Genomic DNA, 144,179 nt, shown 5'->3' with positions numbered 1-144,179 from the left:
AAGATAAACCTATGTATTTTTGTTTGGTATGCAATCTACAAAGATATCTATTTAACATGTGATAATAAAGATTGAACACAACTAAACGGAGATGATAACATAAAAAGATAATTCCTTTGACTAAATAGTTAGTCAAAGAAATTTATAAAATGTATCACATATATGATGAGTTATATATGAAAATCACAATTTCAGCTAGGCATCATACAAAAGTTCAATTAACGCTTAACAGAAACAATAAATCTCACATACAATTCATGAAAGTGAAGTTTTTCCACTAATTAAATTTAAACAAAATCAATCATACAAGATAATAGTACCATATGTGTGAAGTCCTACTCATTTCACAAATGACATAGACCAACTTCTTTCTTCAAATCAAATTGTCTCCCAAGAATACAATAGTGCATCAATAAAGGAAAGTAGTTTGATAAAAGAAATGATCATGTTCCATAATTTCAACAAAGCATTCACAAACTTACAATAGTGCATTATTTGCAAATGTTTTTGATAAAATTCTGGACCCTTCTTTAAATGCATGAGAAGGGTATAAATACTATTCTAAATAATGTGCAAAAGTAGATTATACAAAATTTGAGGAGGTTTCAAACAACATTCCTCCTAACTAGGTAACTAACTCCAAAAATAAAAAAAGGCTAAACGAATTTGAGGAGGTGCCCCGAAATGTGTCCTAAGTTGTCTTGTGAAGATCGCATCGGTGAGGGGTGGCAACATCCATTGAGTCATATGAAGGGAACAATTGAGAGTCATAATCTAGTTTTGTGGCTTAACAAGATACTGCCAATACGACTCCTAGTTGGTCTTGGTCAATTTTGTAATTTCCTCTCTTTAAGTCCTCGCCTTTTCTTGCCAGATTTTATATAGTGCATTTAAATCAGGAATTTCTTTCAGATTTCCTTCTTTAATGAGATTGGTGGCAAACAGGATGTGATTCACTTCCTTAATGATAATCTTTGATACCCCGTCCGCCCTTGCGACTGCTAGTTCGGCCTGTTTGATTCACGCATCTCAATCTGTGAAGAGAAAGTCTTTATGAGTTTCCTCAATCTCGAGTAGATTATCTTTCCTTCCGTCTTATGTTTCCTCCCATTCAATGAACTCAGATATTTTGGTGTTTAAGTCGTTAAACTTAGTTCTCTAGTCGATTGCCTTATCTGTCACCTGGTCGCTAGTAGTCAGATAAGGAGTAATGTGACATATTTTGGGATAAATACTCATGTTGTTTCACAAGAAGGGAATCTAATTCCAGTGTTCTTTGATAAACTCCTCAATAGTGGGAACATCCTTGTATCTTTCCATATTTTGTTGCATTTCTTGGAGTTGCATGTTTTTGGCTAATATATTGCTTTCCTGGCTTATTTTCAGGACCTCCATGTCTTGCTACAATTGTGCAAGCTGCTCAGCAGCTTGCCTGTTTACGCTTACATTCTCTACTTCGAGCTATTATTCAAGTTGTGCAATCCTCTCTTCTTTTTCCCTAAACAAAGTAGAGACTTCAGTAGCTTTTTTCATAGTGTCTGATGTGTATGCTTCTATGAACTATGATAATCTAGTCAAATTCTCAACAGGATTGAAAGGAATGTCCTTCCAAACAGCATCCATTAGATTTTTTCCAGGTGGGAATTTGGGTGTGTCTACCCTTCTCCTTTTTCTCTGCCTTCTTACTACATCCTTGTGGACAGGGCTATACAACACATTAAGTGGAGGTATTTCAGTTACTTTCAAAAACAATTTCTAATGTGGGAAGAGCAGGGATACTTTCAATATGTTGGGACATTGTCGCTTGTTCCTCCATAAGCTTGGATTGTTCGCCGATAGACTTGGTCTCTCTATCCTTATGAACATGCAAAGGAGTTTTACATTCCATTATTTCTTGGGTATTTGTTGCTTTGGGGGTGCCTTGCAATTTATGATTAAACAGATCCCACTTCTGCTCCAAACTACTGACTTGGACCTCTGAATTGATCTCTATAGTTGGATGCTCATCACTTGTTTCTCAGTTTAATTCCTACTAGACTCAACTATGTTATCTGCATCTTGGGGTTTCCCTATGTCTGGTGTCTTCTCAGTGTTTACTATCAATAGTGACACTTAGTGTAGGCTTATCCTCGGGCTTTAATAGATGCACTGGAATCACCTGGAGCCTCTCGTTTTTGAATTCATGAAAGCTTTGAAAATATTCAAGTTTTAGATTCACCTTTTCCCATTCGAATGCTTGTTCGAAGGATACGGCCCACTGTAACAAGTCTTCAAAATAATTATCTTCATGGTTGTATGGCTTGATCTTTACTCTAGTAGTGACATTATATGCCAGTTTGTTTGGATCAAATTGCCTCTTAGGCAATGTATGAAGCCTGAGGGCTTCCATATGTGTTGATTGTTTAGTAGCATGAACAAAATTTGCTAAAGAAAAAGAACCACACTTGAAAGGGAAAGAGGGCCATAATGACTTCTTTCTGTCTTTGAGAACTTTAGTCAAGCCTTTTCCCACAGTCTAGTAGGCAATCTCTCTTGCTATTAATTTATCAAAAACATATAAAGGAAGGACATGTGTATTGGTTGTGCTACCAAAAACCATAATGTAGGTGAACCATTCTTCAATGAAATATTTTCTGACAGTAAACAAGTTTGTTGCGACTTCTTGCGAAAACCTGAGGGCTTTCTTATTGAAAATTATTTGATGTAGGGGCAACACAACAACATGAAATATCTTATAGAAGTGAGGTATGTAATGCAATTCCCATATTTGTTTATGACTAAGATGGATTGGGTAGGGGTCCTGTAATGTCCATTTCCAACCCATGGTTGGAAATGCCGTGAAAAAATAGATAGTCACTAAAGTAGAATGGAGGGAGGTTATCTGAAGAGGAGGCTCTTTTGTCGATATTCGGTAGTGGTGGTGGCTAGGTTATCAGATAGGATGGAGAGCCAATTCATGATGTGGGAATTGGAAACTTACTATTATTGGGTAGCCCATATAATCTACATAACATAGCTGCTGCATGGTTTTAGGGGTTTTCCAAAGAGGCTATAACATACATAACCGATTTTTCATATTTTAATTTTTTGTCCAACACTCTCCAACCCAGAATCAACTTGAAGGAGTCTAGGTTCTTCTTTGCGAAGTTAGCCCAAATGTGTTGTCGTAGATATCATGACGGTCAGGTATGTGGTACATTTTCTTCAAGTCCTCTACTCTTAACAACCCTATGAGCTCCATTCTTGAATTCTTGAATTGCCTATCTTCAACGATAAGGTTTTTTGATCACCCACCTGATCGTATCCATGTATGGGAGGATTTTAGCTCTTGCTCCTATCCTATCAAGGAAAGAACAGGAAGCATCTTTGCATTGAAGTCCTGAAGGCCTTGTTGAGCCAGTTGTTGCTCTCATGCTAGTGATTTTAGGACGTTCATCCTCAAGCATATTGTATATGACCTCCCAAGCTGTTGTGCTTTCAGCAACATCACAAACTATATAAGTTAAAATAAGAGCCATCTCTGTAAACTCAGTTTCATCAATGGTGTGCTTGCTCTGTTTTTGCATCACCTTTCTTAGTGACATGTCTTTTGTAGCTTGCCTAAAATAAACAAGATATATCAGCACAGACGGTATCAGATAATTAAGACTGAAAGCTCTCTGAAATGACTTTGGATCATGAGAAAGGTTTAATGAGATACTCGATGTTAACTACCATAATTTGGAAAATGATTATCCTTCCTCGCGCTGCTAAATATTTATGAACCTATCAATTTTTTCATTTTCGTATTTAAAATGTAATTATTACACATTTTACTACTCTTAATCACGCATTGAAATCTTTAAAGGGATACATTATAGTGCTACCAGATGCATCAAGTGAAATGTGATTTCAGATCTCGCAATATCGCATCTCGCAAATTGCTAATGGACATTCTAATGGCATAACTAAGTTTCTTGTGAAGTTTACGAAGTGCAAAATGCGATGCTGAAATGACAAGGTTATATTTATCAGGTTATTGCAGCAGGAGATTTAATCGTAGATCGCAATTTTTTGAAGATGTTTTAAGATAGTCACGTGAAAAAGTGTGATTTGCAATTTGCGATGTGGATTTCATCCTTAGTTCATTTTGCAAGGTTTTTCTAGGTATTTTTTTAGAGTTAGGTATTATTACCCTAAGCCTAAAAAATTTAAAATGGTCCCCATTTATAACTCTAACTTTAGCTATTATTCTTTATAAATGTGGAGGTTGTTTCATAGTACAACAATACCGTGCATAAGGCAGTTGTCCATCTCAACGATTGGTAGCAATGATGTGCTAGAAGAGCACATATCTTGTCCAACATGCATACTGTTGTTGATTACATGAAAACATGGACAATGAGGTATAAGGGAGCCCTATTACACTTGCCTAAGATGATGAAGCCCAGAGCGATCGAGTTGAAGGCACACATCGAGAGTCAGATTCGAAACTATGAAGATCTCCCGCAGCTCATCACTAGTCTACAGGCTTCTCATACATGAGTATTCAAGAGTATGGATGTTGTTGTGCGTGCATATGCGATCCCATCTATTGGGACACTCACCTAGGGGAAGATAAAGGCACAGGGCTGACTGGAGCTTGACTCGTACTTTGATGAGTTGATGCGAATAGCTACAAGCCCAAACTTGGTGATCAATGCAGACACGATGCACAAGTGATCAGTGTAGACACCATGCACAAGTATGTTGTTGGTCTGGCCACACTCAAGAAAATGATGCACATGCTATTAGACAAGTTGGACAGAGGAAACCGAGCAGTATACCCAGATGTTATGGAGGCCAGAGTTCGTTTCTAGAAATATGTCACCTTAGAGTACAGAGACACCATCACAAACTACTGATATTGGCATCAGTTCGCTACTATAAATCACCATGAGGATGTCGAAGAGCTGGTCTTCCAACAATTGTCTGAGTCATAGTTATGCCTTGCATGACTTTCTCAATCCTATTTTGTCTCACATGGTTAGATGTGTAGATTGTATCTAACGTCTTGTCAAGTGTAAGTTCAAGTGTCGATAGTTGGATGTAACAATCATAGAGTAGATGAAGAGTCATGAGGTTAGTTGAACTATCACAAAGGGGAATGTCAAGGGCCACCCCACCCTTTGCTATATATAGTCCCTCATAACTCATTGTAGAGGCTTTTGGTCATCCAAGCTTTTGATAGGACTATCTTAGAAAGAGCTTGGATAGTATTGTAAAAAGCCTTGGCTTCTCCAAGGCACAGAGCTAGTATATCTCTTTGGAGGAGTAGGAGGTAGTGACTATAGCGTTTCACTGTCGGAACTAGTGGTTGGACATGGATGTATTGTATGACTAGAACTTACACTTCTTAATATAAAAAAGTCAACACATTTCATGCATATGTCGTATTATATTTCAACTATCTTGTTTACTCTAAATGATATATGTATCTATTTTCTTAGGCATGCATGTGTAGCTATTTTCTGTATATGTATGTATGAATCTTACTAAAATGTGTTGTTGGTTTCAGCATCACTTTAGATTTCTAGCTTACTTGCATTCCATGTTGTGATGCATCTTTTCTTGTGTGTTCCCTTCTTAACTACGTGATTTCACAGGTTTCCAAGGGGTACACTCACATCACCCTTCGTGTGTTAGAACTGTTGATACACCTTCCTTGACTTACTGGATATGTCACACCCTTGCTAGCAACAAGGACATCTTACTTGCCTCTCTGCGAAATCACGGTCAAGACGATACCATATGACCCACTGCTGGGACTCAAATGGTCTAAGGTCTAATTAGGACTTCTTATCGGGGAGATCCCCTAACATGTTCACAGGTCCAGCAACGTTAACACAAAGCATGGAGTGACCCTGGACTTACCCAATGACTCTTCAACTTATTTACAAAAACACATTACATTACACAGTGATTCTTCACATTCCACTAGTGACACCTCGAATTCCACTTACAACATATTTAAAAATAATATAAATTTTGCACATGTACCCATGTGAGACAAAATAGGCTAAAGACATCCCAACAAGACAAAAAAATATGACTCTGGATTTTGGTGAAAGACGAATTTGAAAACCTCCACTCAATGCTACTTGGTCACATACTGATGCCAAGCTTGATACTGTGCAATGATGTCCACTAACTACGTGATGGTGTCTTCTTCGTAGTGTACTCTTGCCTCCGTAGCATCCGAGTATATGGTCTTGGAAATCATGTCCCTCTCATCCTAAAGAATGTGTAGCATCGTGTAAACCATGACAGGACCACCACTGTTCTTCTGCAAGTTTGGTGCACTCATCTCCAAGTCATCCCTAGTGGACTCTCACCTTAGCAACTCCATGTACCTGTTGATCTCCAACCGTACTTGGTTCTTGTTTGTAGCTTTGGTGAGGGAACCTGCATATGCTTACTCTCTCCCTCAGTTTCTCACTATTCCACGTCCTCCACTTATATTGGTGTTGTTTTCTCTGTCATTGCGCCTTGCCTTTCTTCTTCTTCCTATTTCTACTTCTTTCCATGTTCCTTCCTTCTCAGCTCTTGTTATTCCTTCGGTTCTTGTTCTGCTTGTTGCGTTCTCAACTTTGCTACTTGCAACCTCTACTCTTCTCTCTTCCTCTGCTCTATTGTCTGTGTCCTCTTATTCCTCTTGATTATGTTGTCAAAGCTTCTTCCATGAATATTGAATGCGCTTTTGCTCTATAATTTTGTTCTCCCTTTATCATGCCAACAATTTCCTCTTTCCCTGATATTGTATTGGATTGATGCCTTCTGCCACTACTTCCATGTTAATGTCGATTCCTCTTTCTACACACAGTTGGGCATCTGCATATATTGGCAAGTAAACTGGCACTTGCTCAACTTCTTCCCATGTATTTCTTTCAGTGGTCGCTCTTGAAGCAACTCTTTTTGGTGCCATCCTACAATGACTACTGGAGATAAGTGTTTCATAAGTGTGGTACCTGTGTGATAGAATGGACACTCATGGCAAGCAAATCTTAGCTCTTAAAAATCTAACTTCATAGCATGATCAATCAACAAACAGGGCATCTAGTGAGAGTAATTGCATAATTTTGACTGACGGGGGTAATTGACTGATTGTGGGATCCGCACACTACACATTCCCATAAGTCAATGTGGAAGATTCATGACTGGTACTATGTAATGTGTTGGAATAAGGAATTGTTGAGAGGGGGGGCTAAATCAGTAATTCAAGAAACTATTAATGTTCTTTTCTTACTATGCTTATAGTTTCTTGTTATGTTCTTCCACATGTGAGAGAATTCATTTATGAAACAATGAATCAATACGCTTTTAGACAGACATACTCAAATAACAATCTGATGAGAAACACACATTTGACATAATGTTTTCACGTGGAAATCCAGAGGGAAAAAAACACCAATTTTATTTGTTTTATGATTTAAATTAAGCACCAACTTAATTACATTTGTTTGTTTGTGAGCACCCACTCATTGGAGGCACCAACCCCCTTTGTTTAGCAAGCACAACCTTGCCAAGAGGCACCAACCTCTTAAGTGTGTAGACACCAACCTGTCACTGCCACTATTCTACTATTTCATACAATTTTCAAACTGAAAACAAAGTCTTACAAATTACAAGTAAAATGCTAACCAATGGTTGTCTTGCAGATTCAACTTTTGCACTCTGCTTTTTGAACACTTGTGGCAGACCTCCTCTTGCTACTCATAACAACACTTCCTCTCTTCTATACTCTCACTGTCCAAGGTTCTCCACTGACTTCACCTCAACACTACCCTTGCAACACGTTTCTTAGATTCCTAAGATCGTTGCTCTTCTCTCTCATGCGTATGCTCACTCAGCCCAATGGAGGTTCTAATTTTTGTTCTAGTGACGCACTTGGCTCCATTATCCATTATCACCATTAACTCGGCCCAAACATGTACCCCTGGCATGACACCCCATATTTTTGTTGTTTCATGCTTTCTCCAGTTCTGTCACTGCATTAAAATCATAAGAATGGGCGATGATCACTTCTCTGTCTCACTACTGACTCTCCATGCAATGTATTTAATTTCAGTCCCCCTTACACATTTCATAGACTCCCCATACATATTTATGACTTCCAGAGATTTAGCTATACATCCTCATGGTGTCATTGTTCTTCATTTATATTTACAATTCATGCGCAAGAACTCTTCGACCATCAACCTTACTATTCTGCATTTAAGACCACAACTATCGATACATACATTTTAATGGCTCCCTGTACCATCATATCAGAGCTTTCATTGTAGTTTTGTGTGCTGGTGTTAACACTATGAAATAGTCAATTGCCAACCTCTGATCATGTCTAGCCCCTTTTGATTCGAACCTTATCGAGCTTGCATCATAGGATAGAGGGCGGTTCCTGAGGGCTCAGCCTCAAGGCTCTTAGTCCTCTAGATCCCCGATGGGGGATATATATCTTTTTTATCCGCTTGGAATTTGGTTTCATGTTTGTTTCAAATACATGTGCTTAAGACCAATGGATCCCTTTTATCGGGGATTTATACTTAATGTACCTATGCCAGACACCATAAATCATTGATCGCCGATGTGACATCATCACCTGCCACGTGCCAATTTCTTATTAGTGACATGTGGCTCCTGTATATGGCCCATTAGGACATCCAAGATGGTTGAAAATGCCTGCCACATGTCCTTCCGTACTGCCATGTGGAACTTTCTGATTAGTGAGACGTGTCTCCAAAATATGGCCCATTAGGCCATCCACAACGGTAAAAAATTCTTGCCACTTGTCCTTCTTTACTGCCACATCATGCTAACATTAGCAACCACTTGGCATTGTCGAAACCAATTAGATCATGCCACGTGTCCTCATCATAGTTTATCACTAGTTATTGTGTGTCCTTATCAGACCCAATCAGATGCCTCCACATGTCCTCTTAGAGGAGAGAGAAAGAGCCTCGCCCTACTTGGTTTTGCAACTGATTTCCTTTGTTAAGTGTATTTTTGGTTTTGCAGCTATGTATGTGTCGATATGCAATACAACTGATCCTCTAATTGCCAATATGTCGGGACCTTTGATTGTTGATATGTCAGGACCTCATATTGCGGATATCACAAGTTGCTAATCGGTGAATATCATATGTTGCACCTTGGAACCTCTGATCATCAATTTCCAATTGGACACGTGTCAGGAGGAAAACAACTCTTTTTCCTTTGCTTCCTCTTTTGGAGAGGCAGAAATTCAACTAGCTCTAACTTTTGATCTAGAAGTCCATTCTAGGACTTCCACATACCGTTGGAAAGCTTATTATGAAAGTTATCCAATGGTGGGGCTTCGATTAGCATTTGAGCCCATTTTATACCTCAATAAGGGATCCAAATTATCTACACAACTCGAATCAAAACCACCAATGCATGATGCCCAATCATCAGCTTAAGCCTTGTTTGACATCAATGCCAACATTTACACATCCAACCACCTACATACCATCAAATGTCCATCAGTATCCCCCTTTGACATTGATGGAAAAAATGTAGACTCCCCGTTAGGATTGGAATGGTCTTCTTCGATACCAAATTTCTTCCCCTTTGACGTTAGAGGAAAATAAAACTTCACTTGCACTCCACCTGAACCAACGCAACCCACTCTCCCATGTATTCGTTCTGCTGAATAGTTGCCAACAACTACCAAAAATATATCATTTGAAGGGAGGAGTCACAACTCCTATCTGTTGCCAGAGATACTAAAATGGTTTTCTTGCAAGTGTCTTGGTAAATATATTTGCCAATTTCTCTTTAGTGGATACATATACAAGTTTAACAATGTTGGTTGCAACTTGTTCCCTTAAGAAATGTTACTTGATAGGAATATGCTTGGCTTTTGGATGCATGACCGAATTTTTTGAGATGTTCATTGCACTTGTGTTGTCACACATTATTGGTATGGGATTAGAGAACTCTCCCTGTATATCCTTTAAGGTTTGCTTCATCCATATAATTTGTGTAAATTATGTAGCAACAACGCTATATTCTACTTCAACAGTTGATAAAGAGATAGGGCCCTGCTTCTTACTGAACCACGACACCAAGAATTCACTTAGTAATAAAGTTGTGCCAAAAGTACTTTTCTTGTCATCAAGACTCCCAGCCCAATCTACATTTGTGTAGGCCTTTAGATTGAATTATTTACTATTGGAATTCCACAATCCATACTCTATTGTACCTTGAAGATATTTGAAAATTGTCTTAACAACAAACATATGAATTTCTTGTGGATAGGCTTGAAATATTGCCACAATTCCCACTGCTTGCATGATATCTGGCCCTGAAATTATCAGACCTGTATTCAGTCTGATTTACCTGTGGCATTGCATATTTTTTCATAATTTGTAGCCTGTAGTCCTAGGTGTGCTGACAGGTTTGCAATCCTTCATTCCAAATTTATTTAGAGTTTCCTTAAGATATTTGGATTGTGATATAAAAACTTCTCATGGAGACTAAGTAATTTGCAGAACCAAGAATAAGGACAACTCACCAATCATGGACATTTCAAAATTTGCTTGCATACAAGTTGCAAATCGATGCCCCAACTTCTCCTCATCGCTACCAAATATAATGTCTTCCACATATACAACCACTATCATTAGATCATCATCCTCAGATTTAACATAAAGATTGTTGACAATTGAGGATTTATTAAACCCTTTTTTCTAGAGATACTTATCCAACCTTTCATACCAGGCTATGGGGGCCTCTTTTAGACCATACGGGGCCTTCTTCAGTTTGCATACCAGCCCTTAATTGGAGGAGAGCAGAAAATTTTAGGCTGCTCAATGTAAACCTTCTCTTCTAAGTCTCCATTGAGAAAGGAAAACTTCACATCCATTTGATATAATTTGATGTTGTTATGAATGGAAAGAACAAGAAATATTGCTATGGCTTCTAGTCCAGCTACTGGTGCAAAGGTTTCTTCAAAATATACCCCTTCTATTTGGGCATACCCTTTGTAGACGAATTGAGCTTTGTTCCTGATTACTTAACCATTTTCATTTAGTTTTATCTTGAAAATCCAATTGGTTCTAGTAAAATTTTCTCTTTTGGTCTTCTAATAAGCTCCCATGCATCATTATTTTCAATTTGGTCTAACTCTTCATTCATGTATTTCACCTAGAACTGATCTTGACTTTCTTGACATAGGTTCCTGAGTTATATTTGTGATAGTAGAGAAACTTTTGCATGATTTATACTTCCCACAAGTTTCCTTTTGGTTTGAACACCTTGTATTTGATGTCCAAGAATCTGACTCTCATGGTGTTCCTTTTGCACATACCTAGAAGGCGTTTTTTGCCTTGAAGACATGCTTACTTCCACATCTTCATTGTCTGAACTCTCTTCATCATCTGAGTCCAATTTATTCTCAAAGGGATCATGTTGTTAGCCTAGTTCATCAACCACTATGTCAATGTAGTTTTCTATCTTCCTTGCTCTCTTGTTATAGCATATGTACCCTTTACTTTGAATACAATATCCAAGTATTATTGCTTCATCAGTGCGTGAGTCAAGCTTCCCAAGGTTCTTTCCATTTCTGTCAATGAAGCACTTTCTCCTAAACACATGTGTTTGACTAATGCAGGTCTACCCTTCCATAATTCATATGGAGTTTTGTCACTGTTAATCCTGAGATGAGTTCTTTTGACAAGTATACTACTGCCTGAGATGCTTCTCCCAGAAGTGGTGAGCCACTCCTACTTCATCTACCATCACTCTGGCCATTTCCTAGATTGTTCAGTTCTTTCTCTCCACAACTCCATTTTTCGAAGGAGTACTGGTCACCGAGAACAACCTCACATAATTCCTCAAACTCTCTTGAGATGAAATCTCCCCCTCTGTCTGATCTCAAGTATTTTATCCTCAAATATTTCTCATTCTCTACCTAAGCCTTAAAATTCTTGAAGTGCTCAAATGTTTCTAACTTCTATTTTAAGAGGAAATCTAGGTAGCCCTCGTGTAATCATTAATGAACAGTACAAAGTACCTTTCTCCTTTTGATGTTTTTATTCTAGTGGGGCCATAGATATCTATGTGAATAAGCTCCAGAGGTTTGGACGAGGGGGAGTCTTCCGATTTGAAATGAGTCATAGCTTGCTTTCCAAATTGACATGACTTGCATATGGTGTTATCAGGCCTTGACAATCTAGTAAATCCTTGTATCGTGTCTATCTTTCTTATCCTTTTCAAGTTGTCAAAATTCATGTGTCTGAGCCTCTTGTGCCATAGTCGCGCTTCACTTATTTTTCTCAAGTAACAACTGACCCTTGAGTTGTCAAACAAATAAATGTTATTGTGTGTCCTGACTACCTTCCCCGCTTGTTTTCCATCTTTTATATTGGATATTCTTTAGATTGAAAGGTCACATTATAACCATTGTAAGACATCTGGCTAGCATTGAGAATATTGTGTTCGAGGCCTTCCACATACAACACATTTGTGCTTCTGTCTTCCGATCAAGACTAACCACTCCTTTTCCCTTGATTCTTGTTGGAGTATTGTTGCCAAAGGTGACATTGCTTCCTTTGTATTTTTCTATTAGTGATGGAAACTCGTTTTTGTCTCCAGTCATGTGTTTCGAACAACCACTATCTACAAACCATTTGTTTTATTTATCATGCCCACATGGTATACTCTATTTTTTCTTTTGTTTCCAGCTTCCTTTATCCTTTTGTATGTGTTTCTGTCTCTTATTTTGAGATTTGGACATGTATTTAAATCTGCTTCTACATTCATTGGCCTTGTGCCCAAAATTATTACATTTAAAGCATTCAGCTTCACTTTGTAGGGTAGTGAATACATTATGATTCCTAAAAGAGGAAGCTTGAGACTTAGCAGACCAGTGTGTATTAAACCTTAGATTTTAATCTCTTTCAACTTTAACACTTCCACAATCAATCGCTTTGTGTCCAAATATAGGACACTTATAACAGTGACTACAAAACAAGTAGGCACGCCTATTGTTAAAAATATTATGAGATTTAGAAGAGAAATACCTTGTTTTATTGACTGTTTGGTTTGTCCTCCATCAACGATCTCCTCTGTCTACAACTTCTATTTTGTCTTCATTAACTCTTTCATGATGATTCTTCCTATGAATTTGTGGTTCTTCAACTCCTGCGGACCTGAATTTTTATCTTCTTCTTCCTTATTGAAGATTCTTGTCCCTTAGCGTACCCTAGTACGGTTCTGATTCACGATGACCTTTGACAACTGGGAATCTAATTTAGTGTTCTAGTCCCTTTAAAAAGTTTCTCATTTAGAGCCTTCTCAATATTTTCTTTCTCAAGGCCAGTTCTTAGAGAGACCACCTCTGCTTCAAGATAATGACAATTTTCTTCCCATTCCTGAATCATATCTTGAAGTGCCTCTTCCTTTCATCTGACTTCCTCCAGGTCAACCTTTAAAGTCAAAATCATTTTTGTAGATTTTTGAGTTCGTTTCCCTTTTCAACTTGATAAGCTCTTGTTTCAGCTGCTTGTTCTCCTCTTATAGTCTCTCACGGTTTCCTTGTTCTTTTTTAGAAAAAGAGCTATACTTTCCTTTCTCTTGATAGCCTCTTCAGGTTTTCTTTATGATGTGAAAACTCCTCATTATCTGAGTTATACATTCCTTCTTCTACATGTTGCAACTGTTCCTTCAACTTCTTCTTTTCATTCCTTTCTTTATTCAACTCATCAAGGGAATTGATGCGTTCTCCTTCAAGGTCTACCACTCCTTCCTCTTCTTCCTTTTCAGAGTCCATAATACCCTGTTTCTTGGAGTGTGTTTCGAGGTCCATAAGAAGATACTTATTTGATTCATTTTACAATGAGTCTTCACAGTCTAATTCTGAAGATGAACTATCCTCTTTGGAACATAATCCCTTCTTGTAGGGTTTCTTCTTTTGACACGTCTAAGATTTATTTCTAAATTTCAAATCTTCTCCTTTTTTAGATTCTTTTTTGTAAGGATATTTGGAAGAGAAATTTCCAGCTCTTCCACAGTCAAAAAACTTAAGCGAAAACTTCCCTTTATATTTACCAGAGCCACACTTCATTTTTCTGGCTAGTTGAGCCACGTCCTAATCAAATTCATTGCTAGAAAAGTCTTGATGAACTCTGTGCTCCTTGCCCTTATTGGATACTCTGAATGCCGCTTCCTTTGAATTAGACTTCTCCATTCCTAATCTCATCTCATAGGCTGTGACCGTTCCATGTAGCTAATCCATCTTGAGATCTTTAAAGTTAGGAATTTATTCAATAGCTAAGATTTTGGCATTAAATCTCATAGGTAGATCTCTCAATAATTTTGGAACGATCATCTCTTCCTTGAATTCTTCACCAAGTCCTCTAATCATGTTAACCACTTCATGAACTCTGAGGAATTATTCAACTATGCTTTCATTCTGAATCATCTTCAAGCTTTCAAACCTCATTCTGAAGGTCTGAAGTTTTGTTTGTTTGACTTTTTCATCTTCTTCATGACACTGGTTAAGCTTCTCCCACATTTCATAAGTAGACATAGGGTGCATAACTTTCACAATTTCTAACTAACTAAGACCAGCAAGAATGGCATGCTTGGCTTTACCATTTCTCAGATACAATTTCTTTCCATCTGCATCAGTGGGTGGAATGTCAGGGACATTGTAGTATACTAGTATTTGAGTCCAAACCTCTACCCCTAGGGACATAAGATATGCCTCCATTCTTATTTTCCAAAACACATATTTTTTTCCATCTAGGATCAGTACTTTACTTGAGTAAACTTCTTGACTCTCTTGCCTATTCATAATTCCTTATGGATCTACCTTCCATTGTTTAAATTATTGCTGAAGGAACTTGGCTCTGATACGAATTATTGGAATAAGGAATTGCTGGGGGGGGGGGGGGGGGGGGTGCTAAATCAGTAATTCAAGAAACTGGCAATTTTATTGAACCCATGTTCGTTTAAGGGTTTATAATATTTATTTAAGTGTTTATATAGGTTGGGTTTATAATATTATTCCCTTGGGTTTATTAGTGCCTAGCTTTTATAATGACAATCCCTTGGGTTTATTAATCTAAGGTTTCATATTCCTAGGGTATAATAATATTGATAGGGTTGATATATTATTCCTAGGGTTTAATATAAATCCCTTGGGTTTATAATCCATTGGATTTATAATATAAATTCATTCAATTTATTAATCCCTTCAGTTTATATAACTTGGATTTATAATATTAGTCCCTTGGGTTTAATAATATTCCCCTGGGTTCATAATATCTTGGGGTTTTGGCATTAATCCATTGGGTTTATTAATCCCTCTCCTTTATATATCAACCATGTTCAACCATGGTCAATCTTGGTCCAACGTCGCATTCTCACACAGATTGTCTCAATATGAATATCAACCATCATGAACCATTTTCAATCATGGTCAACGAGGTTCCAATATCGATTTGTGAGGAATATCTCTCAATATGAAAATCAATCATGGTTAACTATGGTCCAATAGCACATTGTGACAAAGATTGTCTCAATATGAAAATCAACCATTATCATCTGTGTTCAACCATGTTTGTTTTAGGGATTATAATATTTATCTAAAAAATTTATATAGCTTAGATTTACAATATTTATCTAAATATTTATTTATCTTAAGGTTTATTTTATTATTATTTATTAATTAATTTTAATTTTATTATTTATTATTAATAATTAACAATTATTAATTATTAAATAATTAACAATTTTTTATTAATTAACAATATTTAATATTTAACCATATTATTCAATTAAAAATATTTATTTTTTTCCAAGGAAAAAAACGGTAACTTTTTATTAAAGAAATAATGAAAAGTTACACTAGCAGATGCATTGAAGCATTCTGTAAGCTGCCACATGGGCTCGAGTACTTTCGCACCCCACGCAACGTTAAAAGACTAACGTGCACAAAGAATGAGAAAAGAGAAGAGAGGAGAGAGGAAGAAAAGAGGCAAAAAACTGAATTTCGGCTGTGAGTAAGACTCACGCTTCAAGTTTTTCTCCCCTTTTTCTTTTCGACCTTGCGCCACTCTCCTTGAGTGGGCTCGATCGAAGCAATGACTAAGTGTGTTTTTGCATTCTGCGGGCGTGTTTCTTTGTCTGAGTCTGAAGTATCTGAGTGGTGATGCCGTTTGATGCCTCCCATGCTTGGATCCACGGTTGTCATCTCTGCCTTGTTTTCTGATGTGGTTCCCTTTTGATTCTCCATTTCTTGAGATACCTCGGTCTTCTCTGCGGGGATCTCTTCCTCCTCTACTTCTAATTCTTCGTCCTCTGAATCTGGGGGTGAAAATCGCCATCCTTTCCTCTGCTTCCCTTTCTGCTTCTTTTTACTGTTTACTTTCTTGGCTTCTGGACATGAGCTTTGCAAGTGTCCTGTCTGCCTACAGAGCCTGCATCTGAAGGCGGTGTTTTCATAATCTAGTACTTGCAACCAGTTTTTTTGTTTGTAGATCAGCCTTATATTGTCCGGCAACCCTTTACTTAAATCTACTTCCACGCAAATACATGCGAAAGTATAGATCCTTTCATCAATCCTTTCCAGGTCTGTTTTGATATATTTCCCTATGCTGTTCCCAATGCCCTCCAAAACTCGTTCATTCCGAAAGTGCAGAGGAAGATTGTATAGTCTGACCCAGACCGGCACATTGGATACAGTCATTTTGTTTGGGTCAAAATCTGGAAACCATGGGGTCATAAACAGCCCCGATGCTCCCCAAAACCATGGCCCAGCAGTGATGACTATATCGCTGACTTCCTTGGATGTAAATCTTACTATAAAAAACCCTTTTGAACATAGATGAATATCACATTCCATGGTCCAACTGGTGAAGATCCAATGGAATAGATCCAAAGGTTTAGGCCAAAAGTTGTTGAAACGGCAAATTAGAGCTTGCGTTTCATAAGACTTAACGAAATCATCCAGCCCTGTAGAATCTAAGTTTAGGGCTGGGGTTTGCCCTGATTGATCTACTATGTATGGCCTGGGTATGTGTCCGCCTTGATCTGGAGAGGGCCCTGAATCTCTGCTGCCCTGTAAAATGTTTTTGTAGGATAAGCCTCCCTTGGGTTGTTGCTGGGATGCTGTTTTTTTCCCCTTGTCTCCCCCTGAGGAGCTTGGTTGTCCCTGAGGCATAGCCCCTCCTCTCAATCTAAAGTTTAAAGTAATGATTGATCCTGGCCCAATCTCATAGCTTTTCATCGATCTACAGTCCTGGAGCGACCGCCTACCACTGACTAGATGTTGGATCTGAGCTGGGTATCCCATTTCTGCCCATATTTGCTGTTTCAGCTGCAAGGAGGTGCTTCCTGCATGAACCCACACTAAACGAGTTTTCCCCTGAGGGGGTTTGATCAGAATCTGAAAACAAGTAGTTGTTACCTGCTCTGGCTGTAAGCAAACTTCCAGATCTGGCCCCGTTTTTGTTCTTTTTTCCTTGTGCATGTCTAGATCTGCTAAAGCTCTGCTCGATCTATGATTGGTGCCTTCGATCTGCTGCCTGGAATCAAGCTGTGCTCGGATATAGGCTAGATCTTGTAGATCCAAGCCGAATCTACAATGTTTGGGCCCGTGCGTTGAAGGAGGGAGCGGATCTGCATCATGCAGTCCCCCCCTGCCGTTTCTCCGTGCATTCTGGGTTTGACGAGGCCTGGCCTCTAAACGCCCTAAGGTACGAAAGCTGCTTTGTTCAAAAACGCATTTTAGAACCTCGATCTTCCGCGAGAAGAAAACCTCCTCGAATATCCACGCAATAAGATGAGCTTCCGTTGATGCCCTCGCCTCACGGTCTTGTTGAAAACTTTTATTTCGTTCCCAATCCAGGATCGCATGTTTTCTTGTGACTGAAAACCCCACTGATGCGTAGCCGCGCTGATCTGGGTGTATCTGAGGCGTTTGTCTGCGAGAGACAGGCCATTTCTCTGTAGGCGCTTGCAAAAAGGAAAACCTTCCAGCAGCGTTCACCACCACCCCAAACCCTGGATCGCCTTCGGCCCCTGTGGCCGGCTTGGGAACCGATGCGGCAGCGACCAGAGCTCTGCTCGAGCAAACCCTAACCATCGCCATCCTATCTTTTACCATGTCCTTTTTCCTGTCTAGCAGCCAATTAAAAATATTTATATTAATAATAAAATTAACAATATTAATATTAATATTAATATTGATGATGATGATGATGATGATGATTAACGTCCAATGAGACAAAAATTTGGTCTACCGACCTAAAGAAACAAATTATTTAGTTTGATTTAAGATTTTATTCCTCTGCTCAAAAAGCTTGGAGAGAAGCCTCCCGAGCTCACTCTAATTTTGACAACGTAAAAGGCTAGGAAGGTCAGTATTGCAACAAAGATTTTGAAACTGAGATCTAATGTGGTTGTACGAGGGGCACTCTAAGAGGAAGTGATATTCATCCTCGATGTTCATATTCTCACAAAGATGGCCGAACCTTTCCATCCATGGTGTTTTAGGAACTGCCCAACGACCCGTTTCACTATGGAGCTCATGAGAGTTCGTTCTAATCTTGGCTATATTAATTTTCTTCTTTGAGCTAGATAAAACAGAGAGATACTTTTGATCTTCTAGAGTGGGGTTGATGACCTCCTTATAATATCTTTATTTTATTTTAGCTGCTAAATCTTTCTCATGCCACACTTTTTCTTTGAACCTAGAAGTAACAATATTTTTAATGTTTTGCAATGCAACATTCTCGTCGATCTCCCAATGGTTTAACCAGGCCCTGGTGTCTTTATATCAACCTTGTTTGAACCTTAGGTGGTGGTTGGAATTTAAAGCTAGCTTAGGAAGTCTATGGTCTCCTATGTTATTGAGTTTGTGCGTGTACAACAGAAGCCTAGTCATAGCTAGGCTCTCGATAGGGGAAAGACCCACTTCTATAAGGGGAATAGGATAGGGTGTGTTGCTTTTAATTTTGAGGTTATATGTTATAAAACGCTTCTGGATTTTCTCAATATTTCTCGAAGATTCTCTAGAGATACTACAACCCCAACCCTCACATTCATATTAATTTTATTTTTAATTTTAACCATATTAATATATTAACAATATCAATATATTCATTTAACATAGGTGATTTTTTTAATTATACACATTATAGATTACACAAGTTTCAATTTAGGCATATTAAATTTATCATAATACATATATTAATTTAATGGTTAGTGCTTATTTCAACCACATTTATTAATGTGGTTCTGCTACTTTGATAAATACAAGCCATAAACTCTTTTAACCGTGTTGACCAAATGGTTTGTCACGTGTAATAACATTTTACCAATAAAACTATTTCTTAATGATGAGGTGAGAGATAATTAAGTTTTGACAAATTGTCCTCATAACTAAATGGGATGAGGTAAAAAGTTGATTTTTTTTAATTGATATACCATTTTATTAAAATATTTAATTATTTATATTGAGTTGTTTCAATCATTCATACGGAATTGTCCAATTTTATAATAATTTAACGGGATGAAATAAAAGGTTGAGTTTTAATTTATACAAAGCTTTATTAAAATATCTTATTTTTATATTCATTTTATTTTAATTATTTTTCAAAGTTATGCTTAAAAGGTTTATCAAATTAATTAGTGGTAACATTTTAACTATGAAGCTGTATGATTTGAATTTGAAAGAATAACAAGTTTGGGGAATTTTGGAGTAGCTAGAGATATCACATATTTCTAATAGGACAGTATGTTGACGTAAATACAAAATCAAAGAAACCATGGTTCATGCCAACAACATTTTCAAAAATAATATTTCTATATTAATTGGAACTTTGCATGTTTACTATTCATGTATTCATGTTTTGGTTTAATGAAAAGCTATAGGTATTCACAATGTTGTCTAGAAAGATGTATTTGAATAATAATTTATATACTTTGATTTCTATGAAATAACAAATTCTTATGAATATTTTTATAGGGAAAATAACAATCTAGGAAGTTTTTTTATTTTCTAATAATTAATTATAATTTTAAACTAAGATGAAATAAAAAACAAAAGTTTTTATATGTATGAAATTTTATTCACATTTTTAATTTTTAAATTTATTATTTTGTAATCATTTAAAATAAAAAAAGAAAATAAAATAAGGATTTTTTTAAAAGTAAAGTGAAAATTATTTTGAATGAATGAAAAGATATATATATATATATATATATATATATATATATATATATATATATATATATATATATATATATATATATAATTCCAATAAAATTATTTTAAAATATAAAAAATAATAATATTTTAATTCAAGTTTTTGTGATCCATACCATAATGTATAAAATATTTTTTGGAAAAGTCATATTGAAGATTTGGGTGATGCGTTTCGAACCAGCAAGTGTGGTTCATCTTCAGGACACGATGAAGAAACAGATCAAGGAAGAGGTTAAATAGGGAAAAAAGGTCAACCTAACAGCTAGGAGAAAACAGTTATATTTGATAAGGGAGGAAAGGGGACAAATTTATATATATATATATATATATATATATATATATATATATATATATATATATATATAGGTCCTTCATCCATGGGACCACAGACAGAATTGCGAGAATCCTGAAAAATCATAATATTCCCTCAACCTTTAGACCCCTTAGCACCATCAGAAGCTCCCTTAAATATGTCAAAGACAAGGTGAACCCTATGGACACAAAAGGTGTTTATATCATCCCTTGTTCCTGTGAAACCTCGTACATTGGTGAGACTGGTCGTTCTATTAACCAGAGGATTAAGGAACACACTGTTGATATCAAACACGGGAGGACCAAATCCTCGGCTTTGGCAGAATATGTAGAAAAGACCAAGCACCATATATGCATTGAGGAGGCTAGGGTTATCGCTAAGATTCCTCACTTTCATCATCGTAAGTTTAGGGAAGCCATTGAAATTGACAGGTCTTGCAGTAATATTAATAGGGATGACAGCTGGAAAATTAGTTGTTGTTGGATTCCTACTCTCTCTTCTTATTTTTTTTTTAATTATTATTATGAATATGGTTAAATTTTATCTAATGTTATTATATATATACATATAAGATTATTATTAGTATTTAGCATTGTTGAAATTTAATATCCCCATAGAGAGCGCGCTTAGTATGGTTAAAATTTAATATTTTCTATATATAATTATAATAAAAATAGTGATTTTTAAATTAAATAAAAAAATTATTATGAGTAATTTTTAAAATAAATAAAAATTATTATTAAGTAAACCCTAGGTAAATATAACTGTTGGGAATATTTGATAGAATATTAATGTATTTTCAAATAAGATGAAAACCTTTTTAAAAATTATTATAACCCTAATTAAATATAGTTGTTGAGAAATAGGTTGATAAAAATTAATAAATAAGTAAATAGATAAATAAATAAATAAAAATTTAATTGAATTTAAAAGTTAAAATTTAAATAAGATATTATACCATTAAAAAAAATAAATTTATTTAAATTTGTCCCTTTTAATTTGTTTTTTTGGTTAAACATACTCATTTTCTCCTAGTTGTTAGGTTGACCTTTTTTTCCCTATTTAACCTTCTCAAGATGAACCACACTTGCTGGTTCAAACACGTCACCAAAATCTTCAATGTGATTTTTCCCAAAAATATTTTATACATAATAATAGTATTATTAGTTTGAAATTTAAGAAAATCTGTCTAACTAAAATTTAATGATAATAAATTGAAAATGATGAAAACCTTAAAATATTTAACTTCTTTATCATTAACTCCTTTGCATGCCAAGGTGCCCCAAATCTTATAACAATTTGAAGAAAGGTTATTGCCAAGGATCAATGAGGTGTTCATTTATACACCAAGGTATAAAGTATTTATCTTATTGCAATTAATGAAAGCATGTGTGAGTTCTCTCCCACACATTTCATGCCTTTATATGATGCAATTTTGATTATTAGTGGTGCATGTTGGCCTACATTTTGTTGAGGAAAAACATCATCTTGTTTAGTAACACATTGGATCAGGATGCATGAGTAAGATCTTCTAGCAAGTCTTCAAATCCATTCTCAAGGTCTCCAAACTTCACCAATCTACCAGGGATATAATTATGCGTCTTCTATCTTACTTGTTGAGATGCATATCATGTATTTACTTTAAGACTTTATAATTCATGTACAGTTCCACACATTGTTTAACATATCTAGGGGAAAGATCCTTGGAGATATAGTTCCTTACCTTCTAAGGATATCCAAAGGTAATAGAACTAGGAACAACTTTGGAGACTCTACTTCAACTTTGGAGAATTAGAAAAATAATAGGTTAAGAGGAACTAACAAGAAGACGTGGATATATAAAGGGTACGTGGAATGGTTTGGTTAATTAGAGATGCAACACTTAGATTGTTGTGGAGATTGTCCTCGGTGCTAGCTATTTCTTCATGTTCTCCGACCCACACCCAAATTTATATATATTTAATTAAATATTTTTTTGTTAATTTATATGTATATGATTTAGATGTGATAAAAAATTGTTTAAACTATAAAATTCAATATATATATATATATATATATAATTCATTAATTATTAATTAACACATTATTAAAAAAACAAATACTCAATTTTTGTTTTTTTAAATTTTGAATAAAACTTTAAATTGTATTTTAAAATAGTATTCAACTTTATATAAGAAAATTAAAGTTGAATGTTATTTGAAAATACTTGTTGTTGTCAACTTAGTAGTTACACTATTAAAAAGTTAACCTTCCTAAATTTTAAAATAAACCGTAAAACCCAATTATAATTATAATAACGTTAAAGAAAATTGATATCCTAAAATTCACAATCATATTATATAAAAGAAAATGACCTTTTTTAATTTCCCCATAAAAGTTAATAATAACCCGTAACCAAATATGCTTACTTTCCAGTAACATTTAGGTTATGAGAAGTTTAATGGTAAGTTTTGCTGGGTGAAACCCACTAAATGAAGGTTTAAATCTCATTGAGTATCTATATGACCTGGATGAGGGTTCAAATCTCATTGAGTATATATATGACCTGTTGTGTCTTGGCTAGAAGAATAGGCGACCCCATAGCGGACGTCTCGGCTAGAAGAGTAGGCGAAGAGTAGGCGACCCCATAGCGTACGTCTCGGCTAGAAGAGTAGGCGACCCCATAGCGAACGTCTCGGCTCTTGTTGAGGCTTGAGTTTCATGCTGTTGCACCTAGCCTAGATTTGTAGTGACAGCGAGTTAGATTTGATCCTAGATCTGTTCACTCTCACTAGTTACTGAGTATTCTAGATTTAAAAAAAAATAAAAAAACAACAAAACATTCAAAAAGATCCATCTCTAAATAAATATCCCAAACTTAGATGGTCCATTTATGAAAAAATATCCCTGGCTATAAAGAAAAATGAAACCCAAGTTTACGTGGGCCTTCGCTGGTTGTAAAACGTTGAAAATACGGAAAATCTGAACAATAAAAAAAATAAAAAAACAACAAAACATTCAAAAAGATCCATATCCCATAGATGGTCCATTTATGAAAAAATATCCCCGGCTATAAAGAAAAAGGAAACCCAAGTTTACGTGGGCCTTCGCTGGTTGTAAAACGTTGAAAATACCGGAAATCTGAACAAACGTTAGAGATGTAAGACTGTGGATACAGCTCTTCTTAATTCAATTTGGTCCATGAATTCATGAGCGGTTCTTCTCTATACAAACGACCATTCCCTATTTGGATACGCAAACAAATGTCCAGCATCTGATTGGACAACTTTTGAAAGAAAACTGCTAGTATGCGCACAAAGCTGTCTAAGAAGGGAATGTATCTTTCTACGTTCACCACATGGCTGGCTCGTAGCAAGAATAAAACAAAGGAGAGGGTTGCTCTGAAGCATGACTTGCACTAACTCAAACGCCACCGTGCGAAAAATCTAAACTTCGACAAAGGCTGTTCAATCCAACCATTTATGTTTGAAAACGCGCGTTTAATGAGTTGGTAGGAGGAACAGAAATGTCCACTCTTTACACCTGTCTACTACACCTACCGTCAAACGTCAACCATGGCCGTCGTGCGTAACCGTGAAACCTACGCTTCTCCTCCTCCCAAATTTTCTTATAAGAAATCCTGGGGTGTCACTCATTACGATGTTGGAAATTTCTGGTAATTTCAAACAAATATTGAACAGAGGAAATACTCTATTTCTGCCAAAGGATCTTTTGCATAGGGAAGCCTCGAAAAAAAATTCTGAGCAAGGCAAAGTTTCTTAGCCAAAATAAACTTGTATTAATTTATAAACTGCTTGATACAACTTTCTCATAGGGATTCACTCTCATAGGGATTCACCAAAAAGAAATGCTCTCCCTCTTTTACAACTGATTTTTACACTGCTTTGTAAAATCTTCATTCACATTTACTGCTGTAAAGAAAAAAGGATTTTACATTTACTGCTGTAAGAATAAAAATTCTTTACATGGGTTGACTTGCTGTAAAAATATTTTCTACTCTTTTCATTCACAGCCAATATTTTTCACTAAAAAAAACTTCTTCTTCTTGTGCTTCTAGGAATATTACATTTTACATTTCATATATTGAAATTACAAAAAAAATTACATTTACTTCACCTCACATTAGCACTACTGTGCATTCCATTACATATTCTTTGAACAACCCTTGCCATTCTCACTGCTATGTGAATCCCCTGTTTTTCATTCGCTGCCGCGAGCCCTCTTTTCTTCTTCCCGTGTGTTTTTCCCCAAATTACAAAGTCAACACACACCAAAACATATATATCGTATATGATAAATATGCAACCAAATAATAAATAAAAAAGGACTTACCCATACCTCCGTAAGCAATAAAAACATTAAAATTTAAAGTTTCTACCTAAAACTATGACTAAGCATTAAATGCATTAAATAAAAGCCGGCGGTAAAAGTAAAATTAACGTTCTGACAGATTGAATGAGATCGAAGTGCGTTGACTTGATCGGACGCATTTCGCACACCAAACTCACACAAACCAATCGAAGTTTAGTGTCCGGGAGATGGGCAGTATTTTGTTTGTACAGTGGACGCGTGGCTGGAGCTGATTGTGTCGGAGGCCCCCAGGGAAAAACAGCCTTTGCCAAAAGGCGGTGCGATAACAATAGGTGGTTTTCGGGAATGGTTTTCGGTTTCCCTTTAATGCTCCCGCACGACCGCTGAAATTAATGTTTCAACACTCCCCTTTAATTTCAGTTGCTGGGCATTCAGTCATACCCAAACACTTCCTCAAAAATTCAAAGCTTTTCTGGTCCAGTGGCTTTGTCAAAATGTCTGCAACCTGTTCCTGAGTCCTGCAATGTTCTAAGACAATTTCTCCATTACTCACCAATTCCCTGATGTAATGAAACCTCGTGTCAATGTGTTTCGTTCTCTTATGAAACACTAAATTCTTGGATAATGCAATAGCTGAGCTATTGTCACAAAAAATCACTGTTGCTTTTGCCTGCTCTTGGCCTAAGCTCCTCAACATCCTTCTCATCCAAACTGCTTGACATGCTGCTGCTGTAGCTGCCACATATTCTACCTCTGCTGTAGACAATGCTACAATAGACTGCTTCTTAGAAGCCCATGAAATGGCTCCTGAACCCATGTGAAAAACATAACTAGAAGTGTTTTTCCGATCATCTACACTTCCAGCCCAATCACTATCAGTGTATCCAACCAAATCTAAATGTTCTGAGACATTATATAAGATACCAAACCTTTTAGTACCTTTAACATACCTTAGAATTCTTTTTGCTGCCTGCCAATGTGCTTCCTTTGGCCTCTCCATGAATCTGGAAATTAAACTAACAGCAAACATTATGTCAGGCCTAGTTGCAGTCAAATACATTAGGCTGCCAACTATGCTCTTGTACAAACTAGGATCAAAATCTTAGCTGCTGTTCTCTTTGCTGAGTTTTAATCCCATTATTGTGGGAGTGATTGCTGCCTTGCACTCTTGCATATGGAATCTTTCGAACACTTCATTTACATATTTTGCTTGTGAGATAAAAATTCCATTTTCATTTTGATCTACTTCTATTCCTAAGAAGTATCTTAACAAACCCATGTCAGTCATTTCAAATTCCTCTTTCATGACTGATTTGAAGTTTTCAATGAGGTAGTCATCATTACCTGTAAAAATCACATCATCAACCTATAACACAACAATTAGCAATTTACCATCTTTTTCTTTGATGTAGACTGTGGGTTATCCCTCACATTTGTCAAATCCATTTTCCAGTAGATAGGAATCTATCCTACTGTACCATGCTCTTGGCGCTTGCTTCAGCCCATAAAGAGCTTTCTTCAATCTGCACACTTTGTGCTCTTGGCCTTTCTTCTCATAACCTAGAGGTTGTTCAATGTAAACCTCTTCCATTAACACTCCATTTAGGAAAGATGACTTCACATCCATTTGATAAACTTTCCACTTGTTTTGTGCTGCTATGGACAACACTGCTCTCACCGTTTCCATTCTTGCAACCGGTGCGAAAGTTTCCTCATAATCTCTTCCATACTGCTGCTTGTATCCTTTGACAACAAGCCTTGCCTTGTGCCTTTCTATTTTGCCTTCAGCATTGCACTTGGTCTTATAGACCCATTTAACTCCTATGACCTCTTTACCTTTTGGTAGTTCTACCAAATCCCATGTCTTGTTTCTTTCTATGGCATTAATTTCCTCATCCATAGCTTCTATCCATTTCCTATCTTTAATTGCATCCTCGAAATGAATAGGGTCATCAACATGACAATACAAAGCAAACAAGGAATTCATTCCTTCATCATAAATATCACTTAAGTTTTTGAATTTTTTACCTCTTTCATTTGGTGTGCAAGTGCTTGAAGATGCACTTGAATTTACTCCTTGTGGTGTGCTTGGAGAAGCACTCTCATTTATCCTCAAGGGTGTTCATTGTTGTCCTTGTGTTGGCGCCGCTGTTTGGCGATGTATTTCAGCTATCTCCTCATCATCTTCATCATGAGACAAATAGCTTTTAACATTCATTGTTTTCTCTATGCTTCCATCCCAAGCTTCCTGCTCAATGAATTGAACATCTCTGCTCACAAAAAACTTCTTGGTGGATGGGATATACAACCTGTAAGCTTTGGATTCCTCACTGTATCCAATGAAAATACATTTCTCCCCTTTGCTGTCCAACTTCCTCCTTAGCTGATTTGGAATGTGTGCATAAGCCACACATCCAAAAAATTTCATGTGGGTGACTCCTTGCTTTCTCCCACTCCATGCTTCTTCCGGCACTTTTTTCATCACTGCTTTTGTAGGACACCTATTGAAGATATATACTGCACAATGTACAGCTTCAGCCCAATAATCATTTGGCAAATGCTTTGCCTTCAACATGCTCCTCGTCATATCCATGATGGTCCTATTTTTCCTTTCAGCAACTCCATTTTGCTGCGGGGTGTACCTAGTTGTAAATTGCTTGTGTATTCCATTTTCTCTAAAATCCTTGGAGATATACTCACCTCCTCTGTCAGTGCTTAGTACTTTGATATGCAGCCCGCTTTGGTTTTCCACAAGTGCTTTGAAATTTCAGAATTTTTCAAACACTTCACTTTTGTTCTTAAGGAAATAGACCCAAGTTTTTCTTGTAAAATCATCAATGAGTGTTAGAAAATATTGGTTGCCTGCTAATGATGGGGTTTGCATTGGTCCACATAAATCTGAGTGGATAATCTCTAAGGGTGCTTTTGCCCTTATGCTTTTCCCTGATGGAAAACTTTCTCTGTGTTGTTTTCCCAAAATACAACCTTCACAAAGGCTGTCCGATTTCTCTATCAATGGTAATCCTCTTACCATCCCTTTTCTGCTCAACAAGTTAAGACCTCCAAAGTTGATATGTCCAAATCTCAAGTGCCACAACCAATTTTCATCCTTTGGCACGCTTTGGAAAGCCTCTTGGGTAACTGCTGCAATTAATTCTTTGTTTTTCAAATCTGTCCTTATTCTGAGAGGAAACATCTTGTTCCTTGTCATCTTCACTTCAGCAATGCATCGTTTGTTGGGTGCTCTATCCATAATGGTGCATACATCATTCTCAAAGAAAACATTGTACCCCTTATGGACAAGTTGTCCAATACTCAAGAGGTTACATCTCATTCCAGGAACATAGTAGACATCTGCTATGGTTTTCCTTTGACCTTTCTTTGTAAATATTTTTACCTCTCCTTTTCCCATAACAGAAATTTTTCTATCAGTTCCTAGTGTGACTTCTGATTTCACATTTTTATCTAGGGCAGAAAACAGGGCTAAGTTTCTTGTCATATGGTTGCTGCAACCTGAGTCTAAAAACCATATGTCTTCACTGTTTGTTTCAGCCATGTTACAAGCTAACAACACATTATCTTGACTGATGTTTTCTCTAGTGACATTTGCATTTGGTTTATTACTCATATCATGTTGCTTCTTCCTACATTCATTTGCATAATGCCCATATTTTTTACAATAATAACATTGGACATTGAATTTTTCATACCTTTGTCCTTGAGCATGATGTGGTAATTTCAAACAAATATTGAACAGAGGAAATACTCTGTTTCTGCCACAGGATCTTTTGCACAGGGAAGCCCCAAAAAAAAAATTCTGAGCAAGGCAGAGTTTCTTAGCCAAAATAAACTTGTATTAATTTATAAACTGCTTGATACAACTTTCTTCCTCTCTCTCACAGGGATTCACCAAAAACTTTCACCAAAAAGAAATTCTCTCCCTCTTTTACAAATGATTTTTACACTGTTGTGTAAAATCTTCATTCACATTTACTGCTGTAAAAAGGGCTTTTACATTTACTGCTGTAAGAATAAAAATTCCTTACATGGGTTTACTGCTGTAAAAATATTTTCTACTCTTTTCATTCACGGCCAATATTTTTCACTCTCAAAAAAAACTTCTTCTTCTTGTGCTGCTGGGCATATTACATTTTACATTTCATATATTGAAATTACAAAAAAAATTACATTTACTGCACCTCACATTAGCACTGCTGTGCATTCCACTTTGCATTACATATTCTTTGAACAACCCTTGCCATTCTCACTGCTATGTGAATCCCCTGTTTTTGATTAGCTGGCGGGAGCCCTCTCCCCTATTTTTCATTAGCTGGCGCGAGCCCTCTTTTCTTCTTCCCGTGTGTTTTTCCCCAAATTACAAAGTCAACACACACCAAAACATATATATCGTATATGATAAATATGCAACCAAATAATAAATAAAAAAGGACTTACCCATACCTCCGTAAACAATAAAAACATTAAAATTTAAAGTTTCTACCTAAAACTATGACTAAGCATTAAATGCATTAAATAAAAGCCGACGGTAAAAGTAAAATTAACGTTCTAATAGATTGAATGAGATCGAAGTGCGTTGACTTGATCGGACGCATTTTGCACACCAAACTCACACAAACCAATCGAACTTTAATGTCCGGGAGATGGGAAGTGTTTGGTTCGTACACAGGACGCATGGCTGGAGCTGATTGTGTCGGATGCCTCCAAGGAAAAACAACATTTGCCAAAAGGCGGTGCGATAAGGATAGGTGGTTTTTGGGAATGGTTTTCGGTTTCCCTTTAATGCTCCCACACGGCAGGTGAAATTAATGTTTCAACAAAACCGTAAAACCCAATTATAATTATAATAACGTTAAAGAAAATTGATATCCTAAAATTCACAATCATATTATATAAAAGAAAATGACCTCTTTTAATTTCCCCATAAAAGTTAATAATAACATGTAACCAAAGATGCTTACTTTCCAGTGACATTTAGGTTATGAGAAGTTTAACGGTAAGTTTTGCTGGGTGAAACCCACTAGATGAAGGTTCAAATATCATTGAGTATATGTATGACATGGATGAGGGTTCAAATCTCATTGAGTATATATATGACCTGTTGTGTCTTGGCTAGAAGAATAGGCGACCCCATAGGGAACGTCTCGGCTAGAAGAGTAGGCGAAGAGTAGGCGACCCCATAGCGGACGTCTCGGCTAGAAGAGTAGGCGACCCCATAGCAGACGTCTCGGCTCTTGTTGAAGCTTGAGTTTCATACTATTGTGCAGTTTGCATACTGTTGCACCTAGTCTAGATTTATAGTGGAAACGAGTTAGATTTGATCCTCGATCTATTCACTCTCACTAGTTACTGAATATCCTAGATTTAAAAAATAAATAAAAAAACAACAAAACATTCAAAAAGTCCATCTCTAAATAAATATCCCAAACTTAGATGGTCCATTTATGAAAAAATGTCACCGGCTATAAAGAAAAACGAAACCCAAGTTTACATGGGCCTTCGCTGGTTGTAAAACGTTGAAAATACTCGAAATCTGAACAAACGTTAGAGATGTAAGACTGTGGATACAGCTCTTCTTAATTCAATTTGGTCCATGAATTCATGAGCGGTTCTTCTCTATACAAATGGCCATTCCCTATTTGGATACGCAAACAAATGTCCAGCATCTGATTGGACAACTTTTGAAAGAAAACTGCTAGTATGCGCACAAAGCTGTCTAAGAAGGGAATGTATCTTTCTACGTCCACCACATGGCTAGCTCGTAGCAAGAATAAAACAAAGGAGAGGGTTGCTCTGAAACATGACTTGCACTAACTCAAACGCCACCGTGCGAAAAATCTAAACTTCGACAAAGGCTGTTCAATCCAACCATTTATGTTTGAAAACGCGCGTTTAATGAGTTGGTAGGAGGAACAGAAGTGTCCACTCTTTACACCGGTCTACTACACTTACCGTCAAACATCAAGCATGGCCGTCGTGCGTGACCGTGAAACCTACGCTTCTCCTCCTCCCAAGTTTTCTTATAAGAAAGCCTGGGGTGTCACTCATTACGAGACTTACCTCACGACCTCCCTCTGCCCTCGTCCCTTTTAAGTTTCTTGTAATCAGAAAGTTTTGGCTCCCCCAACTTACGCCATCCTCCCTCTGCACTCCATTATTTTCTTGTAAGGCTTTGGCCCAACTCAATTAGGCTATCATCGCCATCGCCACCATGATTCCTTCTTTAAAGGCCTCTACAAAATCAGCAGGCTTCATCGCTTGGCCTCCAAACACAAAAGCAAATACGAAAAATCAGACTCTAGTCTCACCAACCTCCACCCATTCCAATTCCAGAGGAACCAATAAGAAGAGGAGCAGGAAGTCATGGAAAAGGAATAGTACCTGTATCCGTTGTCACAGTACTCTTGAGAAACGAATGGGGCAACGATGTATGAACCGTCGCCAACTGCTCCTCGCATCCACATCGTTGCCCCTCAAACCCCAGCAAATCATGGCGGCTATGCCTCCTCCTCCCGATTTCACCAATTATCATAAGCTTGCAAACGCTGTGCACGAAGCGGAAAAAATCAAGAATTCGCCACAAGGCAGCCCTGAAATTAATGACGTCTTCTGTTGGCTCAAATCTCCGAAGTCATTAAAGCCTCCAAACAGCAAGAGCCCCGACGAGCTTTCTGGCATAGCCGCAGTCCCTCCTGCTCAACAACTTCTTCCTCAAATTAATGAAAAAGAAGTCGTTACAGCTCGCGTAAGAAGACCCGCTGCATTGAAGCGGATGAAGGACAAGGAAGAGCAGTTGGTGTTACAAGGAATAGAGGTAACAAATGATAAGCCCTTGTGCTTCCACGTGTATATCATGTTAGGGCAAGAAGATCAGGATAATGATGAAGAAGAAGAATTATACTTGGCCACATTTAGTCACATGCCTCCTCACCCAAAGTGTTGGAATATTAATTCCAACTGCTGTGCAGCAGCAACAACTGTTTTACTTTATTCATTTGTCTTTATCCGGCGCCCCACATTTTTTTCCCGATCTGTTAAAATCACCGCTATTACCATCTTTTCACTCTTTAATTAATTTTGTGTTGCCTGAATGAAGAAGATCAGATCCAGCGCCACACCGTTACTTTTCAGCAAGCGTATTAATGAGCAGACGGATGAAAGAGATAAGAACCAGCCTCGAGCCGTAACAGCATTTATCAGTCTTGGGTTTCAGCACAACCGACTCAAGAAATACAGCAAGAAATCAAATCTGTTAATTATGAGCAGCAGATATTTCATCAGCAAGTTAAGGCGGTGAAGAACCTTTCCTGCACTATATATATGTGTAGACACAACAGTGTAGAAGATAGAGAAAGATAGAGAGCAGAGGAGAGCACGCAGCAGCGTGAGTATAGTTTTCTGTTAGTGAATATGGAACCGCAGCACACAACAGTGTTAAGAGTTTAGCAATATAGCGCAGCAGCGCTGGAATGTAATTTCTGTGTTTTTAAGAAAGAATGTGCAGCAGCATGAGCTCACATGAATGAAGCCATTTTGCACAGCAGTGCTGAAATTTTATGAGATAGTTGTTGTGTGGAACTGAAGCGTTCCTGATGTAATCCCTCTGTCAAGAGGAAGATGCTTTTCAGCATAGTTTGGTGAATCCCTCTGTTGAGAGGAAGATGCTCTTTAGCATAGATTGTAAATCCCTCTGTTAGGAGGAAGATGTTTTATAACAGCAGTTGTGGAAATCCCTCTATGTGAGGAAGACTTAGTTTTATCAGTTAGTTTATTTTCATAAATTGAAATTCCTTTCTGTGCGTTTCTGTTTCACCAAAAGTTATTTCGTCAAAATTTTTTAGTTGCTGAAACAGCTCGTAACTCAAAAATACTTGACGTCAAAATTTTTACGTTGCTGAAACACCGTTGCTGAAACACCTGTTTCAGCAACTGAAAAAAAAAACTGTGTTGCTGAAACACCGTTTCCAGCAAACGAATTTTTCTGTTTTTCTGAGTTAAAAACAGAGTATTTTTCTGTGTCAAAACCAGAATGTTATTTTGATCAGTTTGTGATCCTGAGGCAAAGTAGAGCATTATTTTATGCTCGGTTTTGTGTTTTTGAATTATCAGAAAATAGAGTATTACTCTCTGTTCATATTTTTGTTGTTTCGGAATTTATCAGAAAATTCTGAACAGTGGAAACAGAGGATTTTTCCACTGTATTCTGTTTGGAATAACCAGAAATTCCCGTCATGGTATCAGAGCTTGACCAGGCTCTTTGAAGGCATCAAAGAAGCTGAAGGAAGATTTCTTGCAGCAGCAACTTCTCCAGCAGCGTGAAGACTCAGCCAAGAAAAATATAAGGTATTTCTCAAGAATTTCTTTTGTGTTGCTGTTGAAGAAACAATCAGTTATTTTAAAATACTCAGTCAAATGGCAAGGTCAAAGAAGAAAGTCACCAATCCTGCTAAGAATGTGTCTCCCTCTACTCCCAAAATAGAAGACAATCAACTTGAAAGCATTCTATTTGAGGCTTCAAGACTTAATGGAAATTTTGATATGTGGGAAATAAAAATGAGGACTGTCTTACAGTCTCAAGGGATTGAAATTTGGGAATCAGTGATTGATGATAGCAAGATGGATAGAGAATCCATGGAGTATGATGCACAAGCAGCAAAGACAATTTTGGATGGGCTGCCTGATTCTTTAAAGAAGAATATAGGAAAATATTCATCAGCAAAGGATATATGGGACAGACTCCATGACCTTCATGCAAAGGGAGCACTCACCACGACAATCAGTCAAGAAGGAAATTCTGAACCCATCATAGAAGCTGAAAATGAGAAGGTTGACCTCATCAAACTTCAAGTACAAGAAAGAGATGAAGAGCTCGCCAAGCTTAAGAAGGAACTTGATCAAAGCAAAAGGAAGCATTATGAAGAAGTCATATCCATGACAAATCAGTTGAATAAAGCAAGGAAGCAGGAAGATATCTTGTCAAATCAACTTGAACAAAGGCACAAGAGAGTGAACAAACTTGTAGAAGAGATTGGACAGTACAAGGTAGAGGTCTCCTCCCTTAAGTCTGAATTACAAGAAGCCAAGAAGCAGGCACAAGAAGCTGAGAAGAGAATGGAGAGCAGTCAAGCAAAAGATGAAGAAATCTCCAAAATGAAGACAGATATTATCTCTCTTAAAGTAGTAGCAGTTGAAGCTACTTGTAGCAAGGAAGAAACTGAGAAACAACTTACAAAGAAGAATGATGAATGTGAAAAGTTAGAAGAAGAGATTGTCCTCCTTAGGAAGAAGGTTGAAGGGATGAACAAGATCATGAAGAGCTCTCAAGCCTTGGATGATATGCTCAGCTATCACAGATCTCCATATGATAAATCAGGACTTGGGTATGTAGGTGAACCCTCAAACAAGTATGAGGATGCCTTAAGCAAAGGAGATGTGAAGAAGCCAGAAAGAGATGGTGATGCTCCTAGTTCCAGCAAAGGCAAGGAGAAAAATGAAGGCTGCAATAGAAGAAATCCTGCTCCAAGCATAAAACCAGCTCCAAGAAGAAATGTAACTGATGGCAAAGAGGCAAGATGCAATGGTCATCAACAAAGGATCTCAAGGCAGCAAGGCTTCAGAAGTACATCAAGGAAACCTCCATCTCCTAGGTACCAAAGTTCATTTTTTGGTTATTGTTATGCTTGTTCAAACTTTGGTCATATGGCAAAAGACTGTAGAGCATTTCATGGAGATAGATGTTGTGGTTCCCGACAATCTCCAAGAAATAATTTCACAAGAAGAAATCATGAATTCTTATTCATGAATAAAGTTGAATGCTTCAAGTGTCATAACATTGGGCATATGGCACGTGACTGTAACTTGACATGGGCCTTTACACAAGCTAAACCCATGCAAAAGAAGAAAGTTACACAAGTATGGAGGAGGAAGAAAACACAGTCCGAAAGTCCCTTGAGCTCTCCAGCCGATCTAAGTTTCTTTTGAGAAGATTCTGCCAAAAGAAGATAATGCATACACTAAAGGGGAGCCTGTATTTTTTTTTTTCATTATTGCTGAACTGTATTGACAGTCATTCTTTGATGAAGATCTTCTTATAAGGAAGAGATATGGAATTAAATCTCCCATGACAACAGAGAAGGAGCAGGTTGCTGATATTCTGACCAAACCATTGGATCAGAAAAGTTTTGAGTTTTTTTTATGAAATGTCTGGGTATGATTGAACGCCCAGCAGTTGAAATTAAAAGGGGAGTGTTGGAATATTAATTCCAACTGCTGTGCAGCAACAACAGCTGTTTTACTTTATTCATTTGTCTTTATCCGGCGCCCCACATTTTTTTCCCGATCTGTTAAAATCACCGCTATTACCATCTTTTCACTCTTTAATTAATTTTGTGTTGCCTGAATGAAGAAGATCAGATCCAGCGCCACACCGTTACTTTTCAGCAAGCGTATTAATGAGCAGACGGCTGAAAGAGATAAGAACCAGCCTCGAGCCGTAACAACATTTATCAGTCTTGGGTTTCAGCACAACCGACTCAAGAAATACAGCAAGAAATCAAATCTGTTAATTATGAGCAGCAGATATTTCATCAGCAAGTTAAGGCGGTGAAGAACCTTTCCTGCACTATATATATGTGTAGACACAGCAGTGTAGAAGATAGAGAAAGATAGAGAGCAGAGGAGAGCACGTAGCAGCGTGAGTATAGTTTTCTGTTAGTGAATATGGAACCGCAGCACACAGCAGTGTTAAGAGTTTAGCAATATAGCGCAGCAGCGCTGGAATGTAATTTCTGTGTTTTTAAGAAAGAATGTGCAGCAGCATGAGCTCACATGAATGAAGCCATTTTGCACAGCAGTGCTGAAATTTTATGAGATAGTTGTTGTGTGGAACTGAAGCGTTCCTGATGTAATCCCTCTGTCAAGAGGAAGATGCTTTTCAGCATAGTTTGGTGAATCCCTCTGTTGAGAGGAAGATGCTCTTTAGCATAGATTGTAAATCCCTCTGTTAAGAGGAAGATGTTTTATAACAGCAGTTGTGGAAATCCCTCTATGTGAGGAAGACTTAGTTTTATCAGTGAGTTTATTTTCATAAATTGAAATTCCTTTCTGTGCGTTTCTGTTTCACCAAAAGTTATTTCGTCAAAATTTTTTAGTTGTTGAAACAGCTCGTAACTCAAAAATACTTGACGTCAAAATTTTTACGTTGCTGAAACACCTGTTTCAGCAACTGAAAAAAAAAACTGTGTTGTTGAAACACCGTTTCCAGCAAAAGAATTTTTCTGTTTTTCTGAGTTAAAAACAGAGTATTTTTCTGTGTCAAAACCAGAATGTTATTTTGATCAGTTTGTGATCCTGAGGCAAAGTAGAGCATTATTTTATGCTCGGTTTTGTGTTTTTGAATTATCAGAAAACAGAGTATTACTCTCTGTTCATATTTTTGTTGTTTCGGAATTTATCAGAAAATTCTGAACAGTGGAAACAGAGGATTTTTCCACTGTATTCTGTTTGGAATAACCAGAAATTCCCGTCACAAAGCAGCAAAGGCGCCACAAAAGTAAACACGATTTTGAGCAGCAAAGAGCGAGGAGGTGTTGTTTGAGGTTGGGATTGAATGACATGTTAACCCATCGAGCAGACAGTGTTACTGTAAAATTGGTTCCCGCATTCAAAGTTGATGACGATCCCATCAAATTCGCAAGCATTTTCATAGACTCTTCCTAAATGCGAATATTCCTCATGCACATTTAACTCTGTATAGTCCTCCTGAATTTATTCAGAAATGCAGAATTTTACATTTGTTTCTCCAATTCCAAACATCTCAAATTTCAGCGCAATCTCTGTGCATTTTCACAGGCTATACGTAAATGCGGTTGTTGGTCATACACATTGAACTCTTTATAACTCTCTTGAATTCAAAAAGTTGTGCAGGTTGTTATTGCAAATTACAAACATTTTAATTTCCTCACAAGGTAATATGTACTTTTATAATAAGTTGGAGTTACTGTCTATTGAATCGTAACATATGAGACTGTAAATCTAATACCATCTATGAGGACTGGTATAGAAATACCTGTTTTTTTTTTAAATGAAAACAAAAACCGAGGACTATTTTTTACTAATATTTGTTCCATGCTTTAAATTTATTTGAATATTTCATTTATTACTCTAAAAAAACAAATGTTAAGATTAGATTTTCATTCATTTTTAAAATGGAGAAATCAAATTTTACTTCTTTCATTATTTATAAAAAATAAATTAGTTTAATTAAAATAAATCTAAATTAATTATAATTATAAAAGTCTCAAATTTATATTCTATTTATTCCCCTCATTTTAATAATATATTCTACACCTTTAATCATGAATTTTATATCAATATATTCTACACCTTTAATCTTGAATTTTGTTAGAAAAATTTAGGGGTAGAGGAGAGGAGTCTAGCTCAAAATTGGTTGCAGCGAACTCAACTTCAGTTCAGAGGCTTAATAAAACATAGAACTCATTCACTGCAAAATAGAGTAAAACAAAAAATCGCAACTATAAACACAGAACTCATCCCAACATAACATACTCTTGATTATAATATAAAACATAGGAAAAAACTACACAGAGGCTTAATAAAACACAGAACTCATCCCAGCATAACATACTCTTGATTATAATATAAAACATAGGAAGCAAATACACAGATTCTTAATAAAACAAAGAACTCATTCACTACAAAATAGAGTAAAACAGAAAATCACAACTACAAACATAGAACTCATCCTGACATAGCATACTCTTGATTATAATATAAAACATAGGAAAATATATCCCCGTGATTATAATATAAAACATAGGAAAATACATTTGCGTGATAAATGGATGCTACAACTCCAAGTGAAAAAGACTTATTGCGATTTACGCATCACTCGGTTGTGGAGTAAATGTATGTAAAACTCCGCAATTCTGGTTTTCAGGCACCCACCAATATTTCCTCCACTATTTTGGCATTAATACATGACAGAGCAAATAATTAATATGCAACATGGACGATTTTACATAGTAAATGGTTTTCTGAACTTGTCGGTGTTATGGAGTGTGGGCAACACTTGTGGAGTAAATGTTTGCCCATATCTATTGACCAAAATTTATTAAATGCCTTAAACTCTCTGCTTTGTTGCACAATGGCCAATGTTGTACTTCTGCTCTGACTTCAGTGCTTTCGCTTGCAAACCAAATTGCAACTATGCAATAGTTGATCGAGCAAGCATGGTGTTTGTGAGTGTGTTTAAGGTGGTGGTTGGGATTAATATTTCCAACACTCCCCCTTAATCACAATTGCTGCCATCGACATTTCCCAAACAATATCTGAGATAAACAAAACTTTCACGTGCTAACGGCTTTGTGAAAATATCAACAATTTGTTCCTGTGACCTACAGTGCTGCAACACAATTTTATATTGATAATAAACTCTCTGATAAAATGATATCTAGCATCAATACGCTTGGTCCTCTTGTGAAAAACAAAATTCTTTGACAATGTAATTACGGATGTGTTGTCGCCGAAAATAGCTTTCGTTCCCTCTTAGTCGTGGTGAAGATCCGTCAAAATCCTTCTCATCCAAACTACTTGACACGTTGTTACTGTTGCGGCGACATATTCAACTTCTGCTGTTGACATTGACATTATTGGCTACTTCTTGGAAGCCCATGAAAAGGCTCTGGAACCCAAATGAAAAACATATCCTGACGTGCTCTTTCTATCATCGACACTTCCTGCCCAATCACTGTTAGTGTAACCAATTAGCCTAAAATCATCTACTGTCGTATACAAAACACCAAACTATTTTGTCCCATTGACATGCCTTAGAATTATTTTTTTTGCTTACCAATGTGTCTCCTTGGGTGTCTCCATGAACCTCGACACCAAACTCACTGTATACATTATATTTGGCCTAGTGGCGATCAAATACATCAAGCTGCCTATCATACTTTTGAAGAATGTTGGATTGAAATTGTTGTTGCAATCTTCTTTGCTCAACTTCAAGCCCATGATAGTTGGAGTTGGTGCAGGCTTGTTGTTCTGCATCTTAAACCTCTCCAAAATGTTTGCCACATACTTTGCTTGAGAGATAAAAATGCCATTTTCTATTTTCTTAACTTCTATGCCCAAAAAATATCTTAACAACCCTTAGTCAGTCATTTCAAATTCATTCTTCATGACTTCTTTTAAATTAGCGATGAGGAAATCATCACTACCTCTAAAAAATAAATCATCTACATCTAAGATGACAATAAGAATATTACCATCGCTCTCTTTGATATAAAGGGTAGGCTCTCTGTCACATTTTTCGAAACCATTGTCCAACAAGTAGACATCTATCTTGTTGTACCATGCACATGGTGCTTGCTTCAGCCCATAAAGAGCTTTCCTCAATCGATACACTTTGTCTTCTTGGCGTTCTAGCTCAAAACCAGGTGGTTGCACAACATACACTTCCTCTTTCAACACTCCATTTAAGAACGTTGATTTTACGTCCATTTGATACACCTTCCATTTATGTTATGGGGTAATGGCCACAACTGTACGCACTGTCTCCATCCTCACGACTGGCGTGAACGTCTTTGCATAATCTCGTCCATGCTACTGCTTTTATCCTTTGACAACTAACCTTGCTTGGTGCCTTTCAATCTTACCGTCGACATTGTTCATGGCCTTATAGACCCACTTCACTCCAATGACTTGTTTTCCTTGTGGAAGGTTCACTAACTCCCATGTGTCATTCTTTTCCATTGCTTCTGTTTCTTCCTTCATTGTTGCAACCCATTTTTCTTCTTTGATTGCATCTTCAAAATGGATTGGGTCATCTACATGGCAAAACAAAACAAATAATGGATTTAGACAAGTGCTGCTATCAACCTCGTCCTGCTCAAAAATCTCATTTAAATTTATGAATTTTGGTCTTCTTATGCTTGCTGAAGATGGGCTTCACATATCACTTGGTGTTGTGCTTTGCGGCATGCTTGGAGAATAACTTGCTTGACTGTGTGATGTTGTCTTATTATTTGTTGATGGTGTTGTTTGTTTCTTGCTTTGTTGCGGTTGAATAGGTGTAGAGGGAGTCACTATTGAGGAATTACTTGTTGTTGTCAATTGTTCTTTGTCCTCATGTGGTATACATGCTTTCACATTGAATGTCTTCTCTAAACTTCCATCCCATGCTTCCTCTTATATGAACTGCATATCTCTGCTGATTATGACCATCTTGGTTAATGGATTGTAGAGTTTGTATGCCCTGGATTCATCACTGTATCAAACAGGTATGCATTTCTCTCCCTTGTTGTCCAATTTCTTCCTCAACTCATCTGAGACATGTGCATATGCCACACATCCAAAAAATCTCACGTGAGTGACTCTTCAGGAACTAAGTTCTGGACACTTTTGGTTTGACATCCATTCAAGATATATGCTGCATAAGCTACAACTCTAGTCAAATAATCATTTGGAAAATTCTTTGCCTCCAACATACTCCTTGCCATTTCCATAATGGTCTTATTCTTCCTTTCGGCCACACCATTTTGTTGAGGTGTATATCTTGTTGTAAATTGCTTGTGAATTCCATGTTCCCTACAAAAACGTAGGAAATCATTTGAGATGTATTTTCCACCTCTTTCAGTGCTAAGGACTTTGATGTAGTGTCCACTTTTCTTCTCAACAAGAGCTTTGTATTGGCGAAAGCGCTCAAGCACTTCACTTTTCTGTTTGAGGAGATAGACCCATGTGTTAGTGTTAGTCTTTGAAACCTTCCACCAGTGATCAAATATGCTCTTACAAAGTGGTATTAGGGTGTCAAAGTCAAATTTTGTCATTTCAGAGAGTCTTCAAATAAAATTTGGTCACTAGGTATTAGGTTTAGGGTTTGTTTTCACTCTTTCCAAAGTTTTCCAAGTGTCGGTCCATGTCACCATTTAGCTGAGTGTACCATCATTCAGAGAGTTTTCATCATCATTTTAGGTTCCCATGGATCATTTTACTCTTTGTTCGTGCTTTAGGTGTACTTAGATAAGGCTCATTTCCATCTCCTAGGGTTTTGAAGGTAATTTCTCTTGGATGGTCAAATCATTAACAAAACTTGTATCCTGATGTTCATACACCTTCACATATCCTTAATGTACCTTATTAAACACTTTCCATCACTGATATCCCTCAAGTTCATCATTTTCCCACAAACCCTAGCTTCTTGCTACAATTTGACAATTTCCTAGGCTAGCCATGTGTTTCTCAATTTTGGACCCCTTCCCCTCACTAAATATTTGAAATTCCACTTTCCCCTAGTTCCTAATATCTCTCCCTACTTCTTAAAACTTTCTCAAGAATTTATAAGCCCCTTATCCCCTTCATTTCACTTCATTTCAACAAATCCCCCGTTCCACACAACGAGATAGGTTTTACTCAAATGATGTTTCTGAGCAAGAAAAAATTAATTTGGAAATAGTGAGAGAGGTTTTGTCCCAAATATACCAAGGAATAAAAACATCCTTCACGTTTTAGACAGGTGTCATGGTTTTAGAGAAATGTCAAAAATATAGTTGCCTCAGGAGAATTGTTGCACCTATGGCGTGACCATAGGAAAATCAAGATTTGTCCTAGCTTGGTTGGCCACATGACTTGCCTGATAAGTGAAATCATAAATAGACACAAAGATATTTCCAATGAGATATCATGAGCTCAATTTGGAGTTGAGGAAGACCTTCAAAAGTTGACTGCAACAACACCTTGCATTTAGGGAGCCTCATTTTGCACATTTTGACCAGTCTTGGGGGATTTAAACTTTGACAGGGAAAATGAACTCCAAATTCAAAAATTCAAGATGTTTTGGAAACTAGACTCAATAATATTTCCAATACGCTATCCAGAACCCAATTTGGACACTGGGAAGGCCTCCAAAATCGGTCTGCAAAAGGGTGTTGTGCATCCAATTTTGCAACACGGGAAATTTCAGCTGATGCGCAGCGCCACTGGCACTGCACATTGAGTGGATCAGTATTTTGCAAAATGGCTTGCATTTTTGGATTCCTCATGGAAAACCAATGAAACCTAGAAATTTTCATAAAATTTGGAGGAGATATGGGTCACCTACGGGGCAAAAAACACCTAGAAAATGCCCTCTCTGCCACTTTTTGGACCCACAAGAACCAGTCTTTGGAAAAATTATTTTTGGAGGGACAAATCAACTACAAATCCAAAAATTCAAAGTTTTCCAGAAACTAGACAGGCAGAGCTTTCCAACAAGCTATCTTGGGCCTACTTTGGTGAAGTGTAACGCCTCCAAAAGTAGCCTTGAAGTGGCACTGCTCATCAGGCTCAAGGCGCTGCACATGAGGCAAACTTTTGCCAATTTTACCTAAAACTCATAATTTTGCCTAGTTTGACTATTAGTTCACTTTTTATCTTCTCTTTGGTAAATCTGTGGTGGTAAATAATGTAATTTGATGTAAATATGATGAAAAATGACTTGAGGGGGTAGATAAATCAGTTAGAGGTGGTTTGAGGTTGAATGAATCAGCTTCCATAATTTTAGAGGTAAGTTGTTCTACTGCCTATTTTCTACTTCCTAGTTTAGATGTCGTTGAAACAGCTCCATGACTCATAAATTCGACCCCTGATGGCTAGTATAGGTGGTTTGATACCTATATTATGTACTTTCTTAGTCATTTGTAAAGTTTGGACTCTTGTGGATTCTTTGAGCTTCATTGTAAATAATTTCTGCAGTTTGGCAACGAAATGAACCAGGGTTTTGCAGCATTTTGTGGGATTCTTGTGGTAATGTGTCTTGGCATTGTTTCTTCCTATTTTATTTAGTTTCTCCTATGTGTATATGTTCCAGCATCTACTTCTTTCCTCATAACTAAATGAATCAAAATATATAAGTGGAATCCATTGATATTCAGTGCTCTGCTTTGAGGATACATTTAGTTTTTAATGTTTTCCGTTGTTTGAAGAGGATTTGTGAACCTTGCATGCCCTCTCCAACTCCTCACTGGTCTTAGACTTACCATCATATCCAATTCAAAGTGCCAAAACACTTTCCTACCTTGCCCCACAGAAATTCCTGCAGATTTAAGTTGATTTTCCAGACCCAAATTTGCCTTCTGCACTTGATCCAACAACCACCATCAAAATCAAACAAAATCCTTTGACCTAATATACCTAGCCTAAAATCATCATTTCATTTTAGTCATCTCAAGCCCTAGTTGCATATATTTTTAGTGAGATTGACAAGGAGAGAGCCCTTTCCCAACTTGGTAGGGATAGCTACCAGGTTAAGCATTAGTTGATGTTAACCTAGACTTACCTTCCTTCAACCTGAGGTAGATTTAGGCACTAACACCATGTATTCCTTGTGTAGTCATCTATGAAGGTCAATAAATAATGGCTACCACCAATTGATGGTGTCTGCATTGGTCCACATAAATTTGAGTGGAAAATCTCCAAAGGTGCCTTTTCCCTTACTGACTTTCTTGTTGGAAATGTCTCTCTATGTTTTTTTCCAAAGATACATCCTTCACATAGGCTGTTCAGTTTTTCTATGAGTGGTAATCCCTTCACCATGCCTTTCCTATGTAGCAAATTCAAACATCCAAAGTTGTGATGTCCAAATCTCAAATGCCATAACCAATTTTCATCTTTGACCTCTATTTGAAAGTTTACTTGTGTGACAACTGCATCTTTCCTTCCATCCTCTTGTGAGTTCATTGATAGTTGTGCTTGTCCACCTTCTTCTTTCAAATATGATCTTATCTTTAGGGGAGACATTCTATTATTTTTCATCTGAACCTGTGCAATCATCTGTCTACTTGGAGGCCTATCCAAAATTGTGCACACATCATTTTTGAAGAAGGCATTGTAGCCCATTTGCATGAGATGTCCAATGCTTATGAGGTTATGCTTCAGACTCGGGACAAAGTAAACATATGAGATGTACTTCTTCTCCCACTACTGGGTGTGGAGCTTGATTATCTTCTGTATTCAAAGGTTTTAGCCAGATGTATACCCTAGGAAGATTGTACACCCCTCCAGGGGGGGCTAATTATCCCTGGTTGAGGGGTCCGGGGGCAGCACCCCTGAAGGTAAAAAAACTAGATGTAAAATTGCTTTGTAAAAGACTAGTAATTTCTAGTCAATCTGGGCCGTTCATTAGGCGGATGATCTGATGGTAGAAGTTATGTTTAGTTTAGGCTCTTTTACCCTAGAAGGCAACCCCTCACTCTATATGAGGGAATTGTATTGCGTTTGTGCATATCAGTATTTTGAGTGAGGAAGAGAGAGGAGATTGAGAGTGAAGAGGGTGTTACAACGGATTTGCTGTAGGTTGTATCTCTTCAGTTTGCTAAATAATATAAAAAAGAAGGATTGGTTGTTTCTCTGTGGACGTAGCCCAAACTGGGTGAACCACGTATATCTGTGTCTCTATTGTTTTATGCGTTTTCTGTGTTTATATTTTTGCAATATCTTATGTGTTCCACTGCTCTGTAATATATAATTTTCTGGCAACTGGTATCAAAGCTGAAGGTCTATTCAGTTTATAAACTCGCAGGAGAGAAGGATTCTTGGTTTGAGTGGGAGCAATGGCGGAAGATGGTAGGTTTAGGGTTGAAAAATTTAACAGCCAAAACTACCAGTTGTGGAGATGCAGATGGAAGATTATCTGTATCAGAGAGATCTGTACCTACCATTGAGCGGATAGACAAAGAAGCCGACGAGTATGATAGACATAGAATGGAATATTCTCGATAGAAAGGCACTTAGAACAATATGGCTATGTCTAGCGGCGTCGATAGTGTTGAATATTTCAAAGGAAATGACAACAGAGGGTTTAATGTCGACCTTGGCCAAACTATATGAAAAACCCTCAGCCTCAATAAGGTATTTCTTATGAAGCGTTTATTTAATATGAAGATGTCAGAAGGTGGATCTATTGCTGATCATTTAAATGATTTTAATATAGTTACAAGTTAGTTGAGTTCTGTAGGGGTAACTTTTGATGATGAAGTTAGGGCTCTGTTATTTCTGTGCTCATTGCCAAAAAGTTGGAATGGTTTAGTTATGGCCATTAGTAACTCTGCCTCTGGATCTAGTACTTTAAAGTTTGATGATGTTGTCGGTGCAATCCTTAGCAAGGAAATGCGACGAAAAAGCTCCGATGAGACATCAGGTAATGCTTTGACTGTAGAGACTAGGGGAAGAAAAATGGAAAGAGGAAAGAGACTAGGATATCTCAGTAAGTCAAGAAAAGGAAGATCCAAGTCCAGATCTGCGATAGTGTGCTGGAAATGTGGGAAGAAAGGATACCGGAAGAAAGACTACAAGTCTCAAAAGGGAAAAGAAGGAGACGCACAACAAGAAACTAATCATGAAGTGAATGTAATAGGGGATGTGTTGCAAGATGCTTTGATTCTTTCATTACAAAATATTATTGATGCCTGGGTGGTAGATTCAAGGGCCTCATTACATGCCACACCTGATAAGAAACATTTTCATGATTATGTTCAAGGAGATTTTGGACAGGTTTGATTGGGTGATGATAAACCCTGTAAAATCGTTGGAATGGGTACAGTTTTCCTAAAATAGAAGAATGGAAATCAATGACTATTGAAGGAGGTAAGGCATGTTCCAGATCTGAAGAAAAATCTGATTTCAACAGGGCAGTTGGGAGGTGAAGGTTGTGTAACTACTTTCACAGATAAAACCTGGAAGGTCACTAAAGGATCCCTTGTGATAGCGAAAGGAGGAAAGGTTTGTACATTGTATTTATGCAATGGTATTTCTGATTCTGTTAATTCTTTAACCTATATTGGACAAGATACAACATTTTGGAATCATAGGCTCGGGCACTTGAGTGAGAAGGGGATGCAGATTCTTCACTCAAGAAATTTGTTGCCAGGTTTGAAAATGAAACAGGAAAAAGATTGAAGTGTCTCAGATCAGACAATGGAGGTGAATATTGCATCAAAGAGTTTGACAGGTATTGTTTAGAGAATGGAATTCGTAGAGAGAGGACAGTTCCAGGAACACCATAAGAAAATGGCGTGTCAGAAAGGATGAATAGGACAATCATGGAGTGTGCAAGGTGCATGAGATTGCATGCAGGATTTCCTTTACAATTTTGGGTAGATGTTGTAGATACTTTTGTTTATCTAATAAATAGAGGACCTTCGAGTTCTTTGGATGGTGGTATTCCAGAGGAGGCATGAACAGGTAAAAAGTTAAAACCTCTTTTTCAAATACTTTTAGTTGTGAAGCCTTTGTCCACATTAATAAAAGAAAACAGAACAAAGCTTGAGGCAAAATCAAAGAAATGTACTTTTATTGGATATGGTGTTAATGATTTTGGTTATCACTTTTATGATTATGAAAAACACAAAATCATTAGGAGCAGAGGTTTCATATTCAATGAAAAGTTTTTGTATAAGGATCAATTGCAGGAAAAGAAACAGGAAAAAGAAAATAGAGAATACATAGTTCTTGATGAGATCATAGAAAAAGTGATGGTGCTTGAAAATCATAATGATCAACAGCCAGAACAACAACCACAACAGCAACAAGCACTTCAAACACTTGAAAGTGGTGTCAGAAGATCTACCAGGATGAGTAGCCCCCCTGAATGATACTCTCCTTCATTATATTATGTATTGTTGAATGATTCTAGTGAACCAGAATGTTATGAAGAAGCAGTGCAGGTAGAAACCAGGAAGAAGTGGGAGAAAGCCATGAAAGAAGAGATGGAATCCTTAGCACATAACCAGAATTGGGACTTAGTCAGGTTGCCTGCAGGTAAAACAGCATTGTAAAATAAATGGGTTTACAAGTTGAAGGAAGAAGATGGAGGTAGAAAAAGGTATAAAGCTAGACTTGTGGTGAAAGGGTTTGCACAGAAAAAAGGTATAGACTTTGATGAGATATTTTCTCTTGTTGTGAAAATTAGTTCAATCAAAACTATTCTAAGTCTAGCAGCAGCTGAAGATTTGCATCTTAAGCAGTTAGATGTAAAGACAACCTTTCTCCATGGGGATTTGAAGGAAGAGATATATATGCAGTAGCCACAAGGATATGAGGTAAAAGGTAAGGAGAAACTAGTGTGTAGGTTGAAGAAGAGCTTGTATGGCTTCAAACATGCTCCAAGGCAGTGGTATCTACAATTTGACAGGTTTATGTCTGAAAAAGGTTATACTAGGTGTCGCTTTGATCATTGTGTTTATCTGAAAAGGTAAAATGATGGAAGCTATATTATATTGTTATTGTATGTAGATGACATGCTTGTTGCAAGTTCTAACATGCAGGAAATAAATGTGCTCAAAAGGAAAATGGCAAACTCATTTACAATGAAGGATTTGGGCGTTGCAAAACAAATCCTTGGTATGAGAATAACTAGAGACAGGAAGAATCACAAATTAACATTGTCTCAAAGTGAGTACATAGAAAAGGTGTTGAAAAGGTTTAATATGTAGAATGCAAAACCATCTAATATACCTTTGGCTAGCCATTTCAAATTAAGTAAGGAGGCGTGTCCCAAGACTCAGGAAGAAATGACTCATTTGTCTAAAGTTCCATATGCATCAGTAGTTGGAAGCTTAATGTATGCAATGGTATGCACAAGGCCTGATATTGCACATGCAGTGGGAGTTGTAAGCAGGTACATGAACAATCTAGGAAAAGAACATTGGATGGCGGTGAAGTGGATTCTCAGGTATTTGAGAGGTACCACAAATCAAGAATTATGCTTTGGTGGTTAAAACATTGCTCTACAAGGATATGTTGATGCAAATATGGCATGTGATAGAGATAACAGGAGGAGCACTATAGGATATGTGTTTACTATAGGTGGAACAATTGTTAGTTGGATCTCAAAACTGCAAAGTGTTGTTGCACTCTCAACAATAGAAGAAGAGTATGTTGCTGCTATAGAGGCCAGTAAAGAAATGATTTGGTTACAAATATTTCTGGATGAATTGGGTAGGTTATACAGTGACAGCCAGAGCGCCATACATATTGCAAATAAATCTACATTTCATTCCAGGACTAAGCATGTATAGCTCAAGTACAATTTCATATGGTCAACATTGGAAGATGGACAGTTGAAGCTGGAAAAGATACACACTAGCCAGAATATTGCAGATATGTTAACAAAAGTTGTAACCAGGGAGAAACTGAGAATCTACTCAGTTTCAATTGGTCTTCAAGTATGATGAAGAAGATGAGAAATAGCCAAGTCCAAAGTGGATTCATTGTATAGCAAATAAAGCAGTGGTGGAGTTGCTATAATTAGTCTCCAAGTGGGAGATTGTTGGGTGTGGAGCCTGATTATCTTTTGTATTCAGAGGTTTCAGCTGGATGTATACCCTCAGAAGATTGTACACCCCTCCATGCGGGGGGGGGACTTGTCCCCCCCACGGGGTTCCGGGAGCCAACGGTCCCTCGGTGAGGGTTCGGGGGCAGTGCCCCTGAAGCTAAAAAAATAGATGTAAAATTCCCTTGTAAAAGTCTAGTAATTTCCAGTTAATCTGGGTTGTTCATTAGGCGGATGATCTGATGGTAGAAGTGATGTTTATTTTAGGGTTTTTTGCCCTAGACTATAGGTTTTAACCCCGTACAAAAAATTACTTGCATATGAATTCTAAAACATAGAAAATAAACAATCACAAAGCATAACACATAAAACACATAGACACAGAGATTTTCTCCTGGATCCCAAAACTGGGACTACCAGCTTGATTTTTCATTATGTTCCTCTCAATGTTATAATACATATTTATACATGTCGAAGCATCCAATACCATGGACCGAAAACCATCGCATCCAATACCATGGATCGAAAACCATTGCATCCAAAAAACATGTGTGAAAATCATGAACAAAACCATAGGTGGGTCCGCCCAACCTAACATAGGGTCCAAAACCAAAATTTTATGGGGCACTGCCCTAGACCCCATAAAGTGGGGTTACGGGTACGCCTCAAATCCCCTGTGACCCCCCCCCCCCCGCCACACAATTGACGTAACAAAGGGGGGCTCCACTCGTCCTCTAACCCCCCGGTTATTTACATGGGCTAGTTGTGGAAAGAATATATCACAACCCAACATTCTCCCACTTGTTGTTTTCTTTCCACAAGGGGCCACAAGAGAGCTTAGTCATTTTTCCAACCCTGAAATGCCCATTGTGTTTCTACAGCAAAAGAACTTCTCAGAGCTCACAGATTTTGTCAATGCATCTGCAGTATTCTTCAAAGTGTCCACCTTTACTAGCAACACCTTTTTGTCTTCTATCATATCCCTCACAAAGTGATACTGAACATCAATGTGCTTTGTCTTTGAATGATATGCAGGGTTATTTTCCAAGAAAATTACACTTTGGCTGTCACAGTCTATCCTTATAGCTCCTTGTACTAACTCCATATTTGAACACAATATCTGCAACCAAACTACTTCCTTGCTTGCATGAGTGGCTGCCATGTATTCTGCCTTTGTAGTTGATAGTACCACTACAGATTATTTCTTACTCATCCAACTGACTGCACCTCCAAATAGGTTAAACACATACCCACTTGTAGATCTTCTCTGATCCAGATCTCTAGCCCAATCCGCATCAACAAAGCCACGAATATCCAACATTCTATCCAATCCTGATCTTCCTTGGTAGCACAAACCATAATCACTAGTGCCACGCAAATACATGAAAACCCGCTTCACTGTTGTCTAGTGCTCATTCCCTGGTTTTGACATAAACCTCCTCAATACTCCCACTTCATGTGCAATGTCTAGTCTAGTACAGACCATTGCATACATCAAGCTACCAACTGTACTTGCATATGGAACATGGGACATGTCCTCTTCCTCTTCTTGTGTCTTGGGACACTATTCAGTAGATGACCTCACACCTACAGGAATAGGAACCTTCACCAGTTTACTATCCTACATATTAAACCTCTACAATATTGTCTCGACATACTTCCTCTGGTTTAACCAGAGCTTCCTCTTTGCCCAATCTCTTTTAATTTCCATGCCCAAAATATAGTTTGAAGCACCAATATCTTTCATGTCGAATTTGGAGGATAATTGGGTCTTCAAATCATGGATAATTTCTTTGTCATTTCCAACCAGCAACATATCATCCACATACAAGACCAAATAAATAACATGGTCACCAATTAGTTTAAAATACACACAATGATTTGCTTTGCTTCTGGTGAAGCGAAGTCCCCGTATAAATGTATCAAATTTCTGATGCCACGTCCTTGGTGATTGTTTAACCCATATAGAGACTTCTTTAACTTGCATACCAGTTCTGTCTTACCCTTCACTGCAAAGCCTTCAGGTTGCTTCATGTAGATTTCCTCTTCCAAATCCCCGTGAAGAAATGTTGTCTTCACATCCATCTATTCTACATCAAAATCAAAAGCAACAACAACAGATAAAAGTAATTTAATAGAAGTTACCTTGGCAATAGGAGAAAAAATATCACCAAAATCAATTCCCCACACCTAGGAATAACCTTTTGCTACCAACCGAGCTTTGTAATTCTCCACTTTTCCTTCTACGTTTGTCTTCTTTTTGAACACCCATTTGCTACCGATGGGTTTCCTTCCAGCCGGAAACTCCACTGGATCCCAAGCCTCATTTTTGTGCAAAGATTCCATTTCATCAACCATGCCCTCTTTCTAGAGTTTTCCATCCTCTGAATCCACTGCTTCCTTCACAGTTCTATGATCATCATCAGATTCCATTTCATCAACCATGGCCTCTTTCTAGAGTTTTCCATCCTCTGAATCCACTGCTTCCTTCACAGTTCTGGGATCATCATCAGTAACAGACAAAGAAAAATTTGAACACAAAGCAAATGGACTATACCTTTCAAGCTGCCTTCTTTCTCGAACTGATCTTCTCACAGCTGGAGTTTGTGGCTCTTCATCTTCTGATTCCTCCTCTGTTGTAGAGTCTGATTTTTCCTCTTTTAGCTCAAACTCTATCTTCTCAGGTTCCTTTGGTTGGACTTCATGTTTAATAACATCTTTCACCTCTCTGAGCACCACATCTTGGCTATACACAACCTTCCTTGTTACTGGGTTTCAAAGCTTATAACCCTTTAAACCATCCTTATAGCCAATAAAGATGCACTTTTCAGACTTACTATCCAACTTGGTTCTTTTCTCCTTTGGAACATGTACATATGCATCACATCCAAATACCCTTAGATGTGAAAGAGAGGCTTTCTTACCAATCCATACCTCTTGTGGAGTCTTATCCTCTAACGCTGATGAAGGTGACCTATTGACCAGGTAACATGTAGTATCCACTGCCTCTGCCCATAATTCTTGTCCTAACCCGGCACCATTGAGCATGCTTCTTGCCCTTTCCATCAATGTCTTGTTCATTCTTTCAGCGAGTCCATTTTGCTTAGGTATATATGGAGTAGTCTTATGCCATGTTATACCACACTTCTTACATAATTCTTCAAATTCCTTGCTGCAAAACTCTCCACCATTTTCTGTTCTCAGCACCTTTATCTTCTTCTCTGTCTGATTTTCCATGAGAGCCTTAAATTCTTTAAACCTGTCAAAGACTTTCGATTTCTTCTTAAGGAAATATATTGATGTATTCCTTGAGAAGTCATCTATAAATGATACATAGTACACAGACTTACCCAGTGATGGAACCTTCAAAGGTCCAAACACATCACTGTGCACAAGCTCTTATATTTGTTTCACCCTCTTACCACCAGAGGGGAAACTCACCTGATTCTGCTTCTCGTATACACAATTTTCACAGAAATCAAAATTTAGAGAGCTATTACTCATACCTTCTACCATACCTTTACCATGAAGTATTCGAAGGCCCTTCTCTCCAATATGTCCAAGCCTTTGATGCCACAACATGGTCTTCTCTCCAAAGACCACTAGCTTTTCTGCTCCACTTTCAGGAACCAGAGAACTATTGCACCCATCAATAACAGTGCTACCTTGTAGCTTGTACATAGTTCCAATCCGAACTCCCTGCATCAATACCAATACTCCCTGAACCATTTTGCAAGTATCCTTCTCGAACACCATTTTTACACCTACATCATACAACTTGCTTACAAAAATCAGATTTCTGGCCAATGTAGGAATATGTAGAACACCCGAAAGTGTTCTAACCCTTCCACCTCGCAAATTCAACTTTACTTTTCCATGACCAACGATTCTAGCCTTCCTATGATCCCCTAAGAAGACATCACCACCATCGTATTTCTCATACTCGCAGAACCACTCTCTATGGGGAGTGAAGTGAAAGAATGCACCTGAGTCAATAATCAACCATTCCTTATGATCTACATGTGTACTTGAAGAAGCCAAGTACACATCCCCACCCTCATCTGAGGTGGTTTTCACCTCTGCAGAAGGAGCATCATCAGATCCCTTTCCTTTTTCAAGAGCTTTAGATTTACAGTCCCTTTTGAAGTGGCCTTCCTTTCTGCATTTCCAGCACACCACCTTTATAGGTTTTCCTGGAGGTTTAGATCTCCCTCTAGATTTAGATCTCCCACTGAATGACTTATTTTTGTTTTTGTTCTGGGACATTCCTCATACAAACAAGGCATCACCATTCTGGCTTTCCATTTTTTTCCGTCTCATCTCCCCTATCAGCAAGACTGACACTATTTCATCAAACTGCAAGGTAGTTGCATTGCTACGTATTGCAATAACTAGACTATCCCACGAATCTGGTAGAGAACACAACAAATTGATGCACTTATCTTCATCTGAAATTTTAATATCAATAGATGCTAACTGACTTACCACAGTATTAAATGCATTCAGATGCTATGTCACCGAGTCTCCATCTTTCATCCTCAAGTTATACAGCTTTTTCCGCAGGAACAGTTTATTCACCAGAGACATAGATTGGTACAAAGTACCTAACTTGTCCCACAAAGCCTTCGCCATAGCTTCCCCTGATACATTCAACAATACTGAATCTGAGACACACAATTGTATTGTGCTCTTTGCCTTCCGATCCAACTTCTTCCATTCTTCATCGGACACTCCCATTGGTTTAGTACTCAGATCTACCGCGATCCACTGATCTTTATCCACCAACAGATCCTCCATCTTGAGTTTACACAACTCAAAACTATGACCATTAAATTTCTCGATCTCTATCTTTCCACTGCTCACCATCTTCTTTCACCACCATAATCAATCTCAGAGATCTCCCACTGAATATGGTCTACCACAGGCCTGAGCGAAACCCCTCAGCAACAAAGGCATCCCCTTGAAGCTAAAACCGCTCTGATACCAAATGTAGGTTTTAACCCCATACAGAAGATTACCTGCATACAAATTCTAAGACACAGAAAATAAACAATGCCAGAGCATAACAAATAAAACACATATACACAGAGATCCCCTGGATCCCAAAACCGGGACTACTAGCTTGATTTTTCATTATGTTCTTTTCAATGTTATAATAAATATTTGTACATGTTGAAACATCCAATACCATGGACCGAAAACCATCGCGTCCAAAAAACATGTGTGAAAATCATGCACAAAACCATAGGTGGGTCCGCCCAACCTAACATAGGGTCCAAAACCAAAATTTTCCGAGGCGCTGCCCCAGAATCCATAAAGTGGGATTATGGGTACACCTCAAACCCCCTGTGACCCCCCCTCACTGCACAATCGGCACAACAAAGGGGGGCTCTGCTCCCTCTCTAACCCCTCGGTTATCTATGTGGGCTAGTCGTGAAAAGAATATAATGCAACCCAACATAGAAGGCAATCCCTTACTATATATGAGGGATTTGTATTGCGTCTATGCATATCGGTATTCTGAGTGAGGAAGAGAGAGGAGATTGAGAGCGAAGAGTGTGTTACAACAGATCTGCAGTAGGTTGTATCTTTTCAGTTTGTTGGATAATATAAAAAATAAGGACTGGCTGTTTCCCCATGGACGTAGCCCAAACTGGATGAACAACATATATCTGTGTCTCTCTTGTTTTATGCATTTTCTGTGTTTTTATTTCTGCAATATTTTATGTGTTCCATTGCTCTGTAATATATAAGTTTCTAACACCCCCTTCTTTGTTAGGATATTAACTCTTCCTTTGCCCATGACAAAGACTTTATTATTAGTCCTTAATGTCACTTCAGATTTCACACTTCCATCTAGATTCGAAAGCATTTCTATGTTCCCCGACATGTGGTTGCTACAACCTGAATCTAGATACCATATATCACTTTGTTTCTCTTGTGCTACATTACAAGCTAAAAACATGCTATCATGGTTATAATTTTATTTTGTGAAATTTACACTTGGTTTGTTACTAATGTCATATTGCTTCTTTCTACATTCATTTGCATAATGCCCATACTTCTTATATTAATGACATTGGACTTGAGATTTATCGTACCTCTAACCTTCTGCTTGATTTTGGCTTGGGTCTTGACTTGGAATTTGATTGTTTCCTCTTCCACTTTAGCTTGAAGGTTTGCTTCTTCCACCTCTTCTTCCACCTCTATGTGGGCTTCTTCCTCTTCCTCTAGAATATGATCTTCCTCTGCCTATACCTTGACCAAATTAAACTTGCATCTTGAAGGCATGCTCTAATGAGGAGCTTATTTCTCTATTCAATCTATGTTCATGAGAAATCAGTGATGCGTAAAGCTCATCCACTGAGAAATGTGAGAGACACTTTGTCTCTTCTATGACCACAACAATGGCATCAAACCTTGTTGGCAAACTTCTCAAAACTTTCTCAACTATTCTCATTTCTTCAAGTGACTTACGATGAGGCTTGATTTGAGTAACCAACTCAATTACATGTGTAAAAAAAAATTCTACATTCTGAGACTCTTTCATACAAAGTGTTTCAAAGTCTCTTCTCAACATTTCCAGCTTTATTGTCTTGACTTTTTCCATTCCTTGGTAGGTTGTCTGAAGGGTGCCCCTTTCTTTCTTGGACTTCGTTGTTGCTGCAACCCTTGGGAAAATACTTTCATGAACTGCTTGGAAAATATAGAACAGGGCTTTTGAATCCTTCTTCCTGTTGAATCTGCTAGTTCTTGAAAACCATTCTCCACCAAATCCCAAATGTCTTGAGAAGAAAAAAGGGCATTCATTTTAATAGCCCAATAATCATAATTTTTGTCATTAAACTGAGGTATCTAAGGATTAGTCAAGCTTGTGCTTGATGTTTCCATTTCTGAGTAAAAACAAAACTTTCTACTTGCTGGTAAATATGCTAAAAAACAATCTACCTTCAAAACAATTTTAACTGCTAGTAAAACCACTTGTTTTTACACTAATAGAGTTTAGCTCGCTTTGATACCATGTTAGAAAAATTTTACGGGGTAGAGGAGAGGAGTCTAGCTCAAAATTTACTTCGGTAAATTTACTCATGAATGTTTAAGATCACATCACAACACAAAATACTCTTGATTATAATATAAAACATAGGAAAATACATTCACATGATAAATGGAGGTTACTGCTCCAACTGAAAATACAAAAGACTTACTATGATTTACACATCATTGGGTTGCAGAGTAAATGTATGTAAAACTCTGTAAGACTAGTTTTCATGCACCCACCAATATTTCCTCCACGATTTTATCCTCACTACCTCATAGAATCTCACTCTCTAACTTGCCCCAACTATGCAAATGAGTTTTACATTCATATTTATCTCACCATACAAATTGACATTAATACATGATAGAGCAAATAATTAATACACTACATGGGTAATTTTACATAGTAAATGGTTCTCTGAACTTGCAGGTGTTGTGTAGTGTGGGCAACACTTACGGAGTAAATGTTTGCCCATATCTATTTAGGAAAATTTACTAAATTCCTTAAACTCTCTACTGTGTTGCATAATGGTCAGCGTTGTACTTCATCTCTGACTTTAGTCCTTTCACCCACAAACAAAATCGCGACCTTGTAGTAGTTGACCGGGAAAGCATGGTGTTTGTCAGTGTGTTTAAGGTGGTGGTTGGGATTAATATTTCCAACAGATTTTAAAACTAAATATTTGCACATTCCTCACAATATTAGAACATTCAAGGATAATTATGTGAATGCAGTGGAATAATCATAATAATTTTAATAAAAAAAAACAAATATCAAACTGATGTAGAAGAAACCTCGCAAAAGAATATAGATAGATCATGACAGATTGCTTTCGTGAAGAACTCTGTTGAAAGCGACCTATATCAGGTGAAAATCTTGAGCGTGGGTAAGATGCCAACGTAACCTCAACGGGTTTTATTGGCCACATGACGAACTTTGAAAATTAATGCCCTTCCACCAAATTTCCTTCCACTTCAAGAAATGCCAACTTCCAGTCACCTATCTTTATTTTATAAATGCAAACCATAAATTCTTTTACATGTTTTGATGAAGATAATGGAGAAATATATTTTAGGAGGGAGTCAGTTCATTAGTTGAGTGTATGCCTTTCATTATAATTTAGTTCCTATTCCTTTGGAGGTTGTTCTAACTTCCCTATTTGATTAAGATATATATATAATGAAGAACATGTAGAGCGTTCTGCTAGAGGCAGTCTCCAGGCGAAGCCCTTGCCTGAGAGATACTCAATTTATGAATATATGATTGGTCTGATGTTTTTTAACATGGTATCAAAGCTACAGGTTTGAGAGGGCATGTGAATCCCTAAGTAGGGACTTGGTGGAAGATGCAGATGAAGACCACAGATTGAGTGATACGATCATTGGTGCATGCAAACCAAGTGATATTCCTGGTGTTGGATTGTTAGCCACATTCCTCTCATCCCAGAATTCAGAGGGCAGAGTGATTTTATTTTTGTTGACATTGACAGCGACAGTGCTGCGTGTTGTGCTCAAAGGTAAAAAAAAAAAATTAACTCGACAAATGTTGGTGGCCACAGATCGAGTTAGATGGATGTTGTTGATTCCAGATCAAGTGATATGACTATTGGTGGTTGCAGTTCAAGTGATAAGGCTGTGTGTTTTAGAATTGTCTTTGGTGTAAGTGCTGAAGTGATTGAGTGTTGAGTCTAATCTGTGGATATTGGGTAGATCAGTGTATTTTCGAATTGGAGATTGCATATCCAGTTCAGATATGAGATTTAGCGTGCAGTTTTGGAGAGCAGCATGTAGTGCAGTGGTTATTTGGTAGTAGTCCGGATTGGTTGTAAATGTTGGAGCTTCTTGTGGTGTAAATCGTTTGGAGGTAGATCACAAAACCTGTGTGAGTTCTCAGTCTCATGGGCTGGTGAAGAATTGGGCTTGAAAATGTAGGCCTTGCAATTTGTTGGGAGAAGAGACGAGGTCTGGTACTTGTTCTTGCCACCCATGATAGGAATTGACACTCCCACCTTCAATATGTTTTTGACATTTTGCCTATAAGATTTTCCAAGAACACCTTCCACATTTTGCTGAGAGCTTGTAATCCCTGGTTCTCCCTTCAGGCTTGTGGAAAATAAAATGAGCATTGATTTGTAAGGTATCATCAAACCCGGTTTTTGTAGCCCAATTAACGTGTTTCATGTGCATGCATCATTGTCAATGGTAAATTGGCGGAGGCCAAAATGCATTGTTGAGTGCCTCTTAAAGCCAAAGTGCGGATCCTGGTGGCAGCTCGGAGGTTGATAGTGGGTGGACTGCTGGGAGGCTGAGTAGTGATAGAGTGCTATTGTTGCATGCATGCTACAACAGGGTAGGCACAACTGAAGCATGGAGAGGCCCGAAGCTGACTTTGTTTGGCCAAGCTTGCACCTGTGCAGTCCTTTATACTATGAATTGAAACCCTCTTCCACTGTCGTGAAGAGGAGGATGCATTCACTCTGTTGGAGCATAAATACTTGTATGGATGATGCGTATAGTCTTTGAATAGTTTTTTATAAAGAGAACTATTTTGTTTAAAATGGTTTCTATATCTTTTAAAAAAGGTGGACTATATTTTTTTTTAAAGAATCCATTTCAAAGAATTGTGTTTAAACAAAATGACCATTTGTTTTGTGAATGCCCTTTTGGATTTTGGTGATAGATTCGTGTGTTTTAATTATTGGAGGAAGAAATTGTTTGAGAGGGATTGTATTTTTTTTAGGGCACACATACCTTTTTTTCCTAGATTTCTCCTTGGATTTGGAGATCTATTTTTGAATTGTTGGATGTCAATTTTTTATTTTTTGAGGGAGACTTATCAAGATGAAAAATAAGTTATCAGAGGCTTATCTAAATGACAACAATAAGCTTGATGGTTCCAATTACTCTAATTGGAAATTTAAGTTGTAGACTCTGTTGGAGGGGCAGAATGCATGAGCGATTGCAACCGATCATGAGTTGAAGCCGACCATAGCTACAAGTGGAACAACAACAACAATCTAGGATTGGGAAAAGAGGGGGAATAAGGCAAAGGTGGTTCTCAAATTGTATGTGAAATATTTCATTATTCCCCATATTCGAGAATGTAAATCTCTAATAGACATCTAGAAAACTCTCAAATACTTGTACGAGATCAAGAACACAAATCGACTACTGTTTCTAAAGAGAAATATTCTCTCCATTAAAATGGAGGAGAATGAATCAGTAGCAACGTTCATCTCTCATATCAAGAAGCTTAAGAATAAGTTAGGAAACATTGGTGAAATAGTATCAAACACTGATTTGGTCACAATTACCATGAATGGTATGACTGAAAACTATCAGATGTTCATCACTACGTTGAATGTGATAGAAAAATCCCCCAAGTTTGAAGAACTAACAGGGATCCTAATGCTAGAGGAGGAAAGACGGATGACCATGAAACCCCAGAGCTTAGATCTTTCCCTAATGGGAAAGAAGAAGCCATTCAGAGGAAAGACAAATGCAGAACAAAAAAGTGGAGGAACCCCACAAAGAAAGCCACCTCCATCCCAAGGTATTTCTTTAAACAGAAGTGATTCATGACCAAAATGTTTTATTGCAGTAGAGTAGGTCATATAGCTAGAGATTGTCGAAAGAAGTTTGATGAAGGTCAACAGAGACACAAGAAGCATGCAGGTCATCTGGTCAAGATCTAAAATGACCATAAACTAAATACTGATGTAGAATTGATTAGCCATTAAGGAGTTGAATGTTAACTGAAACCACGAAAATCAAAGTAAACTACTTGAATAGAAAACTTTACGATATCAGATAGACGATAAGTAAGATGCAAAAAAGAAGTGAAAACAAGAAATACACATATATACCAGATAGAAAAATTGATTACGGAGTTCGTCCCTGATGGACTACGCCTTCGGGTCCGCTTTCAAGATGGGCAACCCTTTTTATTAGGAATGAGAAGGAAGGAGTTGATTACACAGTGAATTAGATAGACTTGACTTGTACACATGTAATTTTGACCTCTATCATCAGATCACCCTCTGAACTTGCTTTCCAATGCCGCTTACGATTTCCAATTCTGACTCCCGATGCTCCTGGAACTCTAAAAACAAAAAAAACCTCTAACCTCCAGAATCTACACATGAAACTCAAAACCACTCCAATCTTATTCTTAAATGAGAAAAATTTGCCTCATATAGCCCTGAAAGTACATTCAAACATCCTTGAATGCCTTTGAGGTGTATGAGCTGACTTTTGGGGTTGATTTAAGGTTTTGGTTAAGAGTCTCTAATGTCCCATAGTGACATTCACCATTTATGAATTAAATTAATCCAACAATACAATTTAAAACCAAAAATAAACTAGGTTAGCCCGAATGTCGTTAGCGGTTAGCTAACCAGGTGGAGGAGGGTGACACCTCATCTGAACACTTAACTAACCCGCGGTTAGTACACTGGCGGTTCCAGTTGATAGCTTGGGCTGACGGTTCACGTGTCTGTGTTCTTTGACCGTTGCAGCCTACCCTGGAAGTTCATCTATGTCATGGTGACAAATCCTTTAGTAGTCTTTACACATCTAGTCATGTGCCCTGCGGTCTCGATGTGGTTATGACCAACGGTTAGGGACCTGTGGTTTACTAACTGCTCACCGCATTATTTTCCAACACTGCCCACATGAATCTGGTTCTGACGTGGTTTTGTAACCTGTGGTTAGGGGCATATATATGTTTTATGTAATGTTTTTTTAATTACATAGGCTGAGAGTTGTTTTACCATGGTTTAACACATAATTTGGTGTGATAGGTTTAGGACTTTTAGCACATAGCTTTTTGTTTGGAGTATGGTCTTAGGTGATATGGTTTTAGGTGTTAGGTTTGATGACTTAGGTTTTAGCATTAGGACTTAGATGTAGGATTTAGGGTTTAGGTCTAGAACTTAAAAAAAAAACCTTTACAATCATTTGTCACAATGTGACATAAAACCACATGCGACGACAAAACCCATGCAAATCGTCGACTCAAGCTAACTTTGCAACGAAAACCTTGACGATGAACCTATGCCACTGACAACACCCATGTCAACATATCCTACAACGACGATCGACAAAACACGTATTCGACCAAACCTAGGGGAACTGTTGATGAACTCAAGTCGACAACTAGGCGCTAAACCCATATCAACTGAATGCCATGAAACCTTAACATTACCTGAACAACTTGATCCACAACCAACATTTTCAATTTGTTGAAGCTGAACTAAATCAATGACGACACTGAATGACACTTGAACACTTATAAAATTTGAATCAACAGATCCTCCTAGATCATTCCTCTCCACTTGAAAGCTTTTGGACCACAAAGGTTTGACTAAACAAATAGTCGATGAGGGTAGAACTCCCTCTCTTTCCACCTTGACCTGACGATGTACCAATACATTCGATCAATCACCTGGATGTGATGACCCTGATGATGTTGACCGTGATACCATTTGAGTTGGTGACTTGTTTCTTCCATCTGAAGTATGAACAACTTGCAACGATGGGCAAACAACTTGTTATCAACATGGAAATTGAATTCTTTCCACGAAGAGTCATGAGTTAGTGATTCAAAAACATCTTTGAAAACATTATTTGTAGAACTTTGTTCAATATATCTGATGGGTATTAACAATCTACTTTCCGGAATAACTAAAATATTCAAAGACTCCTTTGATTTTGACTTCATATCAATTACTTGACTTGATTTACTTTCTTGTTGATTGATTACTAAGTGAACTTGCTGCACAAAACTCATCCAGTTGTGATGTAAAGACTGCTACAACTTAGTTTGACTTTGAAAGTATCTAAGTATTTGTTGATTTACTTGAATCACTATTTCTTCATATATTAATTGATATTTGAATTCACTAACACTTTCACTTAATGCATTAGTTTTCAAATCATGATAAGGAAACTTTAGATCTACTTTTGAAAATGCTTTGTCATGAAAACTTATAAACTTCCTTCTCACTTGAAAAGAGGCTTCATTACTTCTTAAAGCATGAAATGATGATGTAATACTAAATAAATACAACACTGACTTTCCCCAATACTGACCTACACCCCTGAGACTGAAAATTAATATACCATCTGAAACAAGTCTTTGATTAGACTCACATGTACCATCCACTACAATACACTGTTGATGATGATAGTTTCTAGAATTCAATTGAATGAAAGAATTGAGATTCATTCTATGTTTAAGAAGATGTTGATAGGACATTAAATGTATCTCATGTTCCTTATCTTGTTTATGAATAAGATTTATTAAAAAAGAATTAACCACCTTGACCAACTGATCTATAACCTGAATCTCGCATTCCAAACAATCATCCTTATGTTTTTCCTTAATAAACATGAGTTCATATTTACTTGAACTTATTAACTACTTGGACCACATCTAACTCCACTTCATCAATGTACTTAGATGTAATTGCAAATTTTAATCGACACTGCTTTGTGACATGTATCTGAGTTGATTTGTTAATCCAACCTAATGGGTATGGTCTTGGATGAATTTGTGTTTCCAATACTAATTGATTAACTATATGTTTAGATATTAAATTTTCTTGGGATCCACAGTTAAACATTGTGTCAATATTTGTATGCTTAGAAGTTATCCTTATGTGGAAGAGTTCAACTCTTTTATCCTCATGTGGAGCATTTATGTTTGAAGAAGATACATTAGTTTTCAAACTTGAACCAGTATCAGAAGTTTTACCTGTCGTAACCATGGCGGTTATCCTCCTTTCACCACCTGAATCGGAACCTAGATCTTGCTGGATTGCTGCAATGGCCTTCTTTTCATATTTGTCCTTAAGGAAATTTTTGGGCTTAAGTTTTGGATGAAGTTTCCAGCACTTCTATTCATCATGACCGATTCTCAGGCAATGAGAACAAGTATGTCTTTCCTTCTGAGCTATCGTTGATTTCTTTCACTTCGAAATTTTCTTCCCCTTAATGTCACGTGAATCTCTGGTTTCCAACTATTTGGATGACTGAGATGAAAAATTGAATGGTCTGCCACCTGATTCAATATGGATGTCTTGAACGCACACCTCATAAAAATCATTAGGATTTAACATCAATAAGGTGTGTTGCAAATATGAATGTAAACTTCCAATGTATTTTAACAAAGTTTCACGTGTATCTAATGAAATACCAAGTGCCAATTCTTTCTTTCTGAACTCCTGAGTAAACTCTTGAATACTCTTCCCTTTACCTTGCCTCAGATGCTACCAATCAATAACAGCTTGCTGCATGTATCCTAAAGGATAGAACTGTTTCCTAAGAGATTTTAAAAACTTAGACCATGATAAGATGACTTTTTCTTTACGCTTTATGTCTAGCTGAGTTTGACTTTCCCACCAAATTAAAGTTGTTCCCCCATTCTAAGTGTAGCTAACTGAATTTTATTTTTATCTCTAGAAATGTTCTAAATGCAACAATACACTTCTAATTGCTTTATCCAGTTATCTAGCTTTTCAGGATTCATTTCGCCATCATAAACGGGTAACTCAAATTTAACATCAAGTTTCAAAAGGGATGTTTTCTTAGGTTTCTTTTCCATTTTAGATTTTGCACTGGAAGAATAAGAAGAGGATGATGGAGATGATGGAGGTGAAGGTGGTTTATCAGTCTTCCCTTTACCTTTGTCCTTCTTCAATGCCTTTGAAGAAGAAACTGTATCTCTCACCTGCTTGTCTTCGTACAATTCTCCCAACATCTGTTGCATGGTTAAGAATGCCTGTTGAAACTCTTCCTCACTCATCTTAGTTTTAGTGTTTTCACCTGCATGAGGTCTTGACATGGTCGATTTGGCACACTTTGTGTTTACACTGCCATTTGCAAACATGAGGGGTTGTCTTTCAAGTACCTAGAGAAAAATATTTCCCAGGAATAATTTATGGATGCATCTGATGCAGAATTGATTGCAGAACATGAAATTTGGGCTTTCAGAGATCCTTATCAAAAGAAATAGGTCTTTGATTATGCTAATGGAGATGCCTATAAATGGAAACACTATTGTAGAATACTTGCACAAAAATTTGATCTAGAACCATTACCATATGAGGGTGAAGGGTTCAGTCTGGATGAGGCAATGAAAGACAAAGGTCTGGTCTCAGATGTAATTTATAATGAAAGTAAGCTCTTACATTGAGAATTTGAGAAGGAAGTTGCGCATGCCTCTGTTTTGAGTAGATTGTTTGATTGTATTACATTTAACATTAAGATTTCTTTTTTCATTCAAATTTGGTTATACTTAGATCGCCTAACATATCACATTTTTTTCATCTATGCTCTTATTCCATATGCACTACCGACTTATGGTGTTTCCTTTGCAGCATCTCATGCAAATGCTAATTTAAAATATGAGCTAAAATATTTCATATTCATGTACATAAAATATTTATCATTAATCACTTTCCACCATAATTTAAGAAAATCTTTACATAAAAAATATATAAAAATAACATATAAATAAATATAAATTTAACATATTGAACAAACATTTTTAAAAAATTGATATACTTTCTTTCGTACATTATACGCAACAATTAAACATGTCCCCTACACTGAAAAATAAAGCGCCTATGACCAGAAGCAATGAACTTAGCATTAAAATTTGAAATTACGTGTTTGAAATATTTAGTTGTTTTATGAATTTCTGAATTCAAGATTCTATGATCTATAATGAATTAAGAAAAAAAAAAAAAAAAAAAAATCTGTAGAAATCACATAAGAGAATTTTATGCCGATGGTTTTCGAACCATCTCCTTTTAACGATGAACCACACTAGATCACTAAATGATTCGAAAAACATCGACATAAAATTCTCATATATAATTTCTACTAATTACTAATTTTTTTTCTTCTTCTAATTTTTTCCTTTCTTCTAGTTTTATAAACTGTTACTTTATTGTAATCCCGGAAAGATTTTGTATTTATTGAGAGTAATGCCATTGTAAAGAGAAAAGTCCGAGTTAAATGGGATGTGATTCTCTTCGAAAATACATATTGGAACATAATATCATGTGGCCTCTTTGAAATTTACTATATTCAAATCTAATCTTTCACTCTCAATCTGGCGTTTAAAACTTTTATTTCATTCCTATTTTAAATAAATGTGTGGTAAGTTCCTTTTTTTTGCTTTTATTTATTAAATCTGCATTTATTATATTTTTAATATACCATAATTAAACAATACTCTTCTCTTTCACTCCTCTTTTAAATGAGTGGTGGTTTTGTTTTGTCAATTTTTATATATTATAAATTTTTATTTATAATAATTATTAAAAAAAAAATTAATTAAGTTTGAATAGTTGCTTTTTTTTTTTTTAATAAATAATATATATATATATATTTTAAATTTATTTTATATAATATTATTTATTATATATATGTAGAATAAAATATATAAAATTAATTGCTCATTCTTAATTTATATATATATATATATATATATATATATATATTTCTTAAGGGAAGAGTTTTGAAAGATAGACATTATTTGAAAATGAGTTATGTTTTTGTCATTTCAATTAAATTAACTAATTAAAAATAATGTTATATGAACATGACTTATGGTTTTTTTGGCACGTTGTAGTTAGTAGGAAGCTATGGCTTTATCTCATGGTATATTAATGAAGTTTATTTATAGTTTAAAAAATTCTATGGTAAAGTGAACCACAGTAGATCATTATATTGCTTGTTATTTTTTTTGATGCTTCGAGAGTGGAAAAACTAGAAGAATCATCTCACTAGACCATTTTAACCTATGGGACCCAATTGGCAAAATTAGGGTTGAAATCTTGTTAGAGTAGTTTGAGACATCAATTTGCATCTCTTGTCGGCAACAATTTGTTTCTTAAGAACCATAGATTTTTGTATTATTCTATATATGAAAACCTTCTTAAAGATGCAAAATTCGCCTCAATCATGCTCGTATGCAAAAGTTATGTCACTCTAAAGTTGAATTTCCTATTTTGACCATAATAATTCAATAGGATGCCATGTAAACCCACATTATTCATGGAAAATGAGTTACCCACATGCTCATGATGAAGAATTCTCTAGAAAAATCCATATTCTAACTTTAGTTAAGAGTTAAGGAGGTTCATTAACCATTAGTAAGGTATCAGGCTCTATTATAATTGGACCACTAGGATGAAAGGCATGTCATTTTATTTGAGTGCATTGTAGCCAAGTTTGTATAGGGAGAGAGAAAACACAAGGGATTTTTTCACTATAACAACCCACGGGACACTGACCTCACTTCTTTGTGCTTGTATTGAGTTTCCATTCATAGAAAGGGAGTAGAGCGACTTCACATTCCAGCCAGGTTTTATCCCAAGAGGGTTTCCAAAGTTATATCCTGTGTTGATTTGTGGTTTCAGGGTTTTATTTCGTCGTTCTATGTTTTTTGCATAATTAGTTGCATTCAAAGGCAATATACAATAATTTATAATTCGAGAAATCTAAGGACAAATAGAACCTCATAGTGGAGATTTCGGATTGTAAGTATAATTTTATGAAATTTGTTTTGATGAACTGTCAAGTACAATATCCATGACACTTTATGGATCCTAAATTATTAAGAATATTTTTAGTTTTTTTTTTTTTTTTTTTAATGTATATATGTTTATTTTATATAGTAATTATTTTTATAATAATTAATAGTCTAAAATAAAGTTATAATATAGTTTATTTTATGAATTTTTTAATCTTGGTAACTCGAAATGTATCGTGAGGTAAGTATTTTTATTTGTATCCATCTTTACTAGCCATTTAATTTCTATAGCTACACTACTACATCATATTATGAACTGACACACACACACACACACACAGATGTTTAAAATACATGAAATATTATGTTAAAATTCATCATCACCTTTAAGATTAAATCTTTATATGGTCATTGTTTAAATTTAAATATCATGTTCTTAAATATTATGGTCACGAATATGAATCATTATTAATTAATTCTTTTTTCTCAAAAAATTATTTAAATTACAATATAATCAAATGAATTCAACCCATTTTTTAATTTAGTATCTACGCTATAAGGTGTTTCCTTTGAGAATGACTCCCCTCTTGTGCCTCTTTGTGTAGTCGTGCACCATCAGATGAATTCGTTAGATGACCAGACTAATTTGATACATTGGATTATTATAATATCAACCGCCCCTAACATAAGGTTGTGATTCACATGATGTGTCAACTGCTCATACATCCCATTTTCCACAGTAGACTATTGGTTCACCATTGCTCATCTCTTTCCCTGACTCCCCTCCTTTCTACAAATATGAAATATTGCAACTGAAAGCACTACACATGTAATACATACAGAGAAATATTCAGTGTGAGTTTGGCGAAATGACTAATGGCCTCTATAATGATGTTGAGGCTATCGATTTCCTCCTGCTATAAATATAAAAAAGATGTTTTGTGTTCCAATTTCAGTTCTACAATGCCTAGTTTTGGTCAATGTATTAGTACTAGTACCCATTGTGGTAATCTCAAAAGCATCCATCTGAATCCTTACTTTTCCAATGCTTGCAAGAAATGCAGAAACCCAATTCTGACAACCACATCGAACTAAGAGGTTAAGTATGGTTTCCCTGATCTGGGTGATGAAAATAAGCAATTAGGTGATGATAGTCTGCATGTGAAAAATCCATCTTATACAAACTAGGATTCCTTGAAATCCACCATTCCAAACTCTTCTACAATACCGTTTCTCCTTCTACAATTGCCACATATTATGTTGAATTATCAGAATCTACTGGCTGGAAACAAAGTTGCATTATTTGTAGATGGATGGTTGGTTAACTCGATTGTTGGGAAATCTCTCACTGCTCTCATATTTTTCAAAGAAAAAGGAGTCAAGAGGTGTGGTTGTATAGACAATGGGAATAATACCAATTTCTCATGTTCTTTTCCATCTTGCTATGGCTAGATCCATGCTTTCAACCCCTTTCATTGCCACTTTTGTTGTTGTAGGTTTAGGGATAATTTTGAATTTTCTCAATGGTCCAGTTGGGTCCAGAAAACACCCAGTGATCAAAGAGGGCTCACGAAAGGCAAAAAATTAAAGTTCCGGGATTGTAATGAAACCAAAGTTCAATTGGTTAGCTCGCCACAATATTTCCAATGATGAAAATGGCACCTCAATCCCACATCTTATGCGAAATTTATGGCCAATCAAAGTTTTGGTGAACTATGCCCATTGGGTAAAGTTAGCATAGCGCCAGTTAAATTTGTAGCCCGACTAAATTTGGCGGAGCCGCTAAATTTAGAAGAAATTAAAGAGGAAACAACTAGTCACTTGGTGGCGACGGTTTCTAATGGTTAGAATTGGTGAAATTGTCTTCTACTTAAAAATTATGGTAACGCCTAAAAATTTTCCGACGAATTAACACCAAGTTATTATAAAAATAAAAATAGATATAAAAAGAAAAGGTTGGTGGGCTACCATTGGTGGACCCACCCCAAAACGCCCACCACGTAATTTTGACCACCTATTATAAGGGGTTGGTGGGGGTCTGACCTGCGTCGACCGGTGGACTGACCCGCTAACGGCGACCCCATAACCGCCACCAATTAAAAAATAATAACATGCCATAAAAAATGTTTCCAATTCGGATCCCATGGGTATGACCCTGGGTGGGTCCCATAATAGTTGGGTCTATCACCATTGGCCCACGGGCCCATGCTTTGTAAAGTTCACCAATTTTATTATTTATCCTCAGATTCGTTCAACGCCGAGTAGAGGGAGAATGGAACCCAATAGAGAAGAACAACAAATGAAAGAATCAAGAGGTACCACCTTGGGCACACAGTTCGAGGGTAATATTCTATAGGGGATATTCTACAGAATATTCCATGCATCATCTTGAGGAGAATCTTAGAGATTCATTTTGGAGACAAAATTTCACAGTGTGAGATACCTGCCAAGTTTATACTCAAACGAACCAGAATTTCCCCAAGAGTATGATCGCCCGATCATTTTTCTGATCTGAGAAGTGGAATTGTAATCCACTTGTAGAGAGGAATTGATTAGGTGCTTAGTATTCAGCTCAAAAATCAAATTTCTTAGATTGACTCGAAAACTATATGGCTGCGTCCATCTCGACAAGACGATCCTAACACAATTTGTTTCATTGAAAATAGATTATGTATGTAGGAGAAAAGGCATGTTGTTCATTTTCCTTAATAGCTAAAAAAATTGCAGAATGAGACAGAATGATGACATAACAGTCGAGTCAGCAGTCAAGTCAACAAGAGGAATCACCTTTAGTTTTCGCCTAATGGGGCTGTGACAAATGTCACATTCGGATTCCCCGGTTTGGTTATGTGATGGTGAAATTGGCTAAGTGAACTTAAGGTGGAATTTGATTTTTTTAATTATTTAAATATTATATTTATATATATTATATATAATTTATATTTTATATTATATAATTTTTAACTATATATTGCATTACTTGTACAACATAGATCCCATTCGAGAGTGCTCTGAGGAACTAGGGTTTTGAACAGGGGGCGACAAGTGCGAGCAGGTAATGACGGAGGGGCTTGGAGGACGGAGCTCCACTCCCTCCTACAGTAACACGGTTTCGAACAGAAGCAAAGAGACGAGTTTGAACAATTTTTGGAATCCACCTGAGGCAGAAACAAAGACAATAGATATTGACAAGCTGGGAAGCAACATTTCCCAAGAAAAGGAAGGGACCCACAAGGAAGCTAGGAGGGAAAAGATTCTTGGTGACACTAGTTAGAGAAATGAGAAATTGTCTACAACGAGACCATCTAAGCCCAAGGCTAACATTAAACCCTGGGTTGTCTTAAATGATCTGGCCCTACAGGTCCGCAAAGAACATCTGGTGACTTATGCGGTCGCTTTCAAGTTCATGGGAATATGGGCGGCGGAAAAAGTGTTGTATACTTGGATAAGAAATAATTGGAAACCGAAGGGAGAAATAACTCTACGTCTTGGCTCAAAGGGTTTCTTCACAGTGGTTTTCACTAACCTAGAAGACAAAGATAGAGTTTTCGAAGGAGAACCCTACTTCTATGCTGCTGCAAGACTCTACATGCGACCCTGGGTGATGAACTTTGTTCCGGAGCGAGAAACATTCACATCGGTCCTGGTTTGGATTAGATTATATTCCTTACCTTTAGACTACTAGCTGTCGGAATCTTTAAAAGCTATAGGTAACAAATTAGGGCATTTCATAAAGATATCAGAGGTGATTATGCGAGGGAAATACACTTCCTTTGCCCGCATATGTGTCGAGATGGACTTATCGGGAGCACTCCCGGATGAAGTCATCCTGGAAGTGTATGAGGAGGAATGGATCTAGGCAGTCGAATATGAACACATCCCATTCAGATGCCATAAATGTCATGAACATGGGCATCTCTTCAGAGACTGCCCACTCAACAAAAGGGAGGGATTCTTAAAAACTAACAAAGGAAAAGGCCGAGAAGGCTTCACTAAAATGGGAGGTAGAGGGAAAGGAGGGGAAAAAAAGTCCCAAAAGAAATCTAGCGAAAGCAAGATACCAAGTCACAACAGTTTCGAGATCTTAGAGGAAGAAGGAGGAGAAAATGGAATGCACAAGAAAACAAGACTATCAAATGGAAAAGGAAAAAGAGGATAATATGGAAATCATACAGGAGCTCAATGGACAAAAGGAGGACATTCCAAGCATCATGGAACCTGGAAGGGACCTTGAGATGACCCCAAGCGAAGGAGGTATGGAGGACCAAGACCTATAGGAGATCCTAGAGAGGGAGAACTTGGGACTAGAAAACATTCTAGAGCAAGGAATCAACACGGGAATAGAATCTCTACCACAAGAGGAGTTTGATAGAGTACAACAGCTATTCCTCTGAAGGTCTCACACAAAGGCAATAGGAGTAAAAAGGAACCATGATAGCCAAGAGAACCGAGGGGTGAAATCAAAGGAGAAAATAATAGGACACTCCACCAAGAGCCCAAGCAAGAAAAGAGGACGTACGAGACAGAATGAGCTACTGGCAAAGTGTGGAAAACTATTGATTAATTCAGGTAAGATGAAAGATCTCACCGGTTACTCTATTACAAACCCATCATTATGAAGCTTACAACCTGGAACATTAGAGGATTGGGGAGTAAAAGGAAACAAAGAAATCTCAGTAACAGAATAAAAGAAGAAAAACCAGATATTGTGTTTATACAGGAAACAAAATGCTCAGAAGAAAAGTAAGAGAACTACATAGTAAATGGCTTATTAAGTATGATTATCTAGAAATCAAAGCAAATAATTCAACTGGAGGCATTCTTACTCTTTGGAATCCTCAGAAATTTGGAATCTTGGATGTTGAGGCATCAAGAAACCACCTTTCAATGGTTATGCAACCGTTGGGGGACAAGGATAGCTACTTGATCAAAAATGTCTATGGTCCTCAACTTTTGGACGATAAACTCAGGCTCCTCACCTCTCTAGAAGAGCTGAGAGAGAGACATCCAACAGTGTCCTGGATTCTGGGCGGGGACTTTAATATGATCAGATCTCTCATAGAGAAAAAAGGAGGAACGAGATCACTTGGTAGAGACTGAATAGCCTTCCAAAACTTCCTTAACAATATGAGACTGGTGGATATGGACACAATAAATGGCATCTTCACATGGAACAACAAGAGAGGTGGAACTTCCCAAGTCGCCTTGAGATTAGATAGATTCATAATCTAAGAGGATCTCCTACTCACCAGCCAAATCATGACTTCTTTGGTCCTCCCTTACGAAGGTTTGGACCACTGGCCCATCCAGTTGGAAGCCTCATTTATTGGAACCCCAAGGAATAGACCTTTCAGGTTCAAAAATGTCTAGCTTACACACCCTGATTTCATCACTAACATTGGAAAGTGGTGGGCTAAAGCAATACCCACCCAAGGCACAAAAATGTTCCTCCTACATCAGAGACTCAAACACATCAAGAGAAATCTCAAAGAATGGAATCACAGTGAGTATGGAAATATATTCAAATCCAAGGGAGAAGTGGAAAGAAAACTACAAGAAATTAATCAAATTCTCATCACATAAGGCTTTACAGAGGAAAATAAAATGCAAGTGGACTCACTTAAACAAGAATGGGACGACAGATACTAGCAGGAGAAAATCTTCTGGAGACAGAAATCCAGAGTGCAATGGACTAAAGAAGGGGAGTGAAACACCAGATTCTTTCACAAGTCTACCATGGATCACATAGCTCATAATAGAATCACAAACTTATCGATCCTCAGGTGTTGTAGGGAAAAGTATCCGATTCGGATGACCCTATCCCACTCTAAGGGTGATAGTACCTCAGCAACAACTGTAAAGGAAACTACTGAAGGTTTACTTCTTTATGAAAGAAAAAGAGAATGAAAGAATGCACTAACCGTTGCCTTGCGCTTAATGTCGAATCCAAACTCTTCTCTATGGCTGCTTGCTCCCAGCGCCTTGCTCTATTGCTGGCCCAACTACAATGAGATCCTGCAAAATAGCAAAGAAGGAAACTACAAGCAACATGCAATCATAACTGATTCAAGGATTAGTGTAAATCAAATATACAACTATCACAATATATCATTGAAACAAGAGCATATAGAAGAACCTCAATAGCTTTTATTAATGAAGAAGTAAAGTTCTGAGAGAGTTACAACCATTGAAGGCCCCAATCCAGCAACACCTCCCAGCAGAAAGAATTTCTCCTCTTCACCTCCTTCAAGCAATCACCCAATAGCTCTATAGTGAAACCAACAGCATATAATTACTTTGCACAAAATTCCAGCCTCCTGAGCTCATAGGAGAGAGCTCAATATATAGATGAATTGAGAAAGGATGAGTCAGCTTGCAACTGATGTGTGGCTGCCTTGTGTCCTCTCTCTCTTCAGTTGATCTTCAGTTCTTGAGTCCACTTGGAGAACTTTGCTTCCACTTGGAGAAACAGAGCCTCTGACTCATCACAAGGCGAAATCCCTGATCCAAGTGTCATTTTTGGAGCAATGACTCAGTGTGCCACTTGTCCAATCTCGCTCAACGCAGGTGGCCTTTGTTCTACCTGCTTTGCAACGCAGGTACACCATGGAGGATTTGTGTTTCAGCGCAGAAGCCTAGTGGAGCACCTGCTTTGATTTCAGGATTGCTTGTTTTTGAGTGTTTTCAGGTGGAGAACTGATCTGAGAGCTGTTGGTTTGCTGACCTTGTTCCTCTAGGGGTAGGAACATCATGTTTAGGGAACTTTGGATCCCTTGGATTATTGACAATTCATACCTGTTGCTGTAAGGCACAAAATTGTCTATAACAGATGCCCCCTAAAGTATGAGGTCGTTTATCGGGTGAAATGCTTTATTAGGAGGATCCGAAGTTCATTCAATCTGCTGAGAAGTGTCCTGTAATAAGATACAATACAATACATTATTTTTCATACTTTTTCATGATCTAGCTGAGGCGGGCATTCCCATGCTCAGCTTTATAAATACATTTTGGTACATAGAACAGACGATCGTCTGATGATAGACTGATAATTTTCTGCTGAAATTATCATCCTTTGAGAAGGATGATCATCTGCTGCAATGATGTACATATCAAATGTCTTTATATCCTGAATATATATCGCAGCCCGGATGGATGAAACTAGATCCGGGGTCTTCAATATCTTATGATCTTCACTCGATGTACAAGTCGATCCATGTGAGAATTTCTTGAAGTCGAACATGGGAAGACATCACTTGATTACCGGTCAATGATGTAAACCGTTAACAAGCGCGAGAGGAATCACCGATAAGGATGATGACCCTCAAGGTACGGCAGTACAATTCACATGGTGGGAATAAAGGACTTGGCGTCGACCACAATGCAAAATCTTCTGGTCGAAGGTCATTGATGTATACCTGTCGCCGGAAGTGAGAGACTTGCCATTGAGGCATGCAAGCTTCAAAGTACTGAAGGGGTTGTTCCTAGATCAACTCCTTGGATAATGAGCTGATGTCGACAAGGAGCGATCCGTCAAAGGAGGGCCTTAATGAATCCCACATCAGTGACACGGAACGGAGCTAGTGATTGTGATGAGGTGAAAACAAACTGTGATGTATGATTCAGGGTGGCGGTCATGAAATGGATGAAGGACAATGTATGGCAGTGGATGGGACACGGTTGACTCTTTGCAGAACAACATCTCTTGAACATATAACGACACTGATGTGATGGATTGGTAGCATTACCCCAAATGCGGATGGTGTGGCGAGGACCATGGTTATGAGACCGGTGAATGAAACAACCCAACCCGATGTGATACGGAGGACAAAGTGTCATGTTCAAGAGCGACTTGCTACCATTAAAGCTGTGAGGTTCTCCCAATTTTTCCCCAGTCATTGCTGACCAGTACCTCTTTATTTTTATCAAGCTTGAGGAGGATAACATATGCTTGTTCTATAACCTGCCCTTCGGGCAAGCCCATCGCTATGTTTTAACGAGCCTAGCGATAGGGAAACTCGTTCTCGTCTAAAGACAAGTTTGTCGCTATTTAATGAATTTAACGAGTCTAACGACAAGGATAACTCGGTCCTTTTCATTTTTAGAGAGTCTGAAAAGGTACATAAAGTCAACTCCAAAATTCCTTTTTCGTCATCTAATCCCTTAAGTTCGAAAAAGTATAAAACAATACAGAAGGGATGAATTTTCGATCGCTTTAACGAGCCGAACAAAACAAGCGCTCGATCTTTTTGTGCAATAATCCCTCAGGTCCAAAAAGATTAAAATCTAGAGGAGGGATAGCTTTCCGGTCGCTTTAACGAGCTGGAAGGCCAAAACTCGGCAAACTTTTCATATTTTACGAGTCAGTGAAAAGAGCTCAAATAAGACTCGTCTTTTGAGGAACGAGTGATAAACTGGGATAGCAGCAGATTCCAGGTACAGGTTGGAATTTTCCAATCACGGCAGTGTCACAAGGATGGCTAAGTGAAATCACTCTTCGCAGCTGTTCCTCAAAATGGGTAAACAAACATATGGAGATGAACGATTGGCCAAATGAACGGATGGAGGTGATGGCATATAAACACGACCAAGGGCTTTTAATATGGCTGTCAAAGGTTACATTTCTCAAGGTTATTTACCGGTTCATTTTTTCTGGGTGAGCTTGAACTGTAGGGGAAGATTGCTCACAACTTATGTTTATTTTTTAACGAGCATGAACTATGTATTAAAACTTCTCGGATTCTTGCGTTTATTTTTTAACGAGCATGAACATTGCTAAAACTGCTCGATGATGGATGCCCCCAGCATAATAATAATGCAGATGAGGCATATGCCCCCCTAAACTTTAAGGGGTAGTTCATTTTTTAACGAGCTTGAATGCGTCCAAACCTTGCTCAATTATACCAGTCTTAATACAAGGAACGCCTAAGGTGAGGTATTCTTATTTAAGGAGCTATACCTCATTAGCTACTCCAAATTGGCAAGTTTTAACTTTTTCCCCACATCCTTTCTTTATGCAGGCTGGAAACGGCTAATCCTACGAGTTTAACGGGTTAGACCTACAGGTTTAAAGGGAGGACCTAAAAATTTAAAAAAAATAAATAGTTGTCCCGTGCTTGCACTCCAAAAGGTTTGCATGCCCCCAGGTATAAATTATAATTTCAAGGTTCTTCCCTCTTACTTATTATCCGAAAAATGGTTTTGTTTGCTGCCGCAAACTAAACTCTCTTTTCGGCGATGTCTATCATTAGGTTGCTAAGGATGGTGACTACTTGTTGCAGCAATTTCATCTCTTTCTTTGGAGACTGCCCCTACTTATCCTTCAAAACATATGTTTTAAAGGGTGAGGCTTGACTTCAAAGATGGTGGCTACTTGCCGCCACAAATGGATCTCCTCCCTTAGGAGAGCCTACTTTTTTAGACAAAGGGAGCGAACTTTGTATCACTCACATAACTTTAACAAAAGAACTTTATCCTAGAACAACCCTCTTTTGACGGGGTACGGACTAGTCCATTCTTCTGCGGAAATTAACTTTATACCCAAGGTTTCCTCTGCCCAAGGCAGGCCAGGGTGCATGCCCCCTGGGTCCCAGTTCTTTCTTTCCGAATCACTCGCATTCATCGGGAAGTAGAACCGGGGGTGGAGGCATTCCTTGAGTGAATAGACCGTTAAGGGATGGTATTTGACTATTTGCGATGCGTGATCCTGGAAATGAAAGTTGGTCTACGAGCTTGACCATTCTTCCTTCGTGCGGAAAACACATAACTCTGAAGAGTGAGGACACTATCGCCTCCATGCAATATATATAGTCTCGTCCAAGGAGTAAGTTATAAACCAAGGGTCCCTGGATGACCATGATGTTCATATGAATTGTCTTCCCTTTCAATGTAATTGGAACATTGGGGAGAATCCGTAACGGGCGACTGGTTCCTTTATCAAAACCTGATAGATTTCTCATCTCAGGTAAAAGCGTCGGGGAACCCAGTGCTTTCCAAGCAATAGAGGAAAGGATACTCACAGATGCCCCTTCATCAATGATAGTTCCAGCCATCACCATTCTGTAGATTTGGACGATGATTCTGAATGGGATACTCGCTGGTAACCGGGGTCTGCCTAGTTGATTCCAATCAAAGGATACAACTAGGTTGCTTGGCGGTGGGACCGAATACACGGCCGGATACGATCCTGACGATGTTCCTTCCTGCGATAAAGGAATGGGCGCATTGCCCTGATGCTCATCAGAGTCTGTGTTGATGAAAAGAATATGGACGGTGTCATCCTTATCCTCTTCAGTGAGGGTGTCATTTGAAGATGGGTCTTCAATGACGGATTCATTTGAGGATGAAACCTCTGAAGGAAGAACCCGGTCAACTGCCGTTTCGACCTTTAGACTTTCGTCTGGTCTGGATTCAGAAGGTTCATTCTCAATGACTGACACTTCAGCTGACCACTTGAGCGGGCCAGCTGGATTTTCAACTATCGAGGGATTAGGCGCGAGTTTTTGGTATCCAGGAGGAAGTCGTAACGGTGAAACCGGACGATCTTCCAAAACTCTCTTTGCCTCGTCTAAGAATGGACATCGGTGGATGGCATGATTGCCTTCACACAACATACAGGGTGATCTTGGTCTCCCTCTTCGTCCTTCACTCTCGCTAGTTGACGGACTGCAATCAACATGACTACCAGAGGTTGATGCTACCGGATTGTGCAACCTGGGGGACCAGTCCCTTAGTATCCGGGGAATACAAGGACAATCACGGTGGAAGTGGGTCCCTTTGCAAATGACACATGGCGATTTAGGTCCGGTCGGTGCAGTGTGTGGATTTTTGTCAGATGTCTTTTGCTTGCCCCCAGTCGCCTTCGCCAGAGGCCCCTTCTGCTTCTTTTCTTTCTTCTTCTTTTCCTTCTTCTCCATGGGAGGCTGACTTTTGCCGGCTCTACCTCGCGAAGATGAAGGATCAGAGGAAGAATTGTAAGAAGTGGAAGGCTGGTGGGTAGTTTTAGACTGGTCTGACTATTGATTCGACTGCTCAGGATTAGTGGCGATCTGAACTACATTAGTTGAAAAGAGCCATACAGGTAGGCCAATTGTCAATCCTGGAAGTGACAATGTGGCCATATGAGGCGCACCAACATCTCCCCAAGAGGAGAAGGGATTGGGACTTCCGCCAAGGTGACTTCCTTGGTTGGTGGGCTCCATACTTTTCAACTGAAAGATCAACGTGGGAATAACAGGTGATTATGTTCCGCTTAAAATAAATTTTATTAACGACGCTTTTAGACACAACTTTGCTTTTTCATGTTTTAAGAGTCGAGAAAAAGCTAAAGATGACTCTAGTCTCCTTCGATGTTTTAACGAGCCCGAAGTGACAAATGCTCGGATGGACTTTTTCAGTTATAGAGTTTGAAAAAGGCCAAAAGAAACTTCTCTGGAGTTCTAGGCAGAGGGTGTGCCAAACTTTTCGCGAAACCACAGAATACGTTTTACGGTACGGGTGGTCGATCTTCGTGAATGCTGTGTTCATTGCATCGCGATCAGTAGGGCGGCCAACACGGCTTCCTATGGATAAAGGCTTTGTTCCTATAGGGGTCTCCCAATATATACGCGACGGTACGTGGGAGCACAAGTCCGTATTAGTGCCACCGACTCTCAGGAGGAATCACCCACCTTCGTAGAGATCGACAGTCACTATGTTTAACGACGCCGGAACACGTCTCTACCTAGACCTCTATGTGTTTGCGTTATGTTACAAAGCGTTGTTATGTAAATTGAATTTATTTTAATGTTGATCTTGTTTAGCAGTTTGCCTTTAAGGATCACCACGAGATGTATGTGACAAATTCCTGAATGGAGTCTAAGATGAGAAGCAAACTTTTCAATCTTTCAACTTTGAAAATCTTAACTACTGAGGAGAAGAAAGGCAAATCTTTTCACACAGATCATAGAGCACACACTAATGCAAAATTTCCTAAATCGTCATGCAAACAGTCAAATGCAAAATGCACAATGCATGTATTTTCTTTTCCCTTTCTTAATGTTGATGTATTACAAAAAGAAAGTTGTTATATAACTTTGATTTCGATTTAAAGCGAAAGTAAACAAGCTTGTCCAAAATCAAAAGACACCTTAAGATTTACTTGTTTAATCACTGGAAATACATGAAATCAAACCATAATGATGAAAGTAAAAAAGACTAATCAGCTATGGACAGCAAACAAGCTAACTCTTTAGACCAGCAAAATGCCTAACACAGGTTCAGATCTAAGAGGCCAAAGCAAGACTAGTTTACTCTTCGTTATGGGAAATTGTAAATGAAGTAAGAAATACAAAGAACAAGTACAATTTCGTTATATAACAGAGGCTGAATGATGGCAAGTAAGGCTGGTTTCAGAACAGGTACAAGAAAGACAACTTGCAGCAAAATCTAAGTGAAAACAGGTAAGAGAAAGGGAGGAAACCCCAACTGCACTAGGCAAAATTGGGCCAACGCAGGTGCTGCTCAGCCAGTCTGGCTCTCAGCGCAGGTAGCCTGTGTACTACCTACTTTGGAAAACGAAAGTTGCGTTTTCACAGTTTCCGGGTCACAATTTTCTAAAAAATGCACAGTTTTTGCTCAAATCAGAAGCAATCAGTCAAGTACACACAAAGGGATGATTAGGAGGATGAAAAGCTATCACTAAGAGCTTACAAGGATCCTTGTAGATCAGCTCTTCAAATCATGAACATGCTCAGAAATGAGCTAGAGTAGCTGCCCTCTACTTCGCTTTTGATATAGTCAAAAGCTTTTCGATTTGGTACTCTTTTGTTGAGGAAATGAATAGCAAAATACTACAAACAATCAAACAGATACGGTCCCCAGCGGAGTCGCCAGTTTGTTGTAGGGAAAAGTATCCGATTCGGATGACCCTATCCCACTCTAAGGGTGATAGTACCTCAGCAACATCTGTAAAGGAAACTACTGAAGGTTTACTTCTTTATGAAAGCAAAAGAGAATGAAAGAATGCACTAACCGTTGCCTTGCGCTTAATGTCAAATCCAAACTCTTCTCTATGGCTGCTTGCTCCCAGCTCCTTGCTCTATTGTTGGCCCAGCTACAATGAGATCCTGCAAAATAGCAAAGAAGGAAACTACAAGCAACATGCAATCATAATTGATTCAAGGATTAGTGTAAATCAAATATACAATTATCACAATATATCATTCAAACAAGAGCATATAGAAGAACCTCAATAGCTTTTATTAATGAAGAAGTAAAGTTCTGAGAGAGTTACAACCATTGAAGGCCCCAATCCAGCAACACCTCCCAGCAGAAAGAATTTCTCCTCTTCACCTCCTTCAAGCAATCACCCAATAGCTCTATAGTGAAACCAACAACATATAATTACTTTGCACAAAATTCCAGCCTCCTGAGCTCATAGGAGAGAGCTCAATATATAGATGAACTGAGAAAGGATGAGTCAGCTTGCAACTGATGTGTGGCTGCCTTGTGTCCTCTCTCTCTTCAGTTGATCTTCAGTTCTTGAGTCCACTTGGAGAACTTTGCTTCCACTTGGAGAAACAGAGCCTCTGACTCATCACAAGGCGAAATCCCTGATCCAAGTGTCATTTTTGGAGCAATGACTCAGTGTGCCACTTGTCCAATCTCGCTCAACGCAGGTGGCCTTTGTTCTACCTGCTTTGCAACGCAGGTACACCATGGAGGAGTTGTGTTTCAGCGCAGAAGCCTAGTGGAGCACCTGCTTTGATTTCAGGATTGCTTGTTTTTGAGTGTTTTCAGGTGGAGAACTTATCTGAGAGCTGTTGGTTTGCTGACCTTGTTCCTCTAGGGGTAGGAACATCATGTTTAGGGAACTTTGGATCCCTTGGATTATTGACAATTCATACCTGTTGCTGTAAGGCACAAAATTGTCTATAACATCAGGGTATAGAGCAAAATACTCACAAGGAAACGGAAGCGGTTCTGGTCCAACATTTCCAAAGTATAGCAGAGGAGACCATGGAAGATAGATCTCTATTTACTAAAAGCTTCACTCAGCACATTCCACAATTGGTAACTAGAGAAGACAATTATAATCTCAAGAGGCCAGTAACAGAGGAAGAGGTTAATGAAGCAATTAAAGAGATGCACAATGGGAAAGCTCCAAGCCCTGATGGTTTCAATGTAGATTTCTTCAAAACGTGCTGGGAAATAGTAAAAAACGACATCCTGGAGGTGGTGGAGGACTCGAGAAAATCAAAATTAGTTCTGAGAGCGCTTAATGAATCCTTCATAGCCTTAATCCCCAAACAGGAAAAAGCCATGACTCCAAATAGATTTAGACCCATAGCTTTATGCAATGTGGTGTACAAAATCATTTCCAAAGTAATTGCTAACAGACTCAAACCCCTTCTTCCAACACTTGTGTCAGAAGAGCAGATTGGTTATGTGGAAGGTAGACAAATTCTCAATAACATAGTTCAAGCTCACGAAGTGGTGCATTCCCTTAGGACCAATAAGCAAGTAGGTATGATAATACAGTTGGACATAGCAAAAGCTTATGATAAGCTAAGCTGGTATTATATAAGGGAAGTTATTAAAGCATACGAATAAGACCACAACTGGATAAGATAGGTTATGGCTCTCGTCACCACTACCAGTTGTTCTATTCGTCTTAATGGCTCTCCTCCCATAACTTTCAAGCCTTCAAGAGGCCTCAGACAAGGTGATCCTCTCTCCCCCTTCCTCTTCATTCTCATGATGGAAGGATTGGGCAGAGCGATCACTTTAGTCAAGGAGGAGGGAAGAATCGAGGGACTAAGACTCACTCCAAATGGGGACACATTGACCCATCAACAATTTGTGGATGACACCATGCTGCAGGGCACACCAACAGTCAAGGAAGCCAAAGCTTTCAAACAAATCCTACATGAGTTCGCAATGGCCGCGGGTACTGAGGTAAGCCTCACAAAATCTAAAGTTTTCTTTTTCAATACGGATATCTCAATTCAAAGAAATCTCTCTAGAATTCTAGGATTTCAAAGAGATCATCTTCCCTCAAAATATCTGGGAATACCCCTCATAGACAAACTACTAAGCAAGGAAATCTAGGAGTTAGTAATCAATAAATTGAAGGATAAAGTCAGCAAATGGACAAACAGATCCTTGAATTTAGCTGGGAGGTTAGTTCTCACAAAAGCAGTGCTACAAACCATTCCAATCTTCATGTTATCAGCCCTTCCGGCACCAACATGAGTTTTACAACATATTAGGAACATTGAAAGGGATTTTCTTTGTGGTAAAGGGGAAGAGAAAAGGAAATAGTCTCTGGTAGCATGGGACAAGCTCTGTAAACCCAAAACCCATGGTGGTTTGGGCCTCCATGACCTGGACATTTTAAATAAAGTTTTGGGGGAAAAAATTTGGTGCAGATGGCTAAAGGAAATCAGAAACCCCTGGGCAAGACTCTAGAAACAAAAATATGCAAGGGATTAGCAAGAAACGAACCACATCAGAATGATAGGCCACATCAAAGGTTCCCACATTTGGAACAAGGCATGGGGAAATAGAGCCTTAGTTCAGAAACACAGTTTCTGGGAGATCCGAAATGGGAAGCTTGCATGGTTTTGGGAGGACAACTGGCAGCAAGAACATAACCTCAGTAGAGAAGGACTTGACATTATCAAAATTGACACCTTTAACAGAGGACTGAAAAAATTAAGTGACTACTGGGAACAATTAAGGACATTGGCAAATGGAGGATTTGGAAGGTACCAGACTATAGTGAAGAATGCCCCTTGAAGACCCAAGCTATAGTGTTGCAAGCTATTCTGGAGAAAAGACAAATTTTGACCTCTACCTCGAATGATCTACTAAGATGGGGTAAAAACAATGAGGGCATATTCAACCTCAAAGAAGCCAAAAGAATAGCCACAGGGCTTAACTACCCAAGCCTTGATAAGACATGGAAAGACTTATGGAAAAACCCACACTGGACGAAGATAAATCTGTTCAGGTGGCTGGTACAACACAGGAAGATTCTCACATGGGAAAATCTTAGAAAGAGAGGTTTTTCTGGGCCATCAAGATGTCATTTATGTGGACAACAGGAAGAAACTATAGATCACCTTCTCAACCTCTGCTCCTTCACCTCCACCTTATGGAATTGGATAGCCAATATCTTCAAGCAAACAGACAAGAATGATAGTGACATTATCGACACTCTAAAGAATTGGAGGAAGGACTTGTTGGACAATGAGATAGTATACACAACCTGGGCTCTGATTCCAGGATTCTTGATTTGGGATATTTGGAGATAAAATAACAACAGGATATTCAAAGATAAATCTAGCTCAACTCAAAGAATCATAGCTCAAATCCTAAAATAGCTCAAAGAAACAGTCAATGTCCATCGGAATCATCCTCCCGAGAAACCCCGGGTCATCGGGACACTCACATCCTGGAACTATTGGGGCTTCGGTCTCTCATCCCTCAGGGAATAATCAAGACAAAAAAGAGAATATCAGCTGGAAGGACTTTCTGGCAACCCCTTCCCAAAGGCTTTTTAAAATTCAATATTGATGGAGCCTCAAAAGGTAACCTTGGAGATGTTGGTTATGGAGGAGTCATAAGAGATGAAGAAGGCCACATAAAGGTCATCTTTCACAGTCATCTGGGGAGGGCCACTAACAACCTGGCTGAACTCATATCCATTGAATAATTCTTAGAGATTCTGATAAAGTTCAATTTACATAATACAATCATCGAGGCTGACTCAGAATTAGTAATTAAGGCGGTCAAGCGGCTAGGCACAGGTATTGCACCTGACAAAGTCTCGAGACACTGGAGACTTTTGCAGGTCTATTACTGAATTCAATCACACCTAAGAATTCTCAGAACTCTTAGTTTTGTGCATGTGCGAAGAGACGCCAATAGAGTAGCGGACTGGCTCACTAATGAAGGGGTGAGATGCACAAAAGACAACAAGTGTTGCTTATGGGAGATGGTACCCGCAGGACAATTGCATGAGAGCTGCCACACTCTGGCCCTCACAGACAAGGAGCATTATCAGCACATGCAGGGGAATCCGCCAGCTGACCTATAATCAATGGACGACAAGGGTTTGATTGTTAGTCAACCAAAGCTTTGGCATAGTCGGGCCTCGCAGTGGGATAACTCAGGTTGCCTACTCGAGGGTTTTGCAGGAGAGCAGGCCATCAGAAAAATGGTGAGAATCTGCTCTAAACTATGAGGCACAGGTTCAATTGGGTGGCTTAGTCGAATGGATGACAACAGTGTAGAGTTTTCAGGCGTCAAGTGGTTATTAGGTGTCAATCCGTTATCTAAAGTCGAATGGTTATCAAGTGTCAAGTGGTTTCTGGGTTATTAGGCATCAAATGGTTTTTGGGTTATTGGGCATCCTCAAAACATGAAGTGGTTTATTAGAAATGTCTCCGATGCCACTTAGTGCTCAACATGTGGCTTCCGGAGGAGAGAGAATACCGCCTTCATCGGGCGGGTATTTCTCTGGCTTCTTCTCCACCCGATATTTCCCTCGGCCATTGGATCTCGCAGATGTAGATCAAGGGCTCTGATTTGTCAAGTTGGTCAGTGGGTATTTCTCCGACTTCTTCTCCGCCCGATATTTCCCTTGGCCATTAGATCTTGCAGATGTAGATCAAGGGCTCTAATTTGTCGAGCTGGTCAGTGGGTCCAGGCACTCCCTCGTGGACCTAAAATCTTTATTTTATAGTCATTATTCACCTCCTCGGATCCGCGCAAAGTTTGTCGGGTTAAGAATTTTTGTTCCATTCTACCCCGTGAACGCTTGACCTTGGTCCCAGGTTCAGGTGGTGGAGGCAAACTGTTTTGTTCTCGAAGTAGATGACTCTTTCCTCAAAGATTGGAGTGATTGCTAAGTCTTTAGCCCTCTTCCTCTTTGGGTGCAATGTATTTTATGTAACATATTTTTGAGTGACAAGATAATAGAAGGACTGACTCTTGCTTAAAAAAAACAATATATATATATATCTATATATATATATATAGAGAGAGAGAGATATATATATTAATATTAAATTAATTTAAATTCAAATTCACAAATCCACATATTTGAATGGCACATATTTATATATTATTTGATATGGTCAAAGGGCATTATATATATGGTGTTACATTTAATATGGCAAAAGAATATGGGTTGGGTGGAGGCGAGTTTTGAACCCATAATGTCCCCCACCCAAACCATGTGCCTTACCATTGAACCACAATGAAAAACTTTCATAATGTTAGCCACAAAATGATATTTAAATGCAAATTAATTGCCGACAGCGGGGTTGGTGGGAGCCAACCCCCACCCCATATGACCGCGCACCAAGAAACCAAGGGCCAATAAATGGATAGTTCTTAGTGAGCTAATCACAATTAATTTAATTAATGTCGTTTATCATTTAATTGAACAGTTAATTAAGTTGGTGCCAGATTTGGCAGCGCACCAAATTAGGCGGAAACTGCCAGTTTTGGCAGAGTTAACTAGAGTCTCTCCAGATTTAGCGCGGTTTCCTAGGAAAAATTGAATGAAGCATAACTTGCTCAATTTTCGACCAAATTGAGATCAGAAAGAAGTGTTTTTGGCTAATTTGGACCTTCGCAATACATTGGCATAGGTATCAGGAGCCACAGAGCTTTGTAAACAACATTTTTTGCCACATGGAGCTAATACAGAGGCTTAAACCATGGAAGTTGGACCAAGGAGATGTAGCCCAGGAGGGGTGAACTCCTTCATCAAAACACAGTGTTAATGTGTCTCTTTGATGGTTTGTTGCATTGTATATGTTTTCTATTTATTATTCATTTTTTAAGCTATTTTTCTCATGAATTTCTTGTTTAACTTAAGGAAATTTACTTGTTTGTAAGCACCAACAACTACGGAAACCTCAACACAAAAAGCAAGAAGCGAGCACATGTTTATAAATATGTAGTTGTTACTAGCACATAAAAACTAATCATACAAAAATAGATCAAGCTGGTATCAGAGCACAAGGTTGAATTGCTTGATTGAATGAGTTTGTGCAATTAGGATTTTAATGGCTGCAAAATTTTGATGCTTACAAGGGTAAAGTTGCAGAGAGGATAATGGAGGCAATTGGTTGCAACTCCTGAGGTAATGCCTAGAAGAAGGAGAGGCATGAGGCCACAATTTCCATCACCCAAAGTTGCAAATCTAGTTTCACTTGAAGCTCCTCAAGTTTTGTCTTCAACTGATATTGAAGAGGTACAATCAGTACAAATTTCTGAGCTTGAATCCATAGCCATTATGTTTAGAGAAAGAGAGCTTGAAGATCCCTCTTCAGAAGAGGAAGAATTTAAGAAATATTTCTATACTTTGACTGAGATGGTTAAAGTCCTCTATGAAGAGAGGAACACTAGAATGGTTGGAGACAGTTCTAAACTTCCACATGGAGAAGGAAGCTCAGAGGACAAAAAAGATAAGAAGAACGATTCCAAAGGGAATGGTTGAAATCCACCTCCATCTCCACCATCCTCATAATATTCCTCATCATCTTCACTATCTCACATAGCATCATCTTCCACTACCACCACTGAAACTGCCCATACTCGTTCAAAAACCCCGAAAGGAAAAACTCCATTACTGAAATTGGACATAAAATTTGAACTTCCCATGTATATTGGAGAAGTGAATGCAGAAAAGTTGGACAATTGGATTTGACAGTTGGAGGTATAATACAAAATTCATAACCTTCAAGAAGACGACAAAAAGATCTAGTTGGCTTCATTGAGGCTAGAAGGAGCTACACTAGTTTGGTGGGATGAAAAGACTCAAGCGGAAATGAGAATCCATGGTAGGATATCCATCACTTGGTTTGAATTTGTTTTTTCAATTAAAAGACAATTTTATCCTTCAGCCTATACGGAAAAAGCCATTATGAGTTGGAAGAATTTTAGGTAGCTTAAAGGTCAAATAGTCCAAGATTTTACATAGAAGTTTAAGAAAAGGGCTTTGTTATTAGGAGTGAATTTGAATTGCCAAGACACACTTCTGAAATATATTGGGGGTTTACATTCCTATCTTAAACACACTATTCTTATGTTCAATCCAACTAATTTAGATGATGTGTGCAAGCCACGCATCTTGAATCTAGAGGAAAGAACACTTATGAAGAGAGTAGTGATAAAAGGCCACCTAAGGGTAAGGAGAAAGAGAAAGGAGGAAAATGGAAGGGAAAGAAGAATGCAAGTGTGAAGAAATAAGAGGATAAAATCACATGCAAACATTGTTCCAAAGAGGGGCATGATGAAGCCCACTGTTGGAAATTGCATCCAGAAATGAGACCAAATAAGTTTAACAATAAAGGGAAATAGAAAACCACTGCTATCACTCAAGAAGACTTAGGTTCTGAATCAGGTGATGAAAACAAAATCACTGTCATGGGAATTGAAGGAAAGCAGGATATTTCAAGCACTAGCTCACAAAACTATAAAACTACTACTACTCCAGATGAAAAGAGATGAATTGAGTTATTTCATGGCAGGGTCATATCTAAACACACCAAGATTGACACACTCTTCGATAGTGGGTCACAAGCGAATCTAATCTCCGAAGACTTAGTTAAGAGATTGAATCTTGAAACTGTACCTCACAATAAACCATACCCTTTGGGATGGATAACAAGAAACACTAGTTTACAGGTTACAAGAAAATGTTTGTTTAAGTTTGCAATCACTACAAATTTTGTTGACGAAGTAGAGTTAGATGTGGTATCGCTTGATATTTCAGGTGTGGTGTTGGGTATTCCATATTTGTATGAATGGAAAGCAGTGTTTTACCTCCATGAAAACAAGTATCACTTCTTCAATGATGGGGTGGAGTACATAGTGAGATCCCATCGCAAAAAGCTGAACATTTCTTTGGTGAATGCAGGGGAGGAAAAAAGACTAGTGAATTCAAGTAAAAGTTTAGTACTTCTCATGTTCAAGCAAAATGATGATATTGTTTATGAAAATGTTGTTGCATGTAATGCAAGTTTCAATCCTGATTTGGTTCATTCAGTTCGTTAGAGTGATGAAGTATTTCAGGTTGTGAATGAATCGTCCTTCAAGGAGAAACAAAATTCACATGAAATATCTTTGCACCAAGAGGTTTCTCTTTGTGATTTTAGCATGCAAGGGTTGACAAAATTGCAAAGTTTAGAGACACCAATGCAATGCAAAAGTTTGTTGAAAAATGGCCTCATTCAATCATCGCTTATGCCATGTTGTGCACCGATGGTTATGGTGCCAAAGATGAATGGTAAGTATTTCAAGAAAGAGGACAAAAGGAGTAGTTTTCACCAAAGAAAAGTTGTAAAAAGAGGTTAGTGCAAGAATATACATAACACCAAACAAGAATGGTTTGTATGGTTTTTAATGTTGTATGTTATTTGTAGCACTTCTATTAGATACATGTATTTGAATTATCGAAAAAAAGAGTCCTTTCTTGAAGAAATTGTCCACTTGGGTGACAAAAACATGTTTAGAACATTTTCTTATGCACATGTCATCTAGGAAGGAAAATTGTTTGATGTTTTGGAGATATCAAAGTACAAGTTGGGTATCACTTCTTTGATGAATTTGGGCCATGATATTGGAAATGATAAGTTGAAGGCAAGCCTCTCCAAGTTGGGTGCCACTGTTGATTGGTCAATGTCCAAGATAGTCATTTTGATAAGACATTTGCTGGGAGCAGCTCAATTTTGGAGGGGAGTTGTTGTTGAGATTTCTTCTTTCAAATATCCTTGGCATGCATTTTCAGGTGTGTGCAAAGACTTCCAATGGGGAGGCAAACAACAAGAGGCATGTGTCGCTTCAAACCAAAAGATCAGTTCAATTCTTTTTTATGCTCTTTCAAACTTGAAAGGTTCATTTTAGTTTCAAGTTTATGCAAGCAAATTCACCATCTTATTTCATTCAGAAGATTTCAATGGTGTAAAGATTAAGTTGTAGCAATCCATGCACTTTCATTGGACGGATACTTGTCAAAAATTTCACTTGGTTCGAAGGTACAAAAGAGGTATAAGAAACAAGTTCAATGTTATGCCTTTTAGGCCTATTGGTTATGTAGCTATTGTATTCAAGCATCATTATGTTTTACATGAAAGTTATGTTCAGAAAATTTCATACTTTCAAGATGTACAATCGGGCTTGAGTCAAGAAAACCAAGTAGTGAAATTTGTCATTCATTCGCATTATATTTTGCTATGTCATCTTGGTAAGAAGGATGTTTCTATTGATGGCAACATGGAAAAGACCAGGAATTTCTATGAATGACTGAAAATGCCGCAACAAATAGTGCAAGATCGGCTTGAAAAGGGAAACGACAAGTACAGGTGTAGATCAGGGTCCTTAAGGCATGTGAATGTTGATTTTGTTAGAGAGTAGCCGAAGGAAACAAATTCGTAAAAAATCCAATTAGATCGAGCTTGGAAAGGTGAGGAGGCTATATCCTCATCCACTTGTCAGATAATAGTATCTTCTCGGGTCCAAAAGGCTTCTAGTGGGGAGGAATGATGAGGTGCTCAGTATTTAGCTCAAAAATAAAAGTTCTCAAATTGGCTCGAAAACTTTATGGATGCATCCATCTCATCAAGATGATCGCAAGGCAATTTTTTCCACTGAAAATAGAATCTGGATGAAGGAGAAAAGGCCTAATGTTCGTTTTCCTAAACAGCTAAAAAAAATGCAAAATGGGACAGAATGATGACATGGCAGTCCAGTTAGTAGTCTAGTCAAAAAGAGGAATATTATTCAGTTTTCGCCCAATGGGGCCATTGTAAATGTCACCTTAAGATTCGCTAGTTTGGTTTTGTGAAGGTGAAATTGCGTAAGTGATCTTAAGGTGGAATTTGATTTTTTTTTTAATTATTTAAATATTATATACATATATATATATATATATATATACATATATATATATATATATATATATATATATAATTTTTATTTATATTATATATTTTTTAACTATATATTATATTATAATATCATATATATATTTTATATATTAAATTAATTTATATTCGACTTCACAAATATGCAAATTTCAATGGCGTATATTTAAATATTATTTGATATGGTCAAAGTCCATTATATATATGGTGTTACATTTAATATGGCAAAAGAATATGGGTTAGACGAAGGTAGGTTTTGAACCCATGTGCCTTACCATTGAACCACAACGTGGAACATTGAAACAATTAGCCAAGAAATGATATTTAAATGGCGCTTAATTGCCGAAAATGGAGGTGGTGGGAGCCAGCCCCCACCCCATGTGGCCACGCACCAAAAAACCAAGGGTCAACGAATGGATAGTGCTTAGCGTGCTAATCACGTTTTAATTTAATTAATGTAGTTTATTACTTAATTAAACAATTTATTAAGTTGGCGACGGATTTGGCGGCATGCCAAATTAGGCATAAATTGCCAGTTTTTGCGTACTTAACTCAAGTCTCTCCAGATTTAGCGAGGTTTCCTAGGAAAAATTGAATGAAGCATAATGTTTAATTTTCGACCAAATTGAGATAAAAAAATTGTTTTTGGCTAATTTGGACTTTCTGAACACAATGGTGTAGGTATCAGTAGCCATAGAGCTTTGTAAACAACTTTTTTGCCACATGGAGCTAATATAGAGGCCCAAGCCATGGAAGTTGGACCAAGGAGATGTAGCCCAAGAGGGGTGAAATGCTTCATCAAAACACTGTGTTAATGTGCCTCTTTAATGGTTTGTTGCACTATATATATTTGCTATTCATTATTCATTTTTGAAGCTATTTTACTCATGAATGTCTTGTTTAACTTAAGGAACTTTACCTATTTTTAAGCACCTACAACTACGGAAAACTCAGCACAAGAAGAAAGAAGCAAGCACATGTTTATAAATATGTAATTGTTATTAGTAAAACAAAACTAATCATATAAAAATAGATTAGGAATCTTTGTGGAATCATGAGGAATCTAAAAGATTCTCTAAAGGCCCAATTTTGACAGTCTCAAAACCAGGCTGACTTTATACTAATTTTACTCATTTTTTCACAAGAAGTTAGTGGTGAAGTTAGATTTATCATATGAACAGTAGAATTCTAGTCAAATAGCGATAAGGAATCTTTGGGGAATCTTTGAGATTCCTAAGGGTCTAGGTTTTAACCAAAGTAGAAAGGGGTCAACACTATGGTCATTTAACACGATTTCATGCCAATAATTCAACAATGCAATCCATTTTTCAGAAAAGGTGTGCATTTTCACGCCATCCCTAGAATTGGAGGTATAAGGTGCCTTTTCTACATGTATGTAATTTGATTTCACCAAAGATTAATGAAAGAGGCCTCCCCACGTTAAGCAGGTCCCGTAGATGTTACCCACATTGGGTTAATTCCGTTATAAACTTGTTGTGTCTTTGCTTCTCATGGTTGTCATTTATTTCTGTTTCTTTTATGTGTATGTATATTATGGTTACGTTCCCTTTTAACTGCAATTTTGTATGCATTTTTGAAGTGAAAAGATATTAATCACTCAACTATTATAATATTCTTAATGCTATCATATGAAGGGTTTGAGAAGATTGTATTACAATTGGTGGACTCTTTGTTCTTGCACAGGCTATGTGGTCGGATTTCGTCCATTATCTACCTCATAACATTATACTATGTATTTTATCACTTGTGGTGGACTTAACAACTATTATTCTTGATCGATGTGGAAAACGTTCGGAGAAGGTTGTGAAACCTATGGGATCGACCTTAGGATGAACTACTAATCTACTATTTATGTGGATTCCAATAGCACAAATGTGGATAAACTACCTTAATCCTAAAAACATTTGACGTTTACTAGTTGATTCAATTCTTTTGGCCATGATTGGCAATGGTCTTTTGATTCCACGAGCCCTGTCTACTCATGATATCATGTGGTTCACTGGTTCATCTTTGGTAGCCTTCTTTTATGGTTGGGGAAATATTCTCAATGTTTTCATTTTCAGAGGAATTTGCAGACATACTTCTTGGAAGTTATGAGTGCTCTAATATTGTTGTTAGGAAAAATAATTTGAAGGGAAGCCAAAGCCTATGGATTGAACTCTCCATTTAGGTCCCTAAAACAATTGATTCCTAGTTTTGTGTCGTAAACGAAATAGTGTATTTTTAGCCTAGAGACTACTAATAAGGCATGAACACCTACTTGAGGATTTTGATTAAGATGTCATATAAACATTTGGAATAAATTAAAGTAGTGAATAATTTCTGGATGAATGAATCCCACATTAGCTTAGAATGGTTGTAAAAAGCTTTATGTGGATCTGATATTCATTTTTAAATGATTTTGCCTAATACATTAATGCGAACTAACAGAAAGAAGAATCTATTAAATAATAAATTCATATGATAAACATGACTTCTTTCGAGGCTTGCTCTACAGGGAGGAATGCACAGGTGATTTTTTTTTGTATTTCGTGGTTGATTTCATCCATTCATTTTCTTTTTTTATTTTTCCCTTAGAAGAAGAGAAGGGTTTGCACAACAGACTAAGTGGAGTAATGGATGGATCCTTTTCTCCTCAGGTCACGTTGTGGTTCTCTAGGATGATATCAGGTATCAAACCTATAAATTTTTACGTTTTTTATTTTGGGTTTTTTTGCCCCCTTTTTTCTTCTCCGCTCACTAAAGAGATGAAGTGGAATTTCTTAAAAATGATCAAAATTAGTAGATAAGTACAATTTATAGAAAAAATTACATGATTTTTTCCTCTTTTTTCTCTTCTTAATTAAAGGCTCAAGTGGAATTTCTTAAAAATTAGTAGATAAGTGGAATTTCTAAAAAATTAGTAAAAAATGGTTGTGGATTGATTTTGTGTGTAAATTCTAGTATTTTCCAGTGGAAACCTTAGGGTTGTGTATTTGTTTTAGGGATGTTGTCTATTGGTCGTTGGTGAAATCCAAGTAACATAACAAATATGTTACTCTGTTGTGGTTAAAGGTTTCAAATACTGTGTAGGTTGCATTATCCACTAAGGTATTCCACCCAAGTATAAACAACAATGGTAGTCTCTTTCTGGACATCCTGAGAGAATAATGGAGTCCTACCTTGACAATATCCAATATTTCATTTATTATAATGTAGCATATTACTATTCCCCTGTTGATGTTTTTTTTTGTAAGCTACAGTGTGTTCTTTTCTATTATATACAACCACAAAAATATACAATCGCTGGTGACCTCAACCCGCCTCGGAGGGAAACCAGGTCTGTTGATCACCAAGAGTTTGAGGTTATCAACTTGTCAACTTAGCTAGTGCATCAAAATGTTTAAAACCAGGGCAACACCCTATCTACTTAATATATCTATATACCTGTCAATGATTACAGTTCAAAATACTTGCTCACAAAAGCTGATTCTCTTATGCCTAGAACATAAATCAAATGAGAACAGAGAAAAACAGTTAATCTACCATGAATTCTTGCTTGATTTCCTCCTCATGTTGCACAGTGGTTATCTTCTTCAGCATGCCGCAGATTTCCTCCATTCTGCTGTCCTATTTCTGGATCATGAGCTGCAGACTGTTCATCTCCCTTTTCAAATTCGGTAGACCTTGAGCTATCTCCGTCATCTCTTCGGCAACCTGCTCCATGGCTTTAGCTAACAGTGTTTCACAACCCAGTACATGTGCAATGCTTGCTTATATAGCGAAAGGCGCCCTCTTGTATTCCCAGGGTCTAGAAGGAGAATGTTCCATTCCTCCATTTCTGGATCGGAAGCCTCCTCCAAGACTTTATCTTCCAAAGCATCTATAATCTTTCTGATCTCCTTGTTGGTTCCTTTGGTGTAAACTCTCTCTACTTCCTGAGCAATCTGCTCAGTGGACCTACATCCTCTTTTCTGTTGGTTAGAAACCAGTGGCTCAGTTTCGTAATGGTCTGCTTGCCTCGTTCTCCCCCGCCCCCTACACCTTCTGCCCTTACCTCTTCTGGACGATCTGCCCCTATTGCTCCCCTTGCTACTCTACCCCACCTCGAAAGTCACCTTCGCCATGCACTCTTCCTTTCTTGTCTCCATTTCCCCTTCCCTGCAATTTCCTTCTTCTTCCTCTGTTCGCTCCTGCTCCCTCCGTATGTTCCTAACCTCTCCGTCCCTGTACAACCTTTCCTTCCTACCTCCCTCCACCATAACTTCTTGCCTTCTTCTGAGCTGATACCCAAGGTCTCTCTACCAAACTGCTTCACTTTGCGCCACCTTTCTAGTCTTTGCCTTGTCTGTCTTGCTATCTTCCCTTGCTCTTATAGATATGCCGCCACCTACCATTTGCTTCACCAACTAATCACCGTCGTTCTTTTCCCCTGTCATTTCCATAATTATCCCGGTTCCTTGTCTTGGTTTTCGATATCCTTCGCATGCCGTCGCTACAGACCTTAATATGATTACCCTGAGGTGAGGCGTATGCTGCCATGTACTGCACCCCATCATAACCTTGTGCAGTTCACCTTTCTCCACCCCGATCGGGGTGTGTATGTTAATATGATCATACCTGTGTTGTGTCATTATTATCCTGTTTGGTGATTCGGTTTAGGTTCTCCCATCTTGTCTCTGCCAGCTGAGTTGTCCATATGGTGTCTACTTTTCCGTCCTGTTCGTTGCATCCCCAATTAGCCAGGTAGTCTGCAGGCCTGTTGCCTTCTCTCCTGACATGATGGATGACCTTATACTCAATATGCTTCATTGATTCTTCTAGGTCCTGGATGAGACCCGCTATCCTCCAGCTCTTAGCCACCTGTTCCCATGACTTACCATGATTTAGTTTTCTGATTATCTCTATTACCAAATTTGAATCGCCTTCTATTTCTAGTTTCATGTATCCATTTCTTATTGCAATCCTGATTCCTTGATAGGCCGCCATGAACTTGGCTTCATTTTTACTCATTATCCCTCCTTTGTCTGCATAAATCCACCTGGTTTGACCTTGGCTGTCTCTGAAGATCCTGCCATATCCAACAGGCCCCGGATTTCCTTTTGACGCTCCGTCAAAATTAAGTTTGATGAATCCGTCCTGAGGGTGTATGAACACGACTGGGCTTTGGTTCTTTGTACCCTTCGTTTTTTGTTTATGTGGGTGAACCATCCCCTGGTCCAGGTTTAGCCTCCTTAAAATGTTGTTTTCCTCATCTGTGGTTTTCCAATCTTCCCGATCCCAAGCTTCCGTTAGTATTGTCTCTCTTATCATATTTTGGGTTCTTTTCCATAACTCCTCCGGGGAATTGGTCTTACCTTGGAAAATCCTTCTATTTCTCTCTTTCCAGATGGTTCATATATTGAATCCCACTACCAGGTTCCATGCTCTTCTCACTATCGGGCTTTCAAATTGTCCCTTCCCCATTGGAATAAAGTTAGAGCTATGTCCTGGGGGTTACGGTTCGTCTTTCCAAAGAGGCTTCTGGTCTCTTCCCATTGTTGCTGAGCTACCGGGCACGAGTTTAAGATATGCTCCTGAGTTTCTACATTTTGTTTACATAAACAACATCTTGGTGGTCCTAGGAATCCTCTTTTCTGGATTTGATCCCATGTCAGTATGCGTCTTCTTCCCACTAACCAGGCGAACATGGTAACCTTTGGCCACCACCTGTTCTTCCATAATTGTTTCCATTCTTGGGTCTGTTCTTCCTGCACTTGCTTAGACTTTATGGTGTATGCTTCTTTGATCGTAAAGGTGCCTTTTGTAGTTCCGCCCCATCTGAGGATATCTGGTCCAGTTCTATATTTAATCCTCCTTGAGTCCATCTCTTTTATTATCCTAGCTTTTAGATCCTCATCGATGTTATTATCCCATTCTTCAGGTTCTTTCCATTCCCTCCACATCTCATTTTCTCTTCCTTCCTTCCAGTAGTCTTTGACATAATTTAAGCCTTTGGCCTTGGCTTCCCTGTAAATGTTTTGCAACTCTTGAATTTCCTCCATTCTTCCCCTCTGCTGCCATGCTTCCTCCCAGAATTTTGTTGTCCTGCCATCTCTTATTTCCCAAAAAACATGCCTATTTATGATATCTCTGTTCTGGCATGCCAACTCCCATATCGTGGATCCTTTTGGCATCACTTCCTTTCTCATGATTTCTTTAGCTGCAATGGGCATGTTATATTTTAGTGTCCATATTTATTTCCATAGATCTTTGCCTCCATTCATCCAGCGCCACCAAAGTTTTTCCGCTAGGACCTGGTTTAATAGGAATGGATCTCTTAAACCTAGCCCGCCCACCTCCTTTTCTTTTTTTAGGCTGTTCCATGAGATTAGGGCCCACTTCTTCTGCTGTTTTGGCCCTCCCCATAAGAATTTCCTGAAGATTTCAATCATTTTGGTACAGACTCCTTTCGGTACTGCCATTACCGATAGGGGATAGATTGGAATTGATTGGAGAGTCGATTTGAGAAGCACCAATCTAGCTGCTATATTAAGAGTCCTAAAGGACCAGTTTTCTAATCTGTTCTTCATTTTCTCTAGGGTGGGCTGCCAGTTGGCTATCCTCAGAGAGCTTACATCAAGCATGGTGCCCAGGTATTTTGTAGGTAGATCTCCCTTTCTGAACCCCAACGTTCTTGTCAGATGGGATTTGACCATTTCAGGTGAGTTGAAAATAAAGGTGCTCGATTTGTCCTTATTGATTTCAGTACCTGAAGCTTCCATGAATAATTCTAGGATCTCCTTTACTTTTTTGACCTCTCTCAGTGAGACCTTACAGAATATCATGATATCGTCTACGAATTGTTGGTGTGTGATAGGGATGTTATTTCCCCATGGACGCAGCCCTTTAATTTTCCTCTCTCTCAGCTCTTTTTTGATGTACCTTCCCAATCCTTCAGCCGCTATTATAAACAAGAATGGAGACAAGGGGTCTCCTTGGCGCAGTCCTCTTGAAGCGTTAAAGGTTGTTGTTGGAGTACCATTCAGGAGGATGGAAAAGTTAGGCGTGGAGATCATGCTAAGTATCCATTTCACCCATCTGTTGCAAAACCCATAGGCCTGTAGAATTGATTCTAAATATTTCCAGTTTAGACGATCGTAGGCTTTTGACAAATCTAGTTTGATCATCATGCCTGGTTCCTTTTTTTGTTTTAAGGTATGTATTACTTCTTGAGAGACCACCAGACCATCTAAGATTTGCCTCCCTTCCACGAACCCAGCTTGTTCTGGGGATATTATGCTGGAGAGGATTGGTTTTAGTCTTTTGACCATTAAGGTAGCTATAATCTTATGGATCACGTTACAGAGAGCAATCGGCTGGAAGCCCTCTGCTGAATCTGAGTGCGTTGTCTTAGGGATGAGTCTTAAAAGAGTAGAGTTTAGTCCAGGCCATACCTTTTGTTGTCTGCGCACTTCCTCCACCACCTCCAGGATTTCTTCTCCTATGAACTTCCAAAAAGCTTGATAGAATTCCGCTATATATCCATCTGGACCTGGGGCTTTGTTTCTTTTCAGGCCCTTCACTATTTCCTCCACTTCCTCTAGGGTTACTGCCCTCATCAAGGCTAAATTTTGGTCCCTGGTTACTAGCTTTGGAATTTCACTGCTTATCCTGCCTATGGCCTCCGTTCTGTTCCTTTGGGGTTCAGTGAGAATACCTTTATAGTGGCCCACCAACTCTTGTTCTATCTCCTCATGCTGGGTTATGCGTTGACCTTCCGAGTTTTTAATTGAGAAGATCCTATTTCTCTGCCTGTGCTGGATCATGGCCTTATGAAAGAACTTCGTGTTCCTTTCTCCTTCTCTGAGCCACTGAACTCGGGACTTTTGTTTCCATAAGATCTCTTCCTGCTTTCTTCGCTCCTCTAGTTGGCCTATAACGATTCCTTCTTCTTTGCTTCTCTCTTCAGTTTTGCCTTCTAGTATATTCTCCTATTGCAACTCGCTCATTCTCTGTTCTAAGCATTGCTGCTCTTTAAGAATATCCCTGAATTCCTCTTTATTCCATTTTTTTATTTTCCCCCTAAGTTCTTTCAATTTTAGTTGGAATTTTTGCATTTTACTTCTCCCACTTTATCTACTCGTAGTCCACCATTCTTCTACTTTAGATAGAAACTGCTGATTCCTGAGCCAAAAAGATTCAAACCTAAATGGTCTTCTTTTGGGGCTCTGCTTGAGATCGATTTCTAACTTTATTGGCCAGTGGTCTGAGCCTACTACTGGTAGAATCATGGCCTCTATGTACACATCTTTCATCATGATTTGTTCAGAGACAAGGAATCTGTCCAATCTTGAGGCTATTTGATTTGTTCCTCCTCTACGATTATTCCATGTATGGGTACCATTTATTGTTTGAATATCCACCATTCTTTGTTCTGAAATCATATCTCTGAACGCTTCCATATCTGAATCTATCCTTCTCAATCCCCCCTCTTTTCTTCTAAGGTCGTAATCATATTAAAGTCTCCACCTATAATCCATGGCTTCTCTGGAATAAGTCTTCATATTGCTTTCAGGTTTTGAAGGAATCCTTTACGTTCTATTGGAGAGTGTGGTCCATAAACTCCTGATAGGACTACCCATTCAGATGATCCTATCACCTTAAAAGTGCCTGAGAGGATCCGAGGGAGGCTTATCCAATTTTCAAATTGTATTTCCTCTGGGTTCCATAAGATTGCCAATCCTCCTGCACTGCCTATCGCATCTTGCCCCATTGTCTCATACCTAGTATTACTCCTACTCATTATTTCTTCCAATTTTTGCATACTAATATTTGTTTCTTGGAATATCATTATACTTGGTTTGTCTCTTTTTAATCTGTCTCTCAAATATCTCTATTTACCTCTGCTATTAACGCCTTTGATGTTCCAACTTGTAATAATCATTTTAATAGTTTTGGTGGTAGTTGAAATACCTCAGATAGAGGTATAACTCTTCCTGAGTTCACCAGCATCTCGCCTACCTCCTGGATTGTCTCGCTCATCGAGTGCCTACCCCTTTTTCTTCCTCCTTTACCAGGGTTTCTCATTCCCATGTTCTGATTTCCCTGCATTTCTATCTGTTCTAGTTTATTCGCTACTGTTACCCCTACCTTTTCCTTGTATTTTTGAAATGCTTCTTTATATATTTCCTTCTGCTCTTCCGGAATGAATCTTTCATCTAACAGCCTCCATTCCTGCAACAATTTCCTCATTATTCACTCCTCTTCTCCTCCTTTATCTTTTTGTGGGTCTATCTCCATTTGCGTTTGTTCATTTGTCTGCTCCCCTTTTTCTTCTGCCTCCTCATGTTTTGTATCCTTTTGTCCTGAAGCCTGTTTTCCCGAATCTTTTGAATTTTCCATTGTCTCTTCATCACTGTCTTCTTTTTCCATCTCAACCTCTTCTTCCTGGAGGACTTTGAATTTTTTCTGTGTTTCCAGGGGTATATTCTCCTTTGGTTTTTGTCTTTGGGGTTTACTGCTCCCTGATTTCCTTTTGTTCTGTACTTCTTTAAAACCCTCTTCCTCCCATCCTGGTCCCTCTGCTGTTGCCCTCTCTTCTTCCCTCTTATCCTTTGTTTCCTCTGTTCTGTTTAATGGGCATTTTCTGAAAAGATGACCGTATTCATGACATCGTCTGCACCAAAATTGCATGTGCTCATAAAATACTGGTTGTTGCTAGATCTCATGATATTCCAATTCAATGAAATCTGGGAGAGGTTCAGTTATATTCATATACGTGCATATTCTAGCATAGGACGTGTATCTCCCTCTTTTTGTAGATTCAACTACTTTCACGAATGACCCTATAGCATTCCCTATCCCTTCTAAAATCTCTGGATCCCAAAACTCCATTGGGAGCCCGAAGAGTCTTATCCAGACCGGGGCCACTAGCATTTTCTCTTTTTCTAGATTGTAGAAGTCTTCCCAGTGTCGAATAAATAGGCCTGCATTGTTCATAAAGTAGGGGCCTCCCTCGAAAATCCTTTCTTTGTCTTCTAAGTTAGAGAATATTACTGTAAAAAAACCCTTCGCACCTAGTTTCAATTCCACATGCCCCTTAGGTTTCCATCTCTGTTGTATCCATTTGGACAAATCTTTCTCTGACGGCCAGAACCCTACAAATTTACATATTAAGGCATAATATTTCATATAACTCCTATACTCTTCAAGTTTGTTGCTTGGTATTACGAACCTGGGTTTCTTCGATGCCCTAGGAAGGCATTTTCCCCTCAGACCCGTCTGCCAGTTTGTCCCGTTTGATGGGTTCTCACCGTTATTTGCCGTCGTCCCCTTCTGCATTCGTTCCTTGTTTGCCTCCCCCGTTGCCATGCTCTTGTAGGAGGGGATCTCTCCCCTCCCCGCGTTTGCTTCCATTAATCCCTTCAGCACTTGCTTCTTCCTGTTTCCACTCCTTTGCTACGATCTGCAAATCTCTGATTTGAACTTCCGCTGGTGAAACCAAGCTCCCTGTGTTCCTTCTCTGCTCCAAAGTTGCATGCAGGAAAGTCTGATCAGACCTTCTCTTCCTCTGAAACCCTCATTCTGCCTTCTGCTCCCCCCTACATGTATCCAATACTAAGCCCCCTGTTGATGTTAGTAGAATATATAAATTCTCTATTTTCAATATTGTCTCCGTAACACATTTTTTTGTTGATTGCAGGTTTTAATGTTAATCTACTCCTTGTTGACTGAGCCAAACCTTGATGTTCTTTATTGAAAGTTGAAACAAGAATAATAGTCTGAAGGGTGGAAACTATGGGTATTTTTGGGTATTAACTTGTTCATAACCCCTTACTTGTATTTATATGGTTGAATCCAAAATTTTATCCTTTTTGTTTTCTCTTCTTTCTTTCTTACACGTTGAAATTCTAGAGTCATCTCAATTGCAACCACCAAATCAGTGTTAATATTTTACCTTAAATAAATATCTCTATCATGCGAGGACTAATTTTGGATATGATATATCAGGTTATACTCAGTTGCACTATTTTTTAGCTATAACTATATTGACCATTGGGAACTTTTTTACCATTTTCATTTTTCACATCCTTATTCCATCCTTTATTCTTTTATGGCCTTTCCTTATAGCTTGGATCTCCTTCTTTTCTTTGTTTTTCCTTATAGCTTGGATCTCCTTTTCTTGGTTGTTCTAATTCACACTCCTTGACTAATTCAAGTATACCAAGCAATTGTTTCCCACAATCACGTGACTTCCTGAATCTGGGTTTAGTGAATAAGATGGGCAAGACACTGTGTTCTTTCTAATTTCTGAGAGCAGGTTTTGATGTGATTACCTCTGCTCTATTTTAGATCAAAATTAGATATGTTAAGCACTATTTGGGGTAACTTGGGCATAATGCCATGTTAAACATGGAGAAATGAACTTGTGAAACTGGCATTATAAGCTACCAATTGAGAAGGATCCTTGTCTATAGGACAAGTAAGTTTTAACACAACCAACATTATATTTTTAAGAGTTGGTCTTTAGTGTTTAGCCTTTTTTTTGGGTAAACAATGGGAGTCTACTATCAATTTTTCATTTATGTTTTAAGTAGCATTAGCTATGAGGAAAATGCTATACAAATTCTATAAATGCAGTTTCATTTGACGTTGTTGTGTTTCTAAGAAGGATATAGTTGTCATTGTGAGTTTGTTCATGTCGTACATACTCCTTCTTACCTATTGAATCTTCCAAGGGTAGTATATGTTTGTTTGCTTGGATTTCACCGGTATCACATACTATTTGACATGAGTTACCTTTTATTTCAAGGAAATGAGTGTTTTTTTGGTATTTTTTTAGTGCTTGTTCCTAGATTGTATCTGCAATTTCATAGAGGCAGCCTTGTTTCTATTGATTTCTTGTTAATTTGATCCTTGTAGTAGGGTAGCTTCATTTTCCATTTGATGATTTGAAATTACTAAGATTTCATTTTACTGATGCAACACTTCCCCTTGAATATAAGTGTTTTTACCATTGCATTGCTATAGAGACTTAAACCCTGCAACATTTTTGTTTTAGATGCCCGCTATGAGTGTACTAGTAATTTTAATACGAAAATAGAAAAAAAAACAATGCTTCTATCTGGCATACAATAACACTAAAGTCTGAAATTGTACTTACGAAAGTAAAATTGTTTTGCATTCAAATATCAGTGTAATGATGATGAACACTGAAAATACAGTATACGCACATTCAACACATAACATCCTCTTAGGATATGCAAATTGCACTACCAAACAAACATTTTGTTTCATTAGAAATCATTAATGATTACAAATATTGTTGTTCATATTGAACGCATTTGGTTACCATGCCTTCATACATAGGATTTTGAGTCTCCTATAACAATAGACTGTGAACACCCTCTCTATTTTTCCTTTTCAGCCAAAAGAAGAATGTCTTCTTTTCTATCTTAGCAAGGAAATTTGTAGGCCAATTTCCCATCCATTAGTTACATACTTACAACAACATGGTGCTAACTTGCCTTGTTGACTGGGTTTATTCTACCACTGCATTTGGAGAGGGTTATGTTTGTTGTTGACTTCTTCTTTGCTAGATTTGTTATAGATCAATCCTCCTCAATATAATGTTCTTGGTCTCAAAAAACTTCAATTGAGATGAACAATAGTGGTGTTCCGTGCTTCACCTCTTTTTCAAGGAAAATAACCATTTGAGGACATATTTCATGCTTCACCTATCTCTTTGTAGGCAAACCTGTGTTTGAAGACTTGGTTTTGGAGCTTGATTATCCTGAAGTTTGATAGTTGTTTATGTTTTCTTTTAATGACTAGAGAAATCAACAAATGCCTTGGTTTCCTACTCACTTGATAATTTTGACTACTACCATTATAACCTATAAGTGGCTACATATTCCCCTTCCACAAACAGGTGTAAACCATGGGATTTGAACTTCAAATCTCTTGGTACATAACACTTCATTATCATTGTGATAGCCAATTGAGCTAACCCCTGGGGGCTCTGAAATTTGTTAACTTTAATTGCAAGTTTCTTTCTCTCATTAATTGATCTCTTGGCTTTATTAGCTAAAACCAAAAATATTTTCTCATTACCTTTATAGGCATCAACTTGGAATGGATTTCCATATTTTAATGATTTATGCAGTCATTTGAGGTTTATGGCATTGTGTTCCCACAAAAGTGTTGCAAAAGGTTACCTTGAAGACATCTAATGAGACTTCATCACATCTCCCTTTATCAATGAAATGAACTAATATGCCAAATTTGAAGTTACATTGTCTTGTAAAGCCAATGCAATGGACAATGTTATGGATTCTTGTCATTATTTAATCTCAATTTCTGCACCAATAGCTATGAGATCATAATCTTCTTGACATCTGAATTGGAGTCACATTCTGATTATTGTCCCTAAATATTGGTAAGAGTTTGTTTTGATACTATGTCAATCTATACCACAATAGTTGCAATGATTCTCACCATTGTCCTTTGGCTGACTGTTAATCTCCATCTAGACTACTCCGATCATGTTGTTGGGTACCTTCCTTGTTGTTTCACATTAACCTATTTTGTGATGGTTTCCTATCGCAAGCTACAATAAAAAAAATTGCTTTCTTACAAATAATCAAGTTTCTTTACCTCAAAGAGGGATAGTTCCTTTTCTATGTTGCCACATAAGCCTCCTTGGTGTTTCATCAATACGTGCTTAACATAATGGTTTGCTTCTTATTTTTGGCTCTTTTTCCATCACTTTGCTAAGGTATTATGATTTAATCAGATGTTCCTCTTGATAGCACCGATGGGATAAAACTGCCTTTGTAGTTGTGTTTTGAACAACTCCCAAGAAGCCAAGGGGGCGTTCTTTTGTTGTTTTTGGGACTCAGACTCCATATAGATCTCCCACTAATCTAATGCATGACTAATTATTTTCATCCTATAGAAGTATGCTTTTTCCTTGCCTTTTGGTCCCTAGACACTGAAATATATCTCCACTTGCCTGAACTAATCATTGATATTTTAATCGTCAACATTTCCATCATAGTTTGGTATATTGATCTTTCTTTAAATGGTGAAATCGAAGATAAAGAAGAATCCACATTATTAATGGAGGTTTTAGGTTTCCTACCTTTGGTGTCCTCGTGGTCAGGATTCTCCTCTTCAACTGAGAGGATGTTGAGTGTTCTTTTTTCTTGGCCATTGTCTTCATCAGATCAGTCATTACCTCTCTTGGCAAAATATTTTTTCACTCCAAATGGCAAACCTAACCTTTGGGTCCTCTTGGCATTGCTTTTCATGGGGAAACCCTTTCATATGTTTCTATTTGTACCTTTCCAACTTTGGCTAAAGTGCTTCTATTCTCTTTTTGTACCTACTCCTGTATTTTACCGTACATGCATTACTCCCAAGTAATTTTGAACTTGGCTTTAAGGTTGACTTGATATGAAATCACATAACTAAAATTAGAGAAAATGAATTTGATGTTAGCCTCTCTCATAAAACAATAATAAATCCAAAAATTAATTAATTAATTAAATAATCCAAGTTAGGAATTTGTACCTAACTCTTGGGTTGTTCCTCTAAGATAGGGGTTAGTTTAGGTAACTCCTATATTGGTGTGTGTCTGGTGAGAAATTATCTCAACCAAAAGTGTCTAAGATAGCACGCACTATCTTGAGAACACTATCTCTCATCTATTTATTTGTAACACTATATTCAATTATTTTAATAATGGTGAATGAATGTGAGAGAGAAGCATGAGGCTTCAGCCTTTTTCCGCCCATATTTTGTGTCTGATTTTTATATGTGTTGTTTATGTGTTTGTCTGAGTTAATTTCTATTTTCAATATGTGGTATCGGAGCTAATTGTTTGCTCTTTGGGAGCAAGAGAGCATTGATAATAACATTATACGAGATTAGATCAGGGACCATCAATGCATGAATGAAAAGCCAGCAAGGTTCCGATCTGTTTATTTAATTATCGCTTGAGGACAATTGCATGAGAACTGCGTGTTGTTCTCCCTGTTGTACTCTATCAACGTCTGCTGGAGATCGCAATTCACAGTTCGAGCGTTGTATGGAGCACAGCATCACCAGTTTGCCCAACCCATGTTGGGCATGAAGAAAATTCATAGATGCATCAAGCGTTGAATTTTGCTGAACTCTGAATTAAATTGAGAGAACGTATTAAATTATTCGGCCGTGAGATTTGCGTAGTACAGTGCTCCATGCATGGCAAAAACGTAATTTGGAGATTTTATGTAGAGCCACAAAGAAAGAGGACAATCAGTAACCCTCTCACCTCTATTTGGCGCCAGCTTGAGCAAAGAATTTGTTGTTGATGTGGAATTGGGGGCCTTTTGTTGTATGGCTATGACACAGTGGAATTGGCAAACATGAATAGTCTCTTCTTCGTGCCAGAACAGATTGGTATGACTAACGCAGATGCTGTTTCTCAAACACGTGTTGAAAATTAATCCAGATGTCTTGATTAAGAGTTACACGTTAAATATTACGACAGTAAAAAGGAGCTTAAGAAATCAACGTGGAGACCTTCTGCCAGAATATTGAAGAGAAACGTTGAGTCCAACATCCCCGATTGCATAGTTAGCTGCTGAAGAGTTTTCCATTGCCCGGAAAAAAAAATTAAAAATAAAAGACCAACGGTGAGAAAGATTTAAAAGTTAAGTAATATTCTATTGGTTAATATTCAGTCTCCATATATATAGCTGGTGTTTTGTGGAGTTTTTTGTATTAATGAGGACTGATCATGTGGATTGTGTGTAAAGGTGAATTTTAATGATCCGTTGGATTGTGTGAAAAAGGTGAATTTCTGAAGTAGATAAAGTTTTACTTTTTTCACACGTGAATGGGATAGTTTATCACACATGAATTGGAAAAAACATCTAATAATAAATTTTACAGTGATGGTTGTTTATAAGAAAGTGGAGAAACATATAAGTGGAGATTATTGGATATAAGTGAAGTTTGAAGAGATTGAGTCAGTGTACATTTATTTTTGAAGACAAGTTGCTTCAAGGGGCTGTGAGATTGGCATTCTCATTGCTTGAGAAATTTCATTCACGATGTTGTGAAGGTGAAGATTGATGTACTTCAATGTTTAATAAAGAAATCATTTTTTGTGTTGATTGTGTCCTAGATCCGCCCGAAATTGAATAAGGGGATCTTAGGTACACGAAGAGTGTGTTGATAATTGTGCATGCTTCATGTTTTTTTGCTTATGATTTGTGTCTAGTTTTGACACATAAATGATCTCATTTAACACACATAAAGTTCAATGCAAGCAAGCATAACACTTGTAACAAAATAGCTGCAAGGAAGGATAATTAAGCTCAACACATGCATTTGGGTCACTACAAAAAATAATCAAAGTTTTCAACATCAGCATTCTACCTCAACAATCAAATTTACTCAATACAATCAAGTTCATGAATCTGCAGACTCCAGCATTTCAAAGCAATGTCTACATCACTACAATCAAGTTAATGAATCTGTAAACTTCAACGTTTCAGAGCACATTCTACATCAACATTATTGAACTTGTAACCAAACTCAAATCACATTGAATTGTAAGGGTGCATTCTCGGTTGAAACCGACACCCAAGTCTTGAATTGAGTCAAATTGCATTCATTGTCGTGAATCATTGAAATCATTGTAAGCTTTTTTGGGTGAATTTTCGACAGTGTTCGACACCCTTCCTTTAAAGCACAATCAAGTGAGTCCATGAGTTTTAACTCCAAATGAAACAAACAACAATTTCACATCTCCTGCAAGCGAGCGTGAGTATTCATTCAAGCAATTTGCATCAAAATGGTACAAAGTTCAGACCTTCAAGCGAACCAAAGTGAAGTTCATTACAGCAACCATCAAAGCAACCAAGCAAGTTCAACTCTAACACCAAACAAGCAAGTTGAGATTGACATCAAGCGAGCGTGTCTATTCATTCACGTGAGAATTTATGCAAACACGATCATCATCAAGCGAGCGTGAATTCCAAAGTTTAAGCAAGAAAGTTCTAAAACTCTAGCAAGTGTTCTTAGCAAGTGAAATAAGTAACAAATCAAGCGAGCATACCATTCAAGTTCCGTATCAAGCGAGCCTATCATTCAAGTAACAAAATCAAGTGAAACAAATCAAATCACGACATCTACGACAAGAGAGCCTGACTTCAAGTGAGCAAGTTCAGATGGCGCAACATATTCAGTGGTTAAACATTCTTCATAGTTTGATCATCTCCAGTGATGAAGACATGGTGCACATCAGCAAAGAAACTCCTGCTGATCTTTCATGGAATCTACAACAAACACATGAAACCATTGAGTTTCTTCAACTAGAGTCGCAACTACAAAGAGATGAGCTGCAACAAAAGAGTGCTTCTTCCAAGTCATTCAACCATACAGATGAAGATAAAGATGTTGATTCCAAATCACTCATCCAAACAACTTCAAGTGTTGAAGTTGTTCATGATCAAATTCAAATTTCTTCCAATCCCGTCATCAAGCCCTGGGAAGAGATTCAAAATAACAAGAATCGACGAGGCTTAGGATATGTCACAGATGACACCAACTTACATATCCCAGATTATTCCAAGCCAATTAAGTTTGTGAGTGCAGGATTTCTTGACCAACTCATCTTAGAAGGTTCTGAGAAAATTGCAGACAAACAGAATTGCATGCAACCTGAAGTTCATGTCCAACCGAAATGCTCTCATTGTCAAAGAGCCGGTCATATGGAAGATCAATGTTTTGATCTCCATCCTTGTTTCCATTGTGGCAAGCCCAATCATTCCTCAGAAAAATGTCGCAACCAACAAAAATCAGCCAGATTGAAGATACATTATGAATGGATTGATCCTTGGGAATGGTCATCCACAGTCAAACGGTTATCTCAGTTCTACAACCGACTACAACCACACATAGTGCAACCAGCAGTGAACCGATGATGGTACTCTCATGCAGTGGAACGAGGGAGTACAACAGTGAAAATCTCCTACACCTGAAGGGGGGGAGTTCAAATATATTTTGGAGAAGATTGTCTCTCCTTTCAGCTGACAAAGGGGGGAAAATGTCAATGAAATTGACAAGTGGTTGTCGAACTGAAAGTCTCGACAACATCAGCGAAGTAGCGAGTCGGCATCTTCATCAGCCAGTGGGCATTTGTCATCAGCAGTGAGCATCAACAAATTTGCCAGTGGGCGATCGTCAGCCAAAGCAGCAGTGAGCATCTTTCATCATAGCAAAAGCAACATTGAGTTGTTTTTCGACATCTTCAGCCAGTGGGCAATCATCATCAGCAAACACGCCAGTGGGCATTCATCAAATTGTGTCAGTGGACACCGTATGCTGTTCTCAAACAAAGGACAGTTGGATCCTTTTGAGGCTTGGCACGTGATGGAGTTATCAAGCAACATTCCGAGATGAATCAGGCATGGAGCTGATTCATGTTCTCTTCAGATTTGACTTTTTTCCAGCATCCAGTTTTGGCGGTTTTTTCAGGAAATGTTTTTGAGGATCAACATGAGAACTTGGAAGATGGTTCCTCATTCTTATTTTGGATTTATCATTGAAGGGGGGAATGTTAGCCTCTCTCATAAAACAATAATAAATCCAAAAACAAATAAATTAATTAAATATTCCAAGTTAGGAATTTGTGCCTAACTCTTGGGTTGTTCCTCTAAGATAGGAGTTAGTTTAGGTAACTCCTATATTGGTGTGTGTCTGGTGAGAAATTATCTCAACCAAAGGAGAAATTATCTCAACCAAAAGTGTCTAAGATAGCACGCACTATTTTGAGAACACTATATCTCATCTATTTATTTGTAACACTATATTCAATTATTTTAATAATGGAGAATGAATGTGAGAGAGAAGCATGAGGCTTCAGCCTTTTTCCGCCCATATTTTGTGTCTGATTTTTATATGTGTTGTTTATGTGTTTGTATGAGTTAATTTCTATTTTCAATATTTGAGTGATGAAACACTTCATATTGGCTACAAATTTTTTAATGTTGCATTGTTGATCGATTTAGTCTCTACAATATTTCGTGGTTTTAGTGCATGCCATCAATTTATTTAGCAGAGACTAAATTTTAGTGATGGAACACTGCATTTTAGTGATGGAACACTGCATATTAGCTAAAAGTATTTTTAATGTTGCATTGCACTACCAACTTAATCTCTGTAATATTTCATGCTTGCAAAGTCTACCATCAATACATACAACAGGTCTAAAAAAGGAAATAGAAACACACAATTGACGGAGGACATAACAAAGCGTCTAACAACCACGTGACACTAAATTGTGGAATTACAATAATATAAGTAACAATGTTTTCTTTCAAGATTCTGATGAATGCCAATGAAGTAATAATGAACTCGGGAAATAGAGCATGCACACAATAAAACATGAATTTACATGAAGAAAACCCTCTTGGAGTATAAAATATCCACCAGTAAACAAATACTCTTCTTAATTAAGTATATTATTGATTACAGAACTTTCTGTTGGCTACTGTGACTACGTAAAGATGATCTTGAGTCTCTTGCAACATTTTGGTTGTGAATTCCTTTGTTTTCCCCTTGTTACCGGGTGAGGAAGGGTGCTTTTTATTTTCACCTTACGCGAGGAAAGTCGTGGATCAATTTACCCAACTGTTGGTCAGGTAGCTATGTCAAACATGTCTTGTTGATTGGACTTATGTTGCCTCTGCATTTTGAGATGGCCAAGTTGACGGTTGGCTTAGTTTTCGCTAGATTAGTGACATATCATTTGTAGTTTGAGATTCCTGGGGCAAATTTAACAAGATCATTAAGTTATTTCTTGTCCATCACCATTCCTCCTTCCCCATGTTTTCAAAATCAAAGTTTTCTTTAAGGGATTATCGCTAATTTTCTTCAATCAATTTTCCATTGTGTGCGTTTTTCAATTGGAGAGAAAATAAATCTCATAATTGTTTCTACACATGTGCCAGAGAAAATAAATCTCATAATTGTTTCTACACATGTGCCAATTGAGTATGGGTCAAAATTTAATACTTGGTTGGTAACACATTCGTATCTAGCACTTTTCGAATTTGGGTACATATGTTAATTTGGGTACATATGTTTTGGATATAGGTGGGTTACCATTACATCTCAATTGAATTGAGTATGGGTCAAAATTTAATACTTGGTTGGTAACACATTCGTATCTAGCACTTCTTGAATTTGGGTACATATGTTTTGGATATAGGTGGGCTACCATTACATTTCAATTGAAGGACAAAACAAGCTAGAAATGCAGAAGAAGGTGAAAATTGTTGGGGATTTTTCTGAGAAAATCCCAAAAACAAACAATTCAAACACACAGAGGCAATGCTCTATTTCCTCTACTCCAGGATATTTTGTGCACATGGAAGCTTTTTTAAAAAAAAATGACTGAAGAACAGAGTTTTACATCACCATAAAAACATTTCTATTCATTAAAACAAAATGTCTGATACAAACTTCATCCTCTTTGCTGAGAGGGATTCACCAAAAAAAATACATTCAGTAAAACTCTGTCTCCTCCTAAGAATTTACTGTGTTGGGTAAAATTCTCATTTACATTCACTGCTGTGAAAACATTTACTTACTGGTGTAAAAACCTTCTTTTACATACTGCTGTAAAAAAAAAAATTACACATGCTTACCAAAGAAAATTATATGCCTCCCCTGCTTGCGGTGTTTTACTTTTCTTCACCTCCAGTTAACAAAAAGACATACATTTACAGATGCGCTCCCACGTTTTTCATTTATGCACTGCTGTGCAAAAAAAAATACACATAGTTTTTCGCTGCTCCTCCGTTTTACGATGGCCAACACTTAAAAAACATTACATCCCTTGGTTTTCGCTGCCACTACATTTCTCAAAAATGGTCAACACACATTAAAAAAAATTTACATCATGTACATATGCCCATACCTCCGATATATATAAAAAAACATTAAAGTTTAAATTTCTTACCAAAACTTCTACGTGCACATTTAATTCATTAAATTATTTTAACAGCGATCAACCCAAAACTTGAATTTTACTCCACGCATGATTTTTAATTCGATGCAGGTTCGTATGCAAGTTTCTCTGATGGACGACGGAGATCGATGGACCAGATCGGATGGTGGACGGAGATATCGGGAGGCCTTACTTGATTGAACGATAGCACCCGAGAAATGACATCTGCTTACGTATGGTGAGAACCACGCGGCAGCACTATATTATATCGGGCTCAAAAATACGGAAACCACTTTCACGCAAAAGTGGTCCGAGATGAAAGGCGGTTTTGCTGAGTGGTTTGGGTGAGGTACGGCTGTGTTGAAATTACATATTCAACACTGCCCTTTAATTTCAACTACTGGGCATTCGGTCATACCCAGACACTTCCTCAAAAATTCAAAGCTTTTCTGATCCAGTGGCTTTGTTAAGATGTCTGCAACCTGTTCCTGAGTCCTGCAATGTTCTAAGACAATTTCTTCATTGTTCACCAATTCTCTGATATAATGAAACCTTGTATCAATGTGTTTCATTCTCTTATGAAACACTGAATTCTTTGACAATGCAATAGCTGAGCTATTGTCACAAAAAATCACTGTCGCTTTTGCCTGCTTGTTGGGGAGAAAAGTATCTAATGCGGAATGCCTCTATCCCACTCTGAAGGTGATAGTACTCCAGCAACAACTGAATGCAAAGCTATTCAAAGTTTCTTCTTTATGAGATGAGAGAGGGAAGAAAAGGATGATCTACTAACCGTTATCTTGCGCTAATAGTCGATCCAGTCTTCACTCCTTGCCGCTTGCTCCTAGCTCCTTATCCTTTCACCGGCCCAGCTACACACGGATCCTGTAAAAGCACAAGAAAAGGAAACTACAAGAAGCATACATCCATAATCGATTATAGGATTAGCATAAATCAAATATACAAGCATCTATTCATCATAAAGACACATGCATATAGAAGAACCTCAAATACTTTATTGATAATAGAAGTAAAGTTCTGAGAGAGTTACAACCACAATGGGCCCAATCCAGCAACACCTCCCAGCTGAAAGAAATCTCCTCTTCACCTCCTTCAAGAAAAACACCCAATATCTCTATACACAAACCAACAGCACTTCCTTACTTGCACAAAATTCCAGCCTCCTTAGACCTCATGAGAGAGCTCTATATATAGGGTTTTGGAGAAAGGATGAGTCATCTTGAGACTGGCCTGAAGCTGACTTGTGTCCTCTCCCACTTTAGTTAATCTTCAGTTCTTGAGTCCACTTGGAGAATCTTGCTTCCACTTGGAGATCAAGACCCTCTTACTCATCACTAGGCGAATTCCTTAACCCAAGTGTCAGTTTGGAAGCTTCCTAGGCAGTTGACACCTTGCAGAATGACTGTGCCACTTGGCCAATCTCGCCCAGCGCAGGTAGCCTTCATTAGTTTTGACCTTCAGCGCAGGTATAAGGAGGAGCAGTTGACATTCAGCGCAGATGCTCAGTGGAGCAGCTGACATGATCCAGAAATAGCCTGTTTTTGAGTGTTTTCAGGTGGAGAACTGATTTTCAGTGCTGTGGTTTGCAGACCTTGTTCCTCTAAGGGTAAGAACAACATGTTTAGGGACTTTGGATCCCTCAAATTATTGACATTTCATGTTCCATGCTGTTAGGCACAAAAATGTCTACAACAGTTGCCCCCTAAAGGATGAGGTCGTTTATCGGGTGAAATGCTTTATTAGGAGGATCCGAAGTTCAATCAATCGGCTGAGAGGTGCCCTGCAATAAAATACAATACAATACATTATTTTTCATTCTGCTTTCATGATCTAGCTGAGGCGGGCATTCCCATGCTCAGCTTTATAAATTCATTTTGGTACATATAACAGACGACTGTCTGATGACAGACTGATAATTCTCTGCTGAAATTATCATCCTTTGAGTAGGATGATCATCTGCTGTAATGATGTACATATCAAATGTCTTTATATCCTGAATATATATCGCAGCCCGGATGGATGAAACTAGATCCGGGGTCTTCAATCTCGTTCGATCTTCACTCTAAGTACAAGTCGATCCATGTGAGAATTGCGCTGAAGTCGAACATGGAAAGACATCGCTTGATTACCGGTCAATAATGTAAACCGTTAACAAGCGCGAGAGGAATCACCAATAATGACAATGACCCTCAAGGTACTACAGTACAATTCACGTGGTGTGAATAAAGGACTTGGCGTCGAACACCACGCAAAATCTTCTGGTCGAAGGTCATTGATGTATACCTGTCCCGGAAGTGAGAAACTTGCCATTGAGGCATGCAAGCTTCAAAGTATTGGGGGGGTGTTCCTAGATCAACTTCTTGGATAATGAGCTGAAGTCGACAAGAAGCGATCCGTCAAAGGAGGGCCTTAATGAATCCCACATCAGTGACACGGAATGGAGCTAATGACTTTAGTGGAGGTGAAAACAAACTGTGAGACATGATTCAGGGTGGCGATCATGGGTGGATGAAGGATAATGTATGGCAGTGGATGGGACACGGTTGGCTCTTTCTGAACACATCTCTTGAACATATAACGACACTGATGTGATGGATCGGTAGCATTACCCCAAATACGGATGGTTTGGCGAGGACCATGGTGATGAGACCGGTAAATGAAACAACCCAACCCGATGTGGTACGGAGGACAAAGTGTCATGTTCAAGAGCGACTTGCTACCATCAAAGCTTTGAGGTTCTCCCAATTTTTCCCCAGTCATTTCTGACCAGTACCTCTTTATTCTTGTCAAGCTTGAGGAGGATAACATATGCTTGTTCTATAACCTGCCCTTTGGGCAAGCCCATCGCTATGTTTTAACGAGCCTAGCGATAGGGAAACTCGTTCTCGTCTAAAGACAAGTTTTTCGCTATTTAATCATTTTAACGAGTCTAGCGACAAAGACAACTCGGTCCTTTTCATTTTTAGAGAGTCTGAAAAGATACAGAAAGTTAACTCCAAAATTCCTTTTTCGTCATCTAATCCCGTAAGTCCGAAAAAGTATAAAACAATACAAAAGGGATGAATTTTCGATAACTTTAACGAGCCGAATAAAACAAGCGGTCGACCTTTTTGTGCAATAATCCCTCAGGTCCAAAAAGATTAAAATCTAGAGGAGGGATAGCTCTTCCGGTCCTTTTAACGAGCTGGAAGGCCAAAACTCGGCAAACTTTTCATATTTTACGAGTCAGATGAAAAGAGCTCAAAGAAGACTCGTCTTTTGAGGAATGAGTGATAAACAGGGATAGCAGCAGATTCCAGGTACAGGTTGGAATTTTCCAATCACGGCAGTGTCACAAGGATGGCTAAGTGAAATCACTCTTCGCAGTTGTTCCTCAAAATGGGTAAACAATCATATGGAGGTGAACGATAGGCCAAATGGAATGGAGGTGGCAGGTGCAAAACACGACCAAGGCTTTTATGGCTAATAAATTTATGATCACAATGGTTATTTACCGGTACTGGGTTCATTTTTTAAAGAGCTTGAATGCACCAAAACACTGCTCAAAAGCTTATGTTTATTTTTTAACGAGCATGAACTATGACGCTAAAACTGCTCGGATCTTGCGTTTATTTTTTAACGAGCATGAACTTTATGCTAAAACTGCTCGTTATACCAGTCATAGGATAAGAAATGTCTTCCTGCAAGATTCCAATTTTTATAGAGCTTGCACCTCACATAAGCTATGCTCTAAATTTGGCAAATTTTGACCTTTGCCCCTCATCCTTTCTTCATGCAAGTTTGGAAACGGCTAATCCTACGAGTTTAAAGGGTTAGACCTACAGGTTTAAAGGGAGGACCTAAAAATTTAAAAAAATAAATAGTCGTCCCTTGCTTGCACTCCAAAAGGTTGCATGCCCCCAGGTATAAAGTACGATTTCAAGGTTACCCCTCAATTTGCAGGTAGAACAATTGTTCTACCGGGAAAGGCCTACCTCTTTCTGGTTACCCAAAGAATGGTTTTATTTGCTGCCGCAAATGAAACTCTTTCTTCGGCGATGTCTATCATTAGGTTACTCAAAGATGGTTACTACTTGTTGCAGCAAAAGAGTCCCCTTCTTTGGGGGCTGCCCCTACTTATCCTTTAAAACATTAGTTTTAATGGGTGAGGCTTGCCTTTTACCCAAAGATGGCTACCATTTGCTGCCGCAATAGAATCTCTTTCCTTGGTAGCCTACCTGTTTAGACAAAGTTGAATGACCTTTGTCAGACAAGTAACCTTATCAAAAGAATCCTATTCTAGAACAACCCCTCTTCCATGCACGGACGGGGTACGGACTAGTCATATTCTTTCGCGGAAATTCTACTTTATACCCAAGGTTTCCTCTTCCCGAAGCAGACCAGGATGCATGCCCCCTGGGTTCCAGTTCTATCTTTCCGAATCACTCGCATTCATCGGGAAGGAGGACTGGGGGTGGAGACATTTCTTGGGTGAATATACCATTGAGGATTGGTATTTGACTATTTGCGATGCGTGATCCCGGAAATGAAAGTTGGTCTACGAGCTTGACCACCCTTCCTTCGTGTGGAAAACACATTACTCTAAAGAGTGAGGAGACTATAGCTCCCATGCAATATATATAGTCACGTCCAAGGAGTAGGTTATAATCCAAAGGTCCTTGAACGACCATCACGTTCAAATTAACGGTCTTCCCTTTCAATGTAACAGGCACATTGGGGAGGATCCCTAATGGTCGACTGGTTCCTTTATCAAAACCCGAGAGATTGCTTATCTCAGGCAAAAGCGTCGGGGAACCCAGTGCTTTCCAAGCAATAGAGGAAAGGATACTCACAGATGCCCCTTCATCAATGATAGTTCTAGCCATCACCATTCTATAAATTTGGACTATGATTCTGAATGGTATACTGGCTGGTAACCGGGGTCTGCCCAGTTGGTTCCAATCAAAGGACACAACCAGGTTGCTTGGTGGTGGGACCGAATACACGGTCGGATACGATCCTGACGATGTTCCTTCCTGCGATAAAGGAATGGGTGCATTGCCCTGATGCTCATCAGAATCTGTGTCGACGAAAAGAATCTGGATGGTGTCATCCTTATTCTCTTCCGTGAGGGTGTCATTTGAAGATGAATCTTCAGTGACGGTGTCATTTGAGGATGAAACCTCTGAAGGAAGAACCGGGTCAACTTCCGTATCGACCTTTAGACTTTCGTCTGGTCTGGATTCAGTAGGTTCATTTTCAATGACTGACGCTTCAGCTGACCACTTGAGCGGGCCAGCTGTATTTTCAACCAACGAAGGACTTGGCACGAGTTTTTTGTATCCAGGAGGAAGTATTACCAGAGAAACCGGACGATCTTCCAAAAATCTCTTCGCTTCGTCTAAGAAGGGACAACGGTGGATGGCGTGACCGCCTTCACACAGTTTGCAGGGGGATCTTACTCCCCCTCTTTGTCTTGAACCTTCACTTTTGCTGGTTGATGGTAAGCAATCAACATGGCTATCAGAGGTTGAACCTCCCGAATTGTGCAATCGAGGGGACCAGTCCCTTAGTATCTGGGGAATACAGGGACAATCTCTATGGAAATGGTCTCCTCTACATATGACACATGGCGATTTGGGCCCGATCTGTGCTGTGTGTGGGTTTTTGTTAGATGTCTTTTGCTTGCCCCCAGTCGCCTTAGGCTCCTTCTTCTTCTTTTCTTTCTTCTTCTTTTCCTTCTTCTCCGTGGGAGCTTGGCTTTTTCCAGCTTTACCTTTTGAAGATGAAGGATCGGAGGAAGGGTTAGAGGAAGTAGAAGGCTGGTGGGATGCTCTAGACTCATCTAACTGTTGACTCGACTGCTCACGAACCATGGTGTTCTGAACTACACTAGTTGAGAATAACCAAACAGGCAGGCCAATTGTTAGTCCTGGAAACGACAATGTGGCCATGTGGGGCGCACCAACTTCTCCCCAAGAGGAGAATGGACTAGGACTTCCATCATGTGGAGTTCCTTGGTTGGGGCGTTCCATGTTCTCAACCTACAGATCAACGCGGGAATAGGAGGTGATTATGTTCCGTTTAAAATAAATTTTATAACGACGCTTAGACACAACTTGCTTTTTCACTTTTTAAGAGTCGAGAAAAAGCTAAAGATGACTCTAGTCTCCTTCGATGTTTTAACGAGCCCGGAGTGACAAATGCTCGGATGGACTTTTTCAGTTATAGAGTTTGAAAAAGGCCAAAAGAAATTGCTCTGGAGTTCTAGGCAGAGGGTGTGCCAAACCTTTCGCAAAACCACAGAATATGTTTTACGGTACGAGTGGTCGATCTTCGTGAATGCTGTGTTCACTGCATTGCGATCAGTAGGGCGGCCGACACGGTTTCCTATGGATAAAGGCTTTGATCCTATAGGGGTCTCCCAATATATACGCGACGGTACGTGGGAGCACAAGTCCGTATTGATACTTATCGCTTCACCGTGGAGGAATCACCCAACCACTCAACGCTAAGATATCATGTTTAACGACGCCGGAACACGTCTCTAGCTTAGACCTCTAGATGTTTGCGTTATGTTTCAATGCGTTGTTATGTAAATTCAATTTATTTTAAGGTTGATCTTGTTTAGCAGTTTGCCTTTATGGATCACCACGAGATGTATAGAAACACTCCTGAATGCAATCTAAGATGATAAGCAAGCTTTTCAATCTTTCAACTTTGAAAACCTTAACTACTGAGGGAGAAGGAAGATAACACCTTTTCACACAGATCATAGAGCACACACTATTTCACTTTCCTAAATCAACATGCAAACTGTCATAATGTACATGCACAATGCAAGTATTTCTTTTCTCTTTCTTAATGTTGATGAAATACAAAAAGAAAGCTGTTGTATAACTTTGAATTCAATTTCAAGCGAAAGCAAACAAGTTTGTCCAAAATCGAAAGACACCTTACGATTCACTTGTTTCGACACTTGGAGATATATAAATTCAAACCATATAACGAAAGCGACAAACACAATCAGCTATGAACAACAAATAAACTAACTCTTAAGATCAGAACGACACTTAATCACAGGTCTAGATCTAAGAGGTCAATGCAAGACTGGTTCACTTTCGTTATGGGAAACTATAAATGACACAAGAAATACAAAAGAACAAATACAGTTTCTTTATACAACTGAGGCAGAATAATGACAAAGGAAGATGGTTTCAGATAGGCCTACTGACTTGCACCAAACAGCAAAAACAACAGTGAAAACAAGGCAAGACACAGCAGGAAACCTCAGTAACTCAAGCCAAGACTGGTCCAGCGCAGGTGTAACACTGCCTGTTTGACCTTCAGCGCAGGTAGCCCCTTCGGGAACTGCGCTGAAATGCAGACTGCCTTTGTACAGCCTGCAATGAAGAACGAGACTTTCGTCCGTCTTGGTTTCCGGGTCACAGATTGCTCAAAAATTCACAGGTTTTGCTCAAATCAGAAGCTATCAGTCAAGGACACACTAAGGGATGTAAAGGAGGATGAAAATCTATCACCAAGAGCTTATTAGAGTCCTTGTGGATCAGCTCTTCAAATCATAAACTTTCCCAGAAACTGAGCTAGAGTAGCTGCCCTCTACTTTGTGTTTGATAGATTCAAACACAGTTTGATTCGGTACTCTCCTTGTTTATGAAATGAATAGCAAGAAACACAACAAACCAACAAGATACGCTCCCCAGCGGAGTCGCCAGTTTGTTGGGGGGAAAAGTATCTAATGCAGAATGCCTCTATCCCACTCTGAAGGTGATAGTACTCCAACAACAACTGAATGCAAAGCTATTCAAAGTTTCTTCTTTATGAGATGAGAGAGGGAAGAAAAGGATGATCTACTAACCGTTATCTTGCGCTAATAGTCGATCCAGTCTTCACTCCTTGCCGCTTGCTCCTAGCTCCTTATCCTTTCACCGGCCGAGCTACACACGAATCCTGTAAAAGCACAAGAAAAGGAAACTACAAGAAGCATACATCCATAATCGATTATACGATTAGCATAAATCAAATATACAAGCATCTATTCATCATAAAGACACATGCATATAGAAGAACCTCAAATACTTTATTGATAATAGAAGTAAAGTTCTGAGAGAGTTACAACCACAATGGGCCCAATCCAGCAACACCTCCCAGCTGAAAGAAATCTCCTCTTCACCTCCTTCAAGAAAAACACCCAATAGCTCCATACACAAACCAACAGCACTTCCTTACTTGCACAAAATTCCAGCCTCCTTAGACCTCATGAGAGAGCTTTATATATAGGGTTTTGGAGAAAGGATGAGTCATCTTGAGACTGGCCTGAAGCTGACTTGTGTCCTCTCCCACTTTAGTTAATCTTCAGTTCTTGAGTCCACTTGGAGAATCTTGCTTCCACTTGGAGATCAAAACCCTCTTACTCATCACTAGGCGAATTCCCTGACCCAAGTGTTAGTTTGGAAGCTTCCTGGGCAGTTGACACCTTGCAGAATGACTGTGCCACTTGGCCAATCTCGCCCAGCGCAGGTAGCCTTCATTAGTTTTGACCTTCAGTGCAGGTACAAGGAGGAGCAGTTGACATTCAGCGCAGATGCTCAGTGGAGCAGCTGACATGATCCAGAAATAGCCTGTTTTTGAGTGTTTTCAGGGGGAGAACTGATTTTCAGTGCTGTGGTTTGCAGACCTTGTTCCTCTAAGGGTAAGAACAACATGTTTAGGGACTTTGGATCCCTCATATTATTGACATTTCATGTTCCATGCTATTAGGCACAAAAATGTCTATAACACTGCTCTTGGCCTAAGCTCCTCAACATTCTTCTCATCCAAACTGCTTGACATGCTGCTGTTGTAGCTGCCACATATTCAGCCTCTGCTGTAGACAATGCTACAATGGACTGCTTCTTAGAAGCCCATGAAATGGCTCCTGAACCCATATGAAAAACATAACCGGAAGTGCTTTTCCGATCATCTACACTTCCAGCCCAATCACTATTAGTGTATCCAATCAAATCTAAACTTTCTGAGACACTATATAATATGCCAAACATTTTGGTACCTTTGACATACCTCAAAATTCTTTTTGCTGCCTGCCAATGTGCCTCCTTTGGCCTCTCCATGAATCTGGAAATTAAACTAACATCATACATAATGTCAGGCCTAGTTACTGTTAAATACATAAGGCTGCCTACAATACTCTTGTACAAACTAGGATCAAAATCCTTGCTGTTGTCCTCTCTGCTGAGTTTTAATCCCATTACTGTGGGAGTGATCGCTGCCTTGCATTCTTGCATGTTAAATCTGCTCAATACTTGATTTACATATCTTGCTTGTGAGATAAAAATTCCTTTTTCATTTTGATCTACTTCTATGCCTAAGAAGTATCTCAAGAAACCCATGTCAGTCATTTCAAATTCCTCTTTCATGACTGATTTAAAATTCTCAATGAGCTGATCATCATTACCTGTGAAAATAACATCATCAACATATAAGACAACAATCAAAATTTTACCATCTTTTTCTTTGATGTAGACGGCGGGTTCTCCTTCACACTTGTCAAATTCATTATCAAATAGATAGGAATCTATCCTGCTGTACCATGCTCTTGGCGCTTGTTTCAGCCCATAACGAGATTTCTTCAATTTGCACACTTTGTGCTCTTCACCTTTCTTCTCATAGCCTAGAGGCTGTTCAATGTAAACCTCTTCCTTTAACACTCCATTTAGGAATGCTGACTTCACGTCCATTTGGTAGACTTTCTACTTATTTTGTGCTGCTATGGACAACACTGCTCTCACGGTTTCCATTCTTGCAACCGGTGCGAAAGTCTCCTCATAATCTCTCCCATACTGTTGTTTGTACCCTTTGACAACCAACCTTGCCTTGTGCCTTTCTATCTTGCCTTCAGCATTGCTTTTGGTCTTGTAAACCCATTTCACTCCAATGACTTCTTTGCCTTTTGGTAGCTCAACCAAATCCCATGTTTTGTTTCTCTCTATGGCATTAATTTCCTCATCCATAGCTTCTATCCATTTCTTATCTTTGATTGCATCTTCGAAATGAATAGGATCGTCAACATGACAATATAAGGCAAATAAGGAATTCATTCCTTCATCGTAAATATCACTTAGATTTCTAAATTTCTTACCTCTTTCATTTGGTGTGCAAGTGCTTGAAGACGCACTTGAATTTCCTCCTTGTGGTGTGCTTGGAGAAGCACTCTCATTTATCCTCAATGGTGTCCCTTGCTGTCCTTGTGTTGGCGCTGTTGTTTGGGTATGCATTTCAGCCACCTCCTCATCATCTTCATCATGAGGCAAATAGTTTTTAACATTAACTGTCTTCTCTATGCTTCCATCCCAAGCTTCCTCTTAAATGAATTGAACATCTCTGCTGACAAAAAACTTCTTGGTGGATGGGATATACAACCTGTAAGCTTTGGATTCCTCACTGTATCCAATGAAAAGACATTTCTCCCCTTTGCTGTCCAACTTCTTCCTCAACTGATCTGGAATGTGTGCATAGGCCACACATCCAAAAACTCTCATGTGGGTGACTCCTTGCTTTCTCCCACTCCATGCCTCTTCCGGCACTTTGTTCAACATTGCTTTTGTAGGACACCTATTCAAAATATACACTGCACAATTTACAGCTTCAGCCCAATAATCATTTGGCAAATGCTTTGCCTTCAACATGCTCCTCGCCATATCCATGATGGTCCTATTCTTCCTTTCAGCAACTCCATTTTGCTGCGGAGTGTACCTTGCTGTAAACTGTTTATGAATTCCATTTTCTCTACAAAATCGTAGGAATTCCTTGGAGATATACTCACCTCCTCTATCAGTTCTCAAAACTTTAATATGCAGCCCGCTTTGGTTTTCCACAAATGCCTTGAAATTTCTAAAATTTTCAAACACTTCACTTTTGTTTTTAAGGAAATATACCCAATTTTTTCTTGTAAAATCATCAATGAATGTTAGGAAATATTGGCTGCCTACTAATGATGGAGCTTGCATTGGTCCACATAAATCTGAGTGGATGATTTCTAAGGGTGCCTTTGCCCTTATGCTCTTCCCTGATGGAAAACTTTCTCTGTGTTATTTTCCCAAAATGCAACCTTCACAAAGGTTGTCCGGTTTCTCTATCAATGGTAATCCTTTTACCATTCCTTTCCTGCTCAACAAATTTAGACCTCCAAAATTGAGATGTCCAAATCTCAAGTGCCACAACCAATTTTCATCCTTTGGCACGCTTTGGAAAGCCTCTTGGGTGACTGCTACAATTACATTCTTGTTTTTCAAATCTGCCCTTATTCTAAGAGGGAACATCCTGTTCCTTGTCATCTTCACTTCAGCAATGCATCTTTTGCTGGGTGCTATATCCATGATGGTGCATACATCATTTTTAAAGAAAACATTGTACCCCTTATGGATAAGTTGTCCAATACTCAAGAGGTTACATCTCATTCCGGGGACATAATAGACATCTGCTATGGTTTTCTTCTCACCCTTCTTTGTAAATATTTTTACCTCTCCTTTTCCCATAACAGAAATTTTGCTATCAGTTCCTAGTGTGACTTCTGATTTCACATTTTTATCTAGGGCAGAAAAGAAAGCTATGTTTCCTGTCATATGGTTGTTGCAACCTGAGTATAAAAACCATATGTCCTCACTGTTTTTTTCAGCCATGATTATTTTGGCTGATGTTTTCTCTAGTGACATTTGCATTTGATATATTGTTCATATCATGCTGCTTCTTCCTACATTCACTGGCATAATGCCCATATTTTTTACAATAATAGCATTGGACATCGGATTTTTCATACCTTTGTCCTTGAGCATGATATTGTCCTCTTTGTTGGCTGCTGCCTTGGCCTTGGTTCTGATTTGGATTGCTGCCTCTTCCTTGAGCATTTGTTGGACTGTTCCTTCCACCTCTGTTCTGGCTTCTGCCTCTTCCTCTCTTGTTTCCTCTGCCTTGACCTCTTCCTCTTCCAAAGGACATCTGGGTCTTGAAGGCTTGCTCTAAAGATGAGTTTTCATTTCTACTCAACCTCTGCTCATGTGTTATCAGTGATGCATGAAGCTCATCAACTGAAAATTTTGAGAGATCCTTTGTCTCTTCAATGGTGGTGACAATCGCATCAAACTTTGAGGGTAAGACCCTCAATATTTTCTCCACAATCCTCCTTTCTTCAATGGTTTCTCCACGAGTCCTCATCTCTGTGACCAAACCAATTACATGTGTGAAGAATGAGTCAATGTTGTCTGACTCCTTCATGTTCATATTCTCAAAATCTTTTCTCAGCAATTGTAGTTTTGTTGTCTTCACTCTCTCCATGCCTTGATAGGCTGTCTTGAGGGTTTGCCATGCTTCATTTGCTGTCTTAGCTACTGCTAACCTTGGAAACACACTTTGGTCTACTGCTAGATACAACAACATACGGGCTTTTGAATCTTTTTTCCTATTGTTCTTCAGAAGATCTCTCTCTGCTGGTTCTTCAAAACCATCTTCAACTATTTCCCATAAATCTTGAGAGGCAAACAGGGCTCTCATAGTTATTGACTAGTAGTCATAGTTCTTCCCATTAAACTGTGGGAGCTGGGTATTAAACATACCCATACCAGTGCTGGTGCTAGCCATTCCTTGCATCCTCAACTATGCTTTAAATTTCTTGACTGTGTGTTTAAAGCACTGACTGTTTCAGCAGTAACAAAAGGAAAACTTTGAAGAATACCTGAATCTTTTGTTGACTGTGTCTTCACTCTGCTGGAGAAGATTTACTGCTACAACAAAAGACTCCTCCTTTCAGCTTCTTGAACACTTTCAAAGAGCCTAAGCCTGCTCTGATACCACTGTTGGGGATTTTTCTGAGAAAATCCCAAAAACAAACAATTCAAACACACAGAGGCAATGCTCTGTTTCCTCTACTCCAGGATCTTTTATGCACAGGGAAGCTTTTTTTTTTTTTTAAATGACTGAAGAACAGAGTTTTACATCACCATAAAAATATTTCTATTCATTAAAACAAAATGTCTGATACAAACTTCATCCTCTTTGCTGAGAGGGATTCACCAAAAAAAATACATTCAGTAAAACTCTGTCTCCTCCTGAGAATTTACTGTGCTGGGTAAAATTCTCATTTACATTCACTGCTGTGAAAACATTTACTTACTGGTGTAAAAACCTTCTTTTACATACTGCTGTAAAAACAAAATTTACACATGCTTAACAAAGAAAATTATATGCCTCCCCTGCTTGCGGTGTTTTACTTTTCTTCACCTCCAGTTAACAAAAAGACTTACATTTACAGATGCGCTCCCACGTTTTTCATTTATGCACTGTTGTGCAAAAATAAATGCACATAGTTTTTCGCTGCTCCTCCGTTTTACGATGGCCAACACTTCAAAAAAATTACAGCCCTTGGTTTTCGCTACCACTACATTTCTCAAAAATGGTCAACACACATTAAAAAAAACTTACATCGTGTACATATGCCCATACCTCCGATATATATAAAAAAACATTAAAGTTTAAATTTCTTACCAAAACTTCTACGGGCACATTTAATTCATTAAATTATTTTAATGGCGGTCAACCCAAAACTTGAATTTTACTCCACGCATGATTTTTAATTCGATGCAGGTTCGTATGCAAGTTTCTCTGATGGACGACGGAGATCGATGGACCAGATTGGACGGTGGACGGAGATATCGGGAGGCCTTACTCGACTGAACGATAGCACCCGAGAAATGATGTTTGCTTACGTATGGTGATAACCACGCGGCAGCACTATATTATATCGGGCTCAAAAATACGGAAACCACTTTCACGCAAAAGCGGTCCGAGATGAAAGGCGGTTTTGCTGAGTGGTTTGGGTGAGGTACGACTGCGTTGAAATTACATATTGAACAAAAATAGTGATTCTTACTTGAATGCAGTTTTGGAGATAAATTTTATTTAGGCTAGCCATTATTGTTCTTCCTATTGACAACTACTAAAACTTCTATGGACCATGTTATAGATGGAACACATACTTGAGTACAAGGCTAATTACTATCATTTGCGTCTTTCTTATTTTTCGTTTTTCTTGTTTGCTTAGCCTCTTCATATTGACCTTGTAATTTAAGATAAATTAGATAGTAATATGAAGGGTATACTGCTTGTAAATTGATCTTCCTCCCTCATTGTTGAACCTTTTTCAGTGAATGCTATGAAAAATATCCATGAAAACATGCATTTTTAACTATCAATATTTGGCAAGACCTAGTAGAAAGCATAAAATAACACACATTTGTGCTGGAAGGCAAGGTTTCACAAAACTTAATTCATTCATAGGAAATAAGCAAAATGAAAATTAATAGAGTAGTTGTTGTCACAATTCAATCGGTTCCTATGAAGTTGGGCCTTTGATGTATGGATATCTTCCCTCAAAAACCGTCCCATGTATTTGAATCTTCTTTTGAGATCCATAATTACAAACAAAAACCAACCTATACATCATAATATTAGTGCTCTTTGCATCACCCAAGAAAGACATTAACAATTTTCCATTGAGAACAACTATATTCGGTATGTAAAAGGAAGAAGAAGCACAATTATAATAAATAAGATCTCTTTATCACTCACACAAAATACACCAACACCATAAAGTGAGACTCATGCCTCTGAAGCCCAAAAGAAACACTTTCATTTTCAGAAGGTTGTAGACCTCAAATATTTTTAAACCTTTTCAAGCCTTCAATTCTAGACTAGTAACATTAGATGAGATACCAATTTCAACATTGAAGAAGAAATTTCAAGCCATATAATTAGGTATTCACACTTAAAGACAAAGGGAAAGTCGAAAGCCTATTGTACATCTCATCTAATTTTTGTACAATTTCTTCATCCAATCCAATCCAAAGCCCTATGGGCACTCTCATATAGTTGAAATTGGTAGCAACCTCATGTGAGATCCAATTTTTCAATGCTCGGTAAATATGCTATTGACCCCAACAGGGATATTGGGCATCATAAGAAACCTTTTGGGTAATAATGGATCTCTGTGAGGAACTTAGGGCACAATAAATTCATTGCACCCAAAATTAGAGAGTCCTATGGAGTGAACTAGTGATTGGGTATTATACTTGTAACTTTAAGCAAATGTTGGAAGTTACCACAACTAGACTTATCATATAACAGGCTCACATGGCACATGTCTCATGTTAGACACCAATGCTTCAAGTTACCACAAATGGCATCCCCTGTGAAATATTTCTTGTGTTTTTTGGTAACAGACTGATGTCAAATGACACAATGGAATTTTTTGCACTGTTGGTGACCAATTGACAGATTTGTCACACCATATTGTTTGCAGGGTTAGATTTTATTTTTTGTACAAGATGGTGATTAGTCAAATGCCTTCCAATTTTCTTTTCCTAGTAGATGGAGATTACTTAATTGTTTTGGAGTTGAACATGAAATGTTGCTCCAACCATGGGCCATCTAAGCTTGCAAGCTTGTCTTTTACTAGCACAGAACATCTTGTATCATGAACCACACTGGTTGGTTCGAAACGCGTCGACAAATGACATTTCATGTGATTTTCGCCGAAAAATCTTTTGTAATCTTGTATCATGTTCTTTTCTTGAAAAGAGCAGAAATTTCTCCAATTAAATCAAACTTCTTGTAAAATTAAATTAATTTATTACCTATTGTTAGAAGTAGTAAATTATGAAGAAAAAGAAATACTTCCAAATTAGACAATATTTAGATCACACTATATACTATTTAGATCACATAACATATCACATCTCCCTTCATCTATGCTCTTTTTTCATATGCTATTGCCTTACAAAATTTTTTTTGCAACATAAGATACAATTGCAAATTTAAATTTATCAACCAAATCCTCCTATATTGAATGGTATCTCCCTCTATTGAATTATAAGGGACTGTTGGTAACATATTTTGTAGGTTGCATATACCACTTCCGTAACAAATTTGGTACGTTGCATATACCACTTCTTACATCCGTATTATGGCTTAACCTTTAACGGAGCGTTTTTATCTTTAAAGAAATGTTTGTTAGCTTTAGATTTCTCTAACTAGCATTTCCTTGTATTTCATGGTGGAACATCCTAAGCAAAAGATTTTGCAACAAGGAATCTAGAAAGTCAAAATATAATAAATACATAAAGAAGTTAATAAGAATAAATAAAGTGAAAAGCTTATTTCAATACCGCTGAGTCTTAGATCATATTTCCTTGCATTGTCGAATACCGCTCGTTCATTTCAAAATTGGCACTGAAAGCGTGATTACAACGTAGATTTTGATTGCAGGACACCTATCGTCCGTGATTGCAGGACGAATATGGTCCGGATTAATAATTGCCAGGAGGTTAACGGAGTAAATCTAAACCCTCGATTATAATATGCAATTGTTGGATCTTGTTCATTAATTTCGATGTTAATACAATTATTTATGTTTGATACTGGATGCCGTGGTGGGAGTTTAAAACCATTTTCCGAGTTTGCACTTTCGCAAGATGTTTTAGGTTACACTGTGACATTTGAATAAGCACAAAATCCCAAATAATATTTAGCCTTCACCTTTCACCTTTTAAGTGTATGAAGCCCGTAACAAACAAGCCCGTGCAATAAGAGGCCTAACTAAACTGTTCTCATTGAGAGGTGAGTATATAGTAGGAACAGTTGGGTATATTCAACAAATATTTTTTAGAACACTGCGTAGACAGACACTTAAATATGCATTTCTAAATAAATTCAAGAGATAGATACAGTTAAAGGTGTGTATCTATGAAAATCCTCTCCGCTTTGATGGGATCTTCATGCAGTTTGAATGTCCTAACTAACTTTACGATAACACTCTCCTCTTGGTGTGCCCTGAGGTTATGTGGATGGATTAATATGCCATTTATTTCCAACCTCAAGCAACACCTCCTGACGGTCCTTTTCTGCTCATGACTACCACCATGAAAATCGTGTTTCTTGGTGTGGCACCCTAGTTGCTTTTGGCGAGGAGGCATGTGATTGAATGTGCCTTCTTTTCATCTGTTACCTTTATTCCTTGTAACACCAACTGCTCTTCCTTTCGCTTTACCAGCTTGAATGCTCCAGCTCTTCTTACCCGAGCTGTGACGACCTCAGTTTGATTAATTTCACGAGGAAGTTCTTGCGGACGAGGACTGCAATTACGCTCATCTGGGCTCCTGCTGTTTGGTGGCCTTAATGGCTCCGGCGAACTTAGCGTGCAGACGACGTCATTAATGTTCGAGCGTCTGTATGATGTTCCCTTTAATTTTTCTGCTTCTTGCACAGCCTTTACGAGTTTATGATAATCGGTGAGGCTAACAGGAGGAGGAATAGCCTCCAAAATCTGTTGGGGTTTCAAGAGCAACGAAGTGGACGCCATGAGGAATTGGCGACGATACATCAATCCTTGCTGCATTCGTTTTTCATTAACTGTGTAATCACAACGGATACAGCTATTACTCTTCTTTTTCTTCTTATTGCTGCCTCTGAAACTGTGATGGGTAGGGACCGGTAAGACTGGAATCTCATTTGCACTTTCCTTTGTGACTAAAGGCCAAGAAATGTGGTCTGCCGATATTGTAAAGGTCTTTAAAGAAGTAATCATGGTAGCGATTGAGTAATCAGTTGGGGGAAAGAGGCGAGGGAAAGAGGAAATGAGTAAGAGCTGGTACTGAGGGATGGACAAAGGCTTGTTATAAGGAAATGAAGAAAGCTGTAATTTTCAGGGACGCGGTACACAAAATGCCACGTCGATGTTTCTTCGCGATGTATTTGACCATGTTTACCATTGTGTTCCTCCCACCAAGTAAACGTGCGTTTGAAAGTACCTTCCCCGAAATCTACGTTTCCCATGTTGGCATTGAAGCTAGTCAATTCCAAATTTGATTATTTTCTTGCCGTAAATGTAGGTTCAGGCGTTTGTTTGGATCGCACTTGGACATATAAAGAGATGTTCCCTCGGCATTCTGATGCTGTGTTGGATTTCAAAAGTGACACTAGTGGTTCTCATTCGCTCTGTCTCCATTGTATACAAAGTTGGCAAATCAAATTTGGGGCTTTTATGAAGCTAAACCGTTCATCGCCGAATCAAGTTTGGATATTCTCAATACTTCTATAACTTTATGAAGCTAAACCGTTCATTGCAGAATCCAGTTTGGATATTCTCAACACTTCTATACCGTTGGTGCTTTATTAAAATTCACAGGCAACTTACCCTTCGTTCACATTTCCAAGCTTATCTTTTGGATGTGTAGCGACTAACAAAGGCCACCTGCACCTCAGTCTAGATGTCCCTCGATTGAGACTGGAGAGATCGATCCTTGAACGCACATTATTGAGTCAATTAGTCAAAGATTGAGACGCTTTTATATTCGATTCAAGTCCAAGTTAATTTAGATTCAAACCCTAAAGAGTATTATAATTTTTTTTAATTCGTAACCCTAATCCTGTTGACCCAGCAACGCTCTCCGCGCGAATAGTCTGGTGTGTTGTAATTCATAGAGCCTTCGTTAATGTAAAATTTCATGAAGATTAGGTTCGCACGACACGACTCCACCGTAAAAGTAACAAAAGCTTTGACTGACTCTGAAAGTTCAACTCAATCATACGTATTGGATGTGCTATGAGATACACATTCATTATTGTATTTAAAAGAAGTTGTATCATTATGCTAATTGTATTTTGTAGCGAGTTTTCAAATTAAATAAATAAATGTGTTTAATAGTCATCTTTTCTTTTTAATTTTCACGTTTCAATGTTGAACATTTTCCAAAAATAACAATACGTACACATCCATTTTGGCAAAAGCATAGATTTCATGTGGATGTCTTCTCTAGAGGGATTGTTCTATTCTCAACCCTGTACACCAATGACCCAATAGGTTTCAAATTTGATTTTACATCCATATGGGCAAAAGCATAGATTTCATGTGGATGTCTTCTCCAAAGGGATTGTTTTGTTTTTAACCCCGCACACCATTGGCCCAAGAGCTTTCAAATTGGATTTTCCATAAACTTGCTTAGTATTTGGTTTATTTTTTTGAGTTTTGCTTAGTATTTGGTTTATTTTTTTGAGTTTTGTATTAAGTTTTTATGTTATTATTATTAAAAATATTTTAAAATATTATAGGAGGGTGGTATTATTAAATTAAAATTGTTAACCAATTAAATTAAAATTATGAAAATTTTAATATTTTTAAAATTACTTTATTGAGATATATATTAGATTTAAGTTTTAAAATTATATATTATGTTTGTTTACTGTTTTAAATTATTAATATTATTTTAAGTTGGTTGAGAGATTATATTAAAAATACATTTTAGTTTTTCAAACTTTTCAGGATTATGGTTTTGTTGATGGTGTTAAATACCATCAATAGAGAGGGATCTCTTCGGTGTCGACTTCCAATTAGACCTTACACTGTTTGGTGTAGGAGCACTATCGAAATATAAGGTCTTATCACCATTGCAAGTTATTTGAAAGGAATGATTGCAAAACATATACAAGAGATCATACACATAACTTTAGGTAGCAAGTATGTAAGCTTTGTGAGACACGAAGTGTAAAGTGTAAAGGGAGCTTCTATAGAAGGGAAATAAAGACGCGACTCTCATAGAAAAGTATTCGTACTATCCTAGAGAGTCATGCGAGAGCAAACAGAAGAGAATCGCTCATTAACTTGCAATTTGGTTCGCAAGATAACAATGATTAACCCGATATTAAACACTAATGTTAACCTCAATATTATAAACCCTAATATTAAATCTCATATATCAAACTCTAAAATTATAAAATCAAATATTATAAGCCCAATATTTAGAAACCATAATATGAAAATAAATTTATTGTAAACTTTAATATTAAACCCAATATTATAGAAACAATATTAAAATTTTTAATATTAAAAAAAATATTATAAACCCTAACATTAAGCCCAATATTAAACTCTTATATTAAACCAAATATTATAAACCCTCATATTAGACCCTAATTTTGTAATGTTACATTAAGATGTTGAATAACTTGCAATGTAATGCAACATTGTGAGAATAATTGCCACGTTGATTGTTACATTGCGACATTGGATAGATTTATGTGACATTCCAATGCCACATTATTAAACTCTAATGTTAAACCATATATTATAAACCCTCACATTATAAAACCAATTTTATAAACACTAATATTAAACTCAATAATATAAACTCTAATATTAAACTCAATATATTAAACCATAATATTAAACCCCTACATTCAATTTCATATTATAAACCCCAATATTAAACTCTACTATTATAATTCAAATATTAAATTCTTATATTAAGCCCTAATTTTTTAATATCAAAATGCAACTTTGAATAAATTGCAATGCAATGTAGCATTGCCACAATTATTGTCACATTGCAACAATGATTGTCACAATATGACATTGAATAAATTTATGTACCATTCCAATGTCATAATTTTAAACCATATATAATAAACCCTAACATTAGATTATAAACCCAATAATAAACCCTAATAATAAACACAATACTAAACCCTAATATTCAACATAATACTATAAACCTTCATATTAAACCCTAATATTAAACTCAATATATTAAAACGTAATATTATAAAACCAAATATTATAACTCTAATATTAATGAAAATACATACACCTAAACATATACTTCTATTCATGTAGTAGAGGTGGAGATTTGCACTCAATTTTGTTATACGTTAAAAAACAATATTTAATTTAAATCAAAATAAAAAATTACCAACAATTTCAAATTTCCTATAGTAAAATAATTGAAATTTATGTCATTAACAATATATATATGAGTAACTATATATATATGAGCGTTTTATGTTTCTAGTAAAAAATAAAAAATTTAAAATTATTAATTACAAATAAAAATTTAAAAAGAATTGATAGCACAATTTTTCATCATCATATTAATTAATATAATTAAAAATACTTAAATACCAAAATATAATCCACAATTCTTTAAACTAATATGTATATATAATGTATTAATTATAAATTTAACTATCCATTATCATTCATTAACTTACGATGCATATAAAATATTAAAATAAAAATATATTCATATAGACTATAAATATGTTATTTATAAGCTTAATTTCCATTCTCACTCATTCACTTATTATGTATCAATTCATAGATTGATGTTATAAAAAGTGTAAAGCATAAGAGCATGATCTAACGAAACGCACAAACAAATTGGATCAAATGAAATATGTTGTATTTAAGTGAAAATAAAATATTATTATAATGGTCAATATTGAAGTAAATTGTAGATTAAATATAAATATTTTGTTTTTAATTTAATTTTGATATTTTTAAATTTATATAATAAAATAAAAAAATTGAAATATATGTGAATAAATTTTCAAATATAACACAAACCTTTTATATATATATATATATATATATATATATATATATATAAAATAATAATAATAATGTAGCTAGTTTTTAATATAAAAAATTGGTTTAATTTTGTAATTATTAACTTTAAATAGATATTTGAAAAAGGAAAAAAAAAATAGAAATCATATTAATTAATATAACTAAAACAATTCAGTATTCTAATTCACAATAACCTTATGTTTTCGAATTAAAAAGTAGGAAAATCTTCTTTGCTCTAAGGAAATAATTAATAATTTTCTAATTTAAATCAGTTGAGAACCTTTGATTCTTCGAATTAAAAAGTTGGAAATCAAGACAATTTTTATATTCTTTAAGTTCACACCGACGGATGTCGAACTCAAATGACAGGTATAAAATTCTAGCTCAAAATAAACATAATTCATAAGTTTCAACTTTCCCATTAAGAAAATTTACAAGAAAGACGGTTTGTTATCTTAGGCTTTGAAAGAGCACTTTAGCCTAATCGAATTGTGAATTGGAATTCTGGAGTGAGAAGTCACGAATAGAATTGATCGTCAGAATATTTAATTAGTTATTTTTATTTTGATTTCACATTTGATTGATGTATATGAGTGAAATCAATTATTTGATTTCATTTTTTTTATTTAATTTTTGAAATATTTTGAAATTTATAATAAAATTAAATTCACGGCTTATTTAACAATAAATTATAAGTGATTTAGATAATCAACAAGTCAATAATGTAGCTCGTCATCCAATGATAAATAGAAAGATGATCGGCATTAGCAATTAAAGTCAAATTGTATTCTAGTTGTGTGGAAAGAATTTCATATCTATCTATGCTTAATTCAGATCCACAATTTTGGAGAACATAAAAGCAGGTGTAAAATATTTTAAACGGAGACATGCCTAATTGAAAACCACACATATGAAGAAAAGATATCCAGAGCTGATAACCTTGATGATGGTTGAGAGTATGGCTCTTTTGTGATGGTTTCGCGGCAATATCTTGCTTTTTTAGGCTTTTCTTCCTTAATTTTGCTTTGCCAAATCTATATGAGATATATATCTTCTCATGTGAATGTCCATATATGTTTTGTTTATATTTCTTATATAAATATAATCATGCTTTTTCGTCCTGAAAAACTAAGAAACGTTTTGCATAGAGTAGAGACAGAAAAAAATCACCAAAGTCAATGAGAATCACAAAGAAGAAGACTAAGTGAACAGAAGCCAAAACCCCATGCAAAATAAATACCCATAGAAATCAAAAAATGAGATGAGCCTGATAGAAAAACTATTGGATAGCCAGTAATTCCAAACAAATCGCATTAAATGCACCAAGAAAATTGTCTCAAAGTTTCTCTATATTTCCTTAGCTTCTTGAAGAAGCCATCGCCACCGACAATGTAGGTCATCGAGAAGCTTCTTCTCTTTGCATAAATATCCCTCATTTGTAATAAAATGATCAATTTGTATTCAGTTTGTGTTACTCAGATTTGGTATCAGTGTGAGGTTAAGCTTCGAGAGTGTGAGGTTTTCAGTGAGCAATCAAAGTGAGAGATCATTGAAAGTGTGTTGCAGAGAGACTGTGTGCGACGCATTAAGATTTTAGTGAAGGTTGTATTGGTTAGAGGTTAAGCGTTGAGAGTGTGACTTATTTCCTGTGTGTAGCCAACCAGTGTGAGAAATTTGTTGTAGAGAAGTTTGTTTGAATTCTTTCCTGTGTTGCAGAAAAGTTTGTTTGCAGCGGATAAAGGCTTTAGTGAAGGGAAAATTGGCTGAAGATGTTGGGTAGAGACTGTTGAATATGATTGCGGTGTTTGAGCAACGAAAAGAGAAGAGAGCCTCTGTAGATCTCGAATGTAGTCACTGTGAGACAAAATCATTGTGTCTTAACCAGACCATCGTCTGTTTCAGTTTGGAGTTCAAAGGAGCCTTCATTGGTACATGTTGTGCGAACAAGGGAACTTAATATTCCAAGGGTAAAGAATACTCGACTGATTTCATTAATCGGCTACACAATAGCCATCCATTCAAGTGATAAACTTGGTATGCGAGGAAAACAAAATTGAATTTTTTTATTTATTTGGTTTTACTTGGAATTAAGTTGATAATTACTTGGATTTAAGTGGATATTTTACATAATGGGGCTATTTAACATAAAAATATGCCTATGAATTTCGACAATATTTATTTTTAATACAAAGCCTAAGTTCATGCAAAGTCCTAAGTTTGAACTAAAAATAAACTTGTGGTTGTTGTTTTGAGATTGTGCTCCTAAGTTCATGCAAGTTTCCAATTAAGTGAAAGGTGTGAAAGGTGGTTTGTGGTGTTGATTAGTGATTGACTTCCTAAATTTTTGAAAATTGGCATTTTTAATTGTAGAAAGATTGTTCAAAGATTGATGGGTTCTCTCATTAAATCATGCTTTGTTTGTGATTATGGAATAAAAAATCATATATATAATTTAAAAAGGAGGAGGGAGATCTATTGTTCAATATTATTTTTGAGTTGTGAAGTTTAATATAACTTTATGACTTCTGCTTGAGGAATAATATTTTTTATTAAGGATTAATTGAAGTTATCGATATTTACTGATTTGAGGATTTATAATATCAATATCATGGCTAATGTATTGGAGGAATCTTATTTATCTCACTCTAATAAGCTACATGGTGAAAACTATGCAAATTGGAAGTTTGAGATGCAGAATTTGATGGAAGGATACGATAAGTGGGCTATTATGTCTGGAGATGAAGTCAAGCCAGTGCCCCCTTTAAGGCAGATTTAACATCCATCTGATCGACTTGCCATTTGAAAGAGGTAGCAATGGAAAGAACAAGGCAGATAGAGTTCATTTTGGCAATAGGGGAGAAGGTTTCAGTATAGTCAATGCCTTCAACTTGTGAAAAACCCTTAGCAACAAGACGAGATTTATGTTTATCAACCTGTCCATCTCGTCCATACTTGGTTCTATAAACCCATCTGCATCTAACAAGTTTTTGTCCCTTTGGTAGAGGAACAAGATCCAATGTATCATTTGTCAATAATGAACGATATTCTTCATTCATAGTTGTGTCCCAATTTGGATGGCTTGAAGCTTCTGCAAAGGTGTCAAGATCATAATTCGCTGAAGCTTGAGCCAGTAAGGAATAAGCTCTATCGAACTGAGAAAGTGTACGTCGCTGATCTGTAGGATCACCGACAAAAGCGCCTGCTGCATCCCAAGTAGCACAGAGCCATTTTGGAAGCTGAGGAGCTGAAGGAGGATCTCGATAAGGTGGGGGAGGATTTTCATCCTCGCTTTCATCATTTGAAGAAGAAATATTTTCAAAAGTAGAAGAGATAGAGAGAGGTGGCGCTTCTGCCTAACTAGGTTCGTAGGTCGATATATTTTCAACAAACTTTACATCTCTTCTAATGATAACATTTTCTTAAGTGGAATAAGTCTATATCCTTTAACATCTTTAGAATATCAAACAAAAATACATTTTTCACTCTTAGGTTCTAAAGCTTTATGTTTCTCATCTAGAATATGGGCCCATGCTTCTACTTCCAAGAACACGAAAGTGACTTACATCTAGTTTAATTGAGCTCCATGCTTCTTCTGGAGTGAGATTCTTTAAAACCTTAGTAGGAGTGTGATTTATTATGTAATTTGCATAGTTAATTACTTCTGCCCAATAATTAAGACAATGTCCTTTAGATTGAAGAATACAATTAGCCATTTCCTTTAAGGTGTGATTTTTCCTTTCAGCTAGACCATTTTGTTGTGGAGTATATAGAATAGTATGTTGCATTTGAATTCCATTCTTAGTGCAAAAGTTGATGAATTTGTTGTTAACATATTCTCCACCATTGTCAAATCTTAGCTTAAGAATTTGATGTCGAGATTTTTTTTCAACAAAGGTCTTAAAGGCCAAGAACATGTTAAATACTTCACTCTTGAGTTTAAAGTATACCCAAGCGCATTTGGAGAAATCATCATTGAAAGTTAAGAAATACTTGTAGCCAGAGAATGAAAGAACTGGAAGTGGACCACATAAATCACTATGCACAAGCTGTAAAGGGGCTGAGGCGTGCCAAGAGGCACATTTTTCAAAACTATCCCGATTATGTTTTCCAAGTACACATCTGGAACAAACACTATCTCTGCAAGATACCATTGGAAGACCTGTCACCATATTTTTTTTACATAGATTCTGAAGGGAGCAATAGTTTAAGTGACCAAATCGCTCATGCCAAAGTTTGCTCACTTCATCGTTATGAGCAACAAATACTGAGGGAAGATTTGATGACCTAAAGTTGTTAAACTTATACAACCTTGTAGAATCATCAGCAATGCAAGTAGCTAAAATCTGTCTAGGATCTCTTAGGTCCTTAATTACAACATCATAATACATCATTAAATTGACCATTGTCTATATGAACAATTCCAGTCCCTACGACACTAAGAGATCTATCATCACCAAAATATATATTTTTGGTGTTACAATCATTTAAAGAAGAAAACATGCCTTTGTTTTTGGCCATGTGATAAGAAGCTCTAGACTTAATGAGTCACTCATGAGAATTAGAAGAAGAAGATACATTTAGTGCATATCCAGATCGATATGTTTGACAACCACATGCATAAAGTGCTATTCTTGAAGATGAAGTTGAAGTTGAAGAGTGCTCCAAATGGATGTTATGCTTATTCATTGCTGCTTCCAAGGCTTCCATATTCTTAAAGCATTTGGATTCTAAGTGGCCATCTTGATTACAAAAGTGAGAATGTCTATTAGTCTTCTTCCCTTTGTTTTTGTTTGCCTTATCATTTTGTTGAAATGATTTTTCATTTTGAGGCTGAAATTTCTTAGGACCCTTGTTTGGTTTAGGACCATTATTTTTAGGATACGGCTTCTTAGGATTCTTTGAATTTGGTTGTTGTTGGGTAGCTAAGGCTTTCTTAGAAGAGTTTCCAAGATTAAGAAGACCAAGATGTAAGAGTTGTGCTTGTTCTCTTATTAAAGAATCACAAAAGGAATCAAAGGAAGGGGACTTGTATTCTTGTCCTTGATAAACGAAGGCTTCTCTTATAGAATGGAATGTGGAAACAAACGTAGAGTAGGTTGGTCACAAGTTAGTAAGAATGGAATAGATAAGGCTACCATCTTATTTCTTAACCTTAACACCTTCCAAGAGAAGTCTAAGGGTCTTGAACTTGGACATAAAATCATCAATGGAAGAAAAATTATTGGGGTCCAATGTAAGCAACTCATTTTCAAGTTGATGGGCTCTAAGTTCATTTTTAATTCCAAAAACTTTAGTGATCTGTTTCATTTCTTCATTAGGAGTATCAAGTTCTACGATATGAAATCTAAGATCTAGAGAAATAGACATCCCTATCAAACCACGTGCTTGATCTTGCCCATTTTCTCATTTGGTTGCCTTATCTTCATATTTCGGTTTGGTTTCTTGGCCTGAGGCTATTCTGTAAAGAATTTTACTTCTAGGTAAATCCACAATGTAGGACCACCATTTGAAGTAGTTGGTGCTGTCAAGAATAACTTGGCATGGAATTTCCATTTTAACAGAAACTGAAGCTGTAGATGCCGAAAATAAGTGTTCCAATGGAATGATCTGGAAAAAATAGGCTAATTCAGAAAAACGGCTCTAAAAATGGCTTCCGGATGAGGAAGTTATGTATTTTTGAAGAAAAGTTGTTGAAGATGTTGATGAAGTGCGAGAATGTGCGGAAACGAATGATAATGTTATATTTAAAAAAAAAGTTGCCCCCTTTCCAAAGTTAATCTAATTAGCTCAACGAAAAGGAAGACTTGAACTCAAGACCTCTATTCTCATAAAGCAGCTTTGGACTGAGTGAGCTAGATTAAAAGGTTAGTAATTTTTGGAAAAGAGGAAGGGGTTTTTTTTTTAGTCACTGAAGCTTTGGGGTGTTTGCTTACTTGAGAAATCTCTTTTTTTCCTACAAAACAATAAACTCAAAACCCAACACAGACATACAAAAAAAAAAAAAACCTTGCGTCTTGATGTTAGCTTTAGCCGAAAACTAAATATTTTCCTCAATGTTTCTGATCTTTTGAGATCACACTAAGGCGTGGCAGAAAAGAACATACGCATGAGAAAAATCCTTTCTTTATGTTTCTAATTTGCCCAAATCGCACAGAGTTGCGAGGCAAAGAACATACGTAGAAATGAAAGGTATAGATTTGGTAATTAAAAAAAAAACAAAAATCTAAATAAACCAAAATAAACAGAGAGAAAATAACTAAAAACTACAAATAAACAATATATAACTCCAGATCTTAAAAATGACATAGCTAGGGTTATCGGAAACATTTTCACGTGAAACAAAAGAGGTTCCTCACTGGAACAGATGCTCCTAACATAATAGAGCAGTCCTCTCGGCCCGAAAGTAGTCAGAAATAGTAGATCTAGGAAACGGAAGTTGGATGCAGTTCTACCGGCTTTAGATTTGGATCACCAACGGATGCGACCCTCAAATTTGCTCTGATACCATGTATGAATTTACAAGGTAAGTTCTTCAAACAAAACACCAAAGGAAATTTCTCACAAACAAGTCACAGATCAATACACCAGTACTGTTAGTGTGGTTAAAACCCTTAAAGAGGGAAATAATCCACGGCTTGAGCCAACGCGTCCACTTCAGACAGTCTATTAATAAAAGAATGAAAATTTACATAAGATTCTACCATGAACGGTTACCCTAAAAATGACCCTTCATGCTCTTTAAATAGAGATCATGGACCAATCAGGTGTTAAGCCACGGATCAAGTGTCGGTAATACTAAGGAGAGAATGATCCATCGGATCACTACATATCGTGACCGTCGGATTGTAAGTTACAAAAGTACATAGTAAAGAAACAAACTTTACCTAACTCTACACTAGACCAAGTTATACTTAACTATTTCCTATGTGTCGGAATATCCTAACACTTAAGCTACATATGTTTCAATTCAAGATTACGAGTGACGAGTAAACAAAATCACATGAAAATCCCCAACATTTAAAACAAATTATCTACACTTAATTCATTAGAAAAGTTAAAGTGTAAAATCTAAGCCCTCTCAACAAAAAGGGTTGATGCTCATCAGCACTTTTCAAAATCAAGATGAAAATCACTAAGAAAAAAATATGTTCACATTGATACATAAAAAAATTTAAAGTGTCAAAAATAAGCCCTCTAAAAAAATGTGTTGATGTTGCATCAACACTTTTCAAAATCAACATGAAAATCACTAACATCGAAAAAAAAATGTTCATACTTGATACATAAGAAAATTTTAAGTGCCAAAAATATGCTAAAAAAAAGTGTATTCTGGCATCACCACTTTTCAAAATCGGGTGATTCTTTTCTACCTCAAAAAAGGGGTGCCAGTTCACTTTCTCATTTGATCGGTAACTATGTTTATATATATTTCATTGTTTATATCCTATTTTTGAATTCTATATCAAGTATATAGTTTAAAATTGTAAGTCCAAAAAAAAATTGTTGGATTGCCTAAAAGTAAGTGACATGTGGCATTCTCGAAGATGGCCACCTTGGTGATGTGACTTCACTGTTATGTCACCTCGTGACGATGTCATATCGAACCTTAGAAGAGGATTATAGGAGTATTACACGAAGGCGGTAAGGTTAGAAAGGGGTGAGGTTGGAAGGGCTGAGAGATGAGAGTTCTCCTTGCCAATCGACACAAAGTTTCACATCTCGAACCTCAAGGTATGTAAAAGGAAGAAGAAGCACAATTATAATAAATAAGATCTCTTTATCACTCACACGAAACACACCAACACCATAAAGTGAGCCTCATGCCTTTGAAGCCCAAAAGAGACACTTTCATTTTCAGAAGGTTGTAGACCTCAAATATTTTTAAACCTTTTCAAGCCTTCAATTCTAGACTCGTAACATTAGATGAGATACCAATTTCAACATTGAAGAAGAAATTTCAAGCCATATAATTAGGTATTCACACTTAAAGACAAAGGGAAAGTCAAAAGCCTATTGTACATCTCATCTAATTTTTGTACAATTTCTTCATCCAATCCAATCCAAAGCCCTATGGGCACTCTCATATAGTTGAAATTGGTAGCAACCTCATGTGAGACCCAATTTTTCAATGGTGGGTAAATATGCTATTGACCCCAACAGGGATATTGGGCATCATAAGAAACCTTTTGGGTAATAATGGATCTATGTGAGGAACTTAGGACACAATAAATTCATTGCACCCAAAATTAGAGAGTCCTATGGAGTGAACTAGTGATTGGGTATTATACCTGTAACTTTAAGCAAATGTTGGAAGTTACCACAACTAGACTTATCATATAACAGGCTCACATGGAACATGTCTCATGTTAGACACCAATGCTTCAAGTTACCATAAATGGCATCCCCTGTGAAATATTTCTTGTGTTTTTTGGTAACAGACTGATGTCAAATGACATTTGCACTGTTGGTGACTAATTGGCAGATTTGTCACATCATATTGTTTGCAGGGTTAGATTTTATTTTTTGTACAAGATGGTGATTAGTCAAATGCCTTCCAATTTTCTTTTCCTAGCAGATGGAGATTACTTAATTGTTTTGGAGTTGAACATGAAATGTTGCTCCAACCATGGGCCATCTAAGCTTGTCTTTTACTAGCACAGAACATCTTGTACCATGTCTTTTTCTTGAGAAGAGCAGAAATTTCTCCAATTAAATCAAACTTCTTGTAAAATTAAATTAATTTATTACCTATTGTTAGAAGTAGTAAAATATGAAGCAAAAAAAATACTTCCAAATTAGACAATATTTAGATCACACTATACAATATTTAAATCACATAACATATCACATCTCCCTTCATCTATACTCTTCTTTCATATACTATTGCCTCACAAAATTTCCTTTGCAACATAACATACAATTGCAAATTTAAAATTTATCAACCAAATTTTCCTATATTGAATGATATCTCCCTCTATTTAATTATAAGGGACTCTCCCTAACATATTTTGTAAGTTGCATATACCACTTCCGTAACAAATTTAGTACGTTGCATATACCACTTCTTGCATCCGTATTATGGCTTAACCTTCCCGGGAGCGCTTTTATCTTTAAAGAAATGTTTGTTAGTTTTAGATTTCTATAACTAGTATTTCCTTGTATTTCATGGTCGAACATCCTAAGCAAAAGATTTTGCGACAAGGAATTTAGAAAGTCAAAATATAATAAATACATAAAGAAGTTAATAAGAATAAATAAAGTGAAAAGCTTATTTCAATCATATATCTGAGTCTTAGATCATATTTCCTTGCATTGTCGAATACCGCTCATTCATTTCAAAATTGGCGCTCAAAGCGTGATTACAACGTAGATTTTGATTGCAGGACACCTATCGTCCGTGATTGCAGGACGAATATGGTCTGGATTAACAATTGTCAGGAGGTTAACGGAGTAAATCTGAACCCTCGATTATAATATGCAATTGTTGGATCTTGTTCATTAATTTCGATGTTAATACAATTATTTATATTTGATACTGGATGCCGTGGTGGGACTTTAAAACCATTTTCCGAGTTTGCACTTTCGCAAGATGTTTTAGGTTACACTGTGACATTTGAATAAGCACAAAATCCCAAATAATATTTAGCCTTCACCTTTTAAGTGTATGAAGCCCGTAACAAACAAGCCCGTGCAATAAGAGGCCTAACTAAACTGTTCTCATTGAGAGGTGAGTATAGAGTAGGAACAGTTGGGTATATTCAACAAATATTTTCTAGAACACTGCGTAGACAGACACTTAAATATGCATTTCTAAATAAATTGAAGAGATAGATACAGTTAAAGGTGCGTATCTATGAAAATCCTCTCCGCCTTGATGGGATCTTCATGCAGTTTGAATGTCCTAACTAACTTTACGATAACACTCTCCTCTTGGTGTGCCCTGAGATTATGTGGATGGATTAATATGCCATTTATTTCTAACCTCAAGCAACACCTCCTGACGGTCCTTTTCTGCTCATGACTACCACCATCAAAATCGTGTTTCTTGGTGTGGCACCCTAGCTGCTTTTGGCGAGGAGGCATGTGATTGAATGTGCCTTCTTTTCATCTGTTACCTTTATTCCTTGTAACACCAACTGCTCTTCCTTTTGCTTTACCAGCTTGAATGCTCCAGCTCTTCTTACCCGAGCTGTGACGACCTCAGTTTGATTAGTTTCACGAGGAAGTTCTTGCGGACGAGGGACTGCAATTACGGTCATCTGGGCTCCTGCTGTTTGGTGGCCTTAATGGCTCCGGCGAACTTAGCGTGCAGACGACGTCATTAATGTTCGAGCGTCTGTATGATGTTCCCTTTAATTTTTCTGCTTCTTGCACAGCCTTTACGGGTTTATGATAATCGGTGAGGCTAACAGGAGGAGGAATAGCCTCCAAAATCTGTTGGGGTTTCAAGAGCAACGAAGTGGACGCTATGAGGAATTGGCGACGATACATCAATCCTTGCTGCATTCGTTTTTCATTAACTGTGTAATGACAACGGATACAGCTATTACTCTTCTTTTTCTTCTTATTGCTGCCTCTGAAACTGTGATGGGTAGGGACCGGTAAGACTGGAATCTCATTTGCACTTTCCTTTGTGACTGAAGGCCAAGAAATGAGGTCTGCCGATATTGTAAAGGTCTTTAAAGAAGTAATCATGGTAGCGATTGAGTAATCAGTTGGGCGAAGGCCTTGCAATTATAAGAAAGGGGAAAGCGGCGAGGGAAAGAGGAAATGAGTAAGAGCTGGTACTGAGGGATGGACAAAGGCTTGTTATAAGGAAAGGAAGAAAGCTGTAATTTTCAGGGACGCGGGACACAAAATGCCACGTCGATGTTTCTTCGCGATGTATTTGACCATGTTTACCATTGTGTTCCTCCCACCAAGTAAACGTGCGTTTGAAAGTACCTTCCCCGAAATCTACGTTTCCCATGTTGGCATTGAAGCTAGTCAATTCCAAATTTGATTATTTTCTTGCCGTAAATGTAGGTTCAGGCGTTTGTTTGGATCGCACTTGGACAGATAAAGAGATGTTCCCTCGGCATTCTGATGCTGTGTTGGATTTCAAAAATGACACTAGTGGTTCTCATTCGCTCTGTCTCCATTGTATACAAAGTTGGCAAATCAAATTTGGGGCTTTTATGAAGCTAAACCGTTCATCGCCGAATCAAGTTTGGATATTCTCAATACCTCTATACCTTTATGAAGCTAAACCGTTCATTGCAGAATCCAGTTTGGATATTCTCAACACTTTTATACCGTTGGTGCTTCATTAATATTCACAGGCAACTTACCCTTCGTTCACATTTCCAAGCTTATCTTTTGGATGTGTAGCGACTAACAAAGGCCACCTGCACCTCGGTCTAGATGTCCCTCGATTGAGACTGGAGAGATCGATCCTTGAACGCACATTATTGAGTCAATTAGTCAAAGATTGAGACGCTTTTATATTCGATTCAAGTCCAAGTTAATTTAGATTCAAACCCTAAAGAGTATTATAAATTTTTTAATTGTAACCCTAATACTGTTGACCCAGCTACGCTCTCCGCGCGAATAGGCTGGTGTGTTGTAATTCATAGAGGCCTCGTTAATGTAAAATTTCATGAAGATTAGGATCGCACTACACGACTCCACCGTAAAAGTAACAAAAGCTTTGACTGACTCTGAAAGTTCAACTCAATCATACGTATTCGATGTGCTATGAGATACACATTCATTATTGTATTTAAAAGGAGTTGTATAATTATGCTAGTAGTATTTTGTAGCGAGTTTTCAAATTAAATAAATAAATGTGTTTAATAGTCATCTTTTCCTTTTAATTTTCACGTTTCAATGTTGAACTTTTTCCAAAAATAACAATACGTACGCATCCATTTTGGCAAAAGCTTAGATTTCATGTGGATGTCTTCTCTAGAGGGATTGTTCTATTCTCAACCCTGTACACCAATGACCCAAGAAGTTTCAAATTTGATTTTACATCCATATTGGCAAAAGCATAGATTTCATGTGGATGTCTTCTGCAAAGAGATTGTTTTGTTCTTAACCTGGTACACCATTGGCCCAAGAGCTTTCAAATTTGATTTTCCATAAACTTGGTTAGTATTTGGTTTATTTTTTTGAGTTTTGTATTAATTTTTTGATGTTATTATTATTAAAAATATTTTAAAATATTATAGGAAGGTGGTATTATTAAATTAAAATTATTAACCAATTAAATTAAAATTATCAAAATTTTAATATTTTTAAAATTATTTTATTGAGATAATACATTAGATTTAAGTTTTACAATTATATATTAGGTTTGTTTACCGTTTTAAATTATTAATATTATATTAAGTTGGTTGAGAGATAATATTAAAAATACATTTTAGTTTTTCAAACTTTTTAGGATTATGGTTTTGTTGATGGTGTTAAATACCATCAATATAGAGGGATCTCTTCGGTGTCAACTTCCAATTAGACCTTACACTGTTTGGCGTAGGAGCCCGATCGAAATATAAGGTCTAATCACCATTGCAAGTGATTTTAAAGGAATGTTTGGATTGCAAAACATACACGAGATCATACACATAACTTTGGGGTAGCAAGTATGTAAACTTTGTGAGACACCAAGTGTAAAGTGTAAAGGGAGCTTCCATAGAAGGGAAATAAAGATGCGACTCTCATAGAAAAGTATTAGTACTATCGTAGAGAGTCATGTGAGAGCAAGCAGAAGAGGATCGTTGATTAACTTGCAAATTGGTTCACAAGATAGCAATGATTAACCCGATATGAACGCTAATGTTAACGTCAATATTGTAAACCCTAATATTAAATCTAATATTATAAACCCAATAGTAAACTAAAATATTATAAGCCTAATATTATAAACCATAATATTAAACCCAATATTATAAACCTTAATATTAAAAGAAATATTAAACACAATGTTATAAATCATAATATTAAACC

The 144,179-nt window shown here is 37.5% G+C and overlaps 1 pseudogene; it reads left to right on the top strand.

Annotated features, from left to right (window-relative positions):
- Positions 1-31,386: 31,386 nt before the first annotated feature.
- Positions 31,387-90,962, top strand: LOC149199007 (maltose excess protein 1-like, chloroplastic pseudogene; annotated as a pseudogene).
- Positions 90,963-144,179: the final 53,217 nt, after the last annotated feature.

This window comes from Pinus tabuliformis, chromosome 2_1, assembly GCF_031772625.1.
Source record: "Pinus tabuliformis cultivar Carrire ecotype Pingquan chromosome 2_1, CPIR1, whole genome shotgun sequence".
Taxonomy (NCBI): domain Eukaryota; kingdom Viridiplantae; phylum Streptophyta; class Pinopsida; order Pinales; family Pinaceae; genus Pinus; species Pinus tabuliformis.
Note: the sequence above shows the minus strand (reverse complement) of the source record. Positions and strands in the feature narration are given on the sequence as shown.